Genomic DNA, 144,179 nt, shown 5'->3' with positions numbered 1-144,179 from the left:
TCAGGCTTCATCAATGTGACTCAGAGTTCCCTTCCTTTTGAGTTTGAGGACTCGTTCATGATGACATTTGTATAAACACTGCTTGTTAATTTCTCTCACTGCCTGGCTATTCCAATGTGTTTGGGGAGTTACTGAGCCAGTCTTCATCTGAGTCTGAATTCCCAAGAAGGGCCCCACCAGGGTTTTGGCAGAGAGAGCAAGAGACTCACTGCTGTTTGTATAATTGATAGACTCACCTCCTTTTCTGGTCCAGAGCCTTCATTCATATGGAGACACGCTATGCCAGCAGTGTGTTAGGGCCTGCTAATCAACAATACCAGTGTTCTTTAGAGGGGACACAGTCTTTGGCCTTTTTCTTGGGGAAAGAAGATCTCAGGCTAATTGCCCAAATAATCTAGACATCACTTCTCAGTCCCCGGAAAAAGCTAGCTGGAAGTGGGACCTGCTCCACTGGGATCCAGATTCTAGGCACCGAGTTAGTATATGCACCTGCCTTCTCTTCCTCTTCCAGGGAAATTCTGTATTCTCCTTTGATAAAGGTTTGCAAATGGTTGTGTTTTAGGGAAAGCCTTGTAATTACCACTTCACTGAATGTTTTATTTATATGTCATTCTCTTTCTCTTTCCCCTCCTCTCCCTCCCTCCCTTCATTCCTTTTCTTTCTTTTCCTTTCTTCCTTCCCTTCTCTCTCTCTCCCCCCTTCCTTCCTTCCTTCCCTTTCTTTCTTTCCTTTCTTTCTTTGAAATAAAACTCAAGCTTCCTGATGCCAACTTCAAAGCCGGTTTCCAATCATGTGCGTGGCCAGGACGAAGCAGGAAGAGGCTTCTCTGGCTCTGGCTAAGATCACAGAGACGGAAGGTCAAAAACACGCAAGTTAGGGCAGATCTAAAAATAAAGAAAATGGGGTCTCTTCTGAAGCTTAGAAATTTCAGAGACCAGTAAGTGAAGAGCAGTTGAAAGGCGGGACTCTATCTGGGGTGTGGCGGGTCTCGTGAACCCTGGGCCTTTTTGTGCTTGCTATTCTCACATTCGTATCAGTGCCATGAAGTCATAGTTGGTTCAGGTATGTTTCATCCCACTTAACCTCATATGCTGGAGTTGGCTGCTTCAACTGGAAGGCTGTGAAAGGGTTATGGGATTGTTCATAATTCTAATGCTTTTGATTAAGTGCAGGGGCAGACACTTTGTGAGCTTTTCCATCAGAGAAGGAAGCAGACCTATGGTTTTAGTACTAATAAGCCCTGTGGCCTCCTGCTTATTTGCCCATGGCTTACATTTTTCCTTGTTGGATGACTTAAACTCCTTTGTAAGTTCTGATGAAAAAGGTCCGAGGGTGTGTGGCCACCCTTATGTTTGCAGGAATCAAAACGTTTCATTGCCTGTCACATAGTAGGTACTTAGTCAATACGTGAGGCTCTGGGAATATAATTTCTACAACAAAGCAGCAAGTTTCTTGGTCACTTTGTCATTTCTGCTTGTCCTTGGGGATAAAAATGGCGATTGGACAAATAACTCCCTAAATAGGAGAAAAAAAATGTTTCGAAAAGTAAGTGGCAAACCCATTAGATTGCTGTCTCTTTTCAGATTGTCTGAGAGTTAAGGAGGTCCTGACTCCTCTCCAATAAGGGTAATGTTGTCTCAGTAAAATAGCGAATGGTAATGGCGGGATCTGAGCAGACATGCAACTTTCATTTGAACATCTACTTCTGGTTAAAAAATCTGTCTTGATATTCTCTTAGATCACTCCAGTCTTTTCTTAAGCTTCCTGGGTCCCTTTGTTCTTCTGGATTGCTGTTTCATTGCCACATTAATGCAGGTGTCTGATCATGACAGCTCTCCCTGGCTCACACCTTGGGAGTTCAGCCTCTCAGGAAACTGGGTTCTCCCTATGGGCAGCTCCAGCAGGAGAAGTTTCGGAAGAAGCAGGTTGAGACTCTTGACGAAGAGAAGGTGATTAATTATGAATCTCATCCAACTGCTCTATCCATGCCTCTCGCTGTCACCAATAATTAAGAGCTGACAATACAGCTGTTTTCAATGAGAATTTTCACCTGGGAAATTCCAGGTTCTTTAGAAACATCATTTGAAGATCCATCTTAACACCCTGGTAGCAAAGTATAATGAATCCACTGGATGCTTAAATGTAAAATCACTTGAAAATGTGTTAGAAAGAAACCGTGTGTTACAGGGAAGGAGCATAGGGTCAGAGGCAGAAGCGGGCCTACTCCGAGTTCTGGTTCTCTGACACATTACTGGTATCATAGGGAGCAAGTCACTTAAATCCTTGGGTTATTCATTTCCTCAGTTGTAAATATGGAGATAATGAAATACCCCAATGTTTATATTTAGTAAACATCTACTATTAATTATCTGTAAAATGCAGTTAATTAATAGCTACATCTTAGTGAACCCCTTGCCCTGCCATGACATGTTACATTTTATTATCTGCGTCTCTCAAATCTACAAAGGATTTGAACAAAATATCTCTCAAATACAAACACAGACACAATTTTCTATTCAAGAGAATAGCATACACAGGTTAGGGTAAAAGTAAGAAAATAATGGAGTTGGTGTAACCCTGATTCTCAGGGATGTGCACCTGCTGTATGTGTCGAAGCATCAGTTTTCCTGTATCTAATCACTGTAATCCCCCTGCCAGCTCCCATCAGGCCGCCCCTGCTCCTCTGGCCCCCCTCGTTCCGGTCACCTTACAAATAGAAATACAGCAACTGTCGATGCCTACATCAGCTTTGACATTACAACACAGAGCTTCAAAATATATAACTGAGAGAAAATAGTGGCTCGGGGTCAAAAGTCAAAGTCCTGAAGGACATAGGGCAGAATTTCTGGAAAGAAAAATGTGGAGCCCCATTGTCCCATCCTATAAGATACAGCTTCTACAGGCTGAGAAGCTGAAGCAGCATGAAGAAGAGACACTGTGAGCATCCCCAGTAAGGCACCGGCCAGAGTAGAGCCATTAGGAGGGCGTGAGTGATGGAGAGAACACAGCAGGAGAGAGGGTGCCTCAGGAGATGCCCAAGTGTAATTGGTGACCTGGGCCAGGTGCAAACTCGACCCTCCGTGCCTGTTATGAACTGGATAGTTGTGTCTCCCACAAATTCATATATCAAAGCCCAACCCCCAAAATGTGACAGTATTTGGAGGAGGGGTCTTTGGGAGTAATTAGGTTTTGATGAGGTCATGAATGTAAAGCCTCCACAATGGGGTCAGTGTCCTCACAAGAAGCAGAGAGTAAAGTTCTCTTTTCCTGCTTGCATAAAGAAGAGGTCATGTGAGGACGCAGCAAGATGGTGGCTGTCTGCAAGCCAGGAAGTGAGCTTTCACCACGAATCAAATCTGCTAGCCCCTTGGTTGTGGACTTCCAGCCTCTAGAACTGTGAGAAGTTCATGCCTGTTGTTTAAGCCACTCGGTCTATGATATTTTGTTATCTCAGCCTGAGTCATCAGACAATGCCCCAGCACTCAGAATGTAGAGATCACCCACTAAGAAAAGGCATAGGAGGGAATGGTCCTAATGGGCTGGGAGACCCTGAATCGACAAGGAGCAGAATCTCACTGGTAGGCAGTACAGAAGCTTGTGGTGGAAAATGAGTTGAGTTATGGAAACTTAAGAAAGTTCCATCTTTGCATCCCTGTTTTTGTGGCCTGAGAAAGCAATCCTGGCTTTTGTGAGGTGTTTCTGTCCAGTTTCTGATATCTGTCTGTGTTAGGATTAGTCGGTGCACCTGTTCTCTGAACCACCATCCCTCTTTGGGCTCACTGGGGCCTCCACCAACTATATTTGAGAGTGGAGAACAGAAACCTTGGAGGCTCTCTTTTCCAACACTCTACAGCTGTAAGGAGCACAGAGTTTGTTCCAGATCCTTTCTGCTATGGTGCTGCCTCGGCATGCTGGCATGAGAAGTAGAGGACCCTGCAAGGATACCTTCTCCAAGGCTATATCGAGGTCTCTGCTTCTCTTGGATCCACGATCTTATTGCCTTGGGGCCAGAGAAGGGGGAGGGAGAGCAGGTTGCAGGACTCAGAGTCTGGACAGCTACCAGCTTGCACTCCTTTTTCCTCTCTGCTTCTTGCCACGCGTTCCCGTCCTCTGGTCTGTGCAAACATCAGCTGGTCAGAACAGGGTAGTCTGGCACTTTATTAGTTACTTCCAAATTTATTATTTATAACATAAACTTTATGCCATGATTCCTTTAGAGCCATGGCATTTGATACTGCTGTGCCAGGATTTTGAGACTTGCAAATGGAGTCTCTCATTCGTTTTCTCTGTTGTGCATCTCAGTAGTTGATTCTGAAGATCCTAAGCTGAGCCTCAGCACCATTTGCTTCTTTTGTTTTCCTGCTGTCACGAAGCTTTTCAGAGGTAGCAAGTGGATGTTTCTAGTATGGTTTGAATGGAGAATGGCTAAAATTATCCAAAGTTGTGTTTGGCCACAGGTATGTATCATATATTCTCAGTGATTCTAGAAATAAGACACAAAGTTAGACTCATGTCTTCTTATGGCCAATAAGAAGAGGGAAATAATTTCACAATTAATAATGTTCAAAGATTTTTAAAAAGTTGCTTAAGAGTAGCACAACTTCTTCTGATTTGAGATCCATAAAAATTCTACCAGGGATCTCTGTAGAAGTATACAATGATAAGTTGGTAACATTTAGGGAATTTCTAAATGTTACCAACTTATCATTGTATACAATGAGTAAAGCATCACATTTTCTACAGTTGCTACTTAAGGCATCTTCCCAGTGTGCCAATGACATAGTGAAGTGTAAATCAGCAAAATAATGAGATAATAAGTTAAAACAACATTACTCAAAGACTTGACTTTGATGCTCTTATTCGACCCAAGAGTAAATTTAAGAATGCCTAGAGCATTTTTTCTCAAAATGTAGTCCATGAAAAATCTGTGCCAGTATCCCCATATTTTGCTTAAAAACACAGAGTTTTGGGTCCCACCTCTGATCAACTGAGTCAACTTCTCTGAAGGTAAGACCCGTGATTCTACATGTTCAGCAATAGTCTCAGGTGATCCTTATGTACACTAGATGAATTCTTCACTTTTTTGGTGTGTGTCATGGACACTTTAGCATCCAGGTGAAGACTGAAAATCAGAGGAACATTTTAAAATGCATCAAATAATGCAACAAATAAAAGTATCAAATACCTAAGATTGCAAATGAAACTGATCAAAAAACTCTCCAAATATTAAGCAAAAATAAATTTGATAAATAACACCTGTGCTTCATCATTAATGCATTAAAATAACAAGATCTCATAGCAGGTGTAATAACCACAATAGTTTTGAAGAAATGACAATCGTAAGTGCCGTTTTGAAGCTCTTGCAAGCCCTGTAATGTGGTACGATAAGAAAGTCTGTGATTTGCACTAGTGACAAAGTCAGAGGTAGTGCCATTGCTACATTTGTAATTTGTTGCCTACATTCATACTTAAAGGTAGTTAGTGAAAAACTAAAGATACATTTTTTTTTCTTTAAGTTCACAGATCCTTCTCCATCCATAAGCTTAAGAATAGCTGTTTAGGGGCATCTGGGTGGTGCAGTTGGTTAGGCGCCCAACTCTTGGTTTTGGCTCGGGTCATGATTGGTATAGGGCCTACCATCAGGCTCCATGCTCAGCATGGCATCTGCTTGGGATTCTCTTTCCCTCTCCCTCTGCTCCGCCTGCTGTGCTTTCTCTCTAAAATAAATGAATAAATCTTAAAAAAAAAAAAAAAAGAGGGGCGCCCGAGTGGCTCAGTGGGTTAAAGCCTCTGCCTTCGGCTCAGGTCATGATCTCAGGGTCCTAGGATCGAGACCCGAATCAGGCTCTCTGCTCAGCAGGGAGCCTGCTTCCCCCTCTCTCTCTGCCTGCCTCTCTGCCTACTTGTGATCTCTGTCTGTCAAACAAGTAAATAAAATCTTAAAAAAAAAAAAGAATACCTGTTTAAATTGAAGCAATTTAAAGTTATGGGCTTGGTGAGAATGAGCACAGCTAGCCAGTGTTAGCATTTAAAAAGAGATTCATAGCTTTGGCAATCAAGCAGATGGATAATAGGTTCAAAGTCTACAAATGAAAATAGAGGAAACTGTGTAAGACATGTGACTGCCTGAATGGACCCAGTGCTTTCACACTTTCTCCGTGAGAAGATCTAATCTATTCTAGAACATGCACATGTAGGTGAAAAAGGGCCAACTTCTAGGACATGAAACATCACAGCAATGATTTTGGCCTGGAAAGATTTCAAAGCAGGTGTTACCACTCACCCACCGAGTCCATAAAAACACAACAAAAGATAGCAGTGTTTTTCAAAGTGTGTTCAGCTACACATGTGTCTTAAAGAAAAGGTTCAATTAAAAAAGTATTTCTGTGGTCAAATGAGCTTAGGAAATTCTGCATCTAAATATTTTCTCTTAGTAATCCACAGCATATTAGCTGGGCTGGGGAATTTACAGGTAAGGAAACCTGTTTGATTTTGTTCGTTGGGCATCAGAATTTCCCGGGAGCTTAAAAGAAATACTTCAAAAAGTATCTACCCATCAGAGATCAAATTTAATAGGTGTAGGGTGGGGTACTTAAAATTGTGTGTTGGGGGGATGGTTGCCTGGCCGGTGGCCTAGTTGGTGGAGCTTACGACCCTTGATCTCACGTTTGTAAGTTTGAGCCCCTCACTGGGTGTGGAGATTATTTAAAAATAAAAGCTTTAATTTTCTCCCCCCTCAGGTTCAAAGGCTCTGGTGAATGTACCATTTCCCACAGACTTGTATAATTTCCTGTGGCTGCTTCAACCAAGGACCACTAACTGGGTGGCTTCAAAACAACAGAAATCGATTCTCTGAATTTCTGGAGGCAAGAAGTTCAAAATCAAGGTGTTGGCAGGGCTGTGCTCTCTCAAAGCCTCCAGGAGAGACTCCCACCCTGTGCCACCCAGTATGACTTCATCCACAGAGACCCTGCTTCCAATTAGGTCACGTTCACAGGTATGAGATTGGGACTTCAGAATATCTTTTAAGGGAACACAAACCAACCCCTTACAGATCTCCTTTGAGAGGAATTATTGGAACACACTTTGAGAAATGCTGCCCACTAGAATTTTAAATTTTGAGCAATGTAGCTTCCTGGTAAAACCTCCAAGATGCATTATTTACACATTCTATTTTTTTCCCCTGGTAACTGAACAATTCGAAATGTGGTACAGAATTGTTGGGGCAATAGAATGCCAAAGGCTGTTTTCCTGTGAAGATGATTTCGTTTTCAGAGTGGTTGATCTAAAGCCATTCTTTCTGACCTGAACAAGCTTGCCAGACAGATTGTCTGCTGGGACCACGCCTACTGCAGACAGTAACCAGTTATCATCAGCAGAGAGAAGGGTGCTTGCCTGTGTGTCCTCCACAGTGGGCAGGCTTGCTGCTAGCATGTCCAAGAAGAACGTGACAAGCCACTCAGCTGCACGTTTAAATGAACAAATCTTGAAATACACCTCAGTCTCATAGCCTTTGAAACCATTCCTTGGGCGGGAGGTTTCTATGAACTCAAAGGCAGAATGGCCCAGTACAAAGATAGAATCAGGATTGGAACCCGGGCTCCTATTCTAAGGCCTGTGCTTTTCTCATTGCTGAAATGTATCTCTCCGAAAATAGTAATGCCAGCTGCCTTACCGGATTGCTGTGGGGATTAAATGAGATACTGTGGGTGCAGGTGGATGTAAATGATAAGTTCAGAAAAGAACAGAATCATTCTAGAGAGTGATAGAATCAGTGGAATGTTGGTCTTATTATGAAGGAGCATCACACTGATACTTGGCATTGGCTTTGGACAGTACGAAGTCAAATTTGTAGCTGACCGCCTACCCGTTTCCCCTTCTCCTTCTCTCCTTAAATCTTACCTGCCCTTGCTAAATGCAGCTTTGTGGTTGACCAGCTGATTTTAGTTCGTGTGGTTCTGGCTGTATAAAATGGAATTGCTGATTTTAACAGCCCTGTTATTAGGGTCAGGGGAGGGCTCTGGTTGGGAGACAGGAGGAAGCAGCTCCTTCCTGTAATCAGAAGATTGAGCTGTCGGCAGGGGCTGCAGGGAGGGAGGGCACTTGGTGGATGTCCTGCTTACCCTTGGAGGGAGTTTGGTAGATGCCCAGCCTCTCAGGATCCTTCTGGATTCTGGAAGGATAGGCTTTAGGGGAGCTGGACACTCCAGCTGAGTGGTAGGGATAGAGAATGCTAGGGCTGGTCACTGCAGGAGTTGAGCCTTCTTTCAGGAGTGTGTGCTTGGAGATCAGGGGCAGATATCCAGTGGGCAGTCATAAAAAAGAGAGGGGAAAAAAACTGTTATCTTAAAAAACTTGAAAATATCCAAAAGGCAACTCTCATCTCAATGTCTCCTTGTTGCAGGGTCACAGTGTTCTTGTTTCACAGAGTCGAAGAATGACTCTCATGGACACAAAAGGGTGAAGTGATGTGAAAGTTTACTAAGTGAAGGTGAGAGTAGAAAGGAAAGGAAGAAAAAAAAAAAAATATATATATATAAAAGCCCTCTAGAGTGAGAGGGGTCTGGAATGGGTTGCTACTGAGGGCTTTTAGAGGCTTTTTTTTTTTTTTTAATTTAAAGAAAACTTAGCAGGGAACTTGGTAACTTTCAGTGGTCGATTTGTAACTATCATGAAAATATTTTGCCTGTAATATTTAAGACGAACAGGGTGGTCTTACGTTCGCTTCTCTCTGGCTTTGTATGCCTCATCGATTTCTGTGAGCCTGGTTGCTTAGCCCCCTGCCTGAACCTAGTCAGGGGAGTCAGAGGCCTCCTATCTCTCCCTGCCTGTACCTTAACCTTTTTCTGACTCATCCATAACTGGCCTACTCCACAGTCTTAATGTCCATCACTGGGAGTTCTTCTTTGTGGCTGAGACTTGCGGGTGCTGGGTTTTCTCTGCCAAAACAAAAATGTCCCTGGGGGTGGGTGGGTTCTGCTGTAATGATCTCTCATCCATAATGCCTTGGGATATATTTATCTATTGATCAAGAGCCTTGGGAACCTTACAATTAAATTGTAAGCCCGTGCCACCCCAATGCAGTCCTCTAACAGGTCCTTGGAACTTGTTTGTGGAATTAGGTTTGGGTTGAAAGAGATGGGGACTCATTAGGCTGTGAGGGGTAGAAGAGGAGAGAGATGGTACCAGTGTGTGCAGTGAGTGCTACTTGGGAGCTTTGTAACTGGGGGGAAGGAGACCTTCAAGAAGCTACAGAGAGCAGGGTTGTGTCAATGACTTAAAGATGGGAAAATTCGTGTTCACCTTGTAATTCTGCCACTTGCTACATGAGCATATGTAGGTTATGCTAACCTCTCTGGCCTTGGTTTTGTTAATGGTAAAATGGGAGTGCTGATACCTTAGCACCTCACAGAACTGCTGTGAGGTTATGGGGATGTGATAGCAGTATAGTTTGTCTATAAATGGTGAAAGGATGCACACTCTTTACTTTTATTGGTATAGCTGTTGTTGTTTTTATTTACAACAGAACATGCTCAGGCTGTTCTAATGAACTTCATGTTTGCCCTGAGGTGACACACAGTGATGCTGACTTGCTCTTGTGTCTGGAGAGGTGTGTAATATGTAGTATGGGAAGGGTTAGTACACGGCGCAGTAGGGGATCTATGCTAGATTGGACTCCAAGGAATGAATCCCTTCCAAACCAGGCTAAACGGCTCTCACTATGTTGCTCCTGAAGAGAAATGCAGACAGAGATCTCTTACTAAATGGGTAGAGAGCTACACCATCAAACAGCTATTTCCCTAAAGTAAAGCAGGCAACCAGCCCTTTGCAGAGAAAATCAAGGAATGCACACCTGGGAAGGGAGCCATGTGGGGAAGACTCAGCAGCACTAAGTGGGTGCTCAGGCCAAGCACAAACCTCAATGGGTCACAGCATGAAGGGCTCTGAGGAAAGAGGACTCAGAGGGCAGCCCGGTATGGGCAGAAGAGAATCTGAGTGGACAGAATTCTTCCTCAATTGATTGGGGTTACTCCCAGCTCTTAAGGGTGGAGAAAATGGAGGCTCATCTTTGAACAGCCATATGGCCTTTTGGGTTCCACTAGATAGGGAAGTGTTATGCAGGATCACAGTTTCCCCTCAGAGTTGGCATGGCTTCACTTTTGACCACTCCATTTGTTATTGTCATAAAACCCTAAGCGTAAGAACTATCAGTATGTTGCTGGATATGAACCTGACCTGGTGGGAAGCCTCTGACCATCACACTCAAGTTTCTGATGCCTCCAAAGATGACTAGGCCAGGTCAAGTTTCTTTTTAAGAATGCCTTCTTGGGGGCGCCTGGGTGGCTCAGTGGGTTAAGCCTCTGCCTTCAGCTCAGATCATGATCTTGGGGTCCTGGGATCGAGTCCTGCATCAGGCTCTCTGCTCAGCATGCAGGGAGTCTGCTTCCGTCCTCTCTCTGCCTGTCTCTCTGCCTACTTGTGATCTCTCTCTCTCTCTCTCTGTCAAATGAATAAATATTAAAAAAAAAAAAAGAATGCCTTCTTGGACTGGCTCAGTTTCACATGGGAGAGCCACTTATCACAACATTGGGTGGCACAAGGGGTTCAAAACATAAGGAGAAAGGAAATATGACATGTGAAAAAATGTTCATCATCATTAACCATCAGGGAGATTCAAATCAAAACCACATTGAGACACCACCTCACACCAGTTAGAATGGCCAAAATCAATAGGACAGGAAACAACATGTGTTGGAGAGGAGAGAAAGGGGAACCGTCTTCCGCTGTTGGTGGGAATGCAAGTTGGTGCAGCCACTTTGGAAAACAGTGTGGAGATTCCTCAAAAAATTAAAAATAGAGCTTCCCTATGACCCTGCAATTGCACTACTGGGTATTTACCCCAAAGATACAGATGGAGTGAAAAGAAGGGCCATCTGTACCCAGTGTTCATGGCAGCAATGGCCACAGTCGCCAAACTGTGGAAAGAACCAAGATGGCCTTCGACAGACAAATAGACAAAGAAGATGTGGTCCATATATACTATGGAGTATTATGCCTCCATCAGAAAGGATGAATACACAACTTTTTTATCAACATGGATGGGACTGGAAGAGATTATGCTGAGTGAAATAAGTCAAGCAGAGAGAGTCAAGTATCATATGGTTTCACTTATTTGTGGAGCATAAGAAATAACACAGAGAACGTGGGGAGATGGAGAGGAGAAGGGAGTTGGGGGAAATTGGAGGGGGAGATGAACCTTGAGAGACTATGGACTCTGAAAAACAATCTGAGGGTTTTGGAAAGGCGGTGGGGTGGGAGGTTGGGTGAGCTTGGTGGTGGGTATTATGGAAGGCACGTATTGCATGGAGCACTGGGTGTGATGCATAAACAATGAATTCTGGAACACTGAAAATAAATTAAAAAAAAATAGAGCTACTCTACGACCCTGCAGTACTGGGTATTTAACCCAAAGATACAGATGGAGGTAAAAGAAGGGCCATCTGTACCCCAATGTTCATAGCAGCAATGGCCACAGCCGCCAAACTGCGGAGAGAGCTAAGATGCCCTTCAACAGATGAATGATAAAGAAGTTATGGTCCATATATACAATGAAGTATTATGCCTCCATCAAAAAGGATGAATACCCAACTTTTGTATCAACATGAACGGGACTGGAGGAGATTATGCTGAGTGAAATAAGTCAAGCAGAGAGATTCAATTATCATATGGTTTCACTTACTGTGGAGCATAAGGAATAACATGGAGGACATTCGGAGAAGGAAAGGAAAAGTGAATTGGGGAAATTGGAGCGGGAGACGAACCGTGAGAGACTGTGGACTCTGAGAAACAAACTGATGGTTTTGGAGGGGAGGGGGTGGGGGGATGGGTGAGCCTGGTGGTGGGTATTAAGGAGGGCATGTATTGCATGGAGCACTGGGTGTGGTGCATAAACAATGATTTTGGAACATGAAAAAAAATAAAATTAAATTAAAAAAAATTTTTTTTAAAAGGAGAAAGGAAATACGAATTCTAACCAGGGAACTAAGGAAGGCTTCCTGGAGGATGTGGTGCTTGAAATGGGTCTAAAAAAGAGTGGGATTTTGACACATGGCATGAACTTAGGTGCAGAGATAGAGTGTGGTCCAGGGATGATGGAGTGGATGGGGGTGGGTTGGGATGGGAAATCCTGAACAGTAGAGAGGCAGAGACTCCTGTGGCATGGGGTTGGGAGTGGTGCAGTGATCAAAGGTGGGAAGACCTGGCTTGTTGACAGTGATGACCTCTAGGGAAAGAGCAGAGGTTGAGGTCTTGCGTCAGAGAGATGGGACATCCTCAGGTGCAGGGTGGACTGATGGAGCCCGCTCTCCAAGGACAGGCACCCAGAGACATCCTGCCTTGGTCAGAGGTTTTGCATAAGATACAAACAAGTCCTTAACCTTATATACTCATGTGGGGCTCATCGTCACATGATTTCCCTGTTCTACTAGTAAAACAGGGCTTGGCATCTTTCTGGATTTGCAAGAGGGGGCTCCTTACACTTTGTAAATGCTGAGTATTATCATTTCTGCTACGTAGATGGAGAGCTTAAAGAATCTAGAGCAGTAAGCGAGGAAGAACTCTGTGCTGGTGGTTTCAGGAACGCAGAGCTCTCATTCTTCCTTTCCCACTCACTACCTATATGACTATCTCACCTGTCCATGTCCTCACCCGTGAGGAGAAAAGACTGGTTAGGATGGTTGTTAAGAAGTCTCCAGTTTTAGAAGCCCAAGTGTCTTATCGACCTAGTGGTGCTGCAAAGCATGACAAAGCTGACTGCTTGTCCAGTAAATGCATACTCAGGGTATGCTTGTCGAGCTAGACTCAGAAAAATGAGCAAGAAACTTGCTTGGAATAATCTGGATTGCTTGGTTTAAGTTGGCCCAGTGTTTGCAGTTAATGTTTTAGGAAGGAGTATCTCCCCAAACCACAGGCAGAGGAAGGAGCTGGTGTGAAGATGGAAGAATGCTAAGTAGGAAGAGAAGGAACAGAAGGTCTTTGTTGATACCCTTGGACTTTGAGAATTAGAGGTCATCCAGCCATGTCAGTCTGACCTCTGGACTCACAATCTGGGGTGAGTTGAGTCTTAAAAGACTGTGAGTCATCCTCCTCTCTCCTTTGCATTTTACCGATGAAAATTTCCCTCACAGAAATTCTAGTAGCGGAAATGATTACATAATTGCAACCCTCTTCTGTTGTTGCAATGTTTTCCAGCTGCTCTTACTATTTATTTCCCCTCAATACCTGTTTACGTTCTGATGGGAAAGGGTGCTCAATAAAAATGTTGCTGAAGAAAAAAGAAATGTTGCTGAAGAAAGGTTACTTCCAGGGAGCAAGAGCAATGCCATCTGCACAGACTGTCCCTTGGATGTCCCAGCCCCTGAAGGAGTGATGGGCTGCTCCGTGTTGGCTGGCCCAGGGGCTGACTCTGCTAATTAGCTCACCGTTTGGCCCCTGGGGAGGACTAGCCTTGGCCTTTGCTCCTTGCCCCCTCTCTACCCTTTCCCCACAGGCTAGGTTGCCGTGGAGGGCCGAGTCAAATGTCTCTGAAAAAAATCCCACTTCCTGGCATTCCCCAGCGGCTGTGTGACAAATCAAGGTTACCTTGAAAGGAGTGCAGAGGGGGAAAATCTATCCATCTGTCAAGATATGAGTCACCAGCGTGATGTCATCTGAATCTCAACCTGATTCCATTAATTTTAACTGTGTAAGCACATAAAATACCAGAAGAAAATGAAACACGTCCAGTTACAGAAGCACACACACTCACGCAGACTGCACAGGGACATGCACAAACACAGATGTGCGGACATGTGCACATTCGCGGGTCTCAGAAGCCTGGGCATAGGTAGAAGGTCCTATTAGTGGAACAACTGGATGTGCAGAGGGATGGCTTTTTTTGGCAGCGTTAATGAGGGTGACCTTCGGGTGGGGATGTGCTGGCTGCACAGAACGGAAGGGAACAGGAGACCTTGGCATCCCTCTCTCTCGAAAGCATGGCAGGGCTTACACAATTAGGCTTAATTATGCTCTGCTCTGCCTTCACTGAATGTGTTCCATGCAGGTGAAGTCTGGCTTTCTCTCCCCATGCCTTCCACAGCCTCTTTTCCTGATGCTCTAACCTTGACTGGCCTCCAGCTTTAGTTTTGGGAAACCAGACATGGAAGAGACTAGTGGTTGAAGGCTTGCTTCCTTGCATTATCTGGGTCCTCTCTGTTCCTAAAACAGGTGCGTCTCTGCCTACTTCCCAGTGGTTATTTGTGGGGCATCTTTATGACTTTAAGGACTGATTATGTTGATAGAGACCATTGGGACAGCTGGTGTTGTAGCCATAACAGAACAAGACTGCAGCCAGGAGATTTCAGTGTGAATCCCACTGCTTCTCCTGGCCTCAGTTTCTTCCTCTAAAAATGGGAATAACAAAACCTACCGAGCTTACAGAACTGCCACATATGGTTGCATAGGTTGGGCACTGCACAACTGAAGACTCTAGGAGACACATGACTGTGTTGCCCATGGAGCCCCCTGGAGTTGTGCTGTCTGCGTGCTTCAGAGCTGATGGGAGGGTCACACGAGATAAGTGATTATTTATTGCCTGTAGCTCCCTAATTTTGCTCATTTTCCTAGAATGGGATCTCTGAGCTGCCTGACTAAGGTAGAAGCCTACTGTCTCCCTCTTTGGCAAACCCTACATCTTGGCTTTCCCAGTCAACCTTGCATTCTTGATACTTGAGACCTGAGTTTCCAAAAGGAAAAGAGAGGTGGAGGAACCTGCAGTGACCATGGGTTTACTGGGGCTGACCTGGAAAAAGCCCATCTCATAGAAGGGCTTGAAGGAGGCAGCTGACTGAATACAGGGTGGACTGAATTCCAGGGTGGGAAGGGTCAAGCAGGCCACAGGAAACATGAGCACGTTGCAAGCGTCAGTCCACTCCATGGACCTGCCAAGGGCTTGCATCTGACATGCACCATTGTCTGTGGTCAGCTGAGGCCTGGGACAATGGCAGCAGGTGAGACTCTTCACACACACTGCAGCCATTAGTTTTCACCTTACCCTCATCCATCCTTGTGGCTCCCCCCTCCATCCTTCTGCAGCTACCAGCGCAAGTGGGGAGCTACTGGGTTGGTGCTGACTTGTGTGGAAAGATGCGGCTATGATACCATGCTCAGGCCAGGCAGTGTTAGGTGGGTGATTATCCATTACAGTGAGCCCCCAGAGGACCCCGGGGTGTTTAGGGAGGGAGGGCAAACCAGAGCATTCCAGGAGCGGAAGAATATTCTGGGGGACATTCAGTCTTGGGGAAAAGCTCCACATAGAGGACAGAGCAGTGCTTCCCCCGTAGGCTGTGCAAGAGAAATAACCTGGAAACTTTTGAAAAATGTGACTTCCAGGGCTCTGTTTCCTGAAGCCAATCCAACAAAGCCCGAGTGGAGCTCTGAATCTGTATTTTTAAAAAATAACATTTAATTTGGGGATAATTTTAGATTTGCAGAAAAGATAATTTATATTTTATATATTTATATTTTAATCATTTTTAAATAGTAAAATGTGAAGCACAGATAGATAAGTGCCCCAAACAAAACCATCCCTTGATGATCTTTCACAAAGTGAACGCCTGTGTCATCACTACATTGCTAAGAAGTAGGACATGGTCTGTCTCCAGAAGCACCCGGTGTTGCCCTACCTTTTCTCCCTGCCCAAAGATTTACTCCTTAAGCATGCACCCCCTGAACACCCTGGTTTAACTTTTCATCATGGACACTTAGTATCAATTTTAGCTATCTTTGAACGTTTCATTAATGTAATCATATAGCAGGTATTGCTGGGGTTTGGTTTCTTTTGCTGGATGAAATCCATCCATGCTACTGTGTTTAGCTAGTCTGCTCTTTTCCACTGTTGCATCTCATACACTGTGTTATCCAGTATAGTAGTCATTAGGGGCATGTGGCTATTTAAACTGAGTAAAATGAAATAAAATTCAAAATTCAGTTCTTCTTTTGCACTAGTCACATTTCAAGTGCCCGACAGCCACTTGTGACAAGTAGCTACCAGCTTGGATACTGTAGAACGGGAAATTTACATCATTCCAGACAATGCTTTTGGACAGCTCTGCTCTGGACCTGTTCAATTTTCTGAATGCACCAAGCTTTACCCATTCTCCCATGGATGGACGTTTTGGTTGTTGCGGTTTTTGGCTCCTGTGAATAGTGCTGCTGTGGGAATTTTTGTACTGCTCTCCTAGAGCATATGCACGAATATTTACGTTGGGTGTATACCCGAGAGTGGAATTGTAGGGTCACAGGTGTGTGTATGTTTGGATTCAGTGGATAATGCTGCTCTATTTCTCTAGGGCCGTACTAATTTATGATCCCACCAGGATCTCTTTTCAAAAGTATCCCAGATAATTTTGAAGACCAACCAGGTTTGGAATCACTACTTGATTTCTTCAAGGGGGGTGGATTTTGTCTTTATACAAGAAAGAGACTTTTGGGCATCTGGGTTTCTCAGTTGTTAAGTGCCTGCCTTCAGCTCAGGTCATGATCCCAGGGTCCTGGGATTGAATCCTACACCTGGCTCCCTGCTCTCCCTCTGCCACTCCCTCTGCTTGCTTTCCCTCTCTTGCTGTGTCTCTGTCAAATAAATAAATAAAATCTTAAAAAAAAAAAAAGAAGGAGACTTCTAATGACTCAATTTGTGTGACAGTAAAATAGACTCCCAGGAAAAAAAAACAAAACCTCATTAGATAGTGAGCACCCTGTCTTTAGAAGTATTCAAGTCACTGATACACAAATTTCTGATATAGCAGTTCTAAAAAGAACTCCTGGACTGAGGAAGAAGCCTTCTTAAGTGATGTAGAAAGTCCTTTCCAACTGGGAAAGTCTTTGATTCCATGCCTTTTCATGCCCATGTTTGGTTAGATACATGTTGAACAGTGAAATTCTTCATAGTTAAGCAGCAGAAGAGAGAAAGGGCTGGTGCCACGGGGCTGGATTAAACACAGATTGGATCATTAGTCCCTGAATAATTGAGTTAGTTGTCTTGATGATCAATGAAGCACCCTGTACTCACTTAAACCCACCGTGCCTACCTGAGCTCTTGGGATAATGGGAACGACGACTACCTCAAAGTCACTCTCTGCAGACATTTATGTGTCCTCCTTATTTCTAGTTTAATGACTTTATTGGATATGTGCCTATTATTATAACTGTCTCAAATCATTTTTGGAAGCAGGTGTGGCCTAAATCGTAACACCATAAAAATGTCCTCATTCCAACATTGCCTGGTAGTCTGTTTTCCTGCTCTCTGTCTCCACACATTCTTCCTGCTCCCCCTGGAATTCCTTTCCACCCTTGAGGGGTTTGGAAATGAAGGGATTTATTCTAGGTCACAAGAGGAATGATCTCCCTGCCCAGGCACTCAACAGGCTGCCTTTTGGGATGGAATGGCTTCATTGTAACTCACTTGAAGACTGATTGTTTCTTGTGAGAATGCTGTTAGGGGATTTGGGGAAAGGTCTTAAATCTCCCTGGGTATGTGTGAGCAATGAGATTGCAAAGGGAAAATGAGAAGGAGGCTGATCCGCTAACCCGAGCCTATGCTGGGGCCATGAATGGCAACCGTTTCTGCTCCCCTGATGAGTGGCAAGCAAGGCTGTGCTCTGGATCTCCCCCTCAGCCCACAGAGCATTTTAGGTGTACAAATGGGTGGCCAAGGCCACCCATTTAGGATCCCAGACAACCTGTGGCAACTATCACTCCAGCCCCACAAAATTTGAACCAAGGGCTGAGTCACGCTTTGTCCACCTAATTTTGGGGACGGGAGGGTCAACGGGGTCATGAGCGAGAACGCCAGAGTGAGAGTCTTGGTGCCTCTGGGAAGGCTTGGAGCTCCTCGTTATTGCCATTGGCTTAAGAAAATGTCCCAGAAGGGTGCAGACAGAAGCTGTGAGATGAAACTTGGGAAACTGACATGGTCAGACCTAGTGGCGGTGCTGTCTTCTCTCTGTGGCTTTTGGTCTGGCTCCACTTTCTTGGCCCTTGATTTCCCTGAAACTTAAGGAACAAAGACAATCAAGGGGGTATGTCTGAATAACACCCTCTGTCCCAGGAGACGTACGAGGCTTAATTAGCTGGTACCCACAGGATGTTCTGAAAATGAGAAATGCCTAGGATTATTATCTATCAAATGTCACATACAAATACACTCATGTTCCCATTATGGATGTGTGTGTTGCAAACTTGTTCAATCGAGTGTGACCCGTTTGGTGGTTTTAATTACAAATATCAATAAAATTGGTTGATATTTATGGGCACAGACCCTTCAGATCTGGGGGAAGGAAGCTAATTGCACAAGACAGCGCTGTGATTGAACTCTGAGGGAGGTGCAGGCTCCTGCTAGCTGGGTGCGAGGCTGAGACAGCTCCAGTCTCCCTGTGTTAATTAAATGTGATGAAACGAATATTAACTTGTAAAAGGGAGGCCTGGGCTGGGGTGGCGGGCATTGGGTGGGGCTGAGGCTGGGAAAGGGTGCTGAGGGGGCCGGACTCAAGTGTACCTGAGAGAACAGTGGTTTGCACATTGCCTCTCAACCCTGGCTGCGCGTGGAATTGCCCGAGGGGCTTCTAAAACACGCTAAGGCCCGGACTGCAGGCCAGAGATCTGTTTGGTGGGGGTTGCCATGCTTCTTCTGATGAGCAGCCAGGTGGGAGAACCACTGATGCCGTGACAAAGGTCGCGGCGACACCTGAGACTCTGGGCCAGCCCTGTGTCCTTGAGCCTCTTACTCCCCGAGCCTCAGTCTGGTTGTGCTCTGTTTTTGTCGGTAAAAATAAGATTAATCAAAACTCCGTAGTGCATCTGTGATGACCGAATGAGATCAAAGGAGTAAAAGGGCTGGGTGTCTAGTGAGGCCTCAGAAAAGGCTGGTTTCCACTGCTCTGAAAGATCAGTACTGTCTTTACTGCTGAGAATAGAGTCATTAGCAGACTTAATTGGGTGAGAGAGCCAGTTCCAGAAACCCCAGAATCAATGCAGAAGACCTATCCTTATATTCTGTTTTTCTGGCACCACTCTTGGTACCAGGGTCTGTACTCATCAGGGTCCTCCGGAGACACAGAAATGATGGGATATCCACATCCATGCCCACATCCACACCCGCATCCACTCCACCTCCACTCCCATCCCCATCTACACCCACGTCCACACCTACATCACGCCTGCATCCACGCCCATCAACATCCATACCCACATCCACACCCATGTCTATCCACATCCACACTGACATCCACACCTGCATCCATGTCCATTCACATCCACACTCACACCCATTTTCATACCCATATCCATCCATATCCACGTCCACATCCATCCACAACCGCACCTACATCCTTATCCATATCCATATCCATCCACACTCACACCCACATCCATCCACATCCACATCCATATCCACACCTATACCCACAGCCACGTCCACATCCATTCACATCCACATCCACGTCCATCCACAACCACACCCATGTCCGCGTCCATCCACATCTACACCCACATCCATATCCATATCCATACCCATACCCATCCACACCCACATCCATATATGTGTGTATATATGCATACCCACACATGCATGTACACACGCACATAAAGAGATGTGTTATTAAGGTACTAGCTCATGCGATTATGGAAGCTGAGAAGTTCCATGATCTGCTGTGTGCAGACTAGAGACCCAGAAAGGCTGGTGATATAGTTCAAAAGCCAGAAAGCCTGAGTGCTGAGAGCAGGAGTCGACCAATGTTTCAGTTCAATCAGTCGGGGGAAAGAACAAGATAATGAGAGAGAGAATTCTTCTTTCCTCTACCTTTTTGTTCAGTTCAGGCCCTCAACAAGTTAGATGATGTCCATTGGCTCTGGGGAGGGCCATCTGCTTTGCTCAGTCTAGTGAGTCAAATGCTAATCTCTTCTGGATTAGCAATGTCACAGACACACCCAGGGATAATGTTCAAGCGGGTAACTGGGCATCCCCTGATACAGTCAAGGTGACACATAAAATGGTCACGTTTCCCTTCCTAGATTCAACTGCACGTGAGCCAGGAGGAATTCAGAAGGCTGTAGGCCCCTGGCACTTGAAGCCCAAGTGAACTCTGACGGCATTGCCCATGAGAAGCACTCAGCTTTCAACCCCTCACTTTCCATAGGAACACAAGGTCAGGTCCAAGAAGGGGAGTGGTGCCAGGTCACAGGCTCTGAGGGCGTGGCTGGGAGGGACTGAACCAGCACCTCAAGCCCTGTCTGCTGACCGCTAGTCCCCAGCCTGTTCTAGTCCAGTTCCTAAAACTTGCCTTTTCTATCAACCATGGGGGAAACTTGTCCTGTTTACTAAGGTTTGCTTATTATGTCACCTGAGATGCAGTTCCTTGGAAGAAGCTGAGAAAGATGGTGTGATATACAGCTTTTAACTTGCTTTCTCAGTTCTTCCACCGAGGTGCCTTGATTCCACCCACCTTCCTCATGCATCATATCTTCCCTTCTTGAGACCCACACAACACAGCCAAACAGGGGTACTCACACCCCCCTCCCAGCAGGCGCCATTCCCTACAACATGCATAACCAGACACCTCCAAAAGCCTCCAAAAAACTGTTTCCCTGTCCTGAATCCATTCTTGAAATGCCCTGCTTTGGAGAAACTACGATGACAGTGTGTGTATCTCCTATGGTCCGCACCGCACAGCCCGGTTTTGCTGTATCTGTCTCGCTCCCATCCCCGGACTGGATGCCAATGAGGGCAGGACAGAGCCACAGGACAAGCATGGCCTTGGGCATCAGGCACACATGGGCCTGAATTCCATCCCTGTCACCGTTAGCTTTGTGATCCCGGGAGAATCATTTGGATTCTCTAAGCCTCTGTGTACTCATTAATTAAAATGAGGAAATAATTCCTACTTCTCATGGCTGATGCGAGGATTAGTTTGATACATATTTATGAAAGAGTCTGGCAAAGAAAGGTTTTCATAGATGCCTGTGGAATGATCAAATGAATTGATAGAAACTATCTGGCACGGATGTTGAAAAATCATTTTCACTTACCCTACAGTTAAAAACTACATTTTGGGGTGGCGGTGAGGAAGTAAAGATCCCTTGGAGATGCTCACATTGCAAGGTGTGGGTGTAAGGAAAGAAGGAAGCCGAATTTTGGGTGGCCACTGTGAACCCAGAGCCCTCACCAAATCCTTGTGAAGTGGGGATTATTTTCTCGGAAACACAGGGTTATAGTGTTGACTCTGCCACTTGCCACGGGCCCATGTGAGTTGTTGGACTGGTTTGGCCCTTAGTTTTCTGACGTATGAAAGAGGATAGTACTCCTCTCACCCAGGACTTACATCCACAAGAGAGTGTCTGGCATGTGCTGGGCACTCGACAAAGGGCAGCCATATGGCCATTGTTACAATAACGTCTGTCTTAGGAACAGCATGTCAGCAGGACCCCTGGTTCCATAGCGTTCTGTCACTGGAGATAGCAGAGTTGGCGTTGCTGCCCCGGAGTGTCCATGCCAAGTCAGCCCTCTTCCTGTTGTGTAGCTGGCCCTGGGTAGCCTGTCTTAGCCCCAGATCACCGTGCCACGGAGCAGGACACTGCTATGGGTGTCCAAGGAGCGCCTTTTCAGAATTCCTTGCTCCCAGGAAAGTCTCCTCCATTCCCGTGTTTTCCGAAATCGGGTCTGGCTCCTCTCTGGCAAATCCCCACCCGACTCCATTTCCCTTATCAACCTGCAGATCGTCTCTCATTTGTCATCTTTATTAGCTTTTAATCTCCCATCAGTTTAGGGCTGGGGTTTAAGAGTAGGATTAGTGGGGGGAGTTTAATTGGATGATCCTCTGTGGCCCCTTGAACATCAGATTCAATAAAAGTTTATGAAAAGATAAAATCGCAAAGGGTTTTACGGCCCCAGACACAGCAAGGGGCTGGTTCGAGAACAAGGTAGCTGTTTTTCCACCTCAGATAATCTGTGTTTCAACTTGATTAAATGAGGAAGTGAGTTTTTCTGTCTCTCTCCCTTCCTCCCTCTCTTTTCTTGGGCAGCGTTATCCTCTTCCTCCTGGCGTAAGCAAGAAGCCACTTTCCACCAGCCTCTCCTTCCCTCTCACTTTGATTCTCTCTGACAGGAAAAATAATGAAACCTGGGTGCACCAGAAAATAACATTTATTTCACGCAGAAATATGCTGAACCACCACTGAAGGTGGCTGAGGTGATGCATTTGATGGGAAAGAGGCCAGGCTTCAAGACAGGACACGTGGTCCATGAGGGAGGAGGGCAGGAAAGTGCTCCTCAGCTGTGAGGTTCTGCTCGTCCCGAACCCACCCTTCTCCCACCTTCCAGCCTCCATCCACAGAGAGGGCGAGGGTGGGAGAGACTGCAGGGTCATTTGTGGGTTTGTTCATGGATTCCTGCAGCAGACATATGGTGTCCATACTATGCAGCAGACACCGCGCTAAGCACAGGAAATATAAAGATGAATACGGCCTCTTCTGCTCACAGGAGGGCTCAGTCTCTGGGGAGATGGAGGTTTGTAAGGAAGTTATATTTTCTTTTCTAAAGCTACAACCACAGTTGAAGGAAGGGATGGACCCTGATGGGCTCCCGTGCATGTGAAATTTGGCTGCCATAGGAGGGTGAGGAAGGGTTCTGCACAATGAAGGTGGGGGGTGAGAATTTGGACTTCCTGGTGAGAATCTGGTAGGTGGGACAGGGGTGGGACAGGAGAGGACAGAAGCAGGGGAGGAGTTCCAAAGAGGGCCCAAGGAATGGGTGTTAATCTGAGGACTCCAGGGCTGAAGATGTAACAAGAATGTTCTCGTGTGCATGGCCTGAAGACATTTGGAGAGTAGTCTACAATACTCACCAATGCTTTGTAGGAACGTTACTTATCCATCCATCCACTCATCAATAAATGTAAAAGCTCATAATCTTTGTGACCATGAGCATGCTACTTCCCAGGGATTCACAGACATTTGAAATTGGTCTTTGGATTTCCACTGGCTGCAAACTGGGGTTCACATCAGTCTTAAACACCAAGACACCCTCAGGGATGTGTGATTTACACAACTCTTTTCAAGTACTAGGTGCAATAATGTCAGTGGTATAAAATAAAGCTAGAGCTCAAGCGAAGGAGTGATTGGCCCACCTGGGAGGGGTGATCTAGTGGGCATTGGACAAGTCCTCACAGAGGGGTCCATGCAGAGTTAGGTTTTGAGGCATGGGTAAGAGTTTGCTAGATGAATGGAATGGGAATAGAGGTGGGGCACAGAACACTTCAAGTGGAAGAACTATCAAGGAGGCAGGAAACACTAAGATAGCCACAGATGCTGGGGTGCCTGAGCAGATGTGATTGCAGTGGTGGGAGACAAGGCTGCAGATATAAGGTATGGAATGAGTGGTAGGAACCATGGAAGACCTCTCATGCCAAATAAGTGGTGGTTGGTGGAGGACCACTGAAGAATTTGCTTATGGGAAGATCAGATCAGCATTTTCATTTTAGAACCACCCTCCTGGCTCTGCATGCAGGATAGGGGGTGAGACTGGAGTCAGGGTGCCTATTCAGTGACAGCAGTCCAGCAGAGAGATGACACAGGCTTGGACACAGGTCATCACAGTGCAGATGTAGAGGGGACATGCTGGAGGCTAACAATGTAAAACGGAAAAACTTTATAATTGGTTGAATATGGGGATGGGGCACAGAGGAAGAAGGTTGTTCCTCCAGCTCCCCACCTGGTGCTTAGGCGATGAGTTGTGCCATTGTTGGGGACAGGGATGCAGGAGAATGTTCAGCTGTGTCTGAAGGGTGACTCAGTTTTGGATATGTTGAGATTTCCAACATACGTAAAGTAGGCCTATGTGCCAGAAGCCATGTGCACAGGTGAGATGATCCAGACAGAATGTATACTGTGGTAAAGAGGAAGTGAGGAGAGAGGAAGGAGAAGGATGGGGAAGGGAGAAGAAAGGGAATGTGACCCATGGACTTCTGACCTTTTACTTGACCATGTTCTAGGACACTGTCTGCTTCCATACACCTGTGGACGGAGATGTTGGAAAAGTCTTACTTGTGGCAGCAATGGAGGGTGACTCCACGTTGTTAGCAGGTGTGTGGGGCAAGGGGTGGGAGGTCTGGGTGCCTTGATGGCTGGGCCTGGTGCAGTGCCACTCCCGAGCACAGCCCCACGGTATCACAGCGCCTGAGTGTGGCTCAAAGTGAGAATAATTTGGTTAGGAGATGGATGTTTGATTGGAAATTTTGGAAGAGGAGCTCTAAAAATTTTGTGGAGCTTGAATCTTGCGTGATTGTAAAAATATAATATGTACATATAATACTGTGCATATAAAGTTAGGTATCAGACTTTTTGAAGTGGCCATGGAACTGAGGAACTCTGAGCTTATTAGCTTCATGATCAATTCTTTGTTTGTGAGATTTCCAGGAAGCCCAGCAGAGGCATATGTGTGTTAAAGGTGTGATGGTGGTGGTAGTGGTGGGGGCGTGTGTGCATGGACTGCATCAATCTGTGAGGATGATCTGGGATAAGTGGGAACCCAGGCCTGTGTACTCCTTGGACCTCATCCCACCTAGTAGGAGGCTCACATGAAGACCTGAGCCAAAGGCAGTTGCTCAACCAACTGAGCCACCAGATGCCCTGCAACTCACCTTCTGAACCAAGTGTATCAACTGACTTGTGAAACAAGCCCCCTCCTCCCCAGAGTCAATGTCTTTTTTTTTTTTAATATTTTATTTATTTATTTTGACAGACAGAGATCACAAGTAGGCAGAGAGGCAGGCAGAGGGAGAGAGGAGGAAGCAGGCTCCCTGCTGAGCAGAGAGCCTGACGCAGGGCTCCATCCCAGGATGCTGGAATCATGACCTGAGCCAAAGGCAGAGGCTCTAACCCACTGAGCCACCCAGGTGCCCCCAGAGTCAATGTCTTAAATAACAAGCATCTCTTGTTTCTGATGAGTCTGTGGGTCATCCTGTTGATCTTGGCTGGGCTTGTTTACGTGTCTGTCATCAGCTGGTGGGTCATCTTGGGAATGGCTAGATGGATGGTTCACCTCTCTTCCATGTGTCTCTCAGAGTGGTCCAGCCTGCTAGCCCAGGCACGTTTTCACAGCAGGGCCAGGACTGAAGAGGGAGTGGAAATGTACGAGCATTGTTTTCTAGGTCTTTGCTTGTAAAACCCCGTTAGCTGTCCATGTGGCCCAGCCCGGAGTCCATGGGGGAGGCACTGTGGGAAGTCATGACCATGGTACACCCTGGGGAAACTGGGTCTGTTAGTGCAATGTATCCATTCATACCATGTCTCTCAAGAAGTATTTTCCTACGCAAAGACTGTTCCTTCTAAGAGGCATTCTGGTTCCAGCTGTTAAGACAATAGTTTGTTTCATTTGGGAACATCTACTCTCTGCTTTGTATCTTATTAAGTAGTAAAATAGCCCAGGGTATGGCATTTTATAGGGGCTTCAGCATTTCTACATGAAAGGAAAATTTTTATAAAGCATTTATATACTTTCCCAAATTTTACTGGCAGATCTCACCTCTATTTTCAGAGGCCTGTCTGAGTTCCAATAGATCGCTGAACAGAGGAAGGAGGTAGAGCTCAAGTTCCTTTCCAGCACTTCAAATCCATTGGCCAAAATGAGAAACTGAGGCAGTGAGAAAACTGTCAGTGATTCCAAATTCTAAAATGCTTAGACCACACAAACTGCCCCAGGAGCACAAGTGCAAAGAGGATATCCATTATCCAGGCAGGGCTTGGGACTGTTCCCCAACCCCCACCCCCACCGAAGGGCACATCTGGGGAGTTGGAGGATGAGAGTCAGGGTGGCCTTGGGACCATTGTCATTCCACAGAGAGGTTGCGGGATTGGGTGGGGCTGTCCTGCCCTGCACCTCTCCCTTTTCAGGGAAGGTGTGCGTGTGCGTGTGCATGTGGATGGCAGAGAGAGAGAGAGGAGATGGCGTGTGTATATTCAGATCTCTGCACACACATATATCAACATACCTCAGGGCTTTCTGCTGAGAGACGCCCAGCTTTGACACTGCTTGGCTCTGCTTTGTGTTAAGCCAGACAATAAAAGAAATGATTAGGGGCTTTCAGAGCAAGCACCTGACAATAGGGAGAGGTGAATGTGGGCTGATTGAAGTTCCATTTACCCCCTTCCTGCAGAGCCCAGAGCCCAGAGAGGCAGGCAGGGATGGTCCCGCACCTGCATTTTGCAGGACCAGTCCCAGGATAAAACCTTGCCCTCACTCCTCCTCCCCAACTCCCCCGGGGCCCTCAGGGTTGGTTAAATTTAGTGTTCTGGCGTTTCCAAATCCATGCGATTTCTTCCAGGACTGTGAGTCTAAATGTCACCCTCACCGCACAATCACTAACATATTGTGCTGATGGGGGTGGTTCAAAGGCTGTGTGGCTGTGAGGGAAAGGGAAGTGCAGGCAAATCCTGGGAAGGTGAAAGGAGAAAGAAAGAAAAGGAGGTGAGGGGGAGGATGAGCAGTCTTGTTTTTCTCACCAGGCACAAAGCAGCTCAAATGGAATCATCCAGAAGGACCCTGGCCTCCTCGGGCAGAGCCCGTCAAGTCCTGGGACTGCCTATACACACCGCAGCAATCCGATAGCCCTTCTGAGGAGATACCTGTGAGGCTGGGGACGGGAGCTTGCTTCGATGAGCCTCCCTCTTGGATTCAGCAGGACTGCTAACAAACCTGGATCTTCTCCTGAGGGGCCTTCCCTGGGTTGAGTGGGGGCAGGGGTTGTGGTGGGCTCATCTAAAGAGCACGGGAAGTGAAGCAACCTGGGCCTTCTCCCGTGCTCAGCCACCTCTTAGCTGGTTGGCCAGGAGTTAGCCATTTTCCTGAGCTTTGGTTTCTTATTTTGTTAAGTGGGGATAAGCATCTTTGCTTTGTCCCCTTTGCAGCGATGCTGTGAGGATTAAATGAGGTGATGCACACAAAAAAAAAAAAACTTCGAAGAGAACTCCTCAGGTATTATATATCTCTCCGGGAGTGTCCTGCTTTGGGATCCTAGAGCTCTTTCCAGGAAGATTTTATGGGATGATTTGGGGAATGTGAATCAACCATGGGAAGTTTCTAGGCCCCCGTGTTGGGCATCTGCAGAAAACAGCAGAAAACAGGCTGTTTTCTGTCTACGTCCCTTCTCGTTCTGTCTCGTCTCGCTGGGCCATGGGCTTTCTACCCTGTGGATCCTGGGAGAGAGAACTCACAAAGGCCCTGATGAAAAAATAGATCAGTGGTCTATTGTTATGGTCCCATTACACTCAGCCTCTCATTCTTAGGCCCTGCTCAGAATTCTTCTTCATGCTTTTTGTGCTTGATTAGAAAAAAACTCCATAAAGAACATACAGCGGTCATCCTCCTCCACGTAGAGACCTTGGGAGGATTCACCTTTCTGGGCCTCAGTTTCCCCATCTGTTAAGTGAGATCGCCTCCAAGGGCTCTTCTAGCAAGCCGGGACACTTTTGACTTCATGGTTCCTAGCAAATGACAGGCCCTGACCCCTCTCCAGGACTGTGTCGCTGGCGATTTTAATTCTTATTCTCTTTGCTTCTCCCCTTGGAACATGCCAAAGTGTTTTGTCATTTCGGAGAATCCAGTAAACTGCATTATAGGGAGGAGTTGGGGAGTTACACGGGCAAAAATCTGCTATTTTCACATGAATGCTTTAGGCAGTCAGCCATGATGGGAAATGAAGTGTGTGGAAAAGTACAGGGTGAATAAAGAGGGCTTTAGTGAAATGATGAGCCTCTCATCGCTCGCGCCTGCACGTGACAGGTGCCGGTCTGTTAGTGCCCCGCCCCCTCCCCGTACCCCCAGGCTGCAGGGCGTTGAGAATGGCTTTTGCCGCGAGGTCGCGTTTTGATGGGGAAGAACCCGTGGTTATTTACCAAAGTTCCGCTAAGGATAAAGCGACAAGAGGAGGGGGCGAGCCTGGCAGCGCGGGGATTCACATCCGAGACGTCAGCCCATTACAAGATGCTGAGACAGAACAGAATCCCCTCCGCCCACTGATGGCGCGGCGAGGGCTCTTAAAACAGAGCCCCTGCGACCTCCACCTCGCGCGGTTTCTCTGGTTAGCAGCAGGGTGGGTTAGGACAAGTGCCAGGGGGTGGGGATCAAGGACAGCTGGGATTCTGACTAGCTGTGTGGTCCCGGGAGTGGGCAGAGAGCAGTCCACCCGTCTCCTGCTCCCCGGCAAGCCTCACTCTTCGGTTACTCAAGCTCACGCATTTTAGAGAGAGGACAGTGCCTACACGTTTTCACTCTAGACATAGGGTTTTTTGTTTTGTCTTATTTCGTTTTTCTTAATGAAAAGCCTTATTTTTTTTTTTTAGAGTAGTGTTAAGTTTAAAGAAAAATTGAGCAGAAAGTACAATGAATTCCCCTATATTCCCTTTTCCTCCTCCAAGGTGCCCCTATCAATATGTCCCATTGGGGTGGTATCTTTGTTTCAATTAATGAGCCAATATTGGAACATTGTTATTAACTAAAGCCCTTAGTTTTTTTTACATGAGGCTTCACTCCTGGTGTGCATTCTATGGGTTTGGACAAATGTGTCCTGGCATGAGTCCACCATTACAGTATCATACACGTTAACGGTTTCATTGCAGGAAAAGTCCCCAGGGCTCCACTGGTTCATCCCTCATGTCCCTACCCTGACCCCCAAACTCTTGGCAGCCACCAACATTTTTATGTCTTTATAGTTTTACCTTTTTCAGACTGTCATATGGTTGGAATCATACATATGCAACCTTTTCAGATTGGCTTCCTTCACTTAATAATATGCATTTAAGATTCCTCCATGTCTTTTTGTGGCTTACTAGCTCATTTCTTTTTAGTGCTGAATGATATACCACTGTATGGATGTGCCATTTTTTTTCTTTTTTTATCTATTCACCTGTTGAAAAATCTCATGTTGGCTTCCAGGTTTTGGCAATCATGGATAAAGCTGCCACGAGCATTTGTGTGCCGATTTTTGTGTGGACGTAAGTTTTCAACTCATTTGGTTAAATACCAAGAAGAGTGACTGCTGGATCGCATGGGAAAAGTGTGTTTGGTTTTATAAGAAACTCCCAACTGTCTTCCAAGGTGTCTGTACCATCTTGCTTTCCCACCAGCGGCAAAGGAGAGCTCCTGTAGCTCCGCATCCTTGACAGCATTTGGTGGTGTCTGTGTTCTGGATTTTATCCATTCTAATAGGTGCATAGTGGTACCTTGTTGTTTGAATTCACATTTCTCTAATGACATATGGTGTTGAACACATAGAGCAATGGAGATATATTTTCACTTTAGGATAGTTCTAACCAGTTGATTTATCTGTCTTCCCCACTCTCATCCCCGGAATTAGCCAATAGGAAATTAGAGACAAGTCTGTGACAGGGACGTAAGAAGCAGGCACACAACTGACAGGAGCAGCGAGCACTGGATTGGGAGTCTGAAGACCTGACACTGGTCTTCATTCCTTTGAGCTGCTTGACCTTCGGAATCACTTCATTTCTGGTGCTCAGCTTCCTCACTCGCAAAATGTGGCTTTTGTGCTGGATCCAGCTTATGCGGGTTTTCTCAGGCCAGTGCCCACCAGCTGGAATGAGCAGGGGGAGCTGGGCAAGGCTCGGCGTTGTGATTGAGAAGTGCTGTCTTGCCAGACAGGACAGCTGTTCTCGAGAATGATCTCTAGCTTCCTGTCCTGTTTACGATTCCATGCAACTTTAAGTGACAACTGACAGCCTGGCAGAGAGAAAGGGAAAGTAGATTTTAAACTGTTGATGTTGGGCTCAGAAAGCTTATTGGTGTGGGGCAGACTGTGTTGTGAAGTCGGCACAGCTCACACCTCATCACCTGCTGGAACTCCCCCACCTCCTGACAGTCCAGGCCAGTATAGGCATCACTGGCTGGACTGTGAGCTCTGCCTGGATGGGGAGGAATCCCTCCATCTGTCTCCTCATCCCTAGAGCTCTGCTCAGGAAGGGGCTTTGCTCATGTCTTCTGAGCATCTTTCTTGTATCCAGGCATGGTTCTAGGCACTGGAAATGCAGCAGGAAGCAGAGAGACAAAAGTCCCCACCTTCATGGGGCTTTTATTGTAATGATGCACATGAATAACAACAAAAAAATTAATTTGTGTCATCTATATTCTGGTTGAGAGAGCAGGAGCTTGTCACCCGATTTAGAAAAGCGTCTACCCTAAATGTTAAAAATAAAATACAAGGGTGAATTTCAGTTCCTTGGAAGCATGTCAAAACCTGAAGGTGCCAACACAGGGGTAGTGAAGGGCCAAATGTGATTTCCTGGCTGCATGCAGAAGTCGGCACTCTCACGCAGATGCAGCCTCCTGCCCTGACCTGTGCTGGCCCAGGCCAGGGACCCAGAGCTGCTTTTGCATTTGAGTGGCTCCACGCTCCCAGTCCTCTGAAGGTGGAGGGGGAGTCCGGGCGGGACGAGCTCCCACTCTGAGACCAGAGGTCCCTCTGGGAGGGGGCTCCCACTGCAAGTGAACTACACATACAGCCTGAGGCAGTCACAGACTGGAGGCAGTGGTGAACTCTGGTCACCCCTCACCTTATCTCCCTACAATGTCCCGGGGAGATTATTAAACCCACTTGAAGGCCTAGTCACTTTCCAAATTAAGTGTTGTGTGGAAAAAGTGGAAAAAGTCTGGGAAAGCAAGGAGATGCTTATCAGGATTTACGTGCTGCTGAAATCTTCTTTTTTAGTGGAGTGGTTTGGTAATGGCTTTCTTCCCCTTAGAACGAGATAATTTCCCTTTTTTTCCATCGTGGAAACTTCCTATGAGTAGTGACCTTGGCCCCATCAGGAGAGGCAGGAGAAAGCTTCAGAAAAGAGGCAGACTGCCCTACAAGGTCTAAAAGGTCCAGGATACCCACTTGCAAGCAGGCTCTGTAAGACCTTAACGTCATTTGGAGTTCCTTCCTGGACAAGACCCATTTACTTTTTCCCCTATTTAATCACTCAGACAATTACAAATATTTGTAAGCTCCTACATATAAGAGTATTATGGGGATTTACAGGAATAATGCGCAGTGCAGGAGTTAGAAGAGGAGATGCAACCTTTCTATGCAAAACAAATAAAGTCAAGGAAAAACAGAGGCTTCAGGGCTGCTAACAGGTCAGACTCTGCATTCTCCATGAGTCTGAAGGAGAGAAAGCAATCTCTTTGGGTCCTGGTGGTCAGGGAGAGTTTCTTGGAGGAGGAGGCCAGCTCCAATGGGGCTTTGAGGGATGCACAGGATTTAAAGAGATGGGAGAGGCAGTTGGTCTCTGAAGGTGCCATCTATCACTTAAGCCTCCCCTCTCACTGGATGGGCCCTTCCCACTCATTACTTTCTGTTTCTTCTCTATCTGTATCTTCCTCCTTTTTCCTACTCTTCTTAGTCCTTCTTTTCCTCTTCTTTTCTCTGTTTGTGCTTTCTTCCTTGGCTCTCTTTTCCTCTTACCAGTGCCATATAAATAGAAAATAGGGGATTTATGATCAAATATCTTCCCTTACTTGTTTAGTTTAGCAGTCCTACAAGGAAACAGCATAGGGCATTAAGCCCATTTAACAGATAAGAAGAGTGAAGCTCAGATTAGAGGCTGAGGGGTTTCTTGGGGTGTACAGCTTTCAGTGTTAAAACTGGAAAGCTCTTGAGCAAATGAGATGCGTTGGTCACTGGAGTTATGTCCTTACTTTCCAGTCCCTTGGGGCTGGGCCTGTCTTTGGCCCACTGGGCAGACTGAATGAATCATGATGGTGGGCTAGTCCAGTCCGCTGCCTTTTCCTTCAGGACGGGGTGCTGGCCACATAGAACAGAGGGTGCAGAGACATGTGCTGTGACTCTGAGCCTGTCTGCAAGTACAAGTAGGGGCAGGGCTCTGGGGCATCTGGTCTCTGGATCATCCCTGGGGTGTCCCTTCTCTTGAATCTGAGCACCCCAACTCCCCTCTCCCCCTTCCCTTGCTGGAGTGACCCTCAGTTTCTGGAGCATTGGAGTTCTTCCCTTTGCTGCTACTAGTCGAGGACTTCCCCTCCTGATGTTAACAGGGCAACTATAAGGGCATGGGTCTGTCCTCTCAAAATGACTCAAACTTGGGCATTAATAAAATGAGAGACTTGGCAGGGGCCTTTGCAAGTGACCATGATGGAAGCATGAGATGGATGCAGAACTTCAAAGTCTACTCTTGGTAGGGATTCCTAAGCTATTGAAGTTCACCCTCTCACTCAGAGTTTACTTGGCTCCCTTTTAGCTGCCTGAGAAGTTTCTGGTTTCATTACCCCTGGTCTTACGCAGTCACAGTCACATGGATTTTGACTGCAAACATGGATACAAACATGAAAGCAATGAAAAGCACAGCATCTATCCCTTTAGCTCACAGCCTGGAGGGCAGCCTCTTTCAAAACAGAGGGGAAGAATTTCTTCGGCTGAAAATCAAAAGAACAAAATTCTAGTTCCAGCTCCATGGCTAAGTTCCTGTTTGAACTCAGATAAGTCATCTTCTCTTCCTGGAGCTCAGATTCCTCATCTTAAAATAAAGAATTGGACTTGATGCTTCCCTAAATGCAGCCAAGCTCCAGGGTACATGATTTCTCTGCTTTTGCAGGAAAAGCATGATGGTTCCTGTCTAGCAGGGTTGGAAGGAGCTGGAGACACCCAACTGGAAAAGCTAACAGCAATGGAAGAGTTGGAAGATACTAGAGCTCTGCGTGGGAAGGTGGGGCTGTTTAATCCTGGGGCAAATAATTCCTAGGGTGGTACTCAACACTTACATAGCTCTTAAGAGTTTCCAAAGCACTTTCATTGACCTTCACCCTTTCTTTCTCACAGCGACTGAATGAGTTAGAGGGACTCACTGTGGTTTTGTAGATGAGCGGTTAGGGCTGCGCAAGTATTAATGGGCAGAGGGAATCCAACTGCAAGCCTTTGGGCTTTGGGTCCAGTGCCATTTCCATGACACCAGAGATGCTGCCAATAATTCAGTTCACAGTGATATAATGGAGTCATCGTATATGGAAAACAACTTTCACCCAAAATAGTCAAAATGATATGAGTTTCTGCCTAAAAGTGTAAGCTTAAGTTATCTGGAAACTTTGCTCACCCAAAATACTTTGATTTCCGACAAAGAGGCACACATGAGTCATTACTGTGGTTCAATGTTTGTGATCGGTTCCGGGCTAAGTCATTAAGATGGGAGGTACAAAGCAAGTACACAGCCATCCCGCATAAATCACACAACCAAGTACACACAATAGGAGACAATTTAACAAACAGTGAAGATGTATGCCTGCCCTTCCCAGACTGACCTGTAGGAAGAATCTACTCGGCAAGGGGAGGCTTTGTCTTGCAACTCGGTGTGGGCCGGTGTGGCCTGCTGGCCTATCGCTGTGATGACGAGAATGATGAAGACAATGGTGATTGTTTGTTATGTGACAGGCATGTGACAGGTTAGGTGATTGCTTGTTCCATGACAGGCATCCCTCTCAGAGTTCCATTTGCATTAAGTTGTTCAAACTTTACTACAGCCCCTCAAGGGAGGTACTGTTACTATGCCTGTTACTCAAGATGAGGAAACTGTGGAATATAGAGATTAGCTGGAAAGGTCCGATACTCTTGTTCAGTGAGCAATCTCTGTCCTGTGTCAAGTAGACAGGTGGACTTCCACTTGGAGCTCAGCCAACATTTGGTGTTTCCCTCCCTCCCTTCCTTCCTTCCTTCCTTCCTTCTTTTCTTTAACCATGCATGGTTCTAGGGACACAGAAATAAAAAAACACTGACCTCTACCTTTAAGGAACTCAAAGTCCAAGAAGGACTTGGGAGTAGTCAGGAAGGTGTACGATGGGCGTGAGTTTATCAGCTCATTTCCTCCCAAGATAGAATGAAGGTTCTAGTAGAATGGGAGTGTGGGTTACCTATAGCAGGTACTTAAAGATATTGAGAATGGGTGAAAGGGATGACAGTAGGAAAATATCAAAGGACTTTGACAGTCTTGCCATGTAGCTCACACTGTGCCTGCTGCAGCCCCTCTGTGACCCTCTCTGGGGAGCTGTTTTCTTCCAAAGACACAGGGACCCGATGCCCAGTTTGGACCTTGACTGTAGAGATGGTGCCATGTGCATGAGGCAGGCAGTAGGTGGAGGACCGCTCAGAAAGGAAGTGGATGGAAATTGTACTTTTCATGTGAGAGAAGAGTAGTTCCCTCATGAGTCCTAAGGGCTATGGATTAAAGGCAGCCTTTCTAGGAAATACCCGCACCCTTCATCTGTCCGTTAATTCTTAGATGTTTCTCAAACTTGGACCAAACACTGCATATGTGCTGGGGATAGGGCACACAGAAGCTGAATGTGGGGCCCTGCCCACGAGGTCTAACTGGTGAGAGGAGGCAGGTACCTTATGGGGCGTGAGCTGGACAATGTTCTCAGTACCTATATGGGTAGTGCCCAGGTGGGGCACTACCCATTAGGTGGGTTGGGAACTGGCTGGGCTGGGTGGGTCCACAGGGGATTGGGGAAGGAAGCTTGAATAGGGTGGACCTTGAAGAAAATATTTGGGGCCAGGTTGCTGAGAAAGCAGTTCCTCCACCAACCACAGGCTGAAGGTGCTGAGAGGCCACAGGCATAGTGGACAGGCAAGGGTGGGAGGCAGGATGTGGTGAGACCGCCTCTCCCTCCTGGGCTGGGTAGTAGGCCCAGGGCTAGCTGACCTCCAGTGCGGGTGGAACAGGGCCTGACGTGGGGGATGTGGGATTAGAAACTACCCTTGTGGGGAGGGGGGGTCTTGTCTAGTGATAAAAATAGATTGTGTTTTACTAAGATTCAGGGGAGAGATTCCTATCACTTTGGCCATTCTCAGAAACGGGCAGAATACTTCCTGTCACCTGAATGGAGGTGTGTGGGAGCTCACTGGGTCTGGTGGAGAAGCAGCATTTACTCCTCTGGTTGCCACCTCTCTCTCTCTCGTAGTCTTTGTATATACTACTCTGTCGGTCTGTCTTTACATGCCCAGTTTTCTCTCAGTCACCTCTCACTTGCTATTTTGGACAGTTTGTCCTCTCCCTCTTCCAAGTTTTTTTTTCAGTATTTTATCACGTGTACATGTGTATGTGCTGCATGTTCACGTGTATCTGTGTGTGTGTGTGTGTGTGTGTGTGCATGCATCAGGGCTGGAGAGAGTTCTCAGTGATGTTGGTTTCTCTCATGTTTTGAGAACATGGAACTGGTAGAAGATTAATGCATGGGCAAGTTAGTGCAAATGCCCAACTTTAGAAAGGCCTGAGAAATGCTCGCTCCTTCTGTGTTCATGTGTGGGAATATGACTTTTGCATGTGTGTCTGTGTGTTGCATGTGCATGCATGTGCATGCGTGTGCGTGTCTGTATGTGTGCATATGTGCACGCTCAGTGTTGTCTGGAATGGAGCCATCTTGGCAGAGGACAAGAAAAGGAAGATAGGACAAGGAGCCTTGTTCTAAAGGAAATTGGGTGAAGTTCCTTCTGTACCTTCCCATAATCACAGACACAGAGCAGAGGACAGTTTTTGCTGGCCCTAAAGGAAGCTGTTCCCAATCTCTTGGAAGACCAGTCCATCAGCAGGCGTGGGCATGGAGGCCATGCCTGCTCTGAGCTTGCACCATGTGGTGTCCACATCTCTCTCCTTATCGGAGACTGTAAATCAATGAGGGAAAAATACAGCATGGCCTCCCTACCATACTGCATGGTCTCCCTACGACTTTCTCTCCTGGAGAACTTAAATCCCTCTTTGAAGCCCCTGGGACCTCCAGCCCCATGGCTCATTCTTGCTCCCTCTTATCACCATGGTTTGGTGGGCTTCTGAATCTAGGCCTTGAGTCATACACTTTCTTGCCCTTACCTTCTGCTCTACTGGGATAGGAGGCTGGTTGTGGGACTCAGAAATCCCCCCAAGACTTCTGCCCCCCAGGCCAACAGACAGCAGAGCGCTGTCCTTTTGTTTAGGGCATGGAACTTGGGTGCGTGACTTGTCCAGGATCCCAGCCTGCAGAACAATGTAGGGATGGGAATCTGCCTTGGCTTGCATGACATCATAGCATGCCCCTGGACCATTTTGGTTTTTAGTCCTGCTGTTTTCATAATGATGTTCAATGTGAACTGAAAATGCTGCTGGGGTCACCTCCTTCAACCTGGAAGGAAACAAAGGAATCTGCTGGGACTGTGATGCATGAGCTACCTGGCCCCAGAGCTCTGGACATCAGGAAGGGAGTCGGTGGGGCCGGGGAACAATTGGGTGACTTAAGCCAGCAGGTGGGTGCTGCCTCTGTGGTGACGTCAGGCAGATGCCCAGTGTGGGGACTGGGGACGCAGACTGGCCTGGAAGGGAGGAAAAGAATGGGGGGTTCTCTCTCCTCTGTATAATAGCCTCCTTCTGACAAGGAGCTTCTGTTCTTTTCCACTGCAAAGCTTTTAAGAACGCTGAAAAGGACAGGCAATTACAGGAAGGTTAGGTGCGCCTGATTGGATGTTGTTACAAATCACTCATTGTCATACACAGCGTTTGGAAAGGAGGCCATCGGGGATGATTGCCGTTTAGGGTAAGTGATTTCTGTTTAGAGTGCGCAAGCAGATGAAGGCTTGGCTGGTGCTCGGTGCCCTCTCTTCTTGTTTGCTCTTGTACTGATGGTTTTTCTTGGCAAGGTGGGGTTGTTGGAGGAGCTCACAAGATGCACCATGAGAAGAGGCTGGAGATGAGCTTTCTAATTCCAACCCCCCATCACCCTCACTTTTGCTATATTGACGGGGAAACTAAGTCTACGGAGAAGGGAATAGACAGGTCCAGCCTTACACAGCAGGTCAGGGGAAGCGCTGGACCAGGGTCCACAACCAGGCCCCAGGTCAGTTCTCTGGCTTACAGCAAGGCCCAAAGCTGAGGGTCCAATAGGACCAGGGGTTTCCATCCACCCACCTGGTGTGCAGCTGTGCACTTTGAACACCTTTCAAATGGCAGTCCTTGCAACCCAGGCACTGCATCTAGCTTTACTGCACCATCTGTTCCTCTGGGTCCATTTGCACACTCTCACTTGGGATTTCCCGTGACCACATGATGTCCCAGGAGGCAGGAGGTGGGGACACAGCTGGACTGTCCTATTGCTGTGCTGGTATTCCTCATTTACCTTTCTCTGTCTCTCTGCTTCTGTCTCTGTCTCTCTGATACACACACACACACACACACACACACACACACACCTTTCCTCCACTACTGTGTCTGAAATACAATTATAGTGAGCAAACTTCCTTGGATCTTGAAGTCTATTCTATTTTCAAGTGTCTAAATTAACGTGCAAGTCTTCTGGGAAGGATCAGATGGTAAGGAACCAGGTGACAGCAAACATAGTAGAGGAACCCACACGATGGGGAAGGAAAGTGGTAGAAGAAAGGGCATCATGGAGAAGACACTACAGGAGCTCAGCCTCAAGAGATTATCCAGGAGAAGGAGCATTGTGAGCAAGGGAAAAGCAACATGGGATAGCATGTGAGCACGTGCATGTGCATGTGCGTGTGTGTGTGTGTGTGTGTGTGGTGTCCTATATAGCCAAGGACCCAGCAGTGTGCATCATACCAGCCTCTGTGAGGCAAGGCAAGCAGGGTTGCCCAGGCTAGACTGCTCATGAGCTGAGGAACGCTAGTTCCTAGCATGGATCTCCAAGCTGACTTAGAGCTTCTCTGCAAAATGGAGGCAAAGTGTGGGCCTTTGTCTTCAGCTCCTGAGCCACTCCTTAACCTTGTTAGTGTCCTTTGTTTACATTTCCAGAAAGAAGTCTCTGAAGTTCTTTTTCTGATAATCTTGCTTTTTAAAAAAAAAAAAAAACACAGAATTTTCCTTTTTTGCTTCTAATCCTTTAATCTAACTCAGGATACCTAAGTCTATTCAAAGATTTTCTTTGCATCTCTAGGCCAGGGTCTATTCAGCCTGTGTATATGTTTATGTGTACATATGCATGTCATTTGAAATTTTTTTTCATTTGAAAATGAACATTAAGCAGTGGGAGGTTGGGCATAGCTCTCAATCACGATCACGTTTGGGAGCACTGCCTTGCTGTTTACTAGTTGAGTGGGAGAGGCTGAGCTGGAGGAAAACAACTAGGTTTAGAAGTTTGCAAAAAAACGCCAAAAGCCCAGCTTTGCGTATGAAATGCTTTCCCCAAATCAGAGCAGGCTTCCCCATACACATTGTTCTGAAGAGGCAGATGAAGAAAGCCATCAGCATTGATTACCAGTGATTAGAGGATGCCTCAGGCAGGTGTAAGTTATTGTTGTGTTTGCTGTGACTGATGCTGCTAAAGCAGGGAGCCAGGAGTCAGGATACCTGGGTTCTAGCACTGGGTCTATAGCAAGTGACCTTGGGCAAATCACTGTTGTTCAATGTAGCCTCAGTTTCCTACCCTACAAAATGGCCCTCCCAACTGTAACATTCTGTCCTCTTTCTTTTGTGAATTCCCATCCTCAAGGCCTTGGAAATGCTCATTGTTCTCCTATGGTCATTTGCAAATCAGACCCATAGAAGGATGGAGTGTAGAGTTGAGTCAAATTCACCACCTGGTACATCCTAGCTAGTAAGCTGGGAGAGTGGAGTAGGGTCAAAGGGCTGTGTGTATGCACATGTATCAAACTTTCCTCTCTTTTCCTGAGACTGGGAGCTATAGTGGTGTTCAAAGGATAATTCATAGCTCTGGGAACGACTGTCTGAAACTGCATGATCTTGTGAAAAGGGCACAGAATTAGTTTTGAATTCTGGTCCTGCCACTTACCTAACTAGTGGGAACTTGCAAATAACCTAACCTCTAGGAACCTTCGTTTCCTTCTTTGTGAAATAGCCATTTCTGTAGAATTGTGAAAATCAAGTCGATTTATTCATCAAATATTTGCTGAGTGCTGGCTGCATGCTGGGCATTGGGTTGGGTGTTGGTAATCCAAAATAAATCAGACAGTCTGGATTCCTACCTCTTCAAGAGTTTAAAATTCAGTGGGAGGGACAGGTAACAAATAGCTAAATTAACAAAAACACAAACCTTTAATTAATTAAGTGCTATAAGAACAAACGGAGAATGTTAAGATGGAGAATAATGGTGGGAGAGATTCCTAATTTAGACAGAGTTGTCAGAAAAGATTTCTCTGGGAAAGAGGGTAAGTTGGCAAGGGGTGTGCAGGTGTACTGGAGAGGAGAGTTCACTAAGAAGCAACCGTGTGGGCCCCTGAGGTGAGACAGAGCAAAAGACACAGTATGTGAGGAAATGCCTTATTAGCAATACAGCATTAATTCATTTTAATCTCCTGATGCCATTCTCTGACAGCTTAGGTCTGCCCCATATTTCCCCTCTCAGGGCCTTACAAAAAATGTTGTCACTCCAGCGTTCCTGAGGGCATTTTTCTCCTGTGAGTAGGTGTGCGTGCATGCATGCGTGTGTGTGTGTGTGTGTGTGTGTGTGTGTTGCTGGGGAGAAGAGGGAGGATGGTGTGTGTGAGTGTCTGCGCATGCTTGTGTGTGCATGTCTGAGGAGGGAGGCCTGCAGGCCTGTCACCAGCTCACACTGAGAACATGGCTTGGATCACTTATCCCAATGATTAAATTAAAGCCCATTTTCACAAATAAAATCAGTTTGCAACTCTGAGCCAGGGACAGAGTGATCTGGCCCGCTTTCCTTGCTCTGCTTTTCCCAAAGATAAAAAGGTTTGCAAATTGTGACATCCATATCAAATGCTAATGGCACAGTGGGGCTTCTCCAAGAGAACTGATAAACCTCACAGATTGAGGGCAGACTCTAAGAGAGATCGGTTCCAGATGTAATATTCGGTGCTCCCCTCCAAGAAACACTAACGTTTTAGAGCACTCTGAAGTGAAACTCTAGGAAATAGAAGTCAGGGAGGAATCACTCTGGTGGATTGGATCCAGCAGAAGAAGACAAAAGCCCGTCACCTTCAGCTTTCTCGAAGGAGCGGAGCCTCAGTTTGTCAATTCTAGCAAACAAAAACAAAAACAAAACAGGAGAATATCTGAAACCCAGGGGTCTAAGGGGAAACCCCCCCAAACCCAAGATTCCTAATTTGGAAGAGCTTTAAATCCAGCCTTCCTAATGCTGCGAAGGGGAAGTCAGGTCTGCGGAGGTAGAGTGGCGGCAGAAGGAGCCCGAGCGGCGGCTTCCAGGCTTCCGATCTCCATGTTCTTCTCTGCCCCGTGTTAAATTCTCCACGTCTCTTTTGTGTTTCTCCATTTCATGACATGGCCCATACTTTGTGTTATAAAGTCTGAGAATCAAGATGTTAAACCTCAAATAGGTGGCCTGTCCTCTTCCCCTGTGGGCTTCCGCACAAGCTCTTAAATGTGGGCAGGTGCTGGGGCATGTGCCGTGGGAAAGGGCTTCCGGGGAGGCCCTGGGCATTGCTGTGGGGGAGCGGAGAACTGCATCCCTAGACTGGGAGGCTCTCTCCAACTTTGCCTGACAGCCACAAATAAGTAAATTAGAGTAACTGTCTTAATGGGCAAGAAATTGGAGGGTTAGGTTCAGGAAGTCTGGGAGCAATTTGCCATGTGTTCCTTCAAGGGAGACTCCGCGGAAGGAGCAGAGGCTCTCATTTCCAGTCCCGAACATTTCAAGAGGGGATTAGGCCATGAGGCAAAGTGGGTGGCTCTGGGCGGGGTGGAGTTGCAGAGTCCATGTAGACAGGTGGCGGAAAATGCCAGCACTCCTGGGGAGCAAATGCCCTTTATCCAGAGCCAGCCCTGCCCCACTCCCTGGCTTTGTCTTAAGTGGTGGTGCATTGCATTCTGCTACATTTTCCTTGGTTACAGCCTGACTGAATAAGGCAGGCCTCCCTTCTGCACAGATGAAGAAGCTAACGTCCAGCCGGTCAGTGGCTCCCTCCCTCTCTTTGAGTTCTGCGGAATTTACAGAGAGCCAAGCCTCACCCGCCAACCTCCTCGAAGACATCTATCCTCACAGGTGTCCACACAGGCACATCTATTGCCCTGACCTGACGCTGGGCCACCGGAAGGCAGGCATCTTGAGCAGACATCCCTGCTTCCTGCCTGTAGTTCCTCTAGGCACTGGGGGCTCCTCTGCTATTTCCATGCCATTCTTTGCAGGGGCGTGGGGGTGCTGGGGGGAATCATTCAGCTGCTTGTTGTGCTGGAGTGTGGGAATTGCTATGAGGATGAATGAGGCTTGTATACACTATCCTTCATTTCCTCTCTACATTTATCCACTTCTGAAGAACCCATCTGATAGGAATTAAATTGTGTCCCCCAAACTTCAAACGTTCAAGCCTTAATCCCCAGTGAAAATGTATTTGAAGATAAGGAGGTAATTAAGGTTAAATGAGGTCATAAGGGTGGAAGCCTGACCTGATAGGATTAGTGTCCTTATGAAAAGAAGAAGAGATTGCAGATCTCTTTCGGGTTCTCTACACCAGCACTGAGGAACCGCCACGTGAGAACAGGGTGGGACGGTGGCTATCTCCAAGCCAGGAAGAGGTTTCACCAGAAACCAACCCTTCTGTCACCTTGATCTTGGATTTCCAAGCTCCAGAGCTATGAGAAGATATATTTCTGTTGTTGAAGTCACAGCATCTGTGGTACTTTGTTGTGGCAGCCTGAGAAGACTAATCCACCGTTCCCAGAGGGGACCTGCAACATGGAGCTCCTCCGTTGTCCTATACTCTCCAAATCTCTGATTCTTACCCTATCCTCTGGGTCAAACAGAGCGTTGCAGTTTGACTGTAAAAATAAGAATGGAATCAACGGGGGTGCCTGGGTGGCTCAGTCAATTAAGTGTCTGCTTTCAGCTCAGGTCAGGATCTCAGGGTCCTGGGATCAAGCCCCATGTGAGCTCTCTGCTCAGCGGGGAGCCTGCTTCCCCCACACTCTCTGCAGCTCCACCTGCTTATGCGCTCCAGGGTGCCGTCTCTCTCTCCCTCTCTGTCAAATAAATAAATAAAAGCTTTAAAAGAGAATGGAATCAAATTATAGGTCTAGAAGGATATTTACACAAATAAAGGATTTATAGCCATAATATACAAAGAGCTTTCAAAAATCAACAAAAAGGGGCACCTGGGCCTCTCAGTCAATTAAACATCTACCTTCAGCTCAGGTCATGATCTCAGGGTCCTAGGATCAAGCCCCATGACAGATTCCCTGCTCAGTGGGGAATCTGCTTCTCTCTCTCCCTCTGTCGCTCCCTGGCCTCCCACTACCAGCTGATGCTGGCTCTCTCTGTCTTAAATAAATAAATAAATAAATAAAATCTTTTTAAAAATCAACAAAAAATCAACCAGAAAAACAGGCAAAAGTTATGAATAGGTAGCTTGCAGAAGAGCAAATCTTAATGGTTAGTAACCATGTTAAGAAATGTTCAAACTTGGGCTGCCTGGGTGGTTCAGTTGGTTAGGCATCCCACTTTCGATATGAGCTCAGGTCATGATCTCAGGTTGTTGAGATCAAGCCCTACATCGGGCTCTATACTCAATGGGGAGTCTACTTGAGATTCTCCCTCTCCCTCTGCCATTCCCCTCCCCCTTCCCCACTATTTCTCTTTCTTTAAAATAGATAAATAAATCTTAAAAAAAGAGAAATGCTCAAACTTACTAGAAGCCAGAAAAATGCAAATTAAGGTAGTATTTTGAGTTATCACTTTACACCTAAAGACTAGCGAGAATATTAAGAAGACCTAGAATATCTACTATTGGAGGGGAGGCAAGGCAGAGGGTATTTACATACACTGCTGGAGGAAATGTAAACTGTTTCAGTCTTTTTGGAAAACAACCTGGCAATAGCTAGTGAAATTTAAAAAATGCATATTCCTTTTTACCCAGCAGTCCCACTTCTAGGAATCTATCTCCTAGGAATAAAAACACCGGTGAGTAAGAGTGTATATGCAAAGTTCTTTCAAAGGGAGGGCCTATCATTGGGGGTTTTGAATAAATTACAGTGAGGGAAATCATCAGCAAAAATGAAAAGGCAATCTACTCAATGGGAGAAGATATTTGCACATGAAATAAACAATAAAGGGTTAATATTCAAAATATATAAAGAACTTGCACAATCAACCCCCCCCCCCCCCGCCAAACAATCGAATTAACAAATGGGCTGGAGGCCTGAACAGACATTTCTCCAAAGAAGATATACAGATGGCCAGCATACACATGAAAAGAGGGTCACCATCACTCATCATCAGGGAGATGCAAATCAAAACCACAGTGAAATTACCACCTCACACTTGTCAGAAAATCTATAACAAGCAAAGACAAGGATGTGGAGAAAAGGGAACCCTTGTGCACTGTGGGTAGGAATGCAAAATTGTGCAACCACTGTGGAAAATAGTATAGAGTTTCCTGAAAAAATTAAAAAGAGAACTACCATACAATCCAGCAATTCCACTTTTGGGCATTTATTCGGAGAAAATGAAGACACTAACTTGAAAAGATGTATGTACCCTTATGTTCATTGCAACATTATCTACAATAGCCAAGATAATGGAAGCAACCTCAACGTCCGCTGATAGATGAATGGGTGAAGAAGATGTGATATATACACAAGGGAATAGTACTCAGCCTTAAGAAAGAATGAGATCTTGCCATTTGTGACAACATGGATGGACCTAAAGGGTATTATGTGAAGTGAAAAAAGTCAGACAAAGAAAGACAAATGCTGTATGATTTCACTTGTGTGTGGAATCTAAGAAACCAACCAACCAAACAAATAAACACCAAAACAAACAGAAACAGACTTATATAGAGAACAATCTGGTGGGTTGGGGGGTGGGAATGGGTGAAATATGAGAAGGGGATTAAAAGGTAGACACTTCCAGTTATAAAATAAATAAGACCTGGAGATACAATGTATGGCACAGGGAGCATAGTTAATAATAATGTAACAACTTGTATGGCCACAACTATACAAGTTGGTGACAACTAGATTTAGCTAGAATTATAGTGGTGATCACTTCACAATGTATATTAATGTTGAATCACTATGTTGTGCATCTGAAACTAATGTAATACTGCATGTCAATTACACTTCAGTAAAAGAATACTACTCTATGACCGATAAAAGTCCAGTTAAAGATGTGTTCATCATGACTATCCTTTGCAATTAACTTACTGTGATTCCTCAACAAAACTTCTCCAGGTCCAGATTCAACTAAAAGAAGTTTAGATACTTCTATTGACAGCATTTGTGTCTGCCGCACCTCTTCTGCCCAAAGAGAAGAGTCTCTATGACTAATGTTTACTAGGTATTCTTAAGCTCTAACAAGAAAACGAGCCCTCTGGACCCTCAGAAAACACGTAGCTGCTCTGGGGCAGCTGAATTTGGATAATCTATTAAATATAAAATGGCAAGAAGAGTTAAAATTTAACCTCAGTTCAACTGGCAAGAAATACCCAGTTTATCCTTCTCTGCCTGTGGGTTATGTTGCCCACCCTGGGGTCCTTTTGTTCATTAGGACTGATGCATGGGCCAGCATCCAACTCTCCTGGTCTGGCTTTGTGACTGCGCCAAGACTGGATGTGGCCCAATATCTTGGCCCACGTGAAATTCAGGTTCTCTCTGGGTAGAGGTTTCAGCAAGACCTTCTTGGCTCTTAAAGCCCCTCATCTGGTATGTGTGCCAAATGCGCCTTGTATCTTGGCTCCTAGTCATACCTGGTGATTGCTTCAAGTTCCTCCTTTGAGAAGCTTAGGATCTTATTGAGGCATGTTTTTATCTGCTTAAAAATATGATTGTTACCAATTTTAAAATATATATTATGAAATACGGAAGACATGAAAAAGGTTTATAGATTAACATAACGAATGCCTGTGTACTCAACACTTGGAATGAAAAGTTCCCTTGTGTGCCATTCCCCATATATCTCCCTGCCCTCTGCCCCAGCAAATGTCTGCTTTGACTTTGGTGTTTGTTATTCTCATGCATTTCATTTTTAATACACACATATGTGTCTCTAAATATTGTGCTCTATCGGTTTTAAAGTTTTATATAAATTATACCATAACATTTATATTCTACTTTTAAAAATTTTGTTCCAGTTTTTTTACTCCGAATTATGTTTCAGAGATTTATTTATCACATATTAATTTGTTTTTACTCCTGAACAGTTTTTCATTGAATACCTCAATTTATATGTTCATTCTCTTATTGATGAACACTATTTTTCCTTCCCATTTTTGCTCTATTGAATATTTTTGTACACATTTCTAGGAATCTCATGTAGATACTTCGTAGTCCATTTCCTGGATTCTGGGGTACGATGCCAGCTTGTTCTCCAGTGTGGCTATGCTGTTGTGTGTTGTGTGTATGTCCCCATCCCTCTGTGTCCTCAGGGACAGTAGAGTCAGATGTTAATTTTTTTGTTATTGTTGTTAACCTGATGGGCATGACATGGCTGCATTTAAGACTGCACGTTTTTCTGAGGTTTAGTGAATTTGGTCTTTTTTTGTTGTTGTTTTTTTCGTATTTTAGACTGGATCTTCTTCTGTGAATTGTGTGTCATATCTGTTGCCTATTTTTCTATTGGGCCGTTGTCTCTTTCTGTAAGGCCTTTATATATTCTGAAGAATAATTATCAGTTGATTATATGGCTTGCAAAGATCATCTCTCAAGTTTTGGCTTATCTTTTTCACTTTTGATGGACTCTTTTGACAAATAGAATTTTCTCTGTAACATGGTGATAAGCTCCAGTGCCGTGAGATGGGCTGGGAAGCTGTGGGGGAGGGGTGGCGCATGTATTTTGGTCACTTCCTTCAGCCACCAGCCCAGGGAAGTGATGCAGATAAAAGGGAGGCACAGGCTGGAGGAGAAGAAGGCAGCCTGTGTTCTCTGCTTAGTGATTTTCCAGGCACTTAATGTACTACTTTGAATCCCATGGTAATATTTGCAAAAAGCCTCAATCGTAGAATAACTTAATTAAACATTACTTACAAGAATTTAATATTCATTATTTGGCTTCAATTACTGTCTTAGCCCCCTCCCCTCCCTCTCTCCCGCTGGAGTGCTCTCTCCCCTCTTATTCTGAGGGTCTAATTAGTCTAATGGCTGCTGCTTGCAGTGACCTTATGTCTGTTGAAAAACAAAACAAAACACACAAAAATAAAGACTCTCTTTGGTTTGAGATCCCTGATGGTCTTTGCATGTGGCTGCCCCAGCTCCTGAATTCCATATTCCTTTTCTTTTTTCAAATGCCTGATCCTACTTGTGCTGCATAGCGGAATTAATGATGTGTATTTGAAAAAGGCTTGGCAGCCAAATTGCAACAAATACAAGAGGGCTGAGGCATTGGAGAGAGGGAGGAGTTGGAGAAAAACTCTGAGTCTTCCAGCACCGACTCAGCAGCAAAGACTGCCACTTGCTCGGCTGGCTGCTGGCAGGGAAAAGCTTTCAAAGGAGGGGGCACATGCACAAAGCAAAGCAGGTTCTTTCTTATTCTTTCTTTCCCTGTCTGGGGGCTTAATAGCATCCTTGGCTCCCTTCTAAGCAGGTTCCCTCAAAGGCTTTGTGTGTCTTTCCCATGGCCCTGCCGCAGTCTGCATCTGCTGCTTCTGGTTCCCACCCCATGGAGGGTTCTTGTGATACCAGAGCTCAGGTCATATCACAAGGGGCGGAGGCCAGTTTCGGGCTTGTGCTTTGCTCTTCAGGCTCAGAGGTCAAATCTACGCACATGCACAGAGCCCATGTGGGGCTTGCATTGTGGGGGATGCACAGGTAGAAAGCCCCAGTCTCTGGGGAGTCAGACAAGCCCTGTAAGAACAGCAGTACCAGTTTGGGAGGGCAGTGAAATAAGCCTTATCCAAAGGCATGGGGATCCCTGGGCAGCGAGGGACTGGTTCTGATGGAGGCTGGGTGCAGGGAGGGGGAACCAACCAAAACTAAAATGCGACATGCTATCTGAAGTGTGCCTTAGGGACTGGAAGGAGTTCGGGTTAATGGAAGGGTGGGATGGCATTCTTGACAGTGAAACAAGAGGTGCCAAATGCCCGCCGTGTTTGGGGTGCAGGGCTTAATCCCATGTGTCTGAAACACCAAGGGGGTACTTTGAGGTAGCAGGAGGGTAGTGTTTCTGGGAAGATATGAATAGTTTAGATCCAGGTGGTACTGGCCTTTGGTCTTTGTACCGGGAACATACGAAGAACATACATAGCTCCTGAAGTGGGGAGAAGGTGGGAGTTCATGAGGAAAAGAAAAGAGATAAAGGATGGAAGAGAATGGAGCCAGACCCACTGGGAAGTGTTAGCCCATGTGAGGGGAAGATGGGGAGTATGGACTCAGAGTTACTTGGGGAGTGAATTTGGCATGATGTAGTCACTAATAGGTTGTGGCAGTGGCCATAAGCTGATCAGCCCAGATCATGAGTTCCAAGGGTAACTCGCATGGGGAGGAGGGACTTACCGAGGCCAGCCATGGAGAGAGGCCAAGTGGAGTAAACGCACACAGAAGGGCTAGCCACAGTGGCCAAGCACGAGATCTGAGGGGACTGAGCAAACCCAAGCTTGGTCCAGCCTATCCTGAAGGCTCAGACCTGAGGAAGCTGGGCAGAGCACAAGGACAGGGCTTGCAGGAAGTCCCAGGGAGAATATGGGGGTACCAAGACCTCATTCTAACGTGGGGTTCAGGGTTCAGGAGTAGTGAAGAGCCCAGAATGTAGCCTGGATTAGGCTAGATCAGGAGACAACAGGGTCTCTCTTCTCTCTTTCTCTCCCTTTTAAACATTTTTGTTTCCTTGCAACTTTCTGTTAGTCTTTGGGTCTTGAGCAGAGGGGAGCCTTTGGAAAGCTGGTTACTGTTGGGGTCATCTGGGCAAAACTGCAAGTCTAATGGCCTCACAGTAGACCAGAAGAAGCCAAGGATGCAGGAGGAGAATGAACTTGCTCCTAGGACGTGGTAATTGAATGAAACAATTGAACTGATAATCTAGGTCTTTTAACTTCTCTTCCTATGACCCTGTATAATGGGAGCAGAGAGAATCTTCATTTTTCTTAGGTCTTGGACCCCTGGGTCAGTGGTTGTTGGACACCCAGGCCTGCCTGTACTCAGATAGCTCTGTGTTTGAGGGATCTATTAAGGTGGCTCTTTGCTCTTGAGGCTAGGTTCCAGAAGTTGGGCAGATTCAATATAGCATTCAGTGGTGGTTACTGTTAAGAGCTCTGAGTTCCTTCCACTCTCATCTTTGTCATCTACCAGCTGTGTGTCCTTCAGTGCATTACCGAACTTTTCTGTGCTTCAGTTTTTTTCATCTGAGGTATGGGTAGGATGACCATACATCCCTGATAGGCTTGGCTAATACCTATTGCCTTAGTGCAATTATTAATAGTGTCCCCTTTCACTGTCTTTTCTTGAGTGATAAATCTTATGGTTATCCTAAATATAGGGTAATAATTGTATCTACCACATAAGATTAGAAAAATTAAATATATGAATGCTCTCAGATTAGTGTCTAGTAATACATAGGGATCTGCTATTAATTGTATATCAAGTATTGTATTAGTTTATTAAGGCGTCTGTAGCAAATGACTACAAACTAGATGGGCTATACCAACAGGAACTTATTTTTTCACAGTTCTGGAAGCTGTAAGACTGAAATCAGGGTATTAGCAGCATGGTGCTTCCTTCAAAGTCTCTGGAGAAGAATTCTCTGCCTCATCTTGCTTCTGATGGCAGCCGGCAGTCCTTGGCATTCCCTAGCAACATCACTTCAGTCTCTGCCTTTGTCTTCATCTGGTCATTTTCCTTCCATGTGAATCTGTGTCTAAATTTCCCTCTTCTTATGAAGATACCAGTCATTGGGTTAGAACCCAGCCTAATCCAGTATGACTTCTTCTTAATTTGATTACATCTAAGACCCTATTTCCAAATAAGGTCACATCATAAGTTCCAAGTGGACATGAGCTTTGTGGAAACTTTGTTCAACCCAGGACAGATATATACATCTTGTTTCTCAATGATACTTGAAGCTACTTGACTTTTATACCTAGCACAAAACTTGTAATACTAACAAGCACATAGTAGGTGTTTGAATTATTGTTGATGGATAGATACAATGTTCCTAATTAGTGGCCTCTGTTAGATTACTGCAGAGGCAAGTGTTGGGGCAATGGAATTAGGGAGAATGGGAAAAGAAAAAATTACTATTTTCTTGTCATTTGTCCCCTGACTCAATGGGGAATCCTAGTTTCTAGGAGCTGTCAGTCTCATGGCTTGCTCACCCTTTGGCTAGACTTTAAAAATAAAATAAAAAGAACAAAAATCTTCAATCATTTAAAAAAAATTCAACCACGCAAATCAACAACCACGCACACAAAACCCAACAAAAAGACCCCTCGGCACATCAAGAAGATGCTGATACCAAAAGCTGAAATAGCTTTTCCATAATGCAATGAAATATATTAAATTCAATAGACATCAAAGGAACTTCAGGAGCAATTGCTGAATTTCCGAAGTAAACAGGGCTTTCAAAAGAAACAAAAACAGCACTGGGATCTTGGGGGTAGGAACACATTTTGAGGGGGCAAAGCATGGAATCCCCAGGCTCTTGATCAAAGGGTGAATTCTTTAAAGAGTAGTAATAAACGAAGCCTTCAAAACTGTTTTTGATCCAAACTGCCCCAGGTATGGGTCCTGACTGCAAATGACAAATCCATTTCCAAATAAGGGAGGCTGACGATTCTCTGTCCTCAGCCTTACATTTTGCGGGTTTTTCAAAATGAAGAAATAATTCCAGACAAAAAGAATCCACATAAGTAAAATACAGTCTCATATGGGCTGCAAGGCAGCAGAGGGCCTTCTTGTCCGGAACAGTTTAATAACAATTGTGGTATTCTCAATCTTGAAGACGTTAACTCTTTTTTTTTTTTTTTTTTTAAGATTTTATTTATTTATTTGACAGAGATCCCAAGCAGGCAGAGAGGCAGGCGGGAGTGGGGGGTGGCGGTGTTGAGGAGGGGGGCAGGGAAGCAGGCTCCCTGCTGAGCAGAGAGCCCTGATACTGGGCTCGATCCCAGGACCCCGGGATCATGACCAGAGCTGAAGGCAGAGGCTTTAACCCACTGAGCCACTCAGGCTCTCCAGACATTAATTTTTTAAATTTAAAAATTTAAGTGTGTGTGTGTGTGTATGTGCATTCCTATTTTTGTGCAACTGGGTGCCTGCCAGAGAGCTGGATAGATGCTCCCAACAGGGGAAAACTATGGCCCATAAATTGGTCTATGCGATTCATTCCACCCTTTCAAGGAGGGTGAGTAGGAGTTTTGTGGAGTTCTGTGAGATCATAGATGCACAGAGTCCTGGAGTCTGGGAGTCATTGAAACTACCTCTCATGGTTCAAACAGATAAAACAGAGAGCTAAATAGGTGAAGTGACTTGCCCAGCAGCACATAGGTTCATTAAATGGAATTTCTCTACCAATTAGCTGACTTCTTGATTTGACTATTTTCTCCATTTATATGATTATTTGAGAATATGAGAATTTTCTAGAGCAATTATGTACATCCAGCCTGTGGTTCAATGGTTCCCAAACCTCACTCATTTTCAGAATTATCTGGAATCCTTTTGATTAATTAATTAATTAATTAATTTTAAAGTGGGAGAGTGGAGAGTGGGAAGAGGAGGGACAGAGAGAGAGGGAGAGAGAGAATCTTAAGCAGCCTCCATGCCAACAGCAGAGCCCCATATAGGGCTTAATCTCACCACCCTCGGATCACGACCTGAGCTGAAATCAAGAGTCAGATGCTTAACTGACTGAGCCACCAAGGTGCCCCTGGAGTCCTTTTAAAAACGCAAATTTTTATTACAAGTAAAGCTGCTGGGAACATTCACCAACAGGTGTGTGTATGAACATACGCTTTCATTTCTCTTGCTAAGTGCTAAGAGTGAAGTGCCTGGGTCATATGGTTGGTGGGTTTAACATTTTGAGGACCTATTCACCTGTTTTCCAAAGTGGCTGTATAAGTTCCTGTTTCCATCAGCAGAATATGAGGTGTTCCACATTCTCAGCAACATTTGGATTGATTGGTTTTTTGAATTCCAGCCATTCCAGTAAGTGTGAGTGGTATCTCATTGTGGTTTTGATTTGAATTTCTCTAATGACTCCTGGTGTTGAGCATCTTTTCCACATGATTATTTGTGGTCTGTACCTTCTTTGGTGACATGTGTATTCAACTATTTCCCCAATTGTAGACTAGGTTGTTTCTTTCCTTTTTCTTTGTCTTACAACCTTTTCTTCTTCTTTGTCTTTTTTTATTGAAGGACAGTTGACACACAGTGTTACACTGTTACTTTAGTTTTGGATATACAACAGAGTGATTTGACAAGTTTATACATATTTTCTTATTATTAGGGCTTGAGAGTTTGAATGTGAAGGTGCATAGAAGCTTTATTTGGAAGACCCTCAAACTGGAAGCACCCCACGTATTCACTGAGAGGTGAATGGGCAAACAAACTGTGGCATATCCTTAGGGGAGAATCTACAAGGCAATGTAGAGGATGTGCTGATACACAAGGTGAATTTCAGAATTATCATGTGGAGTGGCAGAAGTCAGACAAAAAAGAGTACGTACACTATGACCCATAAATGTAAAGTCCAGAAAATGCCAAGTAATCTATAGCGACAGAAAATAGGTCTGCTGTGGCCCAGAGTTGGGGGAAAGGAGGTAGAGCGGGGTGGGAAGAAGGACTATGAGGGGCGTGAGGAGACTGGATGCTGGGTGCGGGATACAGCCACTCTCTTGATGATGCCACGGTTTCATGGGCGTTTACGCATGTGAGAACTTGTCAAAGTGTTCACCTCAGAATAATTAGTTTATTGTAGTCAGTCACACCTCCACAAAGCTATTAAACAAGAAAAAGTAAAAAAACCTGTAATCAAATGCAGTTTCCTGGACCCTACCCCATTCTCCATCCAGGAATCTGGGGCAGAAAGAGGATGGCAGTTGTGCTGTGAAAGGGAAACTTAATACTTGGTCATTAAAAAAAAAAAAAAATCTAGATTTGAATTCTCCATCCACCACTTACCAGCTGTGTGTGCCTGAAAACCAAACCCCAAACCACATAACCTCCCTGCGTCTTAGCTTTCTGCATCTGTACAAGTGGCATAATAACCAGAAAAATATTTTCCTTGTCCTCTTGTGAGGCTTCCACTAAGTAACCAAATGCAAGTGCCTGGCCCAAATAGGTCTCCATAAACGTGGATTCATTCAATTCCCGTTTTCCCAAGAACCCCCCAAAGAGGAGTGGTAGGCTCTGCGAGGAAAGCCAAGGCAGGGGCTGAAGACTGCGTGTCCTGTATGTGTGCACACACGTGTGCCTAGTGAGGAGGACTCTGACCAGCTGAGGTTAGCACAAAGTCCTGGAGGACTCTGGGAAGGGACATGAGCATCCCCATCCCCCTCCACTGACTTCATGAGTCCCCCAAACACATTAGGGAACAACCCCAGCTCCCACAGGGCTTGCGATGATGAATGTTTCTCTCTTGCATTAGGGCTGTGGGCTGGAAGCTTCTCTCCTTTTCTGCAGTCCTTCATCATACCGCTAACTGGTTAACCTGTCCCACGCGTGCGGCCAAAACTGGAGGGAGGCAGCCAAAGGAGTGCCTTTCTTTCCTTCCCTGCCTTTTCCTCTGCGCTCATAAGCTCTGTGCCTTCGCTCCATTGTCAGGCCAGCGACAAAGGCCCTCCAGGTGCACGTGCATGTGGGAGTGTGACACGTGGGCATGCACACGCCCGCGCGCACACTCTCCTTCCATCCGGGGCCAGGGTGATGAATTGTGGCGTTTGAACGTCTCCTTATCGCAGCGGTGCACATGTGCTCCGATGTGTGTGCCCGTGTGGTGTGGGAGGAAGGCAGTGGGAAGCCCAGAGTCAGAAAATAGAGCTCCTGGCTGCCTCGTCCCTGCCCTCTTTGTCGAGATGAAATTTCAGATGCTGCTGGGTGTCTTGTCAGCAAGTCTTTTGCAAAATAAATGGAGGTAATTTTTTTTTTAAAAGCTGATTTGTTCAGTGTTTCGCCTATGGAGAGAGTGTATATAGACGCCAATGAAATGCCTGCTCTCCTGTGTAGATGGGACTCTTGATCCAGCAGACAAAAGATAGCCAAGAAGGAAGAAAACAAGCCTTTATTGAATGCCTACTGTGTGCTGAGTCCTTTCATGCACAGAAGCTTTCATTAATCTTGGAACTCCCCTACGTGGGAGGTACTCACTGTTGCCGGGCCTGGACTGAGTTAAAAGTTGGGGGGTTTCCTCTGTCTGCTGACAAATCACTGATGGCCTGATGTAAAGAAACAATCCTCCAGCAAGAAAGTGTGGGCCACAGCAGCCGGGACACTGGCAAAGCAACATTTTGGATTTATAGAGCATCATGGCACTTTCCCAGTAAATCAGAACTCTTTTTAAAAAAATTTATTTACTGGCTTCATTAAAGACACACTCTGCTTACCATCAGGCTGCAGGCTACACTAACGGAATTAAAAGAAAAAGAAAACTACAGGCAATTTAATCCGTTCTTTTGTCCCGGAAACAGCTCCGTAAGAGGGGAGACATCATTTCTCTAAAGATAAGAGCAGGGACGTGGCGGGGTCTCCTCTTGTCACTCACTCTACCCACTATCTTCTCCCTTTGGGGGCGGTGAATGTGGGACCTTCGCTCTTTGGGGACTTTCCCTCCTCATTTATCATATGCCATACTGTCTTCCCAAGGCACTCCAGTGACAATTGTACTGGGAGGGGTCAGCACATGTACTTGTCAAAAGCGTCACTACTGGAGGGATTAACTTTATGGGAAGGTCAAGGGTGTTCTCTGGATGAAGAGGGGCTTAGGTATGAACGATCACTGGCTGAGACGAACCTTATACAGGCAGTGCTTTATTACCTATATCTCTACCTCCATTTAATTCTTATAGCCCTCCTGTAACATGAATAGGTGGCAATAGCCCCATTTTACAGATGAGGGAACCAAGGCTCAGTTCGAGAAAAATTTAAAATGTGCTGAAAGTCTGGGAGTAGCGAAACCAGAGCTCTGATCTCAGGTCTTCTGACTCCTAATACTTTCCCCTCAGTGCCTGGGGGGAGAGCGTGTTTTCTGAATCACAGCTCCAGGCACAGTTTGAACAGGCTGACTATTTACACTATTTGCCTCCAAGTGATCCTGGCAAATTAAGGCATTCTGTCTTTATAATGACACCATATTGCCAGGCTGGAAGACGCTGAATCTGAGCTGTGGAAACCTTGGCCATGGGAGGTAGGGCAGGCTCTAAGTTGACATACAGAGAGGTCAAAGTAGGCACAGACTCTTGGGACTCCTGCTTCCTTGGCTCCTGGCATCACCCAAGCAGATGGTACTTCCTCTCATCGGTCACCAGACGGTCCACCCAATGTAGATGAAGCCGAAAAATACAGCAGCTTTGAGTTCGGTCATCGACTTACACATATGATTGGCTGTTAGCTACCCATTTGAAAACTGTTGGTGGTTCCCCTCTCTGTCTTGGGCAGCCTTGCCCTGAATGCCTGGCCATTCTCCTTGCGATGGACAGCCAAGGCAAAGGAAGGAAAAGAGGATTAAAAATTGGATCCTCACTTTTTTTTTTTTTTTTCCTATTGACAAAGGCAATTTGTTCTCAGTTCACTGGAGTGATTCTGTCTTAGGTTCTTCAAGGATGGAAATTTCATTAATATTTAATAATAGTGATAACATCAATAGTATTAATGGAATCTTTTCCCAATACATAGAAGGTTGGAGTTTGCAGAGTGCCCGCCGAATGGCCACAGGTATCTCAAATGCAACATGTCAAGCTGGGCTGTGACATTGCTGTTCCCTCTCCATGGTGTTTCCCTGACTCAGGACTTGCCCCCATCCTCAGTCCTGAGGATCCACACCGCTCTCCACAAAGCCACGGACCCTTCTGTATCATAAGCCTCTCCTCTGTGCAAAACACCGCCCTGCATGCACAAAAATGAAGAGCATGCCAGCCTGTGGCCCTCTGAGCACACACGGGTGCCGGTGGACTACTGTCTGAGACCTGGTCACGTATCACCGATGCGGACTTCCCACTAACTCAGCCTCAGCTCCTGTAAGCCACCAAGAGACTCAGAGACGGGGCATTGAAAGCGTTTGGAGAAGAGAGGAAGTTTACTTGCAGAGAAGGTTTTAAAAGGACTGACTTGTCCAATGCAAACTATGACACCTATTTCAAGGGGGAAAAAAGCACAAGATTTTCCCAAGTTAACCAAGTTTAGAGGTAGTCTGTTCCTGGCAGACACACAGCAGCTTTCTTACCTGATTACCCTATCGCAGAAGATGAGGACAAGTCTTCAGTTATCAGCTTTGAAAAGTCAGGGACGAAGCTGTTGGTGTTCTGAAGTCAGCAACCTAGCAGGAGGCTCAAGGCTTCCTCTAGGTATGAAGCCAGAGCTAGACGGGATGACCATGGTTTTATTTTGTGTTTTTATGTGTGCAGGCGTGGCTGATTCTTGCTGGCTTTGCTAGTCATGTACCAGACAACGGCTGTGAATGCTGAGTGAGTGAGTGCTGACCAGTGCTGCTGGGGGAGGTACAGGGCTGGGTTCCTGCCAACTTCTGCTCACAATATTTTCATCAACCGATTGCTACATAAGGTTATTTTAGGTATGTTTCTGCTTAAAGACACCTTAGGAATTACACATTGTTGGCTCATCAACACCCAGCTCGCTGCCAACAGCACTACAAATCAGGCCCGAACGGACGCTTCTCTAACACACAGAGTGTCTGCATGAGGCACAGCCCAGCCTCCTTGCACTTAGAAACGCTAGACAGCACACCAGCACTCCACTCGGGGACTTCTTAAGCAGAAACTGCCACCAGAAAGCACACACACACAAAAAAGCAAAAACTGTGGTGCTGCATAGACTTTGAAAAGGGCACTTGCTCCCAGCCTAGGAGCTGAAACCAGCAGGCAGGGTGGCAGGCTATTTGCCCTCCACTGGGAACACGGGTGTCAGCTGGCCTCTGACTCCCGTGTGTCATGGCTCCCCGTGGCCCCCTGACTCGGTTTTGGCCATGTCCCCAGTGACTGCCAGGCTCCCTGTGGCTGCGGAGTAGCCATCCTTTCTGAGGCCTGTTGGCGGGCCTGCTCTTTAGGCAGAGAGGTAGGCAGGAGGTGTAGGGAACTGGGTGAAAATGGAGCGGTGGCCCCCATAGGTAGTGGAGAGGGGTCTGAGGCTGAGGGCCCCTTTATGGTCCTGCCACCCAACTGACGGTAGCCCCTGGGACGATGTGTTCTGTCCTCCTCCTCCTCATCCCTCCTGCTTCTCTCTCCCTCTTCCGCCGTCCTCCCCCCGTCTCTCCTTGTTCTCACTTGGCTTTATCCAAATAGGCAGCCCAGTGGATTTGTATCAATAAGAAGCAATCAGCAACAGCCATAATACTTGCAATCAATATATAATTGCATCAGGGTTATTCCATTACCTCGGGCCTGGCGCGCTGATTACCGCGGAGGCCTTGTGATTCCGGCAGCCTTTTGCCTGACTTCGGATCTGGCGGAGGAGCGTGGGAGAGGGTTGCCGGGCTGAGCCCTGGGTTGTCCACTGGGGGGAGGCCATCTGCATTGGGGTCTGCTCCGACACCGGGAAATCAGACACAGGGGTGAGAGTCCACTGGGCTGACAGGAGCGTGGCTCCGGGGAGGGCTTGAGGTCAGGCACCCGGGTCAGCAGGACTAGAGGCAAGGGGGTGACAGTTTGGAGTAATGTCCTGGGACATGGGGCCCCCAGACCACATTAACTAACATTGAACGTGTATGGTTTCCATGCAGATGGTGCTGTCTTATACAAGACCTCACACCAGCCCTGGGGGCTGATTATGACCATTCCCAATTTGTAGATGAGGAAGCTGCAACCCGGACCATAGACAAGGGCTTGGCGCCGCTAGGCTTGGAGGCAGAGAAGCCACGACTCCAATTCAAGGTTGAATGTAAGTCCTGAATTCAGAGTTGAGATCAAGTGTTAGTGTGCTTTCTAGTGCTCCCAGAGACAAACAAGCAAACACCCCACTGCTTTTGGATGGCACTTCCACAGACCTTCCGCTGGCTTTTTCAGTGGTTCTGTGAGGAAGGCGGCACAGTATATCATGCCCATTTAACAGATAAGAAGACTGAAGTTTGGATTAGGGTGATGGACTGTCCCATTTGCCCAAGACTAAGGGATGTTCCTGGGATGTCCCTGCTAGCCAGACAAGTTCCAGAACAGGTTGGTCACTTTAGTTCAGGTAGAGCTTTGCTGGTTTGTCATAGTGGCTGAGGGACTGGTTTCCTTTCCCATAACACTGAACAACTGTAGTGTTTACACCCACTTTCCCACACGTCTGTAAAGGCTAATAATAATAACGAACACATCAGCTATGATTTAATGAGCGGTTGCTCTGTACTATGGCCTGTGAGATATTTGGTAATAATCGCCACCTCTTACACGGCACTTACTGCGTGCCAGACACTGTTCTAAGAACTTTTCGAAAATTGTGTTGGTTCCTCCTCAGTCAAGAAAGAACAGGGCACAGGGAGGTCAAGCACTTTGTCCAAGGTCGTACAGCGCATGAGGGCTGAAACCAGGATTGGAATGTAAGCTGCCTGGCTGCTGCGTCCGCTCCTGTATCTACTGTCTCTCAAATCTTAGCTAAACACGCAGGCAACAGCAGGTCTTTTCAGTGTGGTCTTAGAGAAGGTAAAACTGAGGCAGAGAGTGTCTGGTCAAGGGAATGAGGGAATGAATGGGAGAATCCCATAACTTTCTCAAGATCACAGAGTCAATAGTGCTGATCTCCCCATATGCAATGGAATGCCTGTCAGTAATGAAGAAGGAATAAATACCAAATTGAGGGAAAGAAGCCTGGCAAAAGGAATCCATTTATATGACACCCAGGAGTGGGGTCAAACACCTGCAGTGATAAAGTTCAGAGCTGAGGTTGCCTGTGGGGATAGACTGGAAGAGGACACGAGGGAAATTTCTGGGGTGGGGATGTTCTTTATTTTGATTGGGGCGCTTGTCACCATAACAGTACAAATTTGGGAACAGTTATTAAATTGCATACTTAAGATCTATGCATCTCATATGTGAATTTTACCTTCAAAAAAGAGAAAGCATAAAGAACAGATGAAATAGAAGAGACAGGATTCACCATTAGGGGTGTCTGACCCCCATGCTGTACTCTGCCTACTATTTGGATATAAAGTTACAGCCAGTCAGTTCCAGGTGGTGGCCCAGGTGAGCCCCTAGCATTAGGGTGAGCTCCCAGGGGGAGGAGCCACCAAAGGCGGAGAAGCCACTTGCACTGCCTTATCTGAGCACCTGCTCTGAGCTGTGCGGAAGTAGCCTCCGCAGGTGAACGTATGGATTAGACCCCGCCCCCGCCCGGAGCACCTTCCAGTTTGGGGAGGCACCAGCGCAAGAATGAATGAGCACAGGAAACAGCCCCCACTGGTGAGGACTTCAGCCCTGTTTGTAGGAACAGAGTTCCTGGGAGTGTTACAAAGACAAGAGTTCTGGCTGTAGGGGCTAAGGGTGGCATTTTGCTACCGTATGTGCGATGTGACATAGAAGCATGGTGTGCGGAAGTCAGAAGCGCAGGAACTGCAACAGGGTCCAGGGTAAGGACTGGCTTTGGCCGAGTTTTGGAGCCGTGGGTCAGCACGGTCAAGGCTGACTCTACTACTTATTACTGTGACACCTTGGGCTGGAACTGACACTCAGTTTCCTCATCTAAAACAAGGACAGTGGGAATCATGATGGGACTTACCTCTGAGGATTAAATTAGTCAGTACATGTAAGGCAGCTAGATATCATGGTCCTTGTTATCCCAAACCTTACCAGTTTAGAACTCTTAAAATGGCACTCACTAAGGGACTTTACGTATGGTTAAGTATATCCGGGGATGGGTTCAGGGGGATGCAGGGCAGGAACTAGGTGGGTCTTAATGAGAGAAATAGGACAAATATTATTATTCCATTTTATAGGACAATATATCAAGGCCCAGGGACCTAACTTGTCTGAGACTGCACAGCTAGTTAGTGGGAGGCCCGCGGCTACATGGCAGTTCCCCTGCTTCCTTGTCAAGGCTGCTCACAGCGGCTCCGAAACCTGCCGCCGTCCCCAGCCCTCTGGACTCATTACCTGGCCCTGTGCAGGGTGACCTTGATCGGGAACCAGGGCTTCTGTCTGATCTTCAGTTTGTATCACGTAGAGCATCCTGCCTGAGACTTTGCTGGTGGGTAGGCAACATCCTCATTACATTCTGGCTTGCATTTATGTCAGAGACGCCTGTCATCGTGTCACCGTGTCACCTTGATCACATATTTAGCTGTCAGATGTGGAAGCTCGGGGGCCGTAGTCTGCCATTTTTATGGAACATGCTATTCTTCACTGGGAGTCTCTAAACCTGACCCCAATCTTTTCTCTAGTCTTCAAGTCTCTACACCTGGGCGTCTGTATCTGCAGCAGATCTCACCCCTCCCATTTCCCCAGATATATATGTATATGTGTGTGTATATATATATATATATATATATAGAGAGAGAGAGAGAGAGAGAGAGATAGGACCCAGGAGGAAGAGCTTTAGCTATAGCAAGGTTGGGAAGAGAAAGGAGCTTCCTCCAGGAAGCTGGATAGGGCAGAGCTATGAGGAGCGGGGCTGGCGTAGATTCTGGCTGGCCGTGGATCCTGAAGGTGGCAGCAGCCACGGCTGGCGATGGCTGGGACAGGGGCTGGGACAGCAGGCAGGTGGTATCTGGGCCAGTCTCCCGCATGCTCTGGTTTGGCAGGACTCAGGTGTTATCTTCCATGAGTAGCCATCTTAACCTTTGCAACAAGAGAAATTCCAGAGTACTCAACTCTCCAGAAAGAAAAAAATAAGGGGACTCCATTCTGATCCTTACACTCAGGCAGAACTGGTTCAGTTGTTGATTTGTTTCTTGAATTCATGGATTCATTCATTCATTCATTCATTCAGCAATGTCTAATTACTAATTAAAGCACCAGTTTTACACCCAGAAATCAGAAAAAAAAAAAACCAATTTTGGTTTCATTTGGAGAGTTAAAATGAAGATTAGGGAAACTTAATTGGGGGGTGGTTGACCGAGATTTTGATAATATTAATTTCTCCTTGTGAGATCAAGAAATACCTTAACACATGACTGATCCAATGCATACAAGCCACGTGTGGTGCTATAGGAGCTGCACATTTAAGACCCAGATACGGTTGGCTGTGGCTTGCTGGTGTGCACTGTTCTCCACAGGAGCCGCTCCATTCCTCTCTGCTGACATGGCAGGAGGTGGTTGTGGAGGGAAATCCCCTTGGTCCCCAAGAAAGTGCCTTGGTTTTCTGGCAAGACTCAGGGAAGTACCAAGCTCTCTAGTCTTGGGGCCCTGGGAATGGGGCTAGATGCTGTGTGGGTGTTTTCCGCACAAGCTCCATATCTAAGAAGAGGCTTCTACAAATGTCCAAGTGTGGATTGACTGATGTGTAGCCTTTCCCTAGTGTAGAGTTTCTGTTCAGGATAGCAGTGCATGGTAAGGTATGACTTGTGTCGGAAAGTTCTTGATCTCTCTCTAGGCTTGGGCTGTGTGCTGCTCAGCTGAGTACCATTAGGACATAAAGGGTGAGCCTTACCATCTGGTGTTTGTGTTGAAACTCTGCAACCCCACTCAACTGAACAGTGTACAAAGCCAAGGGCAAACCACATGTCCTGCCCAGTGGCAACCGCTGTTCTGGGTGGGTTATGTCATATTTGGAAATGAATACACAGAAGGCAAAAATGCCACAGAAGGGTCCAAGAAAAAGGACAACAAAAAAAGAAACAAGAAGAAAAGCAGATTGAGATAAAAGTGGCCTGCTAAGAAGATGGCTAAAATATAAAACAGGTTAAGGATACTTAACTCCAGTAGAATAAGCAAAATTCATGTGGAGGTAGTGAAGGCAGGAGTTAACACTGCTAAAATGCAAATCACTGGTGAGAACAACAAAATCTCCTTGTATTCAGAGGGAAAAGAATAAGGAGATGCAAGTGATGAGGAGATAATAGGTATGGGGAAGAGAGAAGGAGATCCAATCTAAGAATTATAGGTATTGCTGAAGAATAAACCAGAACAATTTATTCAGAAACAATAATCAAAGTCATAATTGAGGAAAATGTGTCTTGCAAAATGGTCTAAATATGCAGGCAAAATAAATTTAAAGGGAACTGCATCTACATACATACAGGCTAAATTTTTGAATTGAAAAGATAAAGTATTACAAATAAGCTGGAAGGAGAAAAAAAAAACCCAACTTCACTGAATGTATAGTTACAAAAGTTAAAATTAATGTATCTCACAAGATCTCTGCAAAGGCCCCAGAACAATAGGGCAGCCATGTGGCACAGATAGGGCTCTGTGCTTATCAAATCATTTCATTTTCTTCCTGGAAACAGAGGAAGACAGAATTTCCCAGTTTCCTCTGGTATATATAGGTGGGCCAGGGACCAGTTCTGGCTAATGAGCTGTGGACTGAAGTGACACGTGCTCCTTCTGGTCTGGATCCTTAAATCTGCTCTGAGATTGGCTAGTCTCTTCTCTTTCTTCCTTTCTCTGCTCTTCCATCAGCCGGATGCTCAGGGCATGGCAGAGGACCGAGGGGACAGTGGAAAGACCCCGAGTTCCTGATTCATCTCATGGTGGGCTCCCGCTGAGCCCTACATGAGCTCCGTGATACGTAAGTGAAGTATCTTGTCATTGTATTGAAGTTGCTCTGATGTGAAGGGCTAGAAATTTTTGAGGGAACCTGATCATGATTCGTGTATTTTTTTATTTAGTCAGGTTTTCACTTAAGTATGAACATAAGAGAAACATAACCAGATATAAAAGAGTTCAGAATATGTAACAGGTCTGTTTCCTTCCTGAGAAAAGTACTTTAGAATATCTTCCAGTCAATAGAGAGATGTATCAAAATAAAGACCTAAGCTTGGGGAGGTTATTATATAAGAAGTCTGGTTGAAGCACTGAATCAGTTAGCCATGGGGAACGTCTAAATAATTCTTGTAAACATGGCTATAAAGAAGAATGGAAAGTGAGAAGCTATTCTCAAAACTAAAAAAAAAATAAAATAAAGAGAATTTGGCTCTAATATCCCATTTTATTCCAGGAAAAACAAAGAAATTGGGTGAAAGAAGAGTAGAAAGTAGTAAAAAAGCATTCCAGTTTCCTCATCTTCAAGGGAGAAATGGGTAGATACTGTTTTACTTTTGATATTGATTATTGGAAAAATAAAGCTCAAAATTATTTTCTAAAACCTAGAAGAGCCACCAAAAGAGTTAAAAATGTGTTTTTGGCTATCCAAGCTATTTGAGAAAAGAAGTCAAAGAAAATAATTCATGGTCTCTTTGGTAAAATAGAAATTTAAAATAGAGCGTTACAAGGCAAAAAACAAGCATAATAAGAAAAAACAAGGAAATTCCATAGGCAAAAAGAATAAAATGAAGTGACAGTAATAATTCCAAATATATAATTTATGGCAACAAATAAAATGGTCAGCCCTCCCATTAAAATACATAGACTCTCAAATTAGATCAAATAATAAATGTCAACTATATGCTGTTCATAAGATATAAATATAATACAAAATGATTGACAGGGAAAGATTAGAAATAAAAGGCTTGGTAAAAGATATCAGGAAAACACATAAGAATGCACGAATGGCAGCATTAATATAATAACAATTGAATTGGAAAATAAAGTCCAGAATAAAAGTGTAGCAGTCAGAAACCAAATAGTAGATGATGACAAATCATTTAATATCAGACTATTTAAAGCAAATGCAATAAAAAATATGAGGAGAAAATAACAAAAATTATTTGTGGAGAGACAACAGTGTGTTTTACTCAGAACATAGCAGATGAGCAAGTGAAAAATATTTATAAAAATATAAATTTTATTTAATAAAAATATATAACAAATTTTTAATCCTGTGAACAGATAATAAACCTTTCTTTCAACCATTCTCAGGACAAGGACAAAAATTAGAAAAAGCTTATCAAATACTGAAAATCAGCATTTATGTAGAACACTGGCCACCATACATAAATAGACTGAAAAAAAAAATAACAAAGGTTTTTAGAAAGGTACACCTGAGATCTTGGAAACTGAAAGATGCTCAACGTAATTTTGGGGTCAAAGAAGAAATATAGGCTGTCTATAAAGTAGTGAAAATTAGACACTTCATGCAAAAGATTATGGGGTAAAGTTAGAGCTCTACAAAAAGGTAAATTCGTAGGCTAATTGGTATTACTAACACATTAGAAATAAAAATGAAGTATTTAATTAAATATTTAATAAGCAACATAGAGAGACTACACATAGAACAGGGAAGAAATAGAGAAGCTTTCTTGAATTAGAATAGTAGTGTGTAAATTCAGAAAGTCCAATAGGAAAAAGGAGAAAAGTAACTCACAAACTTAGGTATTAGAAAGTAGATGGAACTATAGATACTGAAGTTAACTGCTTTCCTTAAGATTAATATATTGTATTCTGTCCTATTTCTTAAAATACTGATTATAAGACAATGTTATAGCAAGGTAGTAATCACCAGAATTAACTAAAAATAGAGAACTTAAAGAAATTGTAAAAAAAAAAAATTACTGTAGAATTAATTTCCCCCAAATGCTCTTCACCTTCCTTTGCTGATCAGCTCAGTTGATCAGATCTCAAGAAATATGTAATTTTTAGGGAGAAATTAGCCATTTCCAATTGTATAAAAAGATGGAAAACTTTCAAAATTATTTTATGAAACCAACATAACCCTAATAATGAAACACAAGTAAAAAACAGTTTACTTTATGGAATGGAAATAACATTCCTTAGATAAAATGTCATCAAATCACATGCATTGCAATGTTAAGAAATGAATGCTGTAACATGTCCAGTTAGTCATTATCTCAGGAATGGAAGAATAATTTAATGCTATGAATTCTATTAAAACTATCCGGGGATCAGTGAGGCAGTGAAAACTTCAGTTGATGTCCTAAACACATTTGATAAAATAGCCATTAAAAAAATTCTCTTGGTAAAAATTTAATAAAAGTTAATGTAAGATCACTTACCTCAAACTAAGAGTTCAATATTAGATGTGATAGTGAAACACAGAAGGAATTCCCACTGAAGTCACAACAGTGTAAGGATACCGCGAGACTAGCGTCATCCAATGGCATTCTGGGTGTTCTATCTATACAATAGTAATGAACAGTATAGCTAAATGATGAGATATCATGAGGCAATGACTCTCAAGGGGGGACACTTGGCAACGACTGGAGCCACTTTGGGTTGTAAAGACCAGGGGTGAGAGTGCTACAGGCATTTAATGTGAGGAGGTCAGGGAAGCTACTGTACATCCTATGTCTCTGAATAAGATAGACTCCCACAACAGAGAATGCCCACCAGTTAGTTCTCCTGAAGAGCCGTAAGCATCTCAAACCCACCTTGCCCCAAACTGAGCTCTTACCATATGCCGGGTATCACGTGAACTATTTTATTTAATCTTATTTAGCAAAATCCCCATAAATCAAGTGCTATTGTTATACCCTTTTCACATATGAGGTCATTAAGACACTGTAGGAATTGTAAAGTCACACAGATTTTATAATACAGACAGAGTTTGAACCCAGGGAATCTGGCCACTTTCCTCCCTTCCCCCCACTGAGGTAGCATGTTGTCATTGAGTGTGTGAAATAGGATTCAAAACAACACACACACACACACACACACACACAGCTTGATGATTATCCCAGTGTGGGGGAGGGGCAGAGAGGGAGAGAGAGAATCTTTTTTTAAATTTAATTAATTAATTTGACAGAGAGATAGAGTGAGAGAGCACAAGTAGGCAGAGAAGCAGGGAGAGGGAGAAGTAGGCTCCCCGCTGAGCAGGGAGCCTGATGCGGGGCTCGATCCCAGGACCCTGGAATCATGACCTGAGCTGAAGGTGCTTAACCGACTGAGCCACCCAGGTTCACGAGAGAATCTTTTTTTTTTTTTTTAAAGACTTTATTTATTTGACAGAAATCACAAGCAGGCAGAGAGGCAGGCAGAGAGAGAGAGAAGGAAGTAGGCTCCTTGCCGAGCAGAGAGCCTGACATGGGGCTCAATCCCAGAACCCTGGGATCATGACCTGAGCTGAAGGCAGAGGCTTTAACCCATTGAGCCACCCAGGCGCCCTGAGAGAGAGAATCTTAAGCAGGCTCCATGCCCAGCATGGAACCTGACGTGGGGCTCAATCTCACCACTGTGAGATCATGACAAGAGCTGAGATCAAGAGTCAGATGCTTAACTGACTTGAGGCACTCAGGAGCTCCAATGATCATCCCAATTTTATGAAACATTGTATGTATTTAAATAAAAGTAAATACATTTTGGTTCCTAGTAGTAATGGGATTTCTCCATTGTGTTTAAGGGACATGTGTTATTTTGTAAAGAGAAAACCCAAACATTCAATAAATCATATAAAAGCAACAATGGAGCTAAATGCAGTTTTGGTATCCTCTTAAAAACTGAGAGCTCTGAACAGCCGTGCTGTTTGTAGGTTGAGATGCACTATCCTAGAGCAAAGTCACTCCAGGTAATGTGCACTAGCATCCCTTTGCAGCTAGAAGTCCTGACTGAAACAGGTTCAAACAAAGAGAGATGAACTGGCTCATGCAACTGAAAAGTCTGGAGAAGGGTCTTGCTCAGCTTCAGGCAAGGCTTGATCTTGCAGCTCAAAGTGTTTGACCTTGACCTACTTTCTCTCTCCATTTCTTGACTGCTTCCTTGGTATTGGCTCTACTGTCAGCAGACTTTCTCCTCTCTTTCCTATCCCCTAGGGAAGGGCAAGTCTCCTCAGAGTTCCTGGCAACAGCTTAGATGTTCCCTCAGACTGGACCCCATAGGTCACAAGGTGACCTTAGACTTGGGTCCCACTTCTGGAGCCAGGGATGAACTCAACATCCCTGGTGCCCTATGTTCCCCAAATAGAAGATGGCAGCCTTTGGGAAATCAGAACATTTACATCCATTGGGAAATGGACGGTGGGTATTAAACTCTACACTAAGGGACTTCCAAGAATGAAACGAATTTACTAAATGTCTATGTCAGCATATTGTTGTCTAATATTATAGACAATGTGGCCACTACCTTCACATCAAGGAGAGTCACTGAAAGATGGATTCATAAAGGAAGTCTTCCTGGTAGAGGAGGACTCGAGGAGGTCCTTCAAGGATAAGTGTGAGCTGGATAGGCCGACTGGGGGGGCCATATTTGGGAGTGTAAGAATGGTATGGCCAAGGCTAGGGTGTGTGAAGGGCAAAAGCATGCACAGAAATGACGGGCAGCGAGGAAGCCTCAGTGTGGAGGAAAGGGCCAGATATGAGACGTCTAACAGTTCAAATCTTGGCTTCGCAACTCTGTGTCTCCAAAAGGAGAAGAAACAGCCGTGGGGGGCCTTTTTGTGAAGGATGTTCATACGCTCATTGTTAACATTTTGTATTACCAAGCTATTTTACTTTTCTATTCTCATTCTCTGTATTTTTACATCTGTAAACTGGACATAATAGCACAGGGAATTGATATGCAAAGTACATGAGATTATGTCTCTTAAAAGACTCTGCAAACTGTAAATTGGTAAGTAGCAGGCAGGGAGGGAGGGTTTCAGTGGGATGCGCTCAGAGTGTAACAGGGAACTAGGGGGCAGACTCAGGCTGTAGAAATTAGAGGAATAATTGGGTCCCGTCTTTCCCCCTGGATGCACCGCTCTGACTTTTTGGGGCTTCAAGACCTCTGTGTTTTCCCACCACCCAGCCAAGTCACGTGAGCATGGGGGTGGGGCTACGAGGAGAAGCTCGGGTGCGGATGGAAGCACAGCCCAGCTGGGCTTCGTGGAAGGAGGGACGAGGAGAAACAGTTTCCGAGAAAAGGCAGGAGTGCCCTAGGAAGAGACAAAATGACTTCTAGGGTTGAGTCTGCCAGAGACCATAAAAACCTCAATGTATGAAATTAGCTTGATTCTCTAAAATAGTTACATCAAGGCGCCTGTCAGGAAATCAATAGCACGCTGTAATTATGTCCATAAACATGCTGAAGAAGCAGGAGAGGTCAGAGGCAAAGGAAGGGGGGCGGCTGCAGCGGGCCTTTGAAGACATGACTCATGAAGCTTGTGGGCCCTAAGCCACCCCAGAGGGGGCCAGCTCCTTGCTTCTGCCACAATTAATCCAGGGGGAAGGAAATTCAATTTGGCAAACATTTATTTCAGGCCAGGCTGGGGCAGCGGTGGTGGGCTAGGCTTTGGGCTGGTGGGCCAACCTTCCCCACTGGGTCTTACTTTGGAAACCTGCAGAGGGAGAAGTTCCTGGAGTTGACACTGGGCTAGTAAATTTGGACCTTTTAGGGAAGGAGTAGAGAGGCCTCTGCAGACACCCCCCAAACAGCTAATCCTGCTCCTGGAGGCTGCAGTAGCAGATACAAACCTCTTTTGTACTCAAAACCTCCTCCTTTAAGATTGAGTATTGTCCTTTTTGGAGAAGGAAGACTAAAACTCACAATTTCCTAGCGTTTAGCTCTTGCTTTACCTATATTATTTCATCTCCTCAAAAATATTGTGAGCTAGGAATTTTTATCTCCATTATATAGATGAAAAAATTGAGGCTCAGTATGATGAAGGGATCTTTTCAGCGTCATAAGAAAAGTGAGTGGACATCTATGTATCATTTATACCCTTTAGTCTGAATTGCTTCAAGTTGTCACTGTGGTGATCAGCCCCAACTCATGGCTGTTACTGATTTTGCACAGAAAATTGGAATGTGAGAAGAGGAGGTTTTGTGTGTGGGCTGGCAATGTAGAGAGAAGCAAGAGGGTAAATTTGAGCAGAAGAAATAGGGGAGAGGTAGGCAGGTCTGGATGGGTTTGGGGGTGAATGGACTGGACAGATGGGGCGGGGAATCACTGAGTCATGGAAAGCAGCTGGGAGAAGTCCTGAATGAGAAGTGGGCGTGCTGGATCCTCGTGCCCTCCTGCCCCGGGACTCTGGGAGAGGGTCTCAAGACGTCCTTGTCCAGGGTCTGACTCACTGACCAGCCTGTGCCTGGTGGCAGATTCTAGCATTTCACAGGAAACGTGCATGGTTTTCCAAATGCCGAGAAAAATCAGTTGAGAAAACAGGAACACAGTAAAAAGTATTTAAGTCTCCTGCGAGAATTTAAACTTAATCATCGACATAGAAACATTACTGCTTTGAAAGAACCTACTGACATGAAATTGTGAAAATAAGAGCAGGAAGCACTGACCTAAAGAGCTGAAGGTGAAGGTCAAAGTGTCCAGGAACCTGGACAGGAGCAGCTGGGATAGAGTCCCATCGATCAGTCTCGCGTGCCGTCTTGTCATAGGCAGAGTATCCATTGCCCTGTCTGCTGCTAATGGAGAGTCACCATTGCAAATAAAATAAATATTAGTAAGCTTTATACCCACGGAATACTTTACAGGAGGTGTTCGGAGAAATAATAAGTTTTGGAAGTGAAACATGTCCTTAAGTTGCAGTTTCGACAGGTGATTCTGCGTGGTGCTGTGAGGAGCACTGGTAGGAGCTCCGGGTGTTCTCTCGTTCCCTTACGACTCGGAATGTTTATGGCTCAGATCGTCACTGTTGCATTCAGTTAGTTCTTTGCAAACACTTGAACAGAGAAATGCAGAGAGAAGACGTGAATGCTGTGGTAGGAATACTATAACATTAAATCAGAAGTGGATTTTAAAATCTGAATTACCAAACACAATAACAAATGCAAAGGCAAAACCCAAATCAGACTGGGTAGACAACATGTTTTCATCATTAAAAAAGAAAACAAGCTTACGGAAAGCGACCGATGCCCTAACACTCAGCTCGAAGTTGCTTTTGGACACGCTCTTACTGATTCGATAAAGGTCAAAGCAAGACGGAATAAATTCCCTATGTCTGGACTATTTGTTATGAAAAAAGAGATCAAAACTTTTGGGTAAGACAATTAATGCTTTGTGGTTTTACAGTTTCTTCAAGAATGGTAGCTTTTAAATATTAAAAATTAAATATTGTGGTATTATCTTTTAATTTATAAGTGATTTTTATTTGGCATTTCTTTTCTGTCATTATTTCCTTCTTTTTTAAATTTCCTTCTTTTAATATTTTTGATTATTGGGGCGCCTGGATGGCTCAGTGTGTTGGGCCTCTGCCTTCTGCCCAGGTCATGATCTCAGGGTCCTGGGATCAAGCTCCACATTGGGATCTCTGCTCAGCGGGGAGCCTGCCTCCCCCTCTCTCTGTCTGCTTCTCTGCCTACTTGTGATCCCCCTCTCTCTCTCTGTCAAATAAATAAATAAATCTTTAAAAAAAAATAATGTTTTTGACTATCAAGTGTCTCTGTCAGGGAGAGATCAGCTTTACATATATCGAAGTATATAGACCTGATCATAATGCATTGGCTCATAATAAAAGTCAACCATGGATTGGTTGCATATTTTTCACAGAAAACCACTGTGATAAGCCTAAGATCCCCAAACAATTGTTTATTATTTTAAAACAGACAAAGTGTTTTTAAAAATGCACAATAACTTATGATTGGGGGGGGGTTCCTGATAAAATAACTAGGAATCCTGATTTCTTGTTCCCAGATCCTGAAGATTACTATCTATTGGGTTTAGGAGCCATGACCCCATGAGGCTGGGACACTTAGACCTGCGCATTCCTCCCTTCTGCTGCTGGCCCTGATTGAAACCAGCTGTCACACATGCAACATCAGGAAAACAGACGGGTGAAGGGGACAAAAGCCAAACTGCTGTTGCTACCAGTAGCAGGTGCTACTAGTGGAAATAGTCACCATTAACAAGACTTGTCTGACAGGGGAATTTAAGACTGGGTAAGGCTCTGGGGTCTGATTTCCTCTGGCCTGTGAGCTGTTTACTTTCTGTCATCATAGTGTGCCCATTTCATTTTCTTTCTCAACCTCACAACCCCACTGGGGACATGTGGGATCAATGCTGGGTGACAGGTGACTGATGAAGGGACACTAGCTTTAGCTCTTCTTCCCTGCTGCTACTGTACCACTCACTGTGGGGTCCTCTTCCGGCTCCTTTATGGTCTTGGTTCCTGTTTTGTGGAAGCCCAGCCTAGCTTCATGCTCTATGTGTTTTGTGATTGTTTAGAGATATGAGTTAGAACCTCTTGGGATTAATTACAGTAAGACGGGATGGCTGGGTGGCTCAGTGGGTTAAGCGTCTGCCTTCTGCTCAGGTCATGATCTCAGGGTCCTGGGATGGAGCCCAGAGTGGGGCCCCTGCTCACTGGGGAGTCTGCTTCTCCCTTTCCTTCAACCTGCTGCTCTCCTGCTTGCTCACTCTCTGTCTCTCTCTCTCTCTCTGTCAGATAAAGAAATAAAATCTTAAAAAAAAATAATGACAACAAGGCTTTTTGTAACCAGACATCTGATAGGGTTAATGACAGCTGTTGGAGGGGCATAGGTGTTAACAGCTGAAGGTATTATAAAGCTTAATGTTTGCATTTGTCTAAGCTGATGCATTACTGGGGGATGTGTCCGCTCTGGAAGGCTCTCAGTCTTTGTTCTCCCTTCTGAAAGGATACATGGGAGACACCGTTAGTTGCCCGTGCAGGAGTCATTGCATCTCCTTTCTGCCAACAGAATCCAGATTTTCCCCAGTGCTGTGATGAGTTGTTTCATGGAAACTTCTCCGTCTCGGGGGAGAAATGCTGAGCAGAAATGCTAGGCATGGGCTCGTGGCCCTACTTGGCTAATGAGATGTATGGAGACATTTATGGGGGTGGGGGTGGGGGTTGTCCGAAACGTTGTCTTTAGGCTTTTAAAACAGAGAGATACTGTCTCCCCGCTGATGGCAGCTCTGTGGGGGAGACACCTGGCGTGGCAGGCTGCAGCTAGTCTGTGACAAAGAGGGGGACCTGCCAGCTTGCTGAGGATGCGGAGCAGAGGACTGGGAAGAACTTGGAGCTTGGGAACCTCCTGGTGTGAGTTTCTTGACAGGCCTGGAGCCCCTGCATCTCTATCCTGAAACCGCTTCACATGAGCATTGTGAGCACCTCTACCTGGGTGGGCTGCTCTTGGCAGTGAAAAGCATCTCGGTTAGGGACAGCCTTGCCCTCTCTCAAGATGAGTTTTGTGGCAAAACACGCAGGAGGACTTTCCAAAAGTTAAACGCTCTATAAATTGAAGCCATTTATCTTTACCATACACACATACCCAGGTAGCAAACGGTGCAATTTCATGCCTTGTGACTAGTTAGCCGGGGAAAAATTGGATAGCAGGAGGTCTTACTCAGGTCTCTCAATTCACACCCTATAGCCGGCCAGCTGCTTTGGTCGGGTGTGCACCCGACTCTGCTTTCACTGGAGGCAGTGTGCTCTGGGGGGACCTACCTTGCCTCGGTTGCTAAGAGACCGATTTTATCTCTGCAGAGAGTGAGCTCCGCGACCCTCGGTAAGTTAAATAACCTCTCTGAGCAACAGATGCCTCTTCTGGAACATGGGGAGAATAGCCTGCATTCCTCACAGGGTGCTTGCCAACATCCAATGCCAGAGCGTATTGTTTGTAAAGTATGTGGCAGGGAGGTGATGGTGACTGCTAGGGATTGTTATTTTGCATCCCCATCAAATTCCTATCTTGAACCCCAATCCCTAATGGGGTGGTACTAGGAGGTGGGGCCTTTGGGAGGTGGAGCCCTCATGAATGAGATTGGTGCTTTTATGAAAGCGACCCCAGTGAGCGTCTCGTGTCTTCTACCACCGAGTGAGGACATGGAGAAGAATGGTCATCTATGAACCAGGAAGTGGGGCCTTGGGATCCGCTGGTGCCTCGATCTTGGACTTCCCTGACTCCAGAACTGTGAGAAATAAATGTCTGTCGTTTATAAATCCTCTAGTCTGAGGTGTTTCTGCTATAGCAGCTTAAAAGGAGGAGGACAGTGATGATGGTAATGATGATTGTGATAGTGACGGTGGCAAAGATGAGTTTGCTCCATCTGGCCATCAGTAGAATTCTCAAATAACCAACAGTAGCCAGGGTGGGAGGTAGATGGAGGAAGGTCATGGAACAGGTGGGAAATCTGTGAGCCCTGAGGTATGAAACTTAGGAGGAGGATAGATGTCAGTGCAGCTAGGAGCCATGGGTAACCTTCTCCTCAGTGCAACACTGTTCCCCTCCCAGCTGGACCTAGGACCTCCTCACATACTTTGCTCTGACGTATTCAGAAAGAGTTTCAATCCAAGTGAATTTTTTTTCTCCTAATCCAAATATGATCCAAGTGGCCATAGGCCTTCAACTCTAAGCCTCCCTTTCCTGGATCTGCCTACATGGCAGCAGAGCCCTGGGCCCCAGCAGAGCATTGTCTCTTTCTGTATTCTGTGTGAACACCCAGGCAGGACCATTCTTTCCTTACAAGTGTACCTTTCTCCACAGAATCGGTGTTTTTCTTAACTTTTTGTAAATTGAGTCAAATTGTTAGTGTGGTTGGAGAGCTTGCTAGCTATGAGACTCCCATGGGGACCTCTTAGGTATAATAGCTAAGTGGGTGAGGAATAAAAGTTGGAGTCTGGTTGAATCAGATCATTCAGTGTAAAGCATGCTATCTGTCCAAAATATTTCCCTCCATTTCTCCTTCATGATCCTTCCCTCATCAGGCTGTGTGTCCTATACATAGGAACATTAGTTCCTCAACGTGCTGGGCACAGCCACATTCCAGCCCAGGTGAACTCCTATTCACACTTCAAAGCCCACTCCAATTGTCCCCTCTTTTCTGCAGCTTTCTTTGACTATTCTATTATTAATGAATTATTAGGTTTATTTTGATCCCTAGAAAGTTTTCACTGCAGCACTTAGAGGTATTTGTTTACTTGTCTGTCTCCCTCTGTTTGAATATGAGTTTCCTAAGGGCAGGGATCATGTCTTAAATATCTTTGTTATCACCTGCACTGGCATAATGCCCTGCATATGGAAAAAAGTAATCAATAAACATTTGTTGAATTAAATTGAATTTGTAGGTTAGCTTTGCTTAAGGGAGAACACACCTGTATTCATTTCACAAAAGGATTCTTGGCTATATAAATCATTATGCCAAAGGATCTCTTTAAAGAGTAAGCCCCCTGGTGTATTTACAGCAGGATGCAATTTCAAATTCTACATCACTTTTTGCAGGAGTACATTTCCTGTTTCAAGTGGGTTGGGACAACATTCACACCTTGAACCTGCAATCAGCACGTTACTCACATGCAGGCACAGCCTTCACGAGATTAATAGTTCACAGATTGATTATTTTTTTTTTCCTTCTGCCCTCCAGTATCTGAAGGGAACCACTGGGCCTGCAGCCCTGGTGGGTGGGGGCATCTAGGACACAGCCGGAGCTTCTGCACCAGCCTGCAGTGTGCTGGAGAGCAGGGCAATGGTGGAAGGCTGATCCTCCGGAGCACAAGCATATGTGCTGCCTCCTGTCTCTCGGTACCCAGAGCAGCCCATTTCAATTCACCCCCAAATCATCTGTCTGTCATCACCCATTAAATGTATTTGTAAGGAGCTGCAAAACATTGAGGCTGATGCTTTTTGGCACTAATATTGCTATTAATATTGATATCCCTTGTAATGCCAACATCATATTAATAATGCTTCTTGTAGGCTCCTCAGACTTGTCTTCTTCTTCACTCTTCGTATCCCTCGCCTTGCCCTGCAGCTTATTTTTAAGGATTTTAAGACGTTATCGATCACGTGATAAAAGGGAGCGAGAAATCAAACCTGGCCTTTACTCATCTGTAATATGGTATGTGTTGGAATGGTCCTTCTTTGAACAAAGTTGGATGGGTTTCCTCTTTGACCAAGGCAGAGCCTGGTGGGTCTTTAATTGTTCATTTATGCCCTGGAAATTACTGGGCTCAGCTGTTGCTCAGGTACTGTGGAAGGGGCTGGGAGCCAGAGATGAAGGGTCGGGGTCCTGCCTTTCTGACAGTGTTGTGAAGGGGGGGGCTAGGATGAGTGGTAGAGCAGCACGGAGGAGCTCCTCTTCCAGCTTGACACAGAAGGCCACCCTTGGGAAAGACTTTCCAGGGTTACTGACAGCAGAGACCAGCCCTGTTATGCGCTCAACTGTGTCCCCCCATCCCTGGGTTTGAACCCCAGTGCTTCAGAATGTGACTGTATTTGGAGATAGAGGCTTTAAGGATATGATTACAGTAAAATCAATTCACTAGGGTGGGTCTTAATTCATGTCACTGGTGTCCTTATAGGAAGAGGACATTAGGACAGAGACACACACAGGGAAGGCTGTGTGAGGACCCAGGGAGGAGATGGCCATCTGTAAGCCAAGAGAGATACCTCAGGAAAAACAACCCTGCAGAGCCTTGATTTTGGACTTTTAGCCTCCAGAGCTGTGAGAGAATAAATCTCTCTGTGGAAGCCCCCATCCGTGACACTTTGTTATGGCAGCTCTAGATGACTAATACGGGTCTTAAGGTGGCTGGGTCTACCTAACAGTCCCTATCTCAGGGTAATTTGGGAACCAGAAGGGTGGACGAGATCCCACAGGAAAGGATGTTAATGGAGAAGAGAATAAGGGAACACCAATACTCTTTGAGAACTGGGCTTCTCAGACTTTTGTGTTTTCACAAAATCTAGTGTACGGTACAAAAGCCACAGTCAAAGCTATGCGCAGAAGGCGTGAGTGAACTCTACATTGCAGGCCTGTGCTAAGTGGGTGCTAGGGTCACAGAGTGCTCTCTTCTGGTGGCCACAGACAGAAAACAGGTGATTAATACGTTATATGTTTTTCCCAATTATTTGTTAGTGCCTTTGTGTTTATAAAGTTCTTCCCTATACCTTAATCACATGCACCTTACACTTCGTGTGCGTGGAGAGTTACTTATCCACAGCTGATGAAAGCAGAAATGTAAGTTCAGAGGAGCCCCTTGGAGGACCCTTCCCTTCTTAGCTGGGAGCATTGCTTGTAGGAACATCTGCCTAGAGATCAGCAATGGATCAAGACTGTGTCTGTCAGATGGCCTGGAGCAGGCTGTTCCTGTCCAAACTGTGCCCCAGGAAGGGTGCACTCTGGCCTCCAGTGGAAACCCAGGCAGTTACTTTATTACAGGAGGCTTTAGGATAGAATTTGCTCCCTTACTTCACAAAGGGTAGGATTTTCTTATAAAAACACCCTTGCCCCAGAGGCTCTTCTTTCCCCCAGCTACCCCTATTTTAAGGTCTTCTATTCCTCAAACATCCTCTTTTCAAGCCCTCCCCATCTGGGTCCAGGCCTTGGGCCCCACCAACCCTGCATGTACCAGCCGGCACCAACCAGATCCCAGGCCAAGCCCCATTTCTTGCATGTGCTACTACCCCAGGCTCCGGCAAACACCAGCTGGTCTCCCATGGCTCAGCCTTTGCTTACTTTAGAAGGGGGAGGGGTGCCAGAAGCCAGAGAGAAGCCTCAGCAGCTTCGGCTTCAGACCTGCCTCTGCACTGCAAAGCCCCTACCGGTGTCTTTCCAGGGGTTCCTGAAGGCAAAGGGAACTTGAAATAAATCCTCTCGATAGACCCCCTGGTTTAGGCTGCACGAGGACTTCTTCCTTTGGTCTAGGAGAAAACTAGCTAATGTGTACTTCCTCCTTGAAAAAAAAAAAAAAAACAACCTCAACCTCATTTTGCTCGAGGCACCGTCTCCTTTCATCCTGGCCTGGTTTTCGTTACAGAATATTCTTCTACAAACTCTGGGCCGTATGGGGTGAATGGCATCATGTATGGAGTTTGGCTCTGATCTCCAGATTTCTCTCCTGATAGCAGGGAAGACTTCAGTGCACGCTCCTGTCAGTGCTTTACCTAGAAAGCTGTCACGCTGCTGGGGCTGGAAGCCAGGCTTCCAGGTTCCAGGTTCCAATCCTACATCCTTTCTTGCCTATGTCTTTTGAAGGGATATCTAGCATGCAGTGTGAATCTGGGTGAGTTTTGACTTGTGGTAGCTTTTTAAACCCTGGCATACAGGGCATACTCATCCATTAATCCAGACTGTACCACTTCTGTACTATGGCTACTAGATGATGTTCTAAGTGTTGGCAGACTTGAGATAAATAAAACAAAACCCTTCTACTCATTGAAATTACACTGGGGATGAGAAACATGTAAATTAAAAATTGCAATAAAAAGCTCATAGTTCTGCCCTTTGAGAATAATACCACCTTCCTCGGTGAACATTAGGATGAACATTCTGGAGGCCCTCAGACATAGAAAGGCATAATCCCTTCCTTCTAAAACTGTAAGGCCTGAGGCCCAGAGAAGGGAGGAGAGAAGGAAGAGCCTACTTGAAGCTCAAGTGTGGCTGACACTGTGCTGGACCCTTACTTGCTCTGTGACTTATGGGGAGGAGCTCGGGGTCAGGGCAAAGTAGGGGACTGGACTGCAGCCCCAGTGCTCCCCTTAGGGCTTGGAGCAGACTGTGTTTTTCACTGGGGACCCTCCCTGCAGGGCCTCCAGCACTCTCCTACACCTGCAAGGTCCAGTACCGTGCCTCAGGGGCCAACTGAGATGCTCCCATTCTTTTTTTTTTTTTTTAAATTTAAATTTAAATTAAAAAATTTTTAAATTTAATTTTATTTTTTCAGTGTTCCAAGATTCATTGTTTACGCACCACACCCAGTGCTCCATGCAATATGTGCCCTCCCCAATACCCACCACCAGGCTCACCTATCCCCCCACCTCCCAGCCCTCCAAAACCTTCAGTTGTTTCTCAGAGTCCACAGTCTCTCATGGCTCGTATCCCCTCCAATTTCCCCAATTCACTTTTCCTTTCCTTCTAATGTCCTCCATGTTATTTCTTATGCTCCACAAGTAAGTAAAACCATATGATAATTGACTCTCTCTGCTTGACTTCTTTCACTCGGCATAATCCCCTCCAGTCCCATCCATGTTGATAAAAAAGTTGGGTATTCATCCTTTCTGATGGAGGCATAGTACTTCATTGTATATATGGACCATATCTTCTTTGTTCATCTGTTGAAGGGCATCTTGGCTCTTTCCACAGTTTGGCTATTGTGGCCACTGCTGCTATGAACATTGGGGTACAGATGGCCCTTCTTTTCACTCCATCTGTATCTTTGGGGTAAATACCCAGGAGTGCAAGTGCAGGGTCACAGGGTAGCTCTATTTTTAATTTCTTTTTTTTTTTAAATTAAATTTTTTATTTATTTTCAGCGTAACAGTATTCATTGTTTTTTCACCACACCCAGTGCTCCATGCAATCTGTGCCCTCCCCAATACCCACCACCTGGTTCCCCCACCCTCCCACCCCCCGCCCCTTCAAAGCCCTCAGGTTGTTTTTCAGAGTCCATAGTCTCTCATGGTAATTTCTTAAGGAATCTCCACACTATTTTCCAAAGTGGCTATACCAACTTGCATTCTTACCAACAGTGTAAGAGGGTTCCCCTTGCTCCACATCCTCTCCAACACTTGTTGTTTACAGTCTTGTTGATTTTGGCCATTCTGACTGGTGTAAGTTGATATCTCAATGTGGTTTTGATTTGAATCTCCCTGGTGGCTAATGATGATGAACATTCAAGACATGTCTCCAAAGGCAAAGGAAACAAAAGCGAAAATGAATTTTTGGGACTTCATCAAGATAAAAAACTTCTGCACAGCAAAGGAAACAGTCAACAAAACAAAGAGGCAACCCATGGAATGGGAGAATATATTTTCAAATGACACTACAGACAAAGGGCTGATATCCAAGATCTATTAAGAACTCCTCAAAATCAACGCTCAAAAAACATAATTGTTGGGTCAGCGGCTCCGGGAATGCAGGAGAAACAATAAAAATGGCCACCGGGCTGTCATCTTCCAGGCCGCCCTCTTCCTTTACCCATGACTGTCCCCCTGGAAGGACGTATGCTGAGGACGCGTCACCATAAGTAAACCGATACCTATGCAGGAAACAGGAACACCAGGACTCCCCCCTATCCTCCAATCACCAAAAACCTTACCTTATATGGCTGTGAACCTATGCCCTGTCTTAACCCAAATAAAAGACCCACTCAATCCCCTCCCGGGCACGACTTCCCCGACTCTCCTCTCCGGAGTCTCGGAACCTCGCCCGAGGGCGCCTTTAATAAACCTTGCCTTGCGCCTGTGTCGCATGGTGTCGTGTGTATCTCGCTTGTAAAACCTTACAAGAATCATGTCAAGAAATGGACAGAAGACATGAGCTGCTCCCATCTACCTGGGAGCTCTATCCTCCCAATTCTTCCAGCTGGAGGCCTTTTCAGGCTCTGCAGCCCTTTGTCTCTGCCTCCTCCCACGCTCAATCTCCCTCCCAGAGGCAGGGCTGGAACCCCTCCTTCCATCGGGCAGGTGGGGCATGGGAAGTCTGACACTGGCTCTTGGCAGTAGGGTCAGAGCTGAGAGCCACCTTCTATCTTGCTTCCATCCCTGACCTTGTGAAGGTTTGTTCCCTTCACTCCTAGGTGGAATATAAGAAATAGCACAGAGGACCACAGTGGAAGGGAGGGAACGCAGAATGGGAAGTCATCAGGGAGGGAGAAAATCCATGAGAGACTCTTAACTCTAGGAAACAAACTGAGGGTTGCAGAAGGGGTGGTGGGTGGGGATGGGGTAACTGGGTGACAGGCATCAAGGAGGGCCCGTGATGTGATGAGCACTGGGTGTTATACGCAACTGATGAATCATTGAACACGACATCTGAAACTAATGATGTTCTATACATTGGCTAACTGGATTTAAACAAAATGAAAAACAACTCCTTGGTGTGGCCAGACAGAGCCCGGCTTCCCAGCACCCATTAGCCTCGTGCATCCCCGGCTTCCCCAGGTGGGGCGGCTGCTCCTCGGGCAGCAGGGGAAGTTGTGAGGAGCATGCTCCCATGTCCACTTCCCCTTCCCTTTACAGGAGCTGCGTCTGCATTTCCCCGCAGGAGCTGGGACTCAGCTCTCTGCCTCCCCAGCATGTGGGCCCGGGGCCAATGAGGATTTTCCCAGAGGCGGTCTAGTTGGTGCTGCTGCTGAGCGGGCTAGGCCACCGCAGGGGCTGGATGCAAGGGCTCTCCTCTCTCCCGCCCCTTGAGGAAGGCTGGAGCCTGTACGTCCCAGCGGCTCCAGCCTGTGTGTGCGGCCGGACCCTCTGCTTTGATCCCACATCAGACTCCAGCTTTATTATTTTTCCAGGCACCGTGATTATCCCCCTAATCACGCCAGGAAATGAAAAGCCACAGACGCTTTCTGTTCAGTGGCCCTGTAGATCTCTGTTGTATTATGAATGTGAAAGTTGATTGAACCTGGGAAACAATTTGAAGGCAGACCTTCTGAAGTGACCTTGATAAGCGGGAGCCTCGCCCAAGGTCGAGGGCAGCTCAGGCCGGCTTTGAGTATGAAGCTGGATGGAGGGGCTGCAGTGTGTTGTCCCCGGTGGCTCTGCCTCTCCCCTGGAGGTCTGAGTGGCACAGGACGCAGCCACCAGGAGCCACAGGACTCATTCAGCCCAGCCCTGGGTGTCTCAGAAGAGGAGCACACTGAGCCCCCAAGACCGACTCACATGTTCTGGCCTCTGCAGAGTTAGGGGGCCCCCTGTTCTGTCTCCTACTTCCCACCTCACCTGTCTGGTGTTGGACCCATCTCCACAGCTGTCTTCCTGTGGCATGGGGCAGGGGGCTCTCTCTACCCACCTGCGTCCCCTTGTGCTGGCTTTCCAGGGTCAATGGGTAAGTGTCAGCTTTATGAGTGCAGTGACAATGATGCTGATGAGAACCTGACCATTACCCTGGGTGTTTTAAATATCACAAGTAATTGAGCCTGTGTAACAATTGCATAGGAACTCAGGTTCATTGCTTCCCAGTTTGTCACTTGCCCACCAGCTCCTTTCCCACACTCAGGTCATACCCGGACTCTATCTTATCAAGACCTAATTGCAGGGAAAAGAAAGAAGGGGGAAGGTTCTTTACTTCTGACCCTTTTCTGAAACACAAATTTCTGCCTGAGATTACTGCTTACCTCCCCTTTTCCTGTTTCTCCCTGCCTGCCCCCTCCCCTCACCTCATGTCTCCAGTGAGTCTGTCTGCCCCCCTGGATGAGCTCTGCCCCCCAATCCCCTGCAATGTGTCTGCGCTGGAGAGCTCAGCCAGAGCCTCCCCGCGAGCCTCACCACAGTCTGTGTGCAGGGCTCCACGCTCTCTCTGCTCTTTGCCTCCTGCCATGAATATCTTTAATTTCATCATTTATCTCCTGCCTTCCCTACTGAATGTCATGAATATTGTTTCCACAGATAGCCTGCTCATTTTTAAGAGTGTATTTGCTCTTCTGTGGGCTTGGGATGGGACAGCCCAGGTGCACATAGAGAAAACAACTTATAAAATGATATCGTGAGGACCATCCTTCCTCCCAGAGGCAGTGGGGCTACAAGGCAGAAAGGGAGGTGCACAGGTCCTTAAGGGGAGAGGGATCGAGGCCAGTTCCTGTGGCCTGGGTCTGCAAGGGCCCCCACACCACAGCAAACCCCATGTCCATGGTTTCTTAAAGGTAGTTTCCCAAGTATACAGCAGATGCTCATTCAACAAACATGTACTGAGCATGCATTGTGGGGGACAGGCTAACTATTTTACATGCCAGGTGCTGTTCCGAGTGCCTGACAGGCGGTCACCTGCTGAATCCTTACAGCAACCTGAGCAGCTGGGTAATGATGTTCCATCTTCAGCATGTTACAGATGAGGAAACTGAGGCACAATGAGGTTAAGTAAATTGTCCAAGTGTACAAAGCTACCAGTGGCAGAGCCAGCACTCCAGCCAAGCTGAGGGGACTACAGGTTGCCTGTCTAGGCTCTCCTGCTTCTTAGCTGCTGCATTCTAGCCCTGGGAGAACCAGCACAGTGAGGACGTATGGGTGCCACACACTGGAGGTATAGCGGGCTCTCCTGGGCTTGGGACGGCAGAGGAAGCTTCTTGGGGAACGCGGCACTGTATCTGGGTGTTCACAGAGGGATAGGGTTCAAAGGCGTAAAGGAGACAGGACACTGTAGGCAGGAAGAGTGGAAATATCAGGAACACGGTTTGAGCGGGGAGAGAGGGAGGGAGGGGAGGGGGAAAGAGACTGCGTGTGATCGCCCATTAGGAAGGGACGAGGCTGAAATCCTTCCAATCTGTTTTCAGACGTTCTGTTGGCAGAAGGTCTGAGGCTCCACTTTGGGGGATCTGAGCTGAGGTGGTGAGGAGGAGCCTTGGGCCGGTGGGGACCATCAGGGGAGTGACCGTGACCCCTCTCTAACCTTGCATAGACTTGTCGCAATGCGTTTTCTGCTTTCCCCCCTGCCTTTCCAAATGTAAACCACCAGCCTGGTGCAGACTGCCATTTCCAGCTTTCTTCAACTGTCGTGGTATTAAGTGTAAAAAAACAACAACACATATTTATTTTATGTTATTTACAAACTGTAATGTTCAGCGGGAAAACAAATTGAGATTTCTGGGCAAAGAGGAGGCGTCTGACGTTCTGATTAACTCAGCCTGCCTTTGCAGATGCCTTTGGAGGGACAGAATGGCCCTGCCTGGGGGTGGGAGGGAAGGCAGTGAGGGGCAATGCTGAAGGATGGGAGGGCCCAGAAGGTGAAGGGTGGGCAGTGAAGCCTTTAATGGGGCGTTCCTGGGATCGGGTCTTCCCAGGTCAGAAGCACAGCATCTGGTTGCCATAATGAACAGTGATGATGAGCGTTGGCAAGCCCAGCCGGGCAGCATGTTCTTGGCAGTGTGTGTGTGTGTGTGTGTGTGTGTGTGTGTGCATGCACATGCACGAGCACGGGCACACACATGTGTGCTCTTTGGTGATGCCGTGTGTGTGCCGACTGCCATGTTTCTTCCTGAGAGACTCAGACCTACCTTCTCCAGCAGTAATCATATTGAGTTCTCATTTCCCAAGCCTCCTTTGGTAGCTATGACACCTTCCCCTGATGGGGAGACCAAGAAGGGAGAGAAAGTGGAGGCAGGACATCTCACTTTGTGTTGATGCAGAACTGTATTCCTAAAATCCCGGAAGAATGGTCTCCATCTCTCCCTTTCGTAGTGGCTTGTTCACACTGGCTTCTCAGCTCTCCCGAGATACCAGAAGCACAGCATCCCCTCTACCCATACTCTGCCACATCCCCTGTCCCCCCTCGCACAGGACTGGACTCCTGATCACGACTGATCTGCTTAGCTCAGATCTGGGGCCTTTGTGGAAGCTCCTGGAAGAGAAACCGTTTGTCCCCGGGAATGGAACCAGTAAGAACAGAGGGGCTGTAGCAACCAAATAACCCCCTGAACGGAAGAGCCTGTGTGCCGGTGAGGCTTGAACGGGGGAAGGTGAGGGTGGCGTTGATGAACAGGGTCCTGGTAACATCCTTGGAACCCCTGGGTGAGTCTGGGCGGGAAGCTAGTCAACCCGCAGACTTCGCAGGTGGGGATCGTAATGGATTCTATTTTTCTCCTTTTCATCATAGTTTATGTCGCTTGTGTCCGTCCTAAATGACGCAGTGCTGACCACATTTTGCTGAATTGAGCAGCTGGGCTGGGGGAGCAAGTGGCCTCAAAGGAGGCCCAGGACTGAGACCCAAGCCTGCTGAGCCGAGGCTGTTCCTGGGTGACTGTTCAGAGAGCTGTCCATCAGCTGAGATGGGGCCCGTGGGGCAGTGGGTGGAGCATAGGGCTTGGCTCCTCCCTGTGCCCCTGCAGACGTGTCACTGACGATTTAGAGAGGGGGCGAGTGCAAACACTGGCAGGAACCTTGCAAACTGTTTGTCCCATTTGTGGCTGGGAGCTAGACAACCGGAAGAAAGGCATGAGTCCAAGACCACACAGTGTTCGAGATGAATTCTTTATTCTAATTTGATTTTGCTGGGGCATGGAGTTGTTGGGGTGTTGAGGCAGGGAAACCCACTAATGTTGGTGCCTTTCTTATAGAGCAGGGGGCAGTCCTGGGGCTGGGGTTGGGCTCAGGGGTGCATTTATATGAAGGCTTCCGGGTCCTCCCAGTCACAACTGTGTGCCCTCCTGGGGTGTACTTTTTTTTTTTTTAAATTTTATTTACGTATTTATTTTAGAGAGAGAGAGAGTGAGGGAGTATAAGCAGAGGGAGAGGGAGAGGGAGGGGGAAAGAATCTTGAGCAGGCTCCCTGCTGAGTACAGAGCCCAATGCGGGGCTCAATGCGGGTCAATGTGGGGCTCAGTCTTGTGACCCTGATATCATGACTTGGGCTGAAATGAAGAGTCAGCCATGCTCAATGTACTGAGCCCCCCAGGTGCACCACCTGGGATTCACTTTAACGCCAGCCACCGCCAGCTCTACTTTTCTCCCATCACGGTACCGCCCGGCTTCATCTGGAGCTCAGCCCCCCTCCTGCCCCTCCTCCTTCGCTCTGGGTGAAGTGGAGCTTCACAAGTGGTTGGGTGTGAGGATGGTCCAGGTGTGTGCATCTGGAGGGACACCGGCTGCAGGTTGGTGGTCAGGGAGGGCAGGGCCAGGTAGGAGAGTGACATGAGAGAGGGCTGTGCTTGGGGCAGCTGCCGACCCGCAGATGGGCAATCACATAGATCAATCCATGGTCCTTTGCTCAGAATCATTCGTGGAGGAAGGCAGTTTCTGCACCCTGAGGTCTAGTTGTCTATGATCTTTTGAGAGAAATGACCAAAGATATGAATATATACGTCTATACACACATGTACACACATGCACCCCCACGCATGAGCACACACACATGCATGTATATGCACACAAATGCACACCTACACACATGTACACGCAGAAATACATATGCACACACAACAAACACAGGCACATGCATACATATGCACGCATGTATAAACACACATATCCATAGAGACACATGCATACAATACATACAGGCACACACATGCACAGTCATAAGAGCACACATGCATACACACAGACACACACATGCATGCATACAGAGAGCGGGCTGCCTTTCTCCTCCTCTGGCTCTGAAGCCAAAGCCTTGGTCTAAGCCCTCCCACAGGACCTCGTTGCCCGCACACCACGCAGCCTGCCACTAGGGCTCCGCAGGGGAGGGTTGCCCTCTCCCACTTCGTGGTTTTGCTTTTTGAGCTTTCAGTTACTCACCATCACCTGAGCCCAGGAGCAAATGATCCCCCCTCTGATGTATCATCAGGAAGTCAGGAGTTGCCTGTGCCAGTGCCATTCCCCTCCCCTCGTCTGGTCAGGGAGGCATTTTGTCATGTCTGTCATCACAAGAAGGGCGCATACAGTGCACAAAGATACTGGGGAGAAGGAGCGACCACAGTCACGTAGCTTTTATCACAGTACATTGTTGTAATGGTTCAACTTTATTATGAGTTGTTGGTCTCTTGTGGTACCTAATTTATGAATTAAAGTTTATCACACATTTAGGAGAAAACAGTACACAGGATGCAATACCGTTGTGGTTTCAGGCCTCTGCCAGGGTCTTGAAACGTATGCCCCCTTGGATGGACGGGGACTGTGGTGCCCAAGAGGTCAGCAATTGCATTCATCTCGGTGCTTCCAGGCCTCTTCTGTGTGGGCCCTGCCACGTGCAGAGGGTGCATGAGTCCCTTCGTCTGGAAGGTCCGAGGGACTCCAGCTGTAGCACCACTCTGCAGGTCACTCCTTTTGCTGGTCCCAGGCTTCTTACCAGCCAATGTTGGCTCCTCTTGCCTTTCCCAGAGGTTCTCTGCTTTGACCCCTGGGTTCTTCACTTGTGACTGACTTGATTTTCACAGCTTGGCTCCTCAGGCTCTTCTGGCCACCTCAAGGCTGGGGGGAGAGTGGCCCCCTGTGAAGTGTGAGGTGCGGGGGGGGGCACACTTGCAGTGCCTCACCACAGGGAGAGACTCTCAGGGCCTATGCGGTGACCCAGGACCCCAAGGGCCCCAGGGGCGGGTGGGTCAGGGCCAGGCAGAGGGGGGCAGAGACCCTTCAAGTGAGTGGCATCTGATTCTGAATCCCGCAAAGATAAAATCCCGACGATTTCAAATTGCCACACTGAAGCTGGATTCTGAACTTTTCTTTTGCAACGAGAGGAGTGTGTGTGTGCGCGTGTGTGTTGTGTGTACATGTTTTTAATCTCCTTGCTCAAAAAGTTATTCACTCCTTCTAAAAGTAGAGGCCAAGCCGGTGATAAATTGCTGACTCTTCGACATGAATATTGTTCAATTATTCACAGATGTGTTTGGCCTGACAAAAGCCTTTGCTTCAGCACATTTCTCCTGTTAACCGAAGGCATTCATGTTAATGTAGAATCAGCTATCATTAGCACAGACTTTCAGCAGCTTTCAGCTACTCCAGTGTCTTCTTTCTTCACTCTATCATTTTCTCTTATGATTTAATTAGTGTGAGGCTGGAATCCTGGGCTCTGAATTTATCCAGAAAGTTGCACGGACTGAATTTTGACACCTGCTGATTCCCCGAGCTGGGCTGTCTGTTCCATTCCTCATCCACTGAATGAGAATGTGGGATGTTGGCTCTGCAGGTCTCCCGCACCGGCCTTTGGGGAGACCAGCTGGCCATGCCGGAATTCTGGATTTGGGACAGAGGCTCTTACTCTGGGTGTGGCCTCACCCACAGTATGAGATTAGTGTGGTTCCAATTGGATTGATTGGATCCAGATTGGATTAGATTGATCCAAAGAGCTCTCAGTCAGGCTGGATGGCTTTCACCACCCTCATCCTATGCCCTGGTTGTCCGCATGGTCTCCGCATGTCCCAGGAGGGCTAGGTGCCTCAGAGATCCCCAAGGGCAATGGTTTTTAAGCCTTTCATTTTTAGCAGCATAAATCTTTCAAAGGAAATTTTGTGCAGAATGTTAAATGTCCAAAATAGAAGAGCAAAACTGCTCTGGAGGAAATGAGGTGGTCCCACGTGCTCCCTCTTTTCTCCAGACCCAGAAGCCTCTCTCAGGAACTCCAGGGCTCTGCAAGGCCTAGCCTGAAATCCATGACCCAGCAAAGCCCAGCTGAGAAAGGCTGTAATTTTCCCAAGATAAAGACACTGGTCACTGGCAGAGCTGGGCCAGGATGCAACAGCTCTGAGAGCTCTGTCAGTACTCTTTTCACTCAGCTCCATCTTCCAAGACTCTTCCCAAATACCACATCCTTCATTAGAGCTCGGTCTCAGCACTGACAATATGTTTTGTTCATTTTTTCACTCAATAAGTATTTATTGATCTCCTCCTATATGTGAGGCACTGCTGTATGTTGTAAGGAAGCAACAGGAGACAAAATACATGATCTTTGCTCTTGCGAAGCTTATATTCTAGTGGGAAAATAAACACATAAATAATTAGATAAGTGAGGAAATATAAAGCTGGGAAAGGAATGCCAGGGATCAGGTGGAGATTACAATTGAAACAGGTGTTCTTTTACTGGAAGATGGCATTCAGATGCTGACTTGAAGGAGGTACACAGAAAGAACATATGAGCATCTGACTGAACAATGATCCAGGGAGAGGAAACAGTTCACACAATGGTGCAGAAATAAGAATGTACCTGGAGAGTCGAAGGAAGTGTGAAGCAGCCAGGGTGTCTAAAATAACAGATTCAGGGGGAGGCCAGTAATAAGAAGCCAAAGAGGTAATAGGACTGAATCATTGATGACCTCACAGGTCATTGCAAGGGTTTGTGCTTGCACTGGGTGAATGGTGGGGTACTTTAATGGTTTGAGCCAAGGGACCACAGGAGCTGACTTGGGTTTGGAAGGGATGACAACTGCTGCAGTATTGCAGAAAGTCAAGGGATGTAAATGTGGAAGCAGGGAGACCACACCATGGGGGTGATCTAGGTAAGCCATGATGACAACTTAGGCCTGTGTGGTGGTTAGTGTTCGCTTTCTGAATGTCTTTGAGGGTGGAGCCAACACAATTTGCTTAAGGAGTAGTTGTGAGGTATGATGGTAAAAGAATGGTCAAGGGGGATTAGGCAGTTTTTTGCCAGAGCAAACCAAAAGCTGTCATTGTTCAAGATGGGGAAGACCATGAAAGAAAGTTGTTGGGTGGGATCTTAGAAATTCAGCTCTGGAGAAGTTCCCCTTAGGTATCTGTCAGACGTTCAAGTGATGAAGTGATGTGAAGATTCTGTCCATTTGTGGTGTTTGCAACCTCTCAGCCCCCCAAACACAGTTGTAATTTTCAAAAGCAACTTGATCATATTATGAGCAGGATAGTTTTACATATATCTGAATGTCATTAGGACAGTATAAACATCCTGGTGCTGGGAACCTTACTCATCCTGGTACCCTCTGCTACTTCAGCACAGTGCTGGTCACATGGCCTGTGCCAACAAATGCTTGTTATTGTGAATTCACCCAATATTGTGGAAGAGTTACAGAATTCAAAGAACAGTATGACATAGCCTAACATCTTTCAAATTGTTTTCTGCTGAACACTAATCCCTTGGGATGTTCAATTAAAAAAACCAACTCCATAGTCAAATAAGTTTAGGAAACTCTATATTCTACACCATTGTCTTTGAGCTTCACAGGGCAGAGTTGCATATTAAAGGGATTAAAAAATCCTCCAAAGAAAAAACGTCCTCTGAAACATACCTAACCCTTTCCAATCATATCTGACTATTGACCTCTCTCCTCCTGTAGCCCTTACAGTGTCTTCTGGAACTCATTATATAGAATATAATGGGTGGGATGGGATATATTGGGGGACAAAAATAATGCTGAAAAGGCCCAGGCTTTTCACAATGTGATCTTAGGCAAACATCATTAGCTGTCTTGGCTCTGCTTCCTCATCTGATAGAATCGGAGTAGTTAATTCTACGATTGAAATGTGCAACATGCAAATTTTATTCATTTCTTTCATTTACATTTTTCCTAGGGTTAGGGCTGGGCTTAGCAAGTTAGTAAAGACCCCCATGGTTTATATTTAGCATCTAAATTATCTCTTCTTGCTGCTTTTCCCAGTATCTTCTCAGTTTCTCTAGGAGAACTCAGGCTACTTGCTAGCCATCCAGCCTCCCACCCGCAACACTAGCATGTGTGTCTGTCCTTAATCTCCCACCCCTACTGGTCTCTAGGCACTGAATTAGTCTCTAGAGCTTTCCTGCCTTCTCCATGTCTTCCCTAACCTACATATTGTGTGGAGGTCTGGCTTGTAAGAGTTAGCTAATGTCTGCTGGGTGGATAGGTAAGAATAGTTCAGGTATCATTCCTCACAGGAAAACCCAATTTCTGTAGCCCCCTGGAGATTAGTGCCTGGATCCAAAGAAGAATGTCTCTGATGGTTAAGAACTTCAGGACTGTGGGGTAACTTGGGTACATTTGCATCCTGTGACCCTCCATAGCACACTAGAAGTGTATTATCTTTTTAGTTTGTTTGTTTATGTGTTACGTGTTAAGTTTATGTGTTAAGAAACGGGCACATGAAGGCTGTGGAGGGCAAGAATGGAGAAAAGATGTTCAGAAGAACTCGCCTTAGTATAGCTTACCTAAACATGCTGGATTTTAAAAGGGTCTCAAATGCATGAATGAGTTGGTTGGAAAGTAAGGGAATTCTTTAGAGATCAGGTGTTAGAACGTCTGAATTACTCTAAGCTCTGGAGTGGGCATGTGTCTTTTTAGATTACACATGTAGGAAATAAGAGAAAGGGGCTGGGGTCTAAACAAAGTGGGAATACCCATACATAAAACTGGGGTACCTCAGTGGGTGACCTAAAAAATATGCACCTCACAAAGGGAGATGATGAGAAAATATACCCTTAGGCTCTAGGTATTTTGGAATAAAAGAACGTATTTTCCCCTGGGAACTCTTTTTTTTTTTAATTTAAAGATTTTATTTATTTATTTGACAGACAGAGATCACAAGTAGGCAGAGAGGCAGGCAGAGAGAGAGGAAGAGAAGCAGGCCTCCAGCTGAGCAGAGAGCCTGATGCAGGGCTCAATCCCAGGACCCCGAGATCATGACCTGAGCCAAAGGCAGAGGCTTTAACCCACTGAGCCACCCAGGCGCCCCACCCCCTGGGAAATCTTATCCACAAACTTGCCCTCATGTAGCCTTGGTGTCTGAATTTATATTACACGTGACCTAAAAAACTATATTCTGAAAATTTCGTTTAAGCTGTCCCAGGTTAGTTGTGCCCATAAGCATTTGGAAGTAACAAATATAAACACTCTCTGGAGAAAAACTCTAAATGCAGGGTTGGAAAATTCCCTTGGATAAAGATCTTAGGAACATGAACTCACAATGAAAAATCAATAAACACATGGGTTCACAAACCACTATTAGCAAGAGTCAGCAGAGACAACCAACTACAAAATTAGAACCACAAAGGCTGCAGATATTGGAATTGGCAGATAGAGAATTTAAAGCCAGGATGTTTAATACGTCCTTGGAATTAAATAAAAGTATGTTAAAAAACAAATCATGAGATTATAAAAATAGATCAGAGAGATTTAAAAAGAAGCCAAATAGATATTCTAAAACTGGAAAACATTTAAAAATGAAGTTAAAACTAAGTGGCTAGTCATAGAGAGGGTTAGTGAGCAGAAAGATAGATCTGAGATAGAGTTTGAGAGTCATGGATGGCACAGTGAAAACACCCAGCATTTCTCTAATTGGAATTTAAAAAAGAGAGTGAGAGACAAAAGAAAGAAGAAGGGAGAGGCCACACTGGGGTATACAATGACTTAGAACTTGGCAAATTTAACAAGAGACTCCAAGGCTTAAGTTCATTAAGTCAACACTCAGGTACACCACAGTGAAACTGCAGGACACCAAGAAAAAGAGATCCTAACAACAGCTAGGAACAAAGAACAAACTACTGCAGAGGAAAGAAAATTAGGCTGACAGATATCTTCTCTTGCTAACAATCAAACCAGGAAACTAGGGGAATGAGCTCTTCACATTTTGGAAAGAACATGACTATCAATATATAGAATACTATATCTAACAAAACTTCTTTTAAGAATGAGGAGAACAAACAGAAGTTTTCAGATAACCAAACACTGGGAGTGTTTATGGACAACTTTCACTTAGGGAATTTCTGAGAGTTCTTAGGAAGAAGAAAAATGATTTCAAAAGGAGGGCCTAAAATATTACAAGAATTGGTGAGCTAAGGAAATAGTAAGTGGGTATATCTAAATGAATATTGGCCATATAAAACAACATTAATTATGCCTAATTTGTGGAATAAAAACAATCATTAAAAATCCTGGACCATTATATGTAAGTCAGGATGGAAGTGATTGGATTTAAAGCATTCTGGGATCCTTGGTTTTTGAGAGAATTAGTAAAGATAACAATTCATGTAGTAGACACTACAGTTGTAGTATACAGTCATCGGTGACCTCAAACTCATGCTGACTGTATCCCACCTCTGATGCACCATGTTTCTTCTCTCTCTGTGCTGTGAGGACTTCTCCAAAGTCATGGGTGACCAACAGGCCCATGTGCAAGAGCAGGACAGAAGTTTGGGTGAGTTATTGCCACTGGAAGCAATTCCTAACCAAGAATGGAAGGTTATTTATAGGTTAATTATAGAATTCATTTCTCATGCTCCTCAGAAAACCTGGCAGAAGCAATACCCCATTTGCCATGACAAAGACCGTGATAGAGACCCTCTTAGGGGTTTTTCTCTCTTCCCTATCTCCCCATTCTCTCACTCCTGCTTCCTTAGATTGCCTGCTGAATATGCTATCTGCCTCCAAGCCCTTGTCTTAGATTCTGTTGATCAAGGAGCTCAAACTAAGACAATTAACTTTTCACTTTAATTTAATATCTAATTTAATTTAATTCGTTAAACTTAATTTAACAAATTTAACAAACATTAAAAGAATAAAAATGAGTAAATCACTTTTAAAACCAGTATAAGAAAAAAATGGAGTGGAGGGAAAATTCAGTTAATCTAAAGGAAGGAAGAGATAAGTTTTTTTTTTAAAGTTTATAATAAGTTGGTAAATAAGTTGGTAAAATGAACCCAAATATGTGAGAAATATATATGAGAAATCACAGTCAATGTCAATTGGCTAAATGCTCCAGTTAAAAGTTAAAGACTACCAAAATGGATTGAAAATCATAACATAGGGGAAGAAAAAGAAAGAGGCAACCCAAGAAACAGAATCTTAACTCTAGAAAACTCACTGATGGTTACCAGAGGGGAGGTGGTTGGGGGATGCTTAAAATAGGTGATGGGGATTAAGACATGCACTTGTGATGAGCACTAGGCGATGTATGGAATTGCTGAATCACTATATTGTACACACGAAACTAATGTTACACTGTAGGTTAAGTAATTAGAACTTAAAATAAAAACTTAAAAAAAAACAAAACCAAAACTGAAACAACAAAAAAATGCATAGCAAAACAAAGGAAAGTCCATATAGATGCTAGTTATAAGACACATATCAAAATCTAACAATACAGAAATTCTGAAATGAAAGGATGGGGAAAAAAAAATCATACACCAGGCAAATGTTGAAGGAAAACTAGAATACGTATCTCAGATATAATAGCTTTTAAGGTTAAAAACATTTTTAGAGATTAAAAAACCTCAGTATTTTGGATTGCCTGGGTGGCTCTGTCAGTTAAGCATCTGACTCCTGATTTCAGCTTAGGTCATGATCATAGGGTCACGGGATCAAGCCCCACATTGAGCCCCATGTTCAGCCCTGTGTCAGGCTCCATGCCCAGTGGGGAATCTGCTTGTGATTCTTCCTCTTCCTCTGCCCCGCCCCCCCAGCTCTGTCTCTCTGTCTCTCTCTCTCTCAAATAAATACATAAATCTAAAAAAAAAAAAACAACAACTCACTATCCATTGATAAAAGCTTTAATTTGTTATAAATATGTAATCATTCTAAATCTGAATGTATCTAATAGTGTTACTTCAAAATATATAAAACAAAAATTGATTCAAATATAAGGACAAATTGACAAATTTACCATCTAAGTGGGAGATTCCAACATCCTGCTCTCAGAGACTGATTGGTCAAGCAGATCAAAATCAATAATAACAGAGGAGATATGTACAGCAGAGTTAGCAAGCATGATTTAAGGATGTATGTAGAACACTGCACCAATAATTGGAGAGTACAATTCTTTTTCAATACACGTGGAACAATTTATAAGAATTGATCAAGTACTAGGTTGAATGCATTTAAAAAAATCTGTATCTAACAGATATTCTTAGGCAACAATGAAATTGCATTAAAAAATAAAAAATAAGAAAATATAACACATTAAAAATTCTATAATGAATATATAGTAGAAAAACAATAGTGAGAATATTATAAATCAAAGTTTGTGGGATGCAGCTAAAACTGGTGTCTACAGATGAAATTATGGCTTCAAATACTTTCATTATGAAAAAAGAGAAGCTGAAAAAAAATGAGCAGCTAAGCATCCAATGGTAGAAAATAATAATAGAAAAAACCCAAAGAAAGAAGTAAGGAAATAGTAAAGGAAAGGTCAGGAATTAAGAAGCTGGAAAACAAAGATTCAATAGAAAGGAGCAATAAGGGTACACATTTCTTATTTAAACATCCTACTAAAATTGACACACCTCTGCAAGACTGATCAGGCATGACAGTGAGAAGAAACAAACAAACAGCATTAGGAATGAAAAGGAGCTCAACTATGCACCAAAGCAGCAGAGATTAAAAAGTAGTAAGAGGGGATGCCTGGGTGACTCAGTCGGTTGAGCATCTGTCTTTGGCTCAACTCATGATCCCAGGGTTCTGGGATGAAGTCACACATTGGGCTTCTTGCTCAGGGTGGGGGGGTTCTGCTGCTCCCCCTGCTTGTGCTCACTCTCTCTCATAGATAAATAAAGAAAATCTTTGAAAAAAGACTTTAAAAAAATAAAAAGTAATAAGAGGATATCATAAAAAATTACGCTAATAATTTCAAAACTCATACAAATTGCATAAATTCCCAGGAAAATAAAAAGCCACTAAAAATGACTCAAGAAGAAATGATTCTAGCCATGAAGAACACTGATTCAACATTTAGAAACATTTCTTCAAAGAAGGCTCCAGTCACAAGACAGTTCTATCAATAAGGTAAGCTCTACTAAGCTTTCAAAGAACAAATAATTTTAAACTTACACAATTTTTGAGAGAGCCAAAGAAGAGACCAACATATCCTCGACAATATGAAATCCCAACAATGCCCGTAAGAAGTTATGGGTCAATTTAACTCGTGGCTTTTTCTGTAAACGTCCTAAACAAAATACTAGAAAAGTGAATCCCAAACCAAAGATAACGTTTTATGACCAAGTTTATATTGTTCCAGGAATACAAGGTTAGTTTGACATTAAAAAAAAAAACAAAAACAAAAAACAAAAACCCACAACAGATTCAATATACCTCAGTATCAAATTGAAACATCTGATAAAAATAATCAATTACTTATGGTAAAATTCTTAGCAAACTCAGAATAGAAGGAATGCTCCTTAGCCAGTTACACTATATCAACCTGAAATTTATAGCCAACATTATTTTGAGTAGCTAAATATTAAAAACATTCCTTGTAAAGTTCAGAACAAGAAAGGATTCTTGCCCTAGTACATCAATAATATTCTAGAAACCCTAGCCAATGCAATAAATCAAGAGAAAGACGCATAAGGACTACAAAGGAAGAGACAGTAATACTAGCAGATAATATGATAAAAAGCTCAAAATAATCTGTAAGAAATGAATAGAATTAATAAGAGAATTTAGCAGGTTGTCAGGTTTCAATTAATAAATATCAATTATATCTGTATACTTTGGAAAGGATCAGAAAATGAAATTAAAAATACTATTTATGGTAAGGAAGCAAAATATAGTGTATCTAAGATAATAAGAGCAGAGACTTATATAGCACTTATCATGGACTATGTACTATTCTAAACATTCCCTTTATATTAATCTAGGCAATCCTTATAACGATGCTGTGATGTAGATGTTATAAATTAGTCTCATTTAACAGCCGTGGAAACTGATAACCAAAGAGATTTTATAAGTTGTCCATATTGTGTGGTTAGTAAATTGCAGAGTAGGAATTCATATGCAACATCTGTTTTCAGAGTATGTGTTCTTAACAACTATTCTACAATTTCCTTTTTGGAGAAAATTGTGAGACTTTATTGAAAGACATCAAAAAATTTAAATAGAAAGGCATACCATGTTTATGGATAAGATAACTTATATTATAAAGATACCAATTCTCCCCAAATTGATCTATATACTCAATGGAACTTCAATCAAAATTCTAACAGGATTTTCATGGAACTTGACCAGTTAATTATAAAATTTATAAGGATGAACAAAGGATCAAGAAGTAAAAACAAGGGAGGAGAAGGATATTTGCCCTATCAAATAACAATATAAAATGCTAATACTATAAAAAATAATGTGGTTTTGGCACAGGGATTGACATAATAAAAATCTTGTAAATTGATCCATGCATGTGTGGAAACTGATAGGTGACAGAGTGAATCAGTGGGGAAAATAAGGGCTCTTCAATATGTGGTAGTTTATACAGATGGAAAACAATGAAAATGGATTCCGACTTCACACTATACACAAAAATTAATTCCAGATGGATTAAGGTCTTAAATGTGAAAGACAAAACCTTACAACTTTTGGAAGAAAATGTGAAAGACTAGCTTTATGACATTAGAGTGGTATTTATTAAAAACAACTCAAAAGGAGATGGCAGAGAAGTAGGAGACCTTATTTCAACCAGTTCCCTAAAGTGAGCTAATTATTTACCAGAACACTCTGAACACCCATGAAATCAGCCTGAGATGTAGGATTATACACTTCTGGATCTCTATGGGGGCAGAAGACGCTGGTGGACAGGTAAAGCAGGGTGGGAACACTTGGACTGATATTGGAGGATGAACAGAAGGGGGAGGAAGCCATCAGAAGTGACCCATTGGAAAGTAATACCCCAATACGAGAGTGCCCTGTGATTTGGGACCAGCATTAACTTGGAGTGTGGTTAAAAGCACTCACAAAGAGCAAAAGATCATAAGGGGCAACTGGTGGAATCAGGTGGTCACGGGCATGGGCCTATGCCCATGGACCCAGGATGGCCACCGCTGGCGACCACCTGTGCCAGAGAGAGTGTGGTGGAGTCTCCAATTCCTGGTCTCAGAGCCCCTGGGGTTGCGTGGCTTGCACCACTCTCAGCTAGGCACACTCCCACCTCCACATAAGGGAGTCTGGTGTGGGCGCCAGCCTGCACTCTCTAGAGCTACAGCTTTTTGTGCTCTGCACACACTGCACAACCAGGGTCTGACCCACTCCTTGCCCATGCCTGAGAAAGCTCCCTGCAGGCACTAGCTAGCAGTCTCTAGAACCAGCGGAGGGTCTGGACGCTCCCAGCCAGGGTCTGAAGGAACTCAGCGGATCTCTTGTCAGGATCCCTTGGCAGTGACCTGCACAACCATGAGGTCTGGATCCCAGACAGCAGTCCCCACAAAGACAGCCACTGGAAGCGGACTCTCTGGACCAATATTGCTCATGGTTTTAGTGGCACAGGGGTGCAGAGACAAGTGGGTGCTTCAGGCAATCCCTGAGATGGTGGCTGGGGGTGTGCACCACATGTAGGAGGTCACATGGTTCAGCAGAGTTTGCAGAGGGGGAATGTTCTGGGCCATCCAGAAGGGAGCAGACTGAGGCTTCTCTCTGAGACAGAGGTCTGGGTGCAGTTTGTTTTCCATTAAACCTCTGAAAAGCTGCAAAAAGCCACCAAACAACAAAAACCTCCAGAGAACAAAAGCCTTAAAAACTGGTTTCCACAGAGCCCAGCCCCTTGATAGGAGGCAGAAGGACTCAATCGAAACAAGACAGACAGAAAAACAGTGTGGCGGGCCCCTCCTCCAGAAGATAAGCTAAAAGAACGAGAGGACAACCACCACAGGGTCCCCATAAAACTGTAAAACCCCAACATCAGGGGAAAACAATGTATTAAGTTCCTGGTGTTGCCCTAAAACCTGTATATTTCATAAATACAACTTTTATTTTTAATTTATTCTCACAATTCTTGTTCTTTTTAATTTTTTAACCTACTTACCATTACAACTAGAGGTTTAATACAACATATTCCATAATAACCTTTTAATTTGAACTTTTTTCATACATATACCTGTATTTTTCTTTTTTCTATTTTTAAAATATATATATAGATATAAGCTTCAAGATAATCCTCTTTCCCTAATCAATACTACCCCTATATAAAAACCAGTTTTAATCTGCCTTTATCTCTGCAAAGTTGAGTCCTTTAACAAAGATATCAAGATATACCCAGGAAGAATCAAATAACTTTCCTTACCCACATTAAGGATTTATAATCACCCTCCCATCTTCTTCTTCTGTCAGTGTTTCTGTGTATTTGTTTTTGTTCTGGTAGTATGTAAATCTTATCCTTGGGTTCATTTTGGCTGGGTTCTTTTTTTTTCTTGTCATTTACTTTTGCCGGTCTTTTTGTTTGTCCGTTTTTGTTTGTACACCATATAAATCTGACTTTTGGGGCTCATTCTGGCTGTGTGTTCTCTCTTTTTTCTCTCTCTCCCTCTCTCTTTCTTTTTCTTTTTTCTTTCTTTTTGGTGGTGTCTTCTGATTGCTCCGAAGCATTCCAGGGTGCACCTTGCCTGGATGGTGGTTGATATATTCAGCTACACATCCCCTCAACCACCTCTCACCAAAATGACTAGAAGGAGGAACACCCAACAGAGGAAAAGTTCAGAGACTGTGCCCTCTCCATCAGAACTATTGGATATGGACATAAACAGTATGTCAGAAAGGGAATTCAGGGTAACAGTTATCCAGGCCATGGCTAGGTTAGAGAAAACCGTTAGTGACATAATCAAATCTCTAAGGGCAGAAGTGAAAGCTGCCCAGGGAGAAGTTAAAAATGTTATCAATAAGATCCAATCTAATCTAAATACTCTAACAGCTAGGGTAACTGAGGCAGAAGATGGAATCGTGATCTAGAAGACAAACTGATAGAGAAAAAGGATCAGGAGGAGGCATGGAATAAACAACTTAGAAGCTATGAAAACAGAATTAGGGACATAAATGTTCCCATGAAACATTCCAACATCAGAATTATTGGGATCCCTGAGGGAGCAGAGAAAGACAGAAGACTAGAATATATAGTTGAACAAATTCTGGATAAAAATTTTCCCAGTCTGGGGAATGGAACCAGCATTCACGTCCTATAGGCAGAAAGAACACCTCCCAAGATCAATGAATCTAGAAAGACCTCGAGGCACTTGATTGTGAGACTGATGAATCATAATTTTAGACAAGAACTTCTGAGGGCAGCTAGGGGGAACAGATTCCTTATGTACAGAGGAAGGTCCATCTGAATAATGTCAGACCTGTCAGCAGAAACCTGGTAAGCCAGAAAGGGCTGGCAAGACATATTCTGGGCACTAAATGAGAAGGACATGTAACCAAGAATACTTTACCCAACAAGGTTGACATCCAAAATGGATGGAGAGACAAAGAGCATCCAAGACTGGCAAGGTTTAAAAGAGTATGTGACCACCAAGCCAGCACTACAACAAATACTAAGGGGGGTTCTATAAAAGAAGAAAGAACCCAAGAGTGACACAGAACAGAAATTTACAGAGACAATCTATAGAAACAAGGACTTCACAGGCAACATGATGTTGATAAAAAGGTATCTTTCAATAATCACTCTCAACATGAATGGCCTAAATGCTCCCATAAAATGGCACAGGGTTGCAGATTGGGTAAAACGACAGGACTCATCCACATGCTGTCTACAAGAGACCCATTTGGAACCTAAAGATACATCCAGAGAAAGTGAAGGGATGGAGAAGCATCTTTCATGCCAATGGGCCTCAAAAGAAAGCTGGGGTAATGATTCTCATACCAGATAAATTAGATTTTAAAGTAAAGACTCTAGTCAGAGATAAAGAAGGACACTACATCATTCTTAAAGGGTCTATCCACCAAGAAGATCGAACAATTGTAAATATTTGTGCTCCCAATATGGGAACAGCCAACTACATAAGCCAACTGTTAATCAAGATAAAAAGTCATATCGATACGAATACACTAATAGTAGGAGATCTAAACATGCCACTCTCAGTAATAGACAGACCATCCAAGCAGAAAATCGATAAAGAAACAAAAGCATTGAAGGACACATTGGACCAGATGACCCTCATAGATATATACAGAACACTCCACCCTAAAACAACAGAATACTCATTCTTCTCAAGTGCACATGGAACTTTCTCCAGAATAGACTACATACTGGGTCACAAATCAGGGCTCAACTGATAATGAAAGATTGAAATTATTTGCATATTCTCAGACCACAGTGCATTGAAACTGGAACTCAACCACAAGAAAAAGTTTGGAAGGAATTCAAACACTTGGAAGCTAAAGAACACCCAGCTTAAGAATCTAGAATCTAGAATCTAGAATGTTTGGATCAACCAGGAAATCAAAGAAGAGCTTAAACAATTCATGAAAACCAATGAGAATGAAGACACATTGGTCCAAAACCTATAGGATACGGCAAAGGCAGTCCTAAGGGGGAAATACATAGCCATCCAAGTCTCACTCAAAAAAAAAAAAAAAAAAAAAAGTCAAAAATGCAGAATACACCAGCTTTCTTTACACCTTAAAGAACTGGAAAATCAACAACAAATTAAGCTAACCCCATGCACAAGAAGGGAAATAATCAAGATTAGAGGAGAGATCAGTGAGATAGAAACTAAGGATACATTGGAACACATCAAAGAAACTAGAAGCTGGTTTTTTGACAGAATCAATAAGATCGATAAACCACTGACCAAACAAATCCAAAAGAAAAGAGAGAGGACCCAAATCAATAAAATTATGAATGAAAGGGAAAGATCATGACTAACACCGAGGAAATAGAAACAGTCATCAGAAATTATTATCAACAGTTATATGCCAATAAGTTAAGCAACTTTGACGAAATGGATGCATTCCTGGAAACCCAAAAACTTCCAAAACTGAATCAGGAAGAAATTGACAACCTGAATAGACCAATATCTAGTGACGAGATTGAAGCAGTGATCAAAAACCTCCAAAAAACAAGAGCCCAGGACCTGATGGATTCCCTGGGGAATTCTACCAAACATTCAAAGAAGAAATAATACCTATTTTCCTGAAGCTGTTTCAAAAAATAGAAACAGAAGGAAAACTTCCAGACTCTTTTTATCAAGCCAGCATTACCCTGATCCTCAAACTAGGCAAAAACCCCATCAAAAAAGAGAATTTCAGACCAATATCCCTGATGAATATGGATGCCAAGATTCTCAGCAAGATCCTAGGTAATATGGTCCAACAGTACATTAAAAAGATTATCCACCATGACCAGGTGGGATTTATCCATAGGATACAAGGGTGGTTCAACATTTGCAAATCAATCAATGTGATAGAATAAATCATTAAGAGAAGAGAGAAGAACCACATCCTCTCAATTGATGCTGAAAAAGCATTTGACAACATACAGCATCCATTCCTGATTAAAATGCTTCAAAGTACAGGGATAGAGGGAACATTCCTCAACTTCATCAAATCTATCTGTGAAAAACCCACAGCGAATATCATTCTCAATGGAGAAAAGCTGACAGCCTTCCCTTTGAGATCAGGAACACAAGGATGCCCACTCTCACCACGGTTGTTCGACATAGTACTAGAAGTCCTAGCAACAGCAATCAGACAACAAAAAGAAATAATATGTATTTGAGTTGGCAAAGAAGTCAAACTCCCTCTCTTTGCAGATGACATGATACTATACATGGAAAACCCAAAAGACTCCACACCCAAACTACTAGAACTCATACAGCAATTCAGTAATGTGGCAGGATACAAAATCAATGTGCAGAAATCAGTTGCTTTCTTATACAATAACAATGAAAATACAGAAAGGGAAATTAGAGAATTGATTCCATTTACTATAGCACCAAGAGCCATAAGATATCTGGGAATAAATCTAATCAAAGAGGTAAAGGACCTGTACTCGAGGAACTACAGAACACCCATGAAAGAAATTGAAGAAGACACTAAAAGATGGAAGAGCATTCCATGCTCATGGATTGGAAGAATAAACATTGTTAAAAATGTCTATACTGCCCAGAGCAATCTATACTTTCAATGCCATCTGGATCAAAATTTCACTGCATTTTTCAAAGAGCTGGAACAAATAATCCTAAAATTTGTATGGAACCAGAAAAGACCCTGAATTGCTAAGGAAATGTTGAAAAAGAAAACAAAGCTGGGGACATTATGTTGCCTGATTTCAAGCTTTACTACAAAGCTGTGATCACTAAGCATGATACTGGCAGAAAAACAGACACATAGACCAATGGAACAGTGTAGAGAGCCCAGATATGGACCCTCAATGCTATGGTCAAATGATCTTCGAAAAGCAGGAAAAAATATACAGTGGAAAAAAGATAGTCTCTTCAATAAACGGTGTTGAGAAAATTGGACAGCTATGTACAGAAGAATGAAACTCGACCATTCTTTTACACTATACACAAAGATAAACTCAAAATGTATAAAAGACCTCAATGTGAGGCAGGCGTCTATCAAAATCCTAGAGGAGAACATAGGCAGTAACCTCTTTGACATCAGCCACAGCACTTCTTTCAAGACGTGTCTCCAAAGGCAAAGGAAACAAAAGTGAAAATGAACTTTTGGGATTTCATCAAGATCAAAAGTTTCTGCACAGCAAAGGAAACAGTCAACAAAACAAAGTGGAAACCCTCAGAATGGGAGAAGATATTCGCAAATGACACTACAGACAAAGGGCTGATTCTATAAAGATATTCGCAAATGACACTATGGACAAAGGGCTGATATCTATAAAGAACTCCTCAAATTCAACACATGCAAAACAGAAAATGATGTTTAAAAATGGGCAGAAGACATGAACAGACACTTCTCCAAAGAAGACATACAAATGCCTAACAGACACATGAAAAAATGTTCATCATCATTTAGCCATCTGGGAGATTCAGATCAAAAGCACTTTGAGATACCACCTTACACCAGTTAGAATGGCCAAAATCAACAAGACAATAAACAAAAAGTGTTGGAGAGGATATGGAGAAAGGTGAACCCTCTTACACTGTTAATGGGAATGTAAGTTGGGGCAGCCACTTTGGGAAACAGTGTGGAAATTCCTTAAGAAATTAAAAATAGAGCTACCCTATGACCCTGTGATTGCACTACTGGGTATTTATCCCAAAGATACAGATGGAGTGAAAAGAAGGGCCATCTGTACCCCAATGTTCATAGCAGCAATGGCCACAGTCGCCAAACTGTGGAAAGAGCCAAGATGCCCTTCAATAGATGAATGGATAAAGAAGACATGGTTTATATATACAATGGAGTATTATGCCTCCATCAGAAAGGATGAATACCCAACTTTTGTATCAACATGGACAGGACTGGCGGAGATTATGCTGAGTGAAATAAGTCAAGCAGAGAGAGTCAATTATCATGTGGTTTCACTTACTTGTGGAGCATAAGGAATAACATGGAGGACATTGGGACATGGGGAGGACAAGTGAGGGAAATTGGAACGGAGACAAACATGAGAGACTGTGGACCCAGAAACAAACTGAGGGTTTTGGAGGGGAGGGGGGTGGGAGGTTGGGTGAGCCTGCTGGTGGATATTGTGGAGGACATGAATTACATGGAGCACTGGGTGTGGTACATAAACAATGAATTTTGGAACACTGAAAAAAATTAAATTGAATTAAAAACAACAACAACAACAACAACACAAAAAAACCCTAAGGATAAATAAAAAGATTGCAAAAGGAGGGTAGATTGGCATTAGTAACTTCTAGTTATTAGAAAACAACAGAGACCAGAAAGATAAGCAACAAACTGAGAGAAGAGATTTGTAGTACACATAACTGACACTGGTTTAGGGTGCAGAGTATAAGAAAGAACTTCTGTAAATAAATAAGGAAAAGACTAACAGCTCAAAGGAAAGTGGAACAAAAGGTAGGAGCAGAAATTTCCCCACAGAGTGTGGAATGGCCAACAAGTATATAAAAAGATGCTCAACCTCTATAAAAATCAAGGAATTCATATTAAAATAATATTGTGATATAATTTCTTACTGCCTAAATAAGCAATAATCAGAAAGTCTGAAAATACCAAGAAAAATTAGCAAGGGTATAGAGCCAATGAAATTTTCCTACAGTGCTGGTGGGAGTATAAATGGCTACAGATGGTTTGGGAAACAACTTGCTGTTACCTAGTAAAGTTGAAAGTAGGATCTCCAACATTTCCACTTATACATATATGGTCTAATAGAGAAATTCTTGGAAATGTGCATCAGGACAAAGGTACAAGGATCTTAACAATAACATTGTTCTTAATGTTACAAAACTGGAAACAACCCAAAATGTGCACCCACAGCAAGATGAATAGATAACATTTTTGATGTGCTCATAAAAGGAGTACTACACAGTGATGGGAGTGGGTGAATTATGGCTGAGTGTTCCCTATGCAGGAATCTCAGAATGATAATACTGAGCCTAAGAAACATTTGCAGAAGAATAAATAGAGTATAATTCTACTTATACAGAGAGAAATCAGGAAAAACTAAGTATTATTTTGTTCAGGAATTAAAGATATATCTAGTAACACTATAAAACAAGGCAAGGTAATGGTGAATATAATTCAAAGTAGTACTCTCCCTGGGGAGGAGGTAAGAGAATACAAATTGCAGAGGGGTATACGAAGAGATCCCCATGGTACCAATTACATTCTATCTCGTAATCTGGGTAATGGCTACAGGTTGTTGTATTTTGTTATTATATTACTTTTACACTTTAAACTTTATATATACTTTGTAAATGATACATTTCCCAATTAAAAAAAAGAGGAAAAATGTCTATGGAGAAACTTTCTGTTTCGATTATGAAGTGTTGCCATTCACTTTCCCCAAGCCCCCCAGAACATCACAAAAAGGGAAATAGGAAAAAAAATGACAACATTTAATAAAGCAAGGAAACTTCCCAACCCCTCACAACAAATACAAAGTATCAGTATCAAAAAATGGACATAGGACTGAGCAGAGTAAATATGCTGAAAGCTGACACTTACCACCTTGGGCTACCAGCAGGATGCAGACTTCCCCAAAGACCAGTGTCTCTATCTTGAAAGACAATGATCCTTTGGTTAGAGCAATGAGGCCCAGGGTTGTGACCTGGCCCTAGGAGATGTAGAGCAGGTTGCATGACTCTGCAGAAAGGGAAGGCAAGAGGAACGGAAGGAGAAAGAGATGGCAGGTCATTCCCGTGACCAGCTTATTGATGATCTGGCTGTCTATCCAGGCTGACTGCTTAAAACACATAGGGCTGAAAGGGGGAGGAGACAGCCCAGAAAGCCCAGACGCCTGTTACTGGGGCCATGCTTCTGTTCTGCAGCTGCTGGGAGTGTTGGGTGCTGTGGTCCACAGCTGCCCTTCTCTAGAAAATTTCTCACAGTATAAGAGGAGCTGCCTCATCCAGACATGCCTGGGAGGTTATACTTGAACTCAGGGGTGGGTTGGGGCTCCCAGCTCCTAACCAACTGACTAGTGTGAGGGAACCTAGCACTGGACCATTCTGTGTACCATTCCTGCCCCAGGATCAGGCTGAGGTGGGAGTCCAGCTGAAACTCCATCTTCTGCTCTATCCAACTTCCTCCTCTCCTTTACAGGTCTCTTCCATGAGAATTGCCTTTCTAGTCTCTGCTTTGAGGGCACCCAATGTGTGTAAATTACACTGATGTTTTTAAAATCTCTTTTCCCCACTTACATTACTCTTTAGCAAGTAATTAACCTCATTTACACATACTTTATTATTTCATTTAAAAAAATAAATACAAAGCCTTTGTATAGGAATAATAAATAAAGATTGGGTAGGGTAGAGAGGGATAAAAAAGCTACAAGTAGATGAGAAACATACATGTCAAGAGGAAAGAGCAAAACTCTACAAAAAACTTCAGATAAATATTAGGTCCAACCATATGAAATTGTTGATGTTTGACCATTATTGACTCACAAAAATACAAATTTATATGGTCCAATCTGAATAGGTTTCCAAATTCTTACAGAAGTTAAAGGCAATTTTTTTAAAATATTTTTTTTAATTTTTTTTTTTTTTATTTGACAGAGAGAGAAATCACAAGTAGGCAGAGAGGCAGGCAGATAGGAAGGGAGAAGCAGGCTCCCTGCTGAGCAGAGAGCCCGATGTGGGGCTTGATCCCAGGACCCTGGGATCATGACCTGAGCCGAAGGCAGAGGCTTAACCCACTGAGCCACCCAGGTGCCCCCAGAAGTTAAAGGCAATTTAATCTCTCTAAAACAGAGCTCAAAAAGAAGTAGATGGTTTGAAGAAAAAAAATAAGACGACAGAAAGAAATGGCATGTAAGTTAGTGGTGCTCCTGAAGAAAAATGGAAGATAAAACAGAAACATTATAGAGATGAAAGCCACATTAAGAGCAATAAAATAGGATGAAACTAACTGAAAACAATGGCATAGTGGCTTCAAGAAATCATAGTAAACAAAATGGCAAGTGGAGTGATCCAATCATGATTATAGAGAAGGTAATAGATACTGCAGTCTTTGATAGGGTTCCCTGTAAATGGGCTCTGAGGTGCAGTGTTGCAGGTAACACCTCTAAGGAAGGGAAATAGGCAGGATTGGACAGAGGGAAGCTGACATGTGATGTGGGTACAGCTGAGGTCTGAGCAAATTTCATATGGAGCTCTGGAGGGGGACGGCCCTTCAAAGGTGTTCTGCACTGAGGGTAAAGGGCTAAGCCTTTGCTCATTCCAGCTCATCATTGGCTCTGGATGAGTCAGTTTCCTATGGCTGAGGGCTAGTCCCAGTGAGTAATGCAGCTGTGAGCTCTTAGCAACTGATGGATCTAGCAGCTGGGGGTAGGCACCTTGGCATGAACGATTTGGTGGAGCACTACAGAAACCATTAGAGTCCCCCTCTTGCACCACTCAGATCCACTTGCTTCTCATGGTAAGTTTGCTTCCTCTGGGAATAGTTTCTTCAGGATTCCTGCTGATCTTATTTCTATTGGGTCATATATCCCCAATAGCAAAGGCTGCAGGTGCCAAAGCCTTGACCTTGCTGTAGAGTCCCTTTCTCTTCCGGGCACCACTCAGCAGGCAGCCTTCTGTGTCACCCAGTAAATGGGTTGAACAGGGACAGTTATGTAATACAATAATCTGTCCTTCACTTTTGAGGGAGTCGAGCATGCCCCAAATGCCTGGACCATAAAAACTTTACTGAATCTCAGAAGGGTGTATCTCTTTGTAGAATGCATGAACTTTATGAAGGCCTCCAAAGTACTTGCCAGGTCCTGCTCATCCACCATTGTCAATAGAAAGGATGTCTAATTGGTGTTCTGCCAGTTATGTGATCTGATCTTCGTTAGTGGTCTGCTTAGTGGGAGGAAGGGTGGTGGTAGATCCTGAGAGAGACAAGCATTTTCTCGTAAGGCACCAGTCTCATATGAGGTTCCCACATGATTTTCAAGCAAGGGGGATTCACTTTGTTCTAACAGAGTAGGCTACTCAAAATCCTCCGATGTAAATATTCAGATACCACATACCCCAAGCCTTGGGGTCCTCTATCTTCCCTGTTAAGGCCTTCTTTTGCTGAGCTCCCAAGGCTAGTTCTCCCCTCTGTTTACCCGGCTGCTGCAGTCAGTTGGGGTTTTCTTCAGTTCTACAAGGAAACCCTCTGGCTTTCACATTTTTTTCTTGAATGGGTGGGGAAGCACACCGAGCTGTCACTGCTTTTTAACACATCAGTGGCCCTCAGCTACCCATTCTGTTGTCCTTATAGTCACACTTACATCATACCCTCAAGCTTTTCTATCAGCCTCCTTCCCTCAGGTAACTCATTAATGCATATCCCTGACATGTTGCTCTGTGTATCTTATCTTTGAAAGCTCAGGGAAGGCCGTTAATTTTATCATGTTGGTTTTGGCCCATTATACCAAACTGACAAGATCTTGAATCTTGATTTCTTCTCATTCACTGTGTTACCCTCCCAGTTTTATATTATCTTCATTCAATTTATTGGTAAAAATGTTAAGTAGGACTGGGTCAATGTTGGTAAAACTGTTGGACAAGACAAGGGTAGAGATAGGTTGTTGAGGCGTGCCATTAAGAGCCATGCCTCATTAGTCTCGCTAATACAACAAATATTTATTGAATACCTAATATCTGCTGGGCAACCTTCTCACATTGGGGATATAATGATGAAAAAGAAATGTCTCCTGACCATAAGCTCCTTATGCCTCTCCGTATAGGTTTACATCAATCAATTTACTTCCCATTGTGTGCTAGGGCTTTCAGCCAGGTTATAAATATACCAAAATGTACTGTAATCTAGCCTGCGGTTCTTGGAAATTTTGATTTAATGGATCAGTAAAAATCTTAATACAAATAATAACGGGTAATACAAAGAGGGTCCTTTCGACTGGTAATTTTGTAAAATAAAGATATTATTTAAAAAGTTCTCTCTAGGGGGTGCCTGGGTGGCTCAGTGGGTTAAAGCCTCTGCCTTTGGCTCAGGTCATGATCCCAGGGTCCTGGGATCAAGCCCCGCATCGGGCTCTCTGCTCCACAGGGTGCCTGCTTCCCCCTCTCTCTCTGCCTGCCTCTCTGCCTACTTGTGATCTCTGTCTGTCAAATAAATAAAATATTAAAAAAAAAAAGTTCTCTCTAGTGATTGTCATTTCATAATATATAGGACTTTTCTTGCCCTCATGGAGTTTACAATCTAGTGAGAGCCAGACTTTGAACAGAGAAACAAAGGAATAAAATACAAAGTGCAAGGTGTGAAACTCATTATGAAGGAAATAGATGAGGCACAAGAGTCGAGAATGATGGAAGCAGCCAGAAAAGGCCTTTCAAAGAAGTGGCATGTCCTGGCCTTCACGAAGGGATGGCAAGAAGCCAGCTGTCTGGAAGGTCTGGGAGAGCACAGCCTGTGGGAAGCTCCTGCTGGGGAGCTTGGTGGGGCTGAAGGACCGGGAAGGAGGCTAGGTGAGCTGGGGCTAGCAAGAAGGAGCCTCCAACACTAAATGGGGGAGAGCATGGGGAGACAAGCAGGATTAACTCTAAGGGACCATCGGGGCACGCCACATGCTGCCTGCAACCATCCTGCCGGTGACTCTGCTCCCCTCAGTGTGAAGGCTGTGCTGATCCACAGGGGACATCAGCGCTGGGCTGCTGGCTTCCCAGCAGCTCCATGCAACTCCCCCGAGCATCGAGCAGTCAACCTCCCCCAAGCCCACTTTCACAAGAGCCTTAGAAAAAGAGAGTAGAGTTCACGGGGGCTGGCATCCCTTTCTTCAGCACGGCTTGGGAGGAAGATCCCCTGGAGTATTCCGTGGCACAGCTGGAGAACCTCTGCCTTGGAGTTCTGGCTTGCACTGAATGGTTTGCCTGAACCCTTCCCTCCACCGAGAGGTTGGCTGAAGTTGGAGCATGTGGGGCTTGCTAAGCCACAATAAGGAGTTTGGATTTTATTCAAGATACAAAGGAAATCACTGAAAGGTTTTGAGCAAGGAAGTAAAGCAATCTGATTTACATTTTAAAAACCTCACTCTGCTTGCTGTGCGGGGAATGGATTATATGAGGACTTCAGTTGGAGCAGGGGAACCAGTTGGTGGCTGTTGAATTAATCTGCATGAAAGGAAGTGGCTTGAGCAAGAGAGTTCACATGGGGAATGGAGAGAAGTAAACAGACTCCAAAAACATTTAGGAAGTAAAATGATAAGTCTCACTAATTGATTAGATGTCAGCATAACATGCCAGATATTCTGCTTAAGCCACGGGGTAAGTGGGGTTGCATTTACAATGGGGAGAAGGAAGGGCACATAATTTTAGGGGAGAAAAGAATGGATCTCCTTCATAAATGTGAAGTTTGAGATATTTGAGATATTTGTGAGATATTTGAATGATATGTCCTTTGGGCCATTGGGTGTTTTGTTCTAGAGTCCAAAAGAGAGGTTTGGGCTAGAGATATAAATTTTGTCTTATTTATTGTATACACAGGATTGAAGAGAATATGGACAGATGAAATTAGAGAACAGTCTAGAATCCTAGAGAATGTCCATATAGGGTGTTAGCTGAAAGGGATCTAGGGAGAGGGAGGGTAGGAGAAGAGGGAGGAAGGAAGGGGAAGATAAGGAAGGGCGGAGAAGGGAGGGAGAGGCAGGGAGGCGGAGAGGGAAGGAAGGGAGCAAGGGGGAGACAGGAGAGGACAGAAGAGAAGAGAGAAGACTAAATGGAGGTTTTGAGGACCAGGAGATACCAGGCATTTTTGTAAGGCACTAGGAGTAATGCAGAGAGAGCGCGTGTTTGCTGGTGAAGGAGAATGGGTAGCAAGAGTGAAGTTGGAGGCCCATGCTAATGGGTCATGTCTTTTCCTGAGGCTTTTTTTAGGAAAACAGACAAGGTGTCTCTATTCTTTGAATCTTTACATATACAATTAGAGGTCACATGCTCCTAATTGCATGTTCTTTCAGTGCTCTGTGATGAAACGGGCCTGACTCTAAACCCTAGAACTCACTGAGACTGTTGGGAACGCTTTTCTCATCTCGCCTTGTCTTCTGGCCAAAGTCTTCTGACTGGCAATGGCTCCATCCTTCTGATGAAGACTGAGGCAGAGCAGGGACTGAGGGTCAATACCTGTCCTGTGTCTTTGGCTGACACTGCACTGTTTGCCTCGAGCAGGATGCTCCCTTGTCCTATTTATACAAATGTACCTGGGAGAACACTGGTTTTTGTCCTTTCCAGTATCACCTCGGCTCATTATTAGCTGTGACCTCTAGACACTGTTCTTATCAGTATATACCACTCTGGCATTTCTCCCTGGCGATGTGCCCAACCGTAGTGATTATTCTGGCTGATTCTTCAACATTCATTATATCCTCGGTGATGATTCTACTATAGTTTTATGAAACAATTCTCACTAGTGATTGGTTTAGGGATGACTGTATTACCCAATTTCATCCAGCCTGAGGGTAAAGCTGGCACACAGGGGAGGGTAGGACTGATGGAATCCCCGGATGTGTCTCTCTCAGAACACGCCTAGAGCCCACCCACCTAGTGAGCTTTTATAATATGTTTCTTTCCTTTAAGTTAATTTGAGTTGCTGCTTCCTCTGTTTTTCAAAGTCATCCTTTTTCTATCACCTTCCTTCGACCGCCTCCCCCGCCCCCCGGCATCCTTTTGAAATCCATATTCATCAAAGAGCTCCCTGTGCAGATGGCTTGATTTCTGTAGATGTCTCCATGTCTTTGTAAATGGTACTAACTCTAACTGCATCCCAAGAATTTCTTGTTGTATGGCCTTCCAACCTCTTTCAGTGTTCCAGTGTTACAAAATTTCAGACATCCAGTGTTTTAGATAATCTGTCTTGTTATTCCCACAGACTATTGAAATGTGTGCTTGAAACATGGTTTTGGCATCTAGACTTCTTTTTCTCAGAATGCCCATTGCACCAGCTGCAATATAAAATCTGTTGGCCTGTGACATGCCCTGATTTTTGGTTTGGAAATATGGTCACTGTTCTCTTAGAGTCTGCCCATGGCACCAGACCAACCGATTTGAATGTTTTGAAACCTACATTTCAAAAGTGACATGTCTGACTACATCTAATGCTTCTTTCATTCACAATAATAACCTCCAGCATGACATGGTCCCTTTCTCCCAAGGTTCCCGTCACTTCTACTTTACCAATTTGTTCTTCCTTGTTGGTCAGAATTAAGTCCAGACTAGCAGCTCCATTCTTATGTCCTTTTCTTTTTAAGAGACGCAGCTGTCAGCGCTGAGCGTCAGGTAGCTCAATTGGGATGAACCCAAGGGACGTATTTGTGGTAATTCACATGCCTGGAAGAAAAGAGTTTGATGTGAGCTTCAGATCAGCAGAGAAATTGGATTTATTTTGGACACTGTATCAGGAGGAAAAGGACCCAGCCACTGGGAGAAATTGAGGTGATTGAATAGACTGGACCAAGGCTAAAGGCTGTGTCCATTCTCTTCAAGAAATGAAGCAGTGGCTCTTGGAGACACTGTGTCTGCATTAGGAGGTTACTGTACAGTGTTGGCAGATCTGATAAAAGATGCAGATCACATGGGGTGGGGACTGGCAGATGTCAGTCCAAGATGGAGGGGTGGTAGGAGTGCATGTTGCTGGCCTGATGTTTTCATGGCAAACCAGGTAGATCTTGCCGGCAGATGAGAGAGTTGTGTAGGGCCAGCCAGGGAAGAGGGCAGGAGTGTTGGGGGGTGGAGCACCATGTTCTGTACAAGTGCTGGGAAGCCAGAGAGTGGGGTGGATTCTAGGGTTAGTCAGCTCCGGTTGGAGTATACCCTGGGCAGGTAAATTACTATAAATTACTATAAATTATATAAATTAATTATATAAATTACTATACCCTTTCTATAAGACGTGGGTATTAACCTGCTCTGCCGGTTGATGAGAATTGAATTTTAAGGTATGGAAAGCACTTAATACAGAACTGGTGCAGAGTAAGGACTCAGTAAATGAGAAGGACACAGGCGAAAGAGAGCAGACTCTACTTGCGCTCAGAAGATCCCTCATGAGGTCTACAGGAAGTGGGAAAGTGAAACCAGGGGAAGCAAGGGAGAGGAAAAATAGGCAGGAATGAGAAGAAGGGCTTCAAAGGGGGTGGAGGACAACCATGCCATCCAGAAATAGGCCTAAGGGACAGCTGCACATTGAGACAGTGAAGAGCACACAGTGCAGTGTGAACACCTGTGTTAGACCAGGGGTGCAAATACAAAGACAACAGTGCCTTTCCTGGAAAGCTACAGGTATCTGGCTGCAAAGAGAAAATGTAGAAACAAGGGGAAGGGAAGAAATGAACTTTTGAGTTTATTACGTATGTAAGTATAACTGGCTTAAGTCCGCAGTACCTGCCATTGAAAGAATATGGTTACTGAGCGATCCCGAGCCTGTGCCCGGCAGCAATGTGTGTGGACCTTGGGCCTCTATGCACACAGGTGGCTGTATAAGCAGCTATGCAGACCAGGGTTCCTGTAACTGTGAAGGTTTCTCCTATGTAGAGTGAACTTAGAGAAATTTTGCTAAAAGCTTTCAGGGTAAAACCATCTAAATAATGCTACTAATTCCAGCAGCTATCCCACACCAGGAGCATATGTTCCAGAGTGAACCTGAGATAGGAGACATGAACTGCTGTTTTCTCGGTCATTCTCAGGTTTCCTTCCTCATACATCCCAGAGTGTGAGCCATACCTTGGCTGCAGGTTTTTCTAGTGTGTAAGGATAGTCTTGTGAAGTTGTAACTTAAATGGAAGCATCACTGTGCATTGTTACATATGTTATATTGTAAAATATGTCAGAGTATAGGGGCTAACTATACACACACACACACACACACACGATCATGTGTGCGTGCACACACTCAGGCAATTTAAAGAAGAAGAAGAAGGAGGAAGAGGAGAGGGAGGAGGAGGAGGAGGAGGAGGAGGTGCACAAGGGGAAGGAGGAGGAGGAGGAGGAGGAGAAGAAGAAGAAGAAAAGCAATTTAACCACTCAGGTTAAGAAAGAAATCAGTGCCTGTACTGGAAAGCCTCCTATGTCCCTCCCCAACATTTTCCCTTCCTTTCCCCCAAGGCAGACACTATCCTGACTTCCATGATAGCATTGCCTGATTTTTCTTCAGAGTCTTTCTGTCTATTAACATATCCCTAAACATGATATTGTTGGGTTTTGTGTATTTTTCAACTTTATACAAATGGAGTCATAACATACATATTTTTTGTGATTTTTTTCTTTTGCTTCTTGATAGGCTTGTGAGCTTTAGTCAGTTCATTTTATTGCTACAATTCTATTCCATCACAAGTACCCCATCACTTACTCACTGGCTCTACTGTTGACAGACACTTGTTTGTTTTACAATACTTTTACCATCATGAGCAGTGCTGGTGTGAGCACTCTTTTATGGTTGCTGATGTAGACATGTGTGATTTATATATAATATGTACACATATAATGTGTATATATATACATATATATATATACACACACACATACGATGTGTGGATATATTATCCATTTGTAATTATATAATAATGTACAGAACTGCATTCTCCAAACATTGTATAATGTAGAAATTTAGGGAATTTGCAGTAGTAATATTGCCCATGCTCAATTTCTGTGCCTTCCTTTGATTTTAGAATATACCTCTGACATTCAAGCCAAACCAAACCAAACCAAAACAACAACAACAAAAAACCCCAGCTCCTCTGTTTGGGAAGTTAAATTTTTGATAGGTCATCAGAGATTTCTGAGAGAGGATAACCCAGAAGTTTAGTTGAGAAATGCTTTTACCCCTTCTTGATCTACGATCGATGCCTCCCGAAAGCACTGAGTTAGTGCTGAAACTGGCTTTCTTAGCCAGGAGGGCTCAGTCTATCCTGGTAAGAAGTTCTGGAGATTTGGGACCCAGTAGCTGCCCTTGCTGAGGCATGAAGTGACTCCTGAGGTTGTAAATGACTGGTATTGAATGACTTAATAAAGGATCCAAGGACACAAGAACCATACAGACTGATTGGGATTCCAGGGCCCTCCTGGAGCATTTGCCACTTCATGTTCTGTAATTGAATTACATGGTGAGGTAGAGTGCGCCTAAGTATAGAAGTGTTTTTGTTTGGTTGATGGTTGATCAGAGAATTGCAAGCATGAAGAGAATGATTACATTTTTTATAGCAAATCAGAGTGGAGTGAATAACACAGTAGCCTCTGAATACCTATATTTTTTGGATTTCTCAAAAATTGTTTTCTTTGTTTTAATAACAGAAACTTTAAATAAAGTAGACTAGGAAGTTATGATATATAAAAAGTATAAGGTATTGCTTTAATGGAAAATATAAAGTCAGTAAATGAGAATAGTTATAAAATCTATATTTACATGAATACATGCTTGCAAATGGTAACAGTTGCCTTTATTTATTTATTTATTTATTTATTTAATTATTATTTTATTTATTTGAGAGAGAGGGAGAGCAAGCATGGGTGGGGGTGGGCAGAGGGAGAGGGAGAAGCAGATTACCCACTGAGCAAGGAGCTGGAGGCTGAAAGGTCCCAGGGCTCCAAGATCATGACATCAGCCAAAGGCAGATGCTTAATCTACTGAGCCACACAGATGCTGCTGTTTTATTTACTTATTTTTTTAATATAGACTTTATTTTTTAGCAGTGTTCTCAGTTCACAACAAAACTGAGCTGAAAGTACGGAAAGTTCCCATTTATCTGCTGGCCCCCTCTCAGCAGCCTACCCCATTATCAGTAACCCCACTGGAGGGGTACATTTGTCACAATCCATGAACCTACACTGACACATTACTAAATGCCCATAGTTCATAGTTTACAGTAGGGATCGCTCCTGCTGTTGTACATTCTATGGGTTTGACACATGTTTAATGACATGAATCCACCACTCTATCATACAATGTAGTTTCCCTGCCTTAAAGATTCTCTGTGCTCTGCCTACTCATCCCCTCACCCTCCCCAATCCCTGACTTTATTTGTTTTTTTAAAAGAGCTCCAAGATTTAGAAGGTGGAGAGTAGGAAGTTGTTATATCAAAGTGAAATGCTAACAATATATAACACAATTTGCATATTTAAAAATAAAAATCCCCGAACATTCCATTAAGAAATTTAAAAGGCAAGCCACAGACCGGGAGAAAAGTTTCATAAAACACATATCTGGCAAAGAACTCGTATCCAGAATACAAAAGAGAGCTCCAATAGGTCAAGAGTCAAAAGACAAGCGAGACTCCAGGAAATGGGTAAAAGACTTGAACAGATACTACATAAAAGAAGATAAGAAAATGAAAAATAAGCAGAGAAAAAATGTGCTCCACAGATAAAAACCCAAACTACCAAATGTATCTAGTGGCCTCTTCGTACTAGAAGAAGGGATAAAAGAGACATTTGACAACAGCAAATGCTAGCAAGAGTGTGGAGTGACCTGAGTCCTCACACTTTGCCAGTGGCAGTGTTCCAACTGCTTTTGGAAGAATGGTTGGGAGTTTCTTACAGGGTTAAACGTTCACCTTACCTATGACCCAGATGTTCCATTCCAAGAGAAATGAAAACACATGCCTGTAAGAAGACTTGCAAATGAATAATAGCTTTATTCATAGTAGCCCCAAACTGGAGGCAACCCTTAAGTCCATCCATCTTCATGTGAATGGATTAAAAAAATGAGGTATTCATATAATGGAATACTACTCAGCAGTGAAAAGAATGCTCATGGATCTGTTATGGAATGTGGACTGGATCCTGGCCAAAAAAACCAAGTGGCACTCGGAGACCTTGGAGGATCAGAGGTTTATTTTACGCCGGTGGGCTCCGAGCAGAGTAAGGTCTGACCCCCAAGCACAATCAAAAGGGGTAGTTTATACACTTTTACTTCCATTATCCGTGCCGCTCTTGCAGCTGGGCTGGTGGGGTTAAGGGGAAAACCCAGAATGGTCCTGCGGCCGGGACTGGGATTTCCTGCTGGATGGGTCAGCCACCTCAGAACATGGATTTTCCTTATCAGATCTATGTCATAATACAGGTGGGTCTCAGACACATAGTAAGTGAAAGGAGGCAGATACAAACAAGTGTGTATTGCATGATTCCATCTAAATGTAGCTCAAGAACAGAAAACAACAACAGCACTAATTTACCATAACAGAAGTCAGGCATGTGGGGGTTGGGATCCACTGGAGGAGGGCATGAGGGAAATTTCTGGGGTGACATAAATGTTCTATACTTAATCTGGGTGATGTTTCCACAGGCCTGTATATGTTTGTCAAAGCTATCAATTAAACTGTTAAGATCTGTGCGTTTCATTGTATGCAAATTTCACCTCCATAAAAACAACCCAAAATACCAATTAAGAATCACACATAAATTATTGTAAGCACTTAAACTCTCACCATATGATACTGTGAGTCCCTTTTCACTGGTGATTGCATAAAGATTATGGTGGGAAAGGAGAGGATGCTCCTGACAGCAGCCCCTGACCCTTGCCCCGTGTTGATCTGGTCACTGCATAACCCGTGCATCCACAATGTGTTTTCTCCAACAGACTCACACAATGACACATGTGGAGATCTAAGTTAAAAAACAACAAATAACATGAGAAAAGACCCCACAGTGAAACCACATTCCTAATCAATGACACATTCACCAGAAATTTAAGTATTTGCCACAGATGGCAGAAATTATTCTGAGGTCTAAACAAAGACGATTTAACCTGGCATCACAAATTTACTTGGTGGAGGTCTTCTGTGCGCTAAAATTTATTATGTTGCACATTTTCATGCTCTTCGTTATTTTGCATTATGCTTTTTAGCATATATACATATGTGTGTGTATATATATATAAAATATAATAAGAATCAAATGTTTACAAAGCCCCTGAAGTCTTCTGAGATTGGAAACCACTGGTCTAGCTCTACTAACTCCAGGTTGGAGGCCGGATGCTGCCTTCTGTTTATGCTAAATAGCTTCATTAATGGCTGGACTGAAGTGTTAACAGTTTAGTGGTAATGGGTAAGCAGGCAGTCTGGGAGACTAAATGACTCCTGTTAAAAAATTGATAATGACTCTTCCTGGGCAGGCACAAAGGACAGATAAATAAAGAGAGGCTGTAAGCTGTCCAGTGAATCTAAATCAGACAGTGTGGGTTAAGCCACTATTTCCACCCATTCTTGGCTGTGTGAACATTTTGCGGACCTCAGTGTCCTTAAGTGTCCTAACTTACAAGTCTCTTGGAGTTCTTGTTAAAATCCAGATTATGATAGGAGAGGTATGGGTGGGGTCTGTTACCTCCCTTTCTCACAAGCTCCAGGTAATGCTGATGCTGCTAGTCTGAGACCACACTTGGTATAGCCAGAGGCTAGGGAACTCAGTTGGCCCTGGGAGTAAAGACTGGGGGACATCACTCAAACTACTATTTCCCAAGCGGAGTTCTCAGTGATAATTAGGCTTAGATTTGGTGGGGGAGAAAGTGGAATTGGAAAGGAGATCCAGAACCTTCAGGGCTTCACTGTCCAATATGGTGGTCATTAGCTTCCCGTGGCTGTGTATATTCAAATGAAATGAGATAAAAAATCAAATCCCTAAGTCAAAATAGCCACATTTTAAGGGCTCCATAGCCATTTATGGTGAAGGATGGCTAATGTGCTGTATTCCACAGCACCGAAACAGAACATTTTCTTCACCAAAGAAAGTTATATGGTATGGCACTGCTCTGGGGTAGAAGAGAGTGTGACACAGGGGCAGGCTGGGACCTGGGACCCACGGATTTATCGACAAAGCTGGGTAAAACTGGACTGCACATCCATTGGTAATTGATGAGTGTCCTTCTAAATCTTTGGACCTGGGGCAGAATACTGTTCTCCTCAGTCTGTTTGCAGGTTAGGTTTCTGACCTCATGCAGGACTGCAGTCTATTCTGTGCACTTAGCACGTGCATTTTGCATTATGGGAAGGTTGGTGGACGTCTAGACCACTCAGAGCAGGAGGAACGCTATTTCGGTGTTTTCTAAACCATATTCCGGGGGGAGTCTGTGGCATCACAGCTCTGGGTTCCTTCTGCTGCCTCAAACAGATCAGCTTCACTTTTTTTCTGGTTTTTATATTGGTTTCCTGGAAAGCATTCCTTTGGAAAGAAAATTGGTCCCACTTTTAAACAAAGTCTCAAAACCAATGATTCTAGTTCAGCCATCAGACTTTATAAATAATGAAAGTGAGTTCCGGGGAGGTGGAGGGTCTGACCTTTCCAAGATCATATGGCCAATTAGCAACAGAGCTAAGATGAGAAGTCAAGTCTTCCGACCTGGGTAGTGTTCCTTCCACTGGCTCACTCTTAATTATCTTTACGTGCTATGTGTCTGGCTGCCCCAGTTGGACAGCTGGCTCCTGGAGGGAGGTTGAGACCTGAGGCCTCCCTGGTACCCCTGCTTGTCCTTTGCCTGGCTTGCGGCTGGGCAAGTCGTACCATTTACTTGATTGCAGGTTGTGGCAGCTTCCTGGGAGAGGAGGTACTTCCGGGAATTCTGAGGCAGAACACTTGCATGCCTCAAGACTTCCAAGTTTATAATTTAGAGGGGATGCTCCCCATATAGCCAGATTTTCCAGGTGACTGTGACTTGCCAACTCCACGGACCAGGAAAGGGTCATCAGAAAATACTTGGTTCTTTATTCTCCCGGACCTGAGCCTCTTCCCCAGAACCGGCCTCCAAGTCGGGCCTGAACTCCCTGGGCTGGAACACGGCTAATTTCTAGTCTTCATCCAGAGCTCAGTGCTTTTTCATTGTTAGCCTCATTAACTATACAATGATGATTGCTGGCTCCCCAGCCGGCTGTCTTCCTCCTTTTTTGTTTTTATAGTAGATCTTTCTTCAGCTTCTATCTGTCCCTCCGGTAACACTTCATCTCTATACTCACACATGTTAGCCATATGTCAAGGAACAGAAGTTTTTGAGCTTCTCCTAAACGGCACTGGTGGGGGATTGGATCCAGTCAGGCCACTGGTTGCTGAATGGGGATTGTTAGAGAATGATGTGAAGAACAAAGCTCCGACGATGGAGTGCTCCTTTTAAATTGTATTCTGCCCCAGAGACCTGGGCTGAATGTTCCAGATAGACACAGCTTCTTGCTTCACAAAAGGGGCCCATTTGCCAGGCATGTATAATTTAGGTTAATTTGAAATTTACTCTAAATTTAGCGTTCTCTTTGCTTACTCCCAACATGATGATGATTTATTGACATATGCATAATGCATGGGATTCCGTGAATCCACAAGGGCATTAATATTGTGCATCCTAGAGGCTTTTCTGAGAAGATGTCTGCACCTCTGGATGTTTCTATGTGTATCCTACCCTCCCTTGTAGAGGCTGGCCAGCCACAGGTGGGTTCCATAATGAGAAAGAAATGAAGACACAGAGGACTAGGGTAGTAGCACCGTACCTACTCTTCTCCCTGGTTTGTTTGTTTGGGCTCCCTCTTTTGGAGTATGTATGACAGATACTATTGGTTGGTTCACTCAAGACTCATTTCACTTTCTTCTTCCTTGTCTGATAAGCCCTAGAAAGCAAAATACCTACATTTCTAGCCTCTCTTGTCATCAGGTGGCCTTGTGATATTATTCTGCACAACTGGGTATTGACAGAAGTCCCAGGGGGAGCTTCCATTCTTGGGTAAAAATACCACACCATGTAAGAAGATTTTGTCGGATATTTTAGTCTATCTTTTGAATTCCTGCTTTTTTTTTTTTTTTTAAAGATTTTATTTATTTATTTGACAGAGATCACAAGTAGGCAGAGATACAGGCAGAGAGAGAGGAGGAAGCGGACTCCCTGCTGAGCAGAGAGCCTGATGCGGGACTCCATCCCAGGACCCTGAGATCATGACCCGAGCTGAAGGCAGCGGCTTAACACACTGAGCCACCCAGGCGCCCCTTGAATTCCTGCTTTGTGATGAGGAAACAGTGTCAGAGGTGTGGCCGTTTTTTTTTTTTTTTTTTTTCAGAGAAAGAGAATAAGAGAATGAAATCTCCATGTTAAGGATGACAGAGCAAAAAGATAGGAGAATCCTAGATCCTTGGTGACAGTTGCAAGTGGCTAAACTTCCCCTGCAATGCTTCCTCTGGACATTTTATTACCTGAATAAATGAACACTATTTCTTTAAACCTACATTTGTTGGATTTTAGATGAGCCTCAGTCAAAAAACATTTCAAAGCAGTGAAGGATGTATAGAAAATTTTTCAACACTCCACTTTCCCCATGAAGGAATTTTTTGGTTAAGACCATGAGATCACCAAGAAAAGTCTAAGATTAGAAGTTAGAATTCTAAGTTCTAGTCCTGGATTTGTCATAAACTTGTACCCACAAGTTATTAGAATGAAACATCTTATAGAAAATGAACAAATGATTTGTTCATTTCTTTATGTGTTTTCATCTGTAAAGTGGGAGTGTTGGACCCATTTCTGACTTTACTAGGACTACGTGGAGTCTTCCCAGTCCACCAGGAGGAGATAAATTGTGAAATTTTTTCTGTTAATACACTCAAGTCTCTTTACACCTATGACATTCTCTATCTATTTTTCCATCTAATCCCACAGAACTACACTCCAAAATGGGCAAGAGAATTACGTAGGTAATAGAATCCTGTGTGATTAACCATCCCCCAAAACTTGGTGACTTACATTGAAACCACAATTATTTCTTATTTCTTATGATTCTGTGGATTGGCTGGCAGGTTTGCTGGTCTGGCCTACACTCACTCATGTAGCTGCCTTCAACCTTCAATACAGCCTCACTCTGACAGTGGAGTGTTCCTCTTAAACTGTATTGGTGCTGGCTGTTGGCTGGGGCATCTTGATTCTCTCTGCTTGACTTCTCCATCTCAATAGCCTGGACTTCTTTACATGATGACTCAAGGTTCTAAGAGGATTAAATAGAAGTTGTAAGAGGTTTTAAGGCTGGAACCAGAAGTTCACAAATGTCACTTCCAATGCATTCCATTCAGGAAACTTTAAAGGCCTCAGCCCACCATAGTATCAGAGTTGATGTCCTTGATCTTGTGTTTTGCATCAGATCCAGATGTAGATGAGGTCCCTTGTATATTGCTGTGCCCATGGGGCCACTAGTGATTAAAAGAACTGAAAATTTAAAAGACAAGTTATCTGTCACTCACACACCTAGTATACAATGTGCCAACAAACAATAGACAGACAGAGAAAGGACAGTTATAGTAGATAGACATTCCCAGACAAAAGGTGGAGGACAGAAAGTGTATACTTGTTCACAGAAACTCTGAAACCCAACCACATACATGTTTCCAGTTCCCCCATCTCTAGGGGCACAGGATTCCCTTTAACTAAGGCCCAATTTTGCTCCCTTGGAGTGGTCTCCTCATCCCTTGATCTTCTTAGCTCTTGTCTCCATCCTTTGCATTTTGGCTCTGTCCTTTGGCTCTATGCTCCAAGATGTTCTTCCTTTTCCAGAGAAGTGGCTCATACTTTTATTGAGAAGCTTTTTAATCTACTTCCTGCTTCTAGAAAGTTAGAATGGGGACAGAGGCCTCTTTTCATTCTGAACTGTCCCTTTGTTGTAAGAACTGATACATTTCCTTTAAAGACTTCATGAGTTTTCTATGTATGAGATTATTGTCCACCCCGTTTGATAAATGCCACAGCCAACACTTCTTCTGAGGCAGGCCTCTCTCTATCTTGAGCTCGGAGTCATGGTTCTGTGAATTCTTGAAACTCATGGTACTGTGAATCCTTAGAAATCCTTTAGTCATGCTGAATGGGTCTATGTAATGCATTGTCTTAAATCTTCCGAGTTCTTAAGAAAGCATTTTATGGCCACACTCTTGAGTCTTTTTCTGACTGGAGAGACTACTTGAGATCTCTATATTTTATTTAAATTCTTCTTGAAAACTGAAAGTGATTCCTTATTTAGCTAATTTCTCTCTTCCTACTTCATGCAGTTAAAAAAGTTAAATACACTTTCCACACTTTGCCTGGAAATTTCTTTAGCTAGATCTGCAAATTCATTAGTGTGATAGTTAGTATTATATTTCAACTTGACAGGGCCAAGTGGTGCCTAGATTAAACATTATTTCTGGATATGTTTGTGAGGATGTTTCTGGATGAGATTAAAATTAATTGGTGAATTCAGTAAAGCAGATTGTCCTCCCCAGGATGGATGGGCCTCATCCAACCCATTGAGGGTCTAAATAGAACAAAAAGGTGGAGGAGGGAAGAGTTCACCCTTTTTTATTTTCTGCCTGCCTGCATGAGCTAGTACATCAGTCTTCTCCTGCCCTCGGACTGGGATTTATACCATTGACTTCCCTTGTTCACAGGCCCCCAGACTTGGCCTAGAATTATACCATGGTTTTCCTGAGTGTCCGTCTTACAGACTGTGAATTGTTGGACTTCTCAGCCTCCAGAATTGCATGAGCCAATTCTTCCAGTAAACCTCTTTAAATAAAGGTATATATCTCCTGTTATTTATGTTTCTTTAAGAACACTGACTAATAGAATTAGGAATCACTTCTACCCTCCACAGTACCACAGTACACAGTTTTGCCAAGCAATCTACAAACCACCCATTTTCCAGCCTCCAGAAATTGGTACCTGGAATGGATAATTACCATAACTAATGTTAAAACATGTACCGGCAGAGGTTGGAAGGATAACAAAGAATTTGTTAGTAGAGGCTGGAAGAGAGGAAGGAAGTTGGTATTGGAGGCTGTCATCCCTGGGCACATTCTACAATGTAGAAGCAGATAACTGGTCTTTTAGTTCCTGTCTAAGGAATTGCACTCAAGGATCCTCACCCATATGTGGATCTGATTCAGATGATGATAAGATTCTGAACTTCCAGCAGATAATGAGATTAGGCTTTGGGAGTCAGAGTTTCATGTGTTTTGCATGCTATGTTCAAGGGATGTGAATCATTGTGGTCCAAAGGTAGATTGTTTCCAAAGCTGGCCATAAAAATCCTTCCATTGTGCATGATTTCTTACTGCCTTGCAAGTGATTTTGCCATTTCTTCCATCGAACGGTAAAGTCTATTTTCCCTCTCCTTGAATCTAAGTCGGCCCTATGTCTTGCTGTGACCGACAGAGAAAGGTGGGAGAGATCTTGCAGCCTGCTCCCCCCTCCCCATCCCTTTTGGGGGCATAAGTCACTTTGGAAAGAACAATGGTTGTCCTTTGAGGAAATAATGCAGAGAGGGGGGCCCCACCTGGCAGCAGAGTTAACCACTAGACAGGTGTGTGAGGTCACCTCAGACCATCCAACCCCAGTCGTGCTGCTCTAGGACTAGAGCTATGTGGGTAACTCTGGCCAGCAATGCAGGGATCAGGGTGCCCAGCTGAGTCCAGCCAGCCCACGGAATCATAAGAAGTAATTGATGTTGCTGTGTTACTCCTCTGGGTTTTGGAGGAGCTTGTTATGCAGCATTAGATCATTGACATGGGTGGAGGCCTTGTTTTCTGGGTTTCAGACTCTCCAGTGCTTGTGAACGCAGGAGTTTTCCTTGCAAGACCCAAGTTACCTGGAAACCCAGAAATGATCTTCCTAAACCTTGCCACTAGGGCCCAGCAGGTGTTTAATAGCTCTCCCTGGAGTCCCCCACCCTTCCCTTCCCAACAGTCTGTTCCCCACGGACTCAAGGGGTGTAGCGAGAACAGTCACAACAGCTGGCGGGAACAGCTGCAAGACAGAAAGGCACTGGGAGTGTAATTACTTAGAAGTGAGCAGGGGGACTGGGGATCAAGGCTGTACCCATGAGCAGTGCCTGGGAGGGACTGGTGGCCCTGGGGAGGCCCCTTTCCTCTCAGGGAATCCCCAGCATTCAGGTACTGCCCATTCCTTAAGCAAACCCTGCTCCCACGCTTGCTGGATGTTGATTCCCTACCTGGAATGCCCCATCCCTCTTATCTACCAGAGGAAACCCTGCTTCATTTTAAAGACTCACTTACACATCTTCTCTGTGATGCTTTTTTTAACCTGCCTGGGCAGTCAATCGATCCTTGCTCGCTCCCACTGTGCACTCCTTAAAATGCTATTATCTCTTAGTATAGTCTGACTTGTCTGTTGGGTGCTTGACTAGTTAGGCTTACATTTCATTAAGTATGCCAGAAAGTTCTAAAGTAATAGTATCTTAAGCAGGTAGAACACTCCCCCTCATATATAGGAAGCCGGAGTTTATGAGGAGGTAGTAAGGTATCCCCAACCCCACCTCAGGGCCCAGACTTGTTGGGTTTTGTTCTCTCCTGTGCATACATTTCATTCCAAAGGTCACCTCAGGGTCAAAAGTAGCTGCTGAAGGTCCAGCCTTCACATCCACATTCCAGGCAGCTGGAAGGAGGAAGGACATATTCCTTCCCTTTCAGCATATTCTTTAGAAATTGCACATATCTCTTCTGCTTATTCCTTTTGCTCAAGCTGGACATGAAGCTGGGAAATACAGTCTTTACTCTGAGCTAAAACCAAAGTTATACTTCTAAGGAGAGAGGGAGATGATTAATATAAGGGGGAAAATTAGTGGTTTTTGTCTAAGTACTATCTGTCTGCTTCATTTGAATGACCTTCTTGAGACTAGAAAATATACCCCATTTATCCATGTTTTCTCATATTGATCAACTCTGTGCCTGATACAAGATAGATGTTCAATGAACAATGACATAGAAAATTTGCTTGCTGATTAGAAGCCAATGCCCCTGGGAGGGGTAGCATAATTCATCATTAATAACCCAGTAGGAATTTGTCTCTCATCTCCAAGTCCTGGCTCCCTACTTTCTTTTCAGAATTTCTGCACTTCTCTCTGACTTTTCCATATCTATTTTCTCTTGCCCCTGGGTTTCTAGACCCTCACATATTCTTCCCTGGGCTGCCCAGGAGAGCTACAGACTGGAAAGTGAGTGTTGCTTTCATTGGGTGAGGAAGTGGTAAGGGTGTGTGCGTATTTGAAGTAGAAGCCAGAGAACCTGGAATAGAGTTTCAGTTTGGCCACCAGGTAAATCTGTTACTCTGGTGAACCATGTTTATCATCTCTAGCTTGGTTTCTTCTTCTGTAAAATAATAGAGGTATATACCGTCTTCATCCTAGAGGTTCAGAATGTGCAACAGCAGATTAAAGACCATGTCTATTTTGCCTGTATGTGTATGTGGATACGTGTAAATATACATATGTGTATATTTATATATATATATTATATATAATATATATACATATATATTTATTATATATGTATATATACATATATAATAAATATATATACATATATATACATATGTATATATATAAATATACACATATGTATATTTACACATATCCATACATAAATCCATACATAAATAAACTTGCAAGATGTTATTACTATATGTGGACATGGAACAAGCAAATGACAACTAAAAAGGTTCTTTGTATCCTCCCCCTGGCAACTGGTTTCCAAAATAGCTACTATGTCGAAAAAAGTAGGAGGAGACTTGATCTCCATCTTCTTCCTCCACCCTCAGTTTTTTTTTTTTTTTTTTTTTTCTGAGCTGCCTGTGCTGTGACTCAGACCTAGAAGCCCCTCTCAGTCCTGAAGCATGACTCCCAGTCATCTCCAGGGATGGGCCTGGAATGACAGGGTGATGGATGTTACTGTCACTGCACTGAGATGGGGACATGTTTTCCTTGGCTGGCCATGGAAGCCTCCCTGCCATAGGTTTTCTAGGGGTTCAGAAGCTTGACACATGTGAACCAAAGGTAACCTACAGGACCTTAGGGGTGGACCGGCTTAGTTATCCACCTTTAGGGTATTTACGAGCACTGTTTGGCCTTTGAAGAATTTACTGTGTCGTAGAAGTTTAGAGAAAGGAAGAGGAAAGTATATGAGAAAGGAAGTCTGAAGCCTGTGCCAGCAGATGGACTGGGCAGGCTGTCTGTGACCTCTTTGCTCATTGTCATCCTCTGGCCTGGGGGATGTGGCAGAGTGAGAGAGAAAGGGATCCTTTCTCTTGGACCCTCACCCCAGGATTTCCTCCAGGCACAGCAGCCACAACTCTGTCCCATGTTCCATCTATATCTGTAGAGAAGCCAGTGGGAGTGAGGGAGAACAGGGATCTGGTGAGGCGATGAAAGCAGGGCAAAGTTGGCACCCAGCTGAGCGGGCCACAGCATTGTGGACATTGCTAGAGGTGAGCTGCAGACTTGGCTAAGAGTTTCAGCAGCCAAAGTGGAGAGGAAAACTTCCAACACAAGTGAGAAGACCTATCATGTCCACCTGTAAGATCAGAATCCTACTCTCATCCTACATGCTTAGGAGAGCACAGCTTTTCTGCCTCGAAATAGGTCCTTCTGAAGGGTTAACTCTGACATCTTTAAACACACTGCTACTATGCGTAGGGCCAGTATGCCTCCAGTTTCGTCCCTCAAAGGGGATGATAAAGAAGTATAATTATAATAAAAAAATTCAGAGAACAAAACCACATGATTTTAAACTGGAACAATCATAGCCCTTCATGGCTTTCCCTTTTCCTCAAACTCCTTTGAGTAGGTTTTTACCCTCTGTTAGTCCTTACAAGTTCATATTGAGCCCTTAAGTCTACAAAGAATCAAGAAAGATTCCTGATCTAGAAAGTGAGACCAAAATGAGGGAATCGGTCTTCTTGGGAGCTCTGCAAGAGAGAAAACACAAGACCCCAGCGATGTCCATTTCTGTGATGTGAAAGGGTTACACTGGGTAAGGTCGGTGTTCTGTGAATTGAAGTCCTTTGTTTTACTGCTCTCCACTGCTCGGTGCTGCCTCTGGCTGCCTGCTCTGTCTTCACTTGGGGTAAGAACTGGGTAGAGGCTCTGTACCTAGGCTGGGGAGAAATTGCTCTACTCAGGAGGGCTAGACCCTGGGGTAGGAAACTCTGAGCTGCGAAGAGCAGGTACTGATTTCAAACCTTGGTTCCTCTGAGAGGTGGCAGGAATACAGCCTGAACATGCTGCTGGAGCAGATGTGGACTCTGGAACGTCCTTGAAATGTAAAATTGTGAGTATAAAGGGAGCTTGGGGACCAGTAGGCTCCATTGAGAGAAGTTAATTACATGGCCTGTTCCACTAGATGAAACAAGGAGACCAGGCTGCATAAACTGTTCCCCTGCAACACTGCCTGCTGATGGCCCCTCCCTGCCTGGCTGTGCTCCGTTCTGGCAGGGGCAGCCAAGGGATGGAGAGGTCACAGCCAGGGCTCTGGAGAAGCAAGGTCTAGCAGACAGCTCCTTGAGGGTCAGGTAAATGCTAGGGCAGAAACAGAGGTTTAAGGCTCCCCACCCACCCACTAGAGGGGGCAGAGAGAAAAAAATTGAGATGGAAAAGAGGACAAAACAAAGGAGAAGGAGAAGCAGAAAGATCAGGGGCAGGTGAAGCTAATCGAGAAAGGAAAAGCTACTTGGGAAGAAGGAAGAAAATGGGAGTAAAACCGACGCAAATCCACCTGTTTTGGAAAGGGAACCCCAAAATAGGTCACTGAGAAAAATCCTGGAAAAGGCTTTAATGTTTTTGGGATGTTCATGGCTCTGCTATTTAGCCTCTAAAAAGAAAAGGCAGTAGTGGGCAGCCCAGAGACCCTCTCTTTCCTAAAATAGTTTGATCATGGTGGGTGCCACATCTCCAGTGGTGGAGGCCGGCTGGTAGAGAGGTCCCAGGCCAGGGGCCGTGGCAGCTGCGTGTCTCCTGAGTTTCTCCTGCAAGGGGGTCAGCATGCGTTCAGAGGAGGAGTCTGAGAGGGGAGTCAGGACAGAACCATATGCAGGAGACTGGGCAAATCGCCTAACTCCCCGTGCCTCAGTTTCCCCACCAGTAAAATGGGAACTACTCCCTTACTCATCTTACATTGCTGCGAAGACCAAATAAGACCATTGCCTTCATTCATTCATTCAACCATCCATCCATCCATTCATCTATCTGTTGCCTAAAACCTTGTTGAAAACTCATTTGTACTGGGTTCTGGGCTGAGGGGTAGGGCTGCAGGGTGACTAAGACAGCATCCTTGTTCCTAAGAAACTCATTCTCATGAGGAAGTCACATAAATGGACAGATCCTAAAGTTCAGTGGGATAAATGTTTAAACAACAGCATACATAAAGCCTTGCCCTTATCTGTGCTGGGATAAAGGTCAGCCTCTTCTGAGCCCACCATCAACATCTGACCTAAGAGCCTCTTCTACTTTACCCCCAATTCTCACTATACCTGTTTGTGCTTTTCTGCAGACAGGTGGGCTCATATCTTTCACCTTGGTTTGTGTTGCTTTCCAAGCTTGAAATGCCAGTTCTCTTCCAACTCATTGTCCTTACTCTCACTTCCAGACTTGGCTTGTTAATCTCCTCCAGAGAGAGCCCTCCCCACTCCACCAGGCTAGGCTAGATGCCTCTCATCTTATTCATGACTTTTTCTTCCATTACTATACATGCAGAGGGAACAGGGGATCCATCTCCACTCATGCTTCTTTCTCAGTCTACAACACATAGTGTAGGAAGTCTTTACTGAAAACTTACTGAACTGAACTTAGTGCTCCAACATCACAGGGGAAAGACAGACTGAGGAGCCAGAGAAGCCATGCACGAACTGGGTCTTGATGTAGGTGTAGGAGTTTAAGGGGGTGAGAATGGAGGGAAGAGTGTCCCAGATAAGGGAACGTGTATGTAAAGCCAGAGGTATGAGATCAGGTGCCTTGGTCAGGGTATGTGAGCTGTGGGATCTGGAAGAGGGGCAGCTGCAAAGCTGGAGTGTGTCAGCTGGACTGGGGCAAAGGGTGCCCAGCTACTGTGTGTCTGCATGTTTCTTCCTGAGGTTAATGTTTGAATCAGCAGACCGAGGAAAGCGGATGGCTTTTGCTAACATGGGTGTGCCCCACCCAGTGGGCTGAAGGCCTGAATAGAACAAAACGGCTGACTCCCATGAGTATAGAAGTCCTCTACCTGACTGCTCTGAGCTGGGGCTTTTTCTGCCTTTGGATTTGAACTGAAACACTGGCTCTCTCTCCTTGAATCTCCAGCCTGCTGGCTTTTCAACTGGAACTTACACCTTCAGCTCTCCTGGTTCCCAGGCTTTTAACCTTGGACTAGAACTACACTTTTGGCTCTTCTGGGTCTTCAGCTTGATGGCTGCACATATTGGGACTTCTCGGCCTCCATAATCCCATGAACAGATTCCATGTAATGAATCTCTCTCTCCACATTTCCGCACACCCTGCAGGTCCTGTTTCCCTGACTAATATAAAGAGCATGTCCTAGAAAGCTTGCAGGCACATTAAGGTGAGGTGGAAGCACAGGGGGACGCTGTGAGGCCTGAGCTTCTGGCTCTGTGGCACCAGTGCTGGCGTTCTGGAGAGCCTTCATCAGCTGCTCTGACCCCTGGATCTTCTTCTCTGTCCCAGGGTCTATTGCCCAGGGCCTGCCACACCCTTGAGCCTGAGAAGCTGCCTCCTGTGACCCCAGCTGTTCCAGGCTATTTTTCTCTTCCCTGGGACACCCTGGCCTCTACTTGGCGGTGGGTCCTGGTCCCTGGAGGTAACTCAAAGGGACAGACATATAAGCCATGATATGGACACACTCTGGCAGAATAAGAAGCCCATGTCTTTGTCTCCCAATGTTTCTGTGCTTCCTCTGTTTTTCTTGGCTCTTTTCCTGTACTAGCTGGTAACATCTTTTCAGATATTCCCATCGCCTCAGTTGTTCAAGGAGGAGCCGAAGTCATAATTTATACCTATGTTCGAACTAGTGCTCTAAAGATGGGTAACAGCTGCTTGGGGCCAGTGAAGTGGCAGCAGCGGGCCAGAGGACACAAGAGCCCCAAGGAAGGGGTACTTTGGAGAAAGATACCAGAGCCACTTGCTCCAGCTGGTTTTACCCACCCGGAGGCAGTCCTGGCTGAGATGATGCCTCGGCAAATGTTGTTTTATCTTAATAAAGGGTCCCTTTGCGGCCTGTCACTTGGCAAAGCCATATTCTTGGCAGGCAGAGACGCTCATTTTCCTTAGACTTTGGAGTTGCCCCAGGTTTGAATTTGGGCACTACTGCTGTGTAGTTGTGCCCCGAGATCATCTCCTGTGGATCACTGAGCCTCGTCTTGCTTGTCTGTGGAAGAGAGCTGTGCTGTCCTCAGAGGCCGGTGGGGAGGACGGTTTAACGAGGAACATCGTGAAAGCATTTGCCACGTGGGGAGTGCTCCATGATGTCATGTTCCTTCCTTCCTCTCCTTCCAGATCTGGAGAAAGGCTCTCCAGATAAAGGGATCCTTCCTTCCTTCAAGGACCCCGTTAAGAATTCTTGTATTTCTCTATTTCATTTATTCTGCAAATGTTTGCTTCCTTCTCCATAATGGATTCTGAGCTCATGGCTGCTGTACTGCAGACTTGGGGTCTGCGGCTAAACCTGGCACCAGTGAAGGCTGGTGGGAACGGACTGGGCATCCAAATGCATTTTTAAGATACAGTTGAGTACTTGAACTTTCAGAACCAGACTGCTGCTGGGGCACAACTAGAGTTCTGTAAATCCTTCTACTTCTCTTCACAACCGTAAGAGCCCCCGAGGGAGGGGACAGGAGAGAGATTCAGATCTGGACTGTGTGGGTGGGGAGTTTTGCCTTCTCTCCTATGACACATGATGGTGGAGCCTTGGCTATTTAAGCCAACTCAAAGTTTGTGCTCCTCATTCCTTCATTCAGTCATTCATCCATCACCATGCTTATTCAGGGATGAATACCACGGCTCCTGCTGTAGGACTCAGTCTGTGGAGGAAGAACCGATGAGAGCACTGCCACCTGCTGCACAGCGGGATAAATGGTGTGATGGAGGCATTTGCTGGACAGGAGGTATCAGAGCCCAGAAAAGGATTCCCAGACAAGGGGCCTTGTGACCTGGGTCTTTAAGGACAAGCAGAACTTCTCAACACAATAAGGGTTGCAGGGTGGTGGGGAGAGAGTCCCTGGAAGAGACTTGGAGGCATGAGAAATTGTGGCGTGTCCAAGGTGGGGCCTTGGCTGGAAGGTGGGGTTAAAGAGGGACTGTGTGCCCCTGGATGGGGATAGCTTGAAGCACAAGCCCAAGAGGGTGGGATTTGAGGCTGGAGAGATGGAGTCCAGATGATCACAGGGTGCTTCAGCTTTGTTCTGTGGATAATGGGGGACTGCTGGAGGATTTTAAGCAGGAAAAGTGATGAGGTCACATTTCTTTCTTGATTATTATTTTGTGTTTGGAATATGAATATTCAAAGAGGTATAATAGGGTTGTTTGTTGATTTTGTGGAGTTTGAGGTTTGTTTGAAACAACATGCACATTGAATCCTCTTCTACCCTTTCCTCTCTGAGTCTGTCTACTCATTTGCAAATCAATGTCTTAACCAGGTTTCCCCGGGCTGTGAACCCAGTCCATGGGGCTCATGGCCTGCTGGATTTGCCCTGTGCTTCCCAGAGCATAGACCTGGGATGCCATCCCTCATCACTCATCGGAGGTCTGCTGTGAAGGACAGACCCCTCCCCAAAGTGTACCCACCTGTCAGTTAACTGGAAATGACTGCCTGAACTCCCTCAAGCTTGCAAGGACATCTAGGAGGTCACATTCAGTCCTCACTGTTCCTCCTTTGCTCCGGGATAAATCATGGTGTCCTTCTCCCTGTGGGGAGCTCTCTAGAGCCCAGCAGACTTTCTGTTTGAACCACACTTTCTCCTCAGCACATAATCTGTCACAGACCCCACCAGGTGCTTTCCGGCATGCCATTGAATCTCTGGGTAAAAGCCAGATGAGAGGAAACAAAGGGATGAGGATTGTCACAAACCATTAGAGGAAGGAGGCCCACAGGGTGGAGGAATTTAGAGATGCGGGAGAGTGTTGGCTTGGTATAGAGATGAACCAGTTCCCTTAAACCTTTATCCAAGACCCTCCCCAGGCCTTGTCTCTGCATTTGTATTCTTCCTGCCTGGCTCCCAGAGTGAGCCTCACCCACCCATACCCAGGCTGGGTGCCTGTGCCTGGCCCCCTACCTCTGCCAGTGCTTTGCTCCTCCCACACCTCTCTCCCACATCTGGGCTCTGGCTCATTCCTGTCTGTGCTTCCAGCCTCCCCTCTGGCAGTGGCTCCTGGGTGGAGGCCAGTGACTTGGGCTTGGGACTTCCTTCCAGCTGCCCCTTCCCCAAGATTGACCTGTTCATTGTCTGAATCTTTCACCTCTGCAGGGTCTTTTAGAGCATATACACTTCTTGCTCATGGTTGCCCCTCTGGTGCACGACACAGAGTGAGTGCTTTTGATTGGTGGGATGATGCGATGGGGCAAGTGGTTTATCTTACGAGGGGGGCAAGTGGTTTATCTTACGAGGGTTGAGAATATGTCAGTTATCTTGAGTCACTTCCTTTGAGAAGGACACAGAGAACCCAATCCACCTGAAGCAAGATTGTACAATAAATAAAGTTGATCCTTAGCAATGGCCCCAAAGCTCTTATTTTGGTGAGCCTGACCTTTCCTTCATCTATCCCTGCTTCTATGTATGATTTTTAGGTGTGATTACCCACCTGTCAAGTTATCTTCCCAGACATTATAATTTATGAACACTCACATGGGAAAGAGCCTTGCTCAATGCAGGGGGGTGAATTATGAGTCACAGACGTCTAGGATTTATGAGATCACCTCACAGCACCTCCCTCTGCCCAGAACAGGCTGGTCAGGCACACAGTGGACACCATCTGTGAGCTCTCTGATGGCCCGCACTGCTGTATCTTAGCGCCTGTCTCAGGGTTATGCACAGGCTGGACAGGTATACAGCAAGCCATAAAGCTTCTTGAGTGAATGAATGGAGATTCCATTACTTAGTGAATGAATACCAAGTCCTCTACTCCCTCCTATATTTTCACTGTAGCCAAAATGGAGTTTTTATTTTTTTTTCTCTCAAAAAATGGAAATCCCTGAGATTCTTAGCATTCTTGAATGATATTTTCCTTCTCCTGGTATTGGAAAAAAGGCGATCCATCCAGATATTACAGAGGTACTCACAGTTCTTGTTGGAAACCCCATATGGGATAAATGATGCTAATTTATGCATATTTACAGGCAACTAACTCCATACCCTAGTGAGCTACATAGCCTTGTAAGTTCAAAGTTAACCTTCCAACAATAGGAGCAGAATTTTAATTGAAAAAGGTAAGGCAGGCATCTGGCAGATGTGGTTTGTTTAGGGGAGCATTCTATTAAGGAGTCACTGAAATGGCTCTGTAGCTGTTGTAACAGATTCTTATTTAAATGAGATTTCACTTTTCTTTTTTTTAATAAGGAGAAAATCGCCTGTGTTTGCAATGTTTTTCAACAAACTGAGATTTCTTTCTCTCTCTAATTTTAAAATCATAATTGATTTATTTTGTAATGCAATATTGTCTAACATTCACAGGCTGATTTGAATAAATTATTCATCAGCTTTTTTTTTTTTTTTTAAGTGACATACCAGCCCTTGCCTGCTAGAGCTCCTTTGACTCCCTTCTTGCCACCGAGGTACAGAAAACAAGCACAGTCAAGGCAAACACCATTAATCAAAAGCCAGAGCAACTTGTTCTTCACTAAAGCCACAAAGGACAATGTTATGAATGAAGACACTTGATGGATCCCATTTCTAATGGGGAGGTGGGGAAGGCAGAGGCAGGAGGTGGTACCCACTAACGTACCCGTCACGTGTTATTATCCTAAGGTATGCTTCCTTGAAATCAGTTACATTGTGAAAGTAGGCACATTAGATGCCTACACAAAGGACAGCATATTTATTATTTCTTCATGTGGGTGAAATAACTTCTCTGGGAGTCTTTGTCCATTTGGGCTGCTATCATGAAATACCATAGCCTGGGTGGCTTCAACAATGGAAACACACTGCTCACAGTTCTGAAGGCAGGAAGTACAAGATCGAGGCACCGGCAAATATGGTATCTGGTGAGAGTGTGCTTCCTGGTTCCCAGATGGCTGTCTTTTGCGGTCTCCTTGTCAGGTGGAGAGGGAGAGCTCTCTGGGGGCTCCTTTATAAGGGCACTAATCGCATTTATGAGGGCTCCATCCTCTGACCTAGTCTTCCCCCAAAGGCCCCACCTCCTAATACCGGCACTTTGGGGATCAGAGCTTTAATGTATGGATTTGTGGGGGCGGGGGTGGGGGTGGGACACAGACATTCAAGCCATAGCATGTGGTCCTACTAGGTGCTATGGTTTGGGATTCAGAATGGAATGTGAAAGGTGATCACAAATTTGGGAGGTCTGTGAAAAAGGCAAGGATCCTACAAATATTAGCTTAAGAGTAAGAGTTGCTGTAAGTACTACCTCACCAGGCTGAGGTACGGAAGGTCTCTCCGGGGCCATGTTGTCCACCCCTGCCTCCAGTGATCTCACTGATGTCCACAGGAAAATACGAGCATGACAAGTCCTCGCCCAGGAGGGAGCTCCCTTCCCCTCCTTGGCCCAAGCACCTCCAGGAGCCTGGGGCCTGGAGGTGCGAGAAGGCAGCCTGGGGAAGCGCTCTTGAGACTCTGGGTCTTGGCTTCACAGCAGTGGGTGCTTCAAGGAGACTGTGACTTCTGCCATATCCCCAGGGAACAGAGATGTGCCTTCTCTCCTTCCCACTGAAGAAAAGATTTGAAAGGCTGAAGGACTCTGTCAGTCAGAACAGCTGTCAGTCGCTAGAACAATCCCCAGATCAGTATATCTCCCACCACGTTCTTTATTATTTTTTAAAAATATTAATAGAACTAATTAAATATAGAGGTGTGCTCCAGCCCTAATCTGTGGCTTCTCATCTCTCTTCTCCTCCCTCCTTCTTCCCGCTGGGGCCCAGTGTGTATTGTCAAAGTGTCCAGTGAGGAGGAAGGAGGAAACCGGAGAGATAACACAGAATTGGTATGCTGGGCGAAGGCCGCGGACACAAGGGACTTCTTTTAATCCAGTCCATTAATCAATTTCTCCGTAGAAATTGAATTAACTGTCTTTCATCAACATCACATCCCAGGACTTGAAAACACTGTGTGCCCACAGGAATGTAAATGCAGGAGGGCGTGTGTCTGCCTTCCTGTGTAGGTGAACATGTGGGGCTCCTGTTCTTTGGTACAGCGCACGGAGATCGAAAAGGCTGGCAATCAAAGGGGCTGGCGGTGGTTGGTGTCCTTGAACCTGGGCCACGGAAGCAATCTGCCGTTTTGTTTTTCTTGCTCACAGCCACTAGAAAGACTCCCTACTTCCATCCCTCTTTAACCTAAACACATTCACTGTCGAGTATCTGTCTCACTGTAAGATTTTTTTCCTTTGGGCTTCAGTTGCACCAGGACCAAGCGGCCCGTGCCCTGCGGCACCCCCCAGCTGTGTTGCTCCTTCCTGCTAACATAAAGCTCTTTCTCTGGGTCAGCGGGCCCTGGCTTGTGCTGGGAATCCATCAGTGCAGGTATGAAAGAGTCTTTCTTCAGTCTTTGAGATAAAACTCAGACATTACTGTATGCGTATGAGAATGCAGCGCTAGAGAGAGGTCGGCCACAGGAGCGTCCATGGAGATTTGGGCATCTGATTCATTTAATCAGTTAACTAATAGATATTTATTGGCCGTCTGCCGGGTTCCAGGATCTCTGCTAGATCTCAAGGGCACAAAGATAAAAAGAAAGAAAGAAAGAAAGAAAGAGAAAAACAAACCCCAAACAATGCAAGTCTTTGCTGTGATAATCTATTGAGGGGAGACTGGTAGAATAAGCCTTCACAGCACAGTGTAATAGACATTAAAGTGCAATTTTGCAGTCTGCGGGGTGAGGGCAGGAAGCTGACAGAGGAGGGATACTTGGTTCGATGGGGCCAGGAAAGAACCCCTCAAAGAGGTAGACTCTGGAAAGACAAACCGTGTGCTATGGGGAGAGAGGTCTTGGAAACAGATTCCGAAGGAAAGCAGTTTGTTCTTCCTCAATTCTGTTTTCCATACAATGATTGGACAGATAGGATCACGCCATGCCCATGATTACCCAACCGAAGTGGCCTTTCATTGCCCTCGGAACAGCACAGCTTTAACAGAGAGATTCTGCAGCCACAACCAGCATGTGTCCGTGATGTTCACCCTGGTGAAGGCTGATGGGCTTCCTCAAGCCCAGTCCAGCCTCCAAGGCTTCCCACCTGATCTTCTCTCTGACTGGAGGATCTCCCCGTCTGTCCCCCATGCCTGCTCTGCCATTGCCTAGCTGAGTCCAACTCACCCTTCAGGCACCTAGAGGGCAGCTCTCTCAGACCCCCTGATTGGGGTAGGCAGGCCCTCCGGCTAAGTCTCAGAGACCACCTCGGCCTGTGCTTCTTGTGGCAATGATCTCAGTTGTAATTATTGTTTGAAACCCATCTCCCTCTCCAGACTTCAAGTGCCAAGAAAAGAGGCACCATATTTGCTCTGACCCCTTTGTTAATGTCAGGGCCTGGCTCGTAGTAGATGCTTGATAAATGATAAATGTTGCATTAATCCCTGCTGGATGAATGAACGAATAGTTCATGCTTGAAGAGACATGTTTCAGGGAAATGGTGAGTGGGCTAACAAGTAGCTCGCTTAGGGTGGGGTGAGCAGCCTTGCCAGGTGGGACTGGGCAAGAGCTCATGTCAAGCTAAGGAATTTGGACTCTGTTCTGTAGGCAAAAGGAACCATGGAAGGCTTATGAGCAAAAGAGTGACTTAATCTGATTTGTGTTTTCCAAATATAAGTCTAGGGCAATGGATTCCCAAGTTAACTCTGCAGAGTTGGCTCTTACTTAATTTTCTCATTCTTCTCATTAAGCAAAGGGAAGGAAGACAAGTTTTGGGTTTCAGTGGGGGGCGGGTTTATAATTCAACAGGGGCACCTCCTTCCACCCCCACTCCACTCCACCTAAGAAACTCCCCAGGACCCATTTGGCTTTTAAGGCACACTTGAATTATGCCCCTGCCATTCCAACCTAATGGGCTGAGTGCCCTCCTGCTTCCATGCCACTGCTTGTGCTGTTCCCTCTGCCTTTCCCAGTATTGCCCGTCCTCCTTGGCCTGCTTGGAGGCCCCCTCCCCGTGCGGAGCCTCACTGACCCATGTAGGCCATCTGCTCTGTGAGATTCACGGAATGTTCCTGTTCTCTGCCCTCTGAGCACTCATGGAACCAGAGAGCCAGGCCCACCTCCTCTGTTAACAGGAGGAGAAATTGAGGAGGAATGAATTGCTGGGGTCATGCATCGGGGGGGCAGCAAGACCAGGACCTTCCTCCAGGTGGCCCGACCCAACCAAATCTGTTGTTTTTTGCCCTACGTGGCACTGCCCAACCGAGTCCTTGAGCGCTGGTCTCTTGTACACAGGTTTTGGCACAGGAACCCCTGAAAGACGTGGACCCCAGAGCATCTCATTTATCTGAGTATAGATGTCTGGCACATAGTAGCTATTCTATAAAGTGTTGTTGATGTGAGACATTTTAGATAAGAAATACTTCTTTGCCCTCTGTTCACTTCTGCTCCATTCGTTAGGACAGTGGGGGCCTGGACACAAGGGCACTGATTCAGAAGCACATTTAGAACAGGTGAGAGCCAGAGCAGAGGGTCTTATCGTAGAGGGTGGGGGCTCCCAGAAGAGGTCTGGAGCACCACCTGGGAATATCTCAGCGTCCTTGGAAGGACGAGATCTGTGCTGGGTTTTCTCCACGCGCCAAACCCCTCCCCCGTCCTGACCCATCCTATCTTTCTCTGCCTGCTCTGCGTCCTGGGGACTGGGTTCACCTGGAGGCCATCACCAAGACCCCTCTGCTGACTGGCTTCAGGTAGACTCAGCAAGTGGATGGAGAGACAGTTTGTTTCCAGGTTCCATCCCTCCAAACCTGCCCGTACTTCTGTAGGTGGCTGAATTCCTACAGACTGCTCCTGCCAGGTGACTTCTTCCTCCCAGACACCTGTGAGAAGTCTTTCTCCTCTGCCCCCTCGGGCACCACGGCCGTACTGCCTTCCTGCTGTTTCTGGTCCCAGGTGCATTCCATCCCCGGTTGTCTCCCTATTCCCCTCTAGTAGACCCCGTACCAAATTTTCCTTTGAGTATGCCACCTATTCTTCTGGGATTGGGTCATGGAGGAAGATAGTGTGGGACCAAGTATTTTTTGGCAATGATGCCAAATGTTGAGGAACACCTGGGTAGACACAGTGTCATTGAGCCTGTCCCTGGGACTGAACGTCGGGCAGAGCGTGGGGCAGAAGAGTACCTCCCTACCCTCTCCATTCTTAGCTGGCTGTATTGTGGTCACCTACCTTTTGAGGGGGGGCTTTTATTTCATTAAAGAACATTCATTCAAAAACTGAGTAAGATGTCACTATTCTCCGTATTCACAGCTGTCACTGTCACTATTCACAGCACCATGGGAGAGACATATTAAACAAACTCCACAGGGAGGCAGATGAAGGGGACAAAGCAGGTGTGTCAGGTGTGGCTGGATGTGGAAGCCACCAGCCATACACCAGACCCAAACGGACCCTGATGTGGAAAGAATGCTGGTTTTGGAGGGGGAAGATGTGCTTGAGCCCTGGGGTCCTTAATTACCTTCTGAACCTTGTTGGTGAACTGGGAAAAATGACACCTCCCTTGCAGGCTGTCTTCAAGACCTAAGTGAGATGCTACATGCAAGTGCTAGGGCCAAGGGCTCGTCAATGAGTGGCCCCCATTGGCAGGGCGTGTGTGGCTTTTAAGTCCCAGGCTGAGCAAGGCAGAAGGACTGGGCACAACGGAGTTGATGTATTAGCATTTGATGACTGATGCTCGTTGAATGAGTGAATGAAAGGAGTGGACACGGTAGCCGCTGCCGCCTTGGGAGGGAGTTGGCTCCATGGTGAGGGGCTGGGGTTCCGACTCCAGCCTGTGAGGGCACAATACTTCTACCTACCAGGGTATTCTTTGGTGTTCTTTAGTACATATTGCTCCCACGGGGGACTACAGGAAGAGGGGAAGGGCCAAAAGCAGAGGTGACTTCAATTAGCTGTTGATTCTTGGCTTATAACGCGTTTGACACAAACTCAAACTTGACCAGTTTGTTTATTTCATTTGGTGAGGAACCAAGACAGTGGAGGACGGAAGATATCCATTTCATCTGAAATACAACTTTCCCCCCCCTTTCCTTTTTTCTTCTTTAAAAACCCTGGGCAACCGACCTAGTTTCTCATTCCCTTTGAACTCAGCTATGGCAGATCTTCTTCAAAGCAGGGTTGTAACATTCAGGTTCTTCACTTTATGTGGGTCAGGGTGACTCTTCCCATCACTGAAAGAGATGGGCTGCAAGCACCATCGTTTTCAGCTGCTTTGGTGCCTGGAACTCTTTTGGAATTCTCTTTCTTCGCTTCCTTGCTAGCGCTAAGTGCTTTAAGTCACGGTAGTTTGCAGGAAAAGTGTGGCTATTTGAAATGTTTACTATTTGATTTTCTACTAAACGACGTTTAGAAGGCAATGGGTGGAACAGACAGAGTTCTTCCTGGCACCTTTCCATTCCTGCCATCGCTGGTGGTGGTGGTGCAGGTGTTATCTGTATTTCACACACAGAGCAAAGAACACCTGACCAAGAGTCAGGGCGCCAGTTAGTGAGTAATGTGATCTTGGGTAAGTCACAACTTATTTGTGATTCTTCATCTGAAAAGGTCCCTTAAGCCCTTTGGTTCTCTGATGGCTCTGCAATTTTGATGTAGGTTGGGGGCGGAAGGGCATCTTGCAAGGCACTCTAAAAATAGAAACATCCTCCCTTCTCCAAAATAGCACTAATATTTCCTTGCGATGCCATCCCTGCAGGAAGCAGAGCTGGGCAAACACACAGCAGGGAGGAGAGGTCTCCTTCCAGTGTGATTTGAGCTATTCTTAACGGCTAATCTGCTTTCAAATTTCTTCTGGACTGGTGTGCTACTGCTTAAAATTTCATCATTAGAAAGTCATTCCTTTGAGTGGGATATTACTGAATTCAGGAGTTACTAGTTAAAACGAATTTTGGCACAGTTATTTGAAGAGTTTAGTTTACCAGACAGCTTTCCAAAGATGCAGCTGGCTGATGACACAGCAAATCATTCCAAAGGAGCTGGAGGATGGGAAAGTCTGGAGGGCTGGTGCGCCAGGCAGACCTACGTGAGGCTCGGGGCAAGACCCGTATTCCTACAAATGAGCAATCTGTGCCAACATCCCAACTGTGCTGAAGTCTGGAGGGCCCTGCTTGCTTTCCTCCACTAGGAAGTTGAACTCTGTCCAACTTCATACCTCTTCCCCCCACCCCCCAAAACTGTGACCCAAAACTCAGGACAGCACATTAGGCAGTCCTGGAGCCCAGCATAGCCTTGTTGTGCTTCCCACTCCTCCCCTACAGGCAGGCCTGCCCCCGGCTCCCTCCCCCGAGCTCAGCGGAGCTCCAATTACAGCTAGCAGCCACAGGCCCAGGTGTGCTCCTTCTGGTCTCACGCAAGGCTCTCAGAGATGGCTATTACACATTTTAACAAATAACAGGAGCACGGAGGCAGGACTTTGATCGCAATATGAACACTGTAATTTCCACCTTTTAGGGCAATGAATCTATGGCATCAAAGTCAACTGAGAGGATGCGGCGTTGAATTTCTGCCATGAGCTGCCGTTGCCTGGGTCGGGGAGCGGGGAGTGCTCTGCAAACACTTGGCTTGGATGCCAGACGGGACCCTCCAGCTCTCAGAGCTGCTGGAAACACAAAGGGCAGTTCCTAGAGCTGCGCTAGTGGAGAGCCCTGGGAGGCGAGGACCATCTCACTCAGTCACACACGAGTGTCATTCACGGCTTACTGCACCTGAACCCTGCAAAGTGTTGGGGAAACCCCCGCTGCCACCAACGTGAGTGCAGACTCCCAGATGACTACCACTGGCTACTAGTGACTGAGGGTTTACCAGGTGCTGTGCTAAGTGCTTCTCACCGATTGTTACTATTAATGCTCAGAACAGCTCTAGGATGTAGGTGCTCTCATTAGCCCATTTTTTACCTAAAAAGAAACCGAGGCTTAGAGAGGTGAATTATCCTGCCTAAGGGGACCAGCTGAAAGTAGGTGAGCAAGGGTCTCAAAGTCAGGGAACCTGAGCCCAGAGCTAGGAGGCTACCTGGGCCCCTCCACTGTCTCTCTGCAAAGACAGCTAGCCCCGGCCTGCTGTGTTCAGTTTCTGGAGGAGAAGGAGGAGGTGAGCGTAAATGGTCATAACACATGTAGTAAGAGAGGTTGTCCCAAGGTCCAGGAGAGTTTCAGGAAGCGTGCTGGAGGAATGCTGGTTAGGGCAGTGGGTCCAAGGAACTGAAACCCTCCATCCCGGATTTCATGGAGATTGTGGTGCAGACTCAGAAAGCAGATACTCATGAAAGAATCATATAAATCAGTGTAGATTTACCACTGAGAAGAGTGAATCACTAATTTCCCAAAGGACTCAAATTAGGCTTCAAAGACAAGGACGCATTTGATCTGTTCCCAAGAATGGACTGAGTTTTCCCAGGGGAGAGAGTGAACTCTCCAGGACTCAGTGCAAGGCTCTGAGGTGTGGGTGAGGAGAAGGTTTTAGGGACGAAGGACAGTTCTAGTGGGTCTGACTGGAGTCAGGGCTCAAGGAGGGGAGAGGCTGGACAGTTAGTTTGGGATGAACGTGCAAAAGGCCCTTGTTTGTCAGGTAAGGGGTCACGGAGGCTTTCTCCCAGAGGTTGGGTTGAGAACGAGGTGGGCTGCAGAAGGGCCAACACACGTTTGAAGTTGGGGAGGATGGAGGTCCAGTTTACCCCTTCAAGCTGCCCTTGGGCTCAACTGGGAAGGATCTAGGCACATAGAACTTGACACTAGATACTTGTTTAACAATGAATTAGACTAGATGGTTGTTCTACAAATGTATGTGCTGGGTAAATATGGTGCCAACAGTGTGACACTCCCGTAAGGGGAGACAAGGGCCAGGCTTGGAAGGAAGAAGTTTATCATAGTCACAGGTGCTGGAGAGGGTCCTGTCTCCACACAGGGCCATGCGGGAGGTGCTGGGCTTTGGTCAGGAGGTAGAGGACAGGAGTAGGAGAAAACCTGAGCTGCAACCCTTACCAGCATTTCTTTGGGAAAGGCAGTACAAGGCAAAGCAAACAGCTGAGGATTATCTGGCTTGAATAATTCCAGCTGGCTCTAGGCTCTACAGGTGGTCCCAGATGTCCTGGCATGTGGCCCTGGGGTGACTGAGGGCTAGAGAAATATTGGCATGTGTGTCAGATAAGGAAATGAGTTGGAGGGTACAGACTCCTATGAAAGAGGTGTATGCCCCCTGAAGAGTCCTTTGCAATCTCTAAGAATTGGCTAGCCCTGGGAGGCAGAGCCTCCTCCTGCCAGCCAGTGTTTTAAGATATCAAAACATCCTAAATATAGAAAAAAAATCCCATGATTAATGCAGTGATTCTTCCTTTCTCCTTATTCTCTACACCCAATACCTGGGCAGTTATTATCTTCTGTTCTCACACTATCTGACGTTGGAGTCCTTTGAGAACTCACTTCCTTCCCCGCAGAGTTGATGATGTGTGTCCTGAAGAGATCTGGCCAGATGCAGAGGCTGGGGTCACGGCTGCCCCACATGGTGCTGTGCCTCAGTTTTCCTCCCGCCTTCATGCTCTCAGCTCATTTTCTTCTTTTGCTATTTCAAGCCATCTTCAGAATCCAGTGCCAAGGCCCTCCTGGAAGTTGGTGGTATTTAGAATCCTTTATACCCTGAGCCCTACGGCCCACCCAAGCCCATCTCCCCTGTTCCCTTTTTTCAAACAGCACTTCTTGCTAGTCCTACCACCGAGGAGGACTTCTGCAGGTCATATCCAGCTACTTAGATGCTGTCCCTACTTAGAGGCCCAGTTTATATTCGTATAGCTCTCCCAATCCCCCAAGCAGAAGTAAGTAACCCCATCCCTGGTGCCCCATGGTGCTGTGGCTTTGTTGGTTATTATCCAGTTTGTCTTACATTTTGCGAGGATTTCCTTGTGATGGAGAAAAGGCTGCATAATGTAGACTGGGAAAACTCTTCTCTGTTTATCTCTGCTTCTAGTGCCCTAAGTCCCACCCCACCCCCCACCCCCATGTGCTAGGGTCAGCTGGGGCTGGCAGTGTCTCTGGGTAAGTTGTCACAAACCTGGACCAGGACTATGTGGTCCTCAGTCCTCAGTCCTTTTTTTTCCTCCTTGGTACACTCTCTAGTCTGTCCTCTCCATGGGGTTGAAGCTACTACTTAGCTTAGGACTCACATACCTATAGGGCTGTGTCTCAGGTCTCTGAAGCTGGGCTCCAGGGGTCACTCTGGTGAGTGGATCTCTCCCACAGGCCAGCATGGTGTTTCTTTTTTGAGATGGCATAATGTAGACTACTGGCTTTGGGAGATTATCTCATGTTGGACAGAGGATGAGTTTTGGGCTCTGAGCATGGCCTACCACCAATTCTTGGGCTTGGGCCATATGTGTGGGCCTTGCACCAACACTTGCCCGAACCTATTCTGCCTAGGGTGCTACCTCTGGGTTCCAGCACTCAATGGTGATGGGGGCAGTGGCAGGTGCCTTTTACACCATGCAGGCAAGGTAGCCCCCCACCCCATCTGTGCCATGTATCCGGCAGTTTTCCAGAGGTGGTTGTGCCTATCTTCTCAGAGGGCTATGCTCTACAATGCTAGTGGCCATTCTGAGAATGTTCTCTCTTGTTCCAGTAGATATGCTGACACTGTATTCTGTTATGTTGTTCTTAATCAATGCCTAATGAGCAATGATCTCGTGTGAAGGAGACCTCTTTCTTCCCCTGCCCATGGCCCCTTACCTACCCTTGCCCCAGGTGGTAATATAGGAAGGCAGATGTGCAGGAAATGCTCAATGAGACCAAGAGATCACATAGGAGGATTTCAGTAATTAGGGCTTCAAAAGTTCAAGGGAAGATAGAGTTGGAAGACATGCTGTTTTGCATTTATGCTACAAAACTCCAAATGGTAAATCTAACATGACCAGAGAATGAACTAACATTTACATTTTCCTGTGTGCTCTGGGGAGCCTTGCATCTGTGATCATCATGGCTGGGGCACTGTGATGCTGAGAGTTATTGGGAGCTGGGGCTCAGGGAAGCACGTGGACGAAGCAGTGTCATAGGCCCTGACGCGACCAGCACTAAATACACAAATTTAGGGACCTGCAGAGGCAAGAAAATCTTTTTTCAGTGCAAATGGGTTTCAAAGAACTATAGCATTGGGAGTAAGTAACAGCACGGCTATCTTTTTTCTAAGGTGGGAGATATAAAATTAGCCAGGAATGGCACAGATGATCGTAGAGAACATGAGGGGCTGGTTTCTAGACCTGAAAAAAGGAAGAGATGTTCCCTGGGCTGCGTGAGAAATCTTTTTTTTTTTTTTTTTAAGACTTATTTTTTCTAGAGCAGTTTTGAGTTTGCAGTAAAACTGAGGGAAAGGTGCAGAGATTTCACGTTTGCCCCCAACTCCCCCCCACTCCCACACATGCACAGCCTTCCTCATTATCAACATGCCCCACCCCCATGGGGACATTTGTTACAATTGATGAATCTGCACTGAACATCATTATTACCCAAAGTCCACAGCTTACATCAAGGTTAACTCTTGGCATGGCCCATTCTGTGGGTTTGAACAAATGTATAATGACATGTATCCACCATTATAGTATCACACAGAGTAGTTTTTTATGAAGGATCTTCATGCGTGCTAATTGGGCAATAAAGAAACACCTGTTATATAAAATCAGGAGTTGGCAAACTCCAGTCTGTGTCCACCACAGGGCAAAGCTGGCCACTTCTGCTTGTTTGCATATTTTGTCAGGCTGCTTTCAGTGCTATAACCACAGAGCTGAGTGGTAGCCGCTGAGACCATATGGTCCACAAAGCTGGAAAAAATATTTATTATCTGGCCCTTGTCCTAAATCTTCATCGATAAATCACTATATCTTATGTAGGTCCATGGATTATTTTTAACTTTCTATTTAAAACAGTTTTAAACTTGACAGGAAACAAAGCATACGGGTAGTAGCAAGAACTCTCACGTTTCCCACAGAAACCCCTTCCAAGTTTCTCCAACTGTTGCAAAGGGTCACAATTGTACCTCGCTGCCACGTCCTTCCATGTAGATCACTTCCCCGTTACCTTCCTCATTCTCATTTTTTTTTTTTTTTAAAGCTTTGATTTACAGGGAGTTTTGAAAATAGCACAGAGAGGGCTCATGTGCTTTTTGCCCGGTTTCCTCCTCTATTAATCAGAATTTTCCAGAGAAACGGAACAAATAGTATGTGTGTAGGTATGTATGCTTGTATATAGTGATTTATTATAAGGAATTGGCTTATATGGTTACAGAGGACAGTGAGTCCAAAATCTGCAGTATGGGTTGGCAGGCTCGGGATCCAGAAGAGCCAATGATACAGATGAAATCTGAAAGGAGTCTGAGGGAGAATTCTCTCTTGCTCCACAAGGCTGATCTTT

The sequence above is a fragment of the Martes martes genome (assembly GCF_963455335.1).
Source record: "Martes martes genome assembly, chromosome: 2".
NCBI lineage: Eukaryota > Metazoa > Chordata > Mammalia > Carnivora > Mustelidae > Martes > Martes martes.
The sequence above is the reverse complement of the archived record's forward strand: the minus strand, read 5'-3'. Positions refer to the sequence as shown.